Source organism: Mauremys mutica, chromosome 4 (genome assembly GCF_020497125.1).
Source record: "Mauremys mutica isolate MM-2020 ecotype Southern chromosome 4, ASM2049712v1, whole genome shotgun sequence".
NCBI classification, from domain to species: domain Eukaryota; kingdom Metazoa; phylum Chordata; order Testudines; family Geoemydidae; genus Mauremys; species Mauremys mutica.
Window position 1 is genome coordinate 122,361,376 of NC_059075.1, and position 122,295 is coordinate 122,483,670.

Below are 122,295 nucleotides of genomic sequence, written 5' to 3' on the forward strand. Positions count from 1 at the left end.
GGCTTAATCTGTAGCAGGGGAGATTTAAGTTAGATATTAGGGAAAACTTTCCAACTATAAAGGTAGTTCAACTCTGGAACAGGTCACCAAAGGAGGCTGTGGAATCTCCATCACTGGAGGTTTTCAAGAACAGATGGGACAAACCCATCAGGGATGGTCTAGATTTACTTGGTCCTGCCCCAACACAGGGGGCTGGATTTGATGAATTCTCAAGGTCCCTTCCAGCTCTACATTTCTGATTCAATGATCTCTTAAGCAGTTTGCTCCATCTGGGTACACAGAAGGGCCACTAGAATGATCCGAGGAATGGAAAACCTGTCGTATGAAAGGAGACTTGAGGAGCTCGGTTTGTTTTCCTTAACCAAAAGAAGGTTGAGAGGAGATATGATTGCTTTCTTTAAATATATCAGAGGGATAAATACCAGGGAGGGAGAGGAATTATTTCAGCTCAGTACTAATGTGGACACGAGAACAAATGGATATAAATTGGCAGTCGGGAAGTTTAGGCTTGAAATTAGACAAAGGTTTCTAACCATCAGGGGAGTGAAATTCTGGAACAGCCTACCGAGGGAAACAGTGGGGGCGAAGGACCTCTCTGGCTTTAAGATTAAGCTTGATAAGTTTATGGAGGGAATGGTTTGATAGGATAACGTGATTTAGTCAATAGGTCAATAACGTGCCACCACTGGTAATTAGTACCGAGGGTCAATGTTGGGATATTGAAAGTCTTTTTCCTGAGTGTCTGGCTGGAGAGTCTTGCCCGCATGCTCGGGGTTCAGCTGATCGCCATATTTGGGGTCGGGAAGGAATTTTCCTCCAGGGTAGATTGGCAGTGGCCCTGGAGGTTTTTCGCCTTCCTCCGCAGCATGGGGCAGGGGTCGCTTGCTGGAGGATTATCTGCTACTTGAAGTCTTTAAATCAGGATTTGGGGACTTCAACAGCTGAGTCAAGGGAGAGAATTATTTCAGGAGTGGGTGGGTCAGCTTTTGTGGCCTGCATCTTGCGGGAGGTCAGACTAGATGATCATAATGGTCCCTTCTGATCTTAAGTTCTATGATTCTATGATTCTATGATCTGCCCGTCTGTTTCTGCTTCCATCCACCCCTTAAGCAGGTCCATGATTCCATCCGTCCTGTCCCCACTCTTTCTGCTTCCATGCATCCATCCCTGTACACACTCATCTGTCCAGCAGGGTGCCCATCACCCTGGTATTAGGCAGGAGAGAGAAGTAGTTTGGAAAATTGGCAAGTGAGATGCTTTGCTCAGGTTTCTGCCTTTAAGTGGCCCTCAAGTTCTCTGACGAGCAGGCAGTTTAGGTGAGTGACTGACATTATTGACATGAACTGCCAAAGGCTGCATCATTACAGTGGCATAGTCGTGCTAGGAGCCACAGAACCAAGTCAATTAAGCTTTGGATCAGAACCCCACACTATCCAAATTTGAATTTTGGGAATGAGAGTTTTGTTGGGTTAAAGATCAGTGACCACGAGTCAAAAAGCATCAGCAGAAGCAATGAAATTGCAAGTCTTGAGAGACAGCCTGCAATTTGAACATAATCAAAAACTGGCAGAAATTTGAATGAGAGAGAAGCAAGTCTTGTCCCAGCTGAAAAAAGAAGCTTAAAGGGGGTGTATGGAACTGATGGCTTCTGAGGAGAGGGTTTGCCAGATGCAACAAGAAACTGCCAGACTTAAGCTCCAAGTCAAAAAAGCAATGGTAGAACAGCAGAAACTGTATCCTCTTGAAAGTCATGTTTCTAACAATGTTGGGATGTTGTATTACTCTGAGCAGTTTTCTGTGTTTAACTCATTATACTATGACCAGGGGGAGGGGGATTCTAACCTGGTGGGAAATAGCTGTTTGTCTGTCCAAAAAGGCTGTTTGTCTGTGAATGAAGTTTCTGAATGTCTGTCTAGGCACTGAGGTCCCTAAGAGTCTCTTCAGCTGCCAGGCTCCAGCTCTCGTCTGGATCAGGGGCTGCCAGCTGCCCAGCAGGGGTCCCCCTAAGTCAGGGCTCAGGCAAGCTGGCAGGGGCAAGTGGGTGAGGAAGCCACTCAGGCCTTCTCTACAGATAGAGGCCCTAGATTTCATCAATCTGCCCAGGCAAGGGCGCCCAGGCGGGTAGCTCCATATACAGTGGGTGGAGCTGGGCAGCAGGACCCCATTGGCACTGCGAAGCTCACTAATCCTGCTTTGTGATGTGGCCAAGATGCCCAGGATGCCAGCAGCTAGCCAAGGGGGCAGGGGCACTCACTGCCTGTCACCAGCCAAAGGGGACTTGCTCAGCTGCTCAGTAACTGGCTCCTCCACTGCCCCCAAAAGCCAGATGGGAGCTATTCACCCAGCCCTGCAAGGGGCCAGCAGTCAAGCCACAAGCGAAGGCCCCCCTTTCATTGGCTCTGTTCCGCCTCCACTACCAGCCTCCTGCTCTATCCACTAGACACCATGCCCCTCCCAAAGCCCGGAGCAGAACCCAGGAGTCCTGGCTCCCAGCTCCAACCAATAGACTCCCCTCCCCTCCCAGAGCTGCAATAGAACCCAAGAGTCCTGACTCCTGGTTCCCCCTGCTCTAACCACTACACCCCCTCCCCTCTCCAGGAACAGAACCCAGGAGCCCTGGCTCCCAGCCTATCTGGTCTAACCACTAGACAGCTCTCCAGTACTCCAGTGCCCAGAAGGTGCAGGGACCACCGCAGGGAAAACAGGCAGGCAGTGAAAATGCAGGGACAACGCTGCCTCTCAGCAGCAGGGCAGGGGGTGGCTCTTTGGCATTGGAACGTCCCATTTCTCCCACCCAACCCCATTGTGGGATGCAGAACTGGAGAGACGCGTGGGGACCTGGGGAGCCCGGCTGCCATGGGGCTGAGCATGGTCCACCCAGCTAGGGAGAGGGGCAGAGATGGGGGTGGGGGACAGGACTAGAGGTGCCCAGGGGTGGGGCCACAGGCCTGCAGAATGGGCTGGGGTGGCAGCAGAGCAGGAGCCACCCCAGGGGATGGAAATTCCTTTGGGATCCTGCAGGCTTGGAAACAGCGTCATGGCAACCACCATTGCCAGGAGCAACAGCATCAGAAGCTGCCAGTATAATGAGCTCCCCTGGCACTTCAGGGGGTGGGGGCAGCCATCCACTGGGCTGCTGCTGCTCCTAAGTGAAGGAGCCCTTGGGAGGCCCAGGAGTGCCCCCATGTCCAAGCCCCCAGGGGGCCTGTCCAAATCCCCCAAACCACAGGCCGAAAGAGGTGTCGTCAGACTGAATGCATTGGGGAGGGCAGCCTGGGCAATAACAGGGGAGCAGTGACCTCTGCCCCACACACAGTGCCCTGCAGGACCCCTCGGGGTGGTGGGGAGTCGGCCAGTCTGACCCAGGCAGCACTGGGACTCTACTGAGGCTGCCCAACAACCCCCAGCCCCTTCTGTCCCATGCCAGGAGAGACCATCTCTGCCTGACCTCCCTCTGTCCCACCCCACTGTGGGAGGGGGCATCTCTGCTCTTCTCGCACCTCTCCACCCACTAGATCCACCTCCGCCCTGGCCTGCTCCACCCCATCCTTCAGCCCCTTGGCACCCCCCAAGACCCTTTCTGCCCCTCCCCCTCCCCGCCAGTCCCTCTTGGGCCTGCCCTGCCCCCCAGGACCGCCCAGCTCTGTCCTTGGGAAGAGCTGTCTCCGCCCCTCCTTTAATTTCACATAATCCATCTTCCATCCCTTTTCCTGGTATTGTTTTCTCTGCTCAGGAACAAGACGGGGTGAAGCCCGGGAATGAGATTCCCACCCTCCCCAGGACTGAGCTGTGTATCCCCATTTGTCCCATCAGGGCAGCTAGGGTCACCTCAGTCCCACACAGGGAACCCCCCATAGCCTGTCTCAGTGCCATGGCCCCAGAGCCCCCACATCCTGAATGGGGCCCTGTTCTAGTCCCACCATGGCCAGGCCTGGGGGTGACAGCCAACCTGGGGGGCGCCAGCAGTCTCATTCCCCCCTCGGGGGCCACCTAGGACCCACTGCCTGGAACCACACCCAAGTCACAGATCCCAAAGGCTGCCCACACCAGGCAGGACCACAAGGCTGCTGAGTACGTCCATGGGCGAGGGATGTTCCAGCAGCGCAACCTCCACTCTCCCTGTTGCCTCCCTCCTCCCCGCAGGTCTGCAGCTCTGAGATAAATGAACGGAGGGGGGTAGCTCCCTTTTATGGACACCCAGCCAGCCAGTAGCTATAAAATCCCTCTTAGTAGCTGTTCTCTAATTGCTCTACCTGTAAAGGGTTAAAAAGTCTCACTGCTATGCATAGGTAAAAGGAAGTGAGTGATCACCTGGCCAAAAGAGCTAATGGGAAGTCTAGAACCTTTTAAAATTGAAACAAAGACTCCGCTTTTGTCTGTCTATTGTTCTCCTGGGGAGAGGTGGACAGGGCAGAGCTATGCTGTAAGAAGCTTGGGGCCAGGTATGAAAAATCCTCAGTATCATACCTAAAAACTACTCATTTGAAACCCCAGCTATGTAAGTAGATCAGGAAATGTCTAGGCAGACACAATTAGGTTTATCTCTTTTTATTTCTTTATGGCTGAGGAGGTTGTGAAGGCTAGGCCTATACCAGGTTTTAAAAGAGAACTGGATACGTTCATGGAGGTTAAGTCCATTAATGGCTATTAGCCAGGATGGATAAGGAATGGTGTCCCTAACCTCTCTTTGTCAGAGGGTGGTGATGGATGGCAGGAGAGAGATCACTTGATTATTATCTGTTAGGTTCACTCCCTCTGGGGCACCTGGCATTGGTCACTGTTGGTAGACAGGATACTGGGCTGGATGGACGTTTGGCCTGTTATGTTCTTATGCTAACCTTTGTGCTAACCCCAGGTACTTTTGTTTTGCTTTTAACCTTAAAGCTGGATCTCAAGAAAGCTGTTCTTGGTGCTTAATCCTTATAGTTGCTCTTTTAAAAACTTGCAATAGCTTGAGTTCTCAGATGTATTTTCATTCTTTTTTATTAATAAAATTCATCTTTTTAAAGAAAATAATTAGATTTTTGTGTCTTAAGAGGTTTGTGCACGTTGTTTAATTAGCTGGTGGCAACAGCTGATTTCCTTTGTTTTTTCTTTCTCAGCTCTTCCCTGGAGGTGGGGTGAAAGGGCTTGAGGGTTCCCCACAGGAAGGAATTCCTAAGGGCACCTTCCTGGGCTCTCAAGGGGGTTCTGCACTTGGGTGGTAGAAGCGTTTACCGATCCAAGGTCAGAGAAAAGCTGTAACCTTGGGAGTTTAATACCAACCTGGAGTGGCCAGTGTTAATTTTTAGAATCCTTGCGGGCCCCCACCTTCTGCACTCGAAGTGCCAGAGTGGGGAATCAGCCTTGACAGGCTCCCTGGCCCCGCTCCCAGCAGGCAGTGCGGCATGGGGGCACCTGAGGGCTGGCACACAAAGGCCCCTCTGTTGGCCCCGCTGCCCCGCGCTCCTTTATCCTTTGTTCCCGGAAAACACTTGCAGTTTGTTCTGGCAGGTCCCTCCTGCCACTGGCCTGAGCCCCTGGGTGCCAGCGCCTCGCCTGCTCCAAGTGTTTGTAAACAACAGAGTGGAGAGAAGCCAACCCCGCATGACACAGAATGCCCCCAGGCCCCAGTGAGCCCCCCTAGTATGAAAATCCCCCCAAGTATCAGTGAACCCCCCCCACCCATTATACAGATCCCCTCCGGGCCTCAGTGAGACCCTGCCCTGCATTATACAGATCCCCCAGGCTCCAGGGAGATCTCCCTTTCTACAGATCCCCCAGACCCCAGGCAGCCCCCCATTATACAGATCCCCCCAAGTACCAGTGAGCCCCCCATTACACAGATCTCCTCCAGGCAGCCCTCCCAGTGGTACAGACCATCCCCAGGCAGCAGAGGGTGTCTCTTTGAAGACGTTATCCCGTCCCCCAACCAGCCTGGCAGTTCCCCATTGCTCAGCCCAGCAGCAACCAAATGGGCCCACTCCATTTTGCCTCGAGTCCCTTCCCTCAAATACTACCCAGGGGCAGCTCCAGGCCCCAGCACGCCAAGCGCGTGCTTGGGGCGGCAAGCCGTGGGGGGCGCTCTGCCGGCGCCGCAAGGGTGGCAGGCAGGCTGCCCTCGGCAGCTTGCCTGCGGAGGGTGAGGGACCAGCGGACCCTCTGCAGGCAAGCCACTGAAGGCAGCCTGCCTGCCGTGCTTGGGGCGGCAAAATGCCTAGAGCCGCCCCGATACTACCCCCACGCTTTGCAAGTGGGGCCTCCTAACCCTCAGGCCCTGGGCTCACCACACTCCTCACATGGCCCTAAGTGGGTGGGGTCTGTGCTGGGACCCCATCTCCTTTGACTCCTGCCCCTGGGGCCAACACCCAAACCTTAGGCCAGATCCCCAGCTAGTGTGAACCACCATAGCTCCATGGGAATCAACAGCCCGGATCCCAGCTGGTGTGAATTGGCCAGTGCTCCACTGGAGTCTCCAAACCCACTCTACGGGAATTGTATCAAAGCAGCTAATTCCAAATTAAGCTGAGATTTGGCATGCCTGAAAGGCAGATTCTGTCCTGAGACTTTGACTCCCCCTCTCCCTGCAGTCTGGCAGCACAAAGGGGACCCTGTGCTAGGCTGTACATTGGGGTGTGCTTACTACAATCATTGAACAAAGCTGATGGGTTTATCCAGCAGCTAAACCCCCTCCGGCTGTAACCCTGCCAAGAGCTTTGGGCATAGGATTGCCAGACCTCCAGGATTGTCCTGAAGTCTCTAGGAATTAAAGATGAATTTTTAATTAAAGATTATGTTATGTGATGAACCCTCCAGGGATACATCCAACTAAAATTGGCAACCCTATTTGTGCAAGGGGAGTTACCCAATGGAGCCCAGTTTGTAACTGGCCATTTCCCCTTTGGCCATCTCCCTAACACCGCTGCCAAGGGGAAAGCCAGGGGCTGTGGGAATTTTGAAGCCCTGACCTAAGACAATGTAGACACTGAGGTTTCTAGCACTGCACTAGAGGTCTCTGATTAACTGGGAACAGGGGCATTCCAGGCCTCTCTGGTGGATCCCAAAGACTCCAGAATAGTGTTCCCATTTGAAATGAAGCAGCCCAACATGCCTTAGTGACCCTACAATACCAAACCAGCACACACAGCCCCAGTGACCATACAACAACAAACCAGAGCAGCCAACCCCAGAACCCCACTGATCCTCCAATAACAAATCTATGCCTCAAGTCCAGCCCCTCATTGTACCACTGTCACCATTGTTCCACTGTCACTGCATCCACACTGGGAATGAAGGGTTGTACCACTGGATCTGCACACACTGGAAAGGGGGACTGTACCATTGTCACTGCATCCACAGTGGGCGGGGGGATTGTACCACTTTAACTGGCCCAGGAGGGTTACAGCAGCTGCTGCAGACAGGACCAGGGCTGTGATTTGAAAGTGACATGGCCAGATCCCTGCAGAAGGCCATGTGGCTGCTCTGATTTCAGTTGAACTGGGGTTATTACTGGGTCAGTGAAGAGTCAGGCTAAGCTGCTCACACTGCAGTATGGAAGCTCACAGGGTCAGGGGCGGCAGGTTATATGGGCTCAAGGTGCTCGAGCACCAGGAATATGCAAGGCTGAGGGCTGTGCTCCACCAATATTTGGAGCTGTGTTTCTCCCTCAGCCCTGCCCCTGCCTCGGAGCTTCCCTGCCTGAAAGAAAACAACCAGTGACTCTCCCTTGTTTGTGCTGCTTCTGCCTAAGGCTATAGAGATCAGCGGCAGGCAGCCTCTTGGAGTACCGGGGGAGGGGAAGAGGGAGAGAGGAGGGGGAAGGAGGCACACATGTGCTTGGGAGCTCTCTCCCCCCGCCCCCCCCGGCACCCACGGGCAGCAGCAGGGGAGGCCACACATGATGGCAACCCCCCGCCCCGGTACCCACGATAGGGGAGGCGAGTGGGCTTTCTGGACCTGAGAATGTCCCTAGGAGCATGTGCAGTGACTGTGGTGCAGAGTGAGTGTGCTGCCAGGGGGGGAAGGGTAGAAAGGAGGGGTCCCTCCCCTGGAGCTTGCTGCTGCCAGTAAGGGGGTGGGGAGTCCTCTCTGGTCCTAGCCCTGGGGCAGCCTGTCTGCATCCCAAGTTCCTTATCCCCAGCCCTGCCCCACCCCAGAGCCTGCGCCCCCAGCACTCCAACCCTGAGCACCCTCCTGCACTGTGAACCCCTCATCCCCAGCCCCGCCCCAGAGCCCTCACTTGAGGGGAAAAATGTGCAACTTAAATTTGGTGGTCAGTTTGGAGTATCATTGTGTTTAGCACAATACTTGATTATTTTACACCCTTTAAAGTATACAGGTGTTACAAAGTGGGAATGTTCTTAATGTTTTCTCTGAATACTGTGTGGGTGCCTCAGTTTCCCCTATGCATTTCTCAATCTAGATGGTGGGATAAGGGTGTGTGATTGTTGTAGAGCCCTAGAGTGCCAGTGTGATGCCATCTGCACAGAAAATGTCTGAAACCCTGTCTCCGGGCAACTGATGGCCTGGGCCGCTCTCCTGCAAGGTGCCAACTGAAGGTGTTGGAGAACAAAGAGATCAGGTGGCCTCCTAATGCCTGGAAAAGAGACAAAGGCCAGAGGAGAGAGTGTCAGTGCCTGTGCGGACTTCCGGGAAGCGCATGGTGTGGAAGGGGATGCTGGGATGCTTTGGAACTACTCCATATAAAGCCATTCAGGACTTTGGGGGAGCCTCCTCTCTGAGCATACTGTCTGCAGGGCAAGAAGCTTACACCTTCCTGGGTCTGACCTCGGAGCATTCAGCTTGCCCTTCCACACCGTGCGCTTTCCGCAGCGAGTCTGCCCAGGCAGGTCCTGGGGCAACCTGAGGTCCCTGCACCCCAACTCTGCAGTCAGATGTGACTTTCAGCCAGCCGGTAAAACAGAAGGTTTATTAGACGACAGGATCACAGTCTGAGGGAACTGGGATTGTTTAGCCTGCAGAAGAGAAGAATGAGGGGGGATTTGATAGCTGCTTTCAACTACCTGAAAGGGGGTTCCAAAGAGGATGGATCTAGACTGTTCTCAGTGGTAGAAGATGACAGAACAAGGAGTAATGGTCTCAAGTTGCAGAGGGGGAGGTTTAGGTTGGACATTAGGAAAACCTTTTTCACTAGTAGGGTGGTGAAGAACTGGAATGGGTTACCTAGGGAGGTGGTGGAATCTCCTTCCTTAGAGGTTTTTAAGGTCAGGCTTGACAAAGCCCTGGCTGGGATGATTTAGTTGGGTTTGGTCCTGCTTTGAGCAGGGGGTTGGACTAGATGACCTCCTGAGGTCCCTTCCAACCCTGAGATTCTATGATTCTATGATTCTAAAACAGAGCTTGTAGGTACAGAAAACAGGACCCCTCAGTCAGGTCCATCTTGGAGGGTGGGGAGCCTAGACCCAAGTTCTGGGCCTCTCCCCATTTCCCCAGCCAGCTCCAAACTGACACTCCCTCCTCTAGCCTTTGTCTCTCTTCTGGACAAGGAGGCCACCTGATCTCTTTGTCCCCAACACCTTCAGTTGGCACCTTGCAGGGGAAACTGAGGCACCCACACAGTATTCAGAGAAAACATTAAGAACATTCCCACTTTGTCACAACAGGTGCAACAAAATATAATACCGTATATTGAAGCAGGCAAGTGCTGCTTCTGACTTTCCACTTTTAATTGACCCTTGTAATCTTGTGGTGCCGACGCATTGTAGCTTCATTTTATATCGGCTTACAGGGCAGGAGCGGGGGGGAGGGGCAGGCGGTCGGGCACCATCATTTTGGGCACCACCAAAAATTATACAAACCTGCCGCCTATGCACAGGGTCCGTACAGTGGTTTACTAAACCAGCTCAAACGTGTGAGCGGCCAGCGCTGCCCTGAGCCAAAGCAGAGCAGGGGCCTATGGGATGGTGGCAGGGCCTGCGGGAAGGAGTGCCCCGGGAGCTCTAGAAATAGCATAGGCTGTAAAATGCCCTGACTAGCGTGTCACTAGCCATAAGACAGAGCCCCACCCCTAAAACACACACACAGAGTCCACTCTCACACACAGGAGACACCACACACACACTCAAACAGTTCCCAACACCCACCCTGGCTGTTGCCAGTTCTGCAATGGCTTTAACCTTTCCAGTCTCTCTTCCCTTGCCTGCCCCCCAGCCACCCCCCACATTCTGGCAATGCCTAGAGCAGTAGAGAGAATGTGTCCCTTTTGGGGGACTCCCAGTGGCTGACTCCCCCCTGCTAGAAGTGTTTCTCCCTGCCTTCCAGCAGCTAATGCCTCCCATCTCCCACAACGGTGCCCTGGTATGTTATTGTAGGGTCACTCAGGGGCTGCTCCTGCTGATTTGTGATGGTGGGTGTCTCCCATGAGTATCAGGGCTCCACCCTTTGGTGTATTATTGTAGGGTCTTTCAGGAGTGCCAGGGTGGTCTGCTCTGGTTTGTGATGTAGGGTCCAGGACAGCTGCTCTCTGATTGGCTAATGGCTCCTCACCTTTCAGGAGTCTAGAGGTCCCTTTGCTAGAACTGACTCAGCCCCTTGATGACATGTGTTCACTCCAGAGGCTTCTGGGTACTTATCCTGCCCTGCTGCAGAGTGTGGCATCAGCTCCCTTGAGGGACTCTCTCTCCTCCAGGGGGACAGCGTGAACCTTTAACCAGGCACTCAGCTTCCAGGCCTGGAGCAACCATGGGCTAGATCCAAGGAATCATGGGACAGCTAGCTCAGTGGCCATGTGTGACTGGCGTGTGTAGAGCCAGGCCAGTGCCACGCCCACGAGTACAGAACAATCAGGGCTGTCTGATAAGCCGAAAGCATGTGGGGGTTGTGGGAACAACTCCTGATTCCCACAGCTATCTTGTCCTTGTTCTCTGCCCCTTGTGTCTGACGCTGGCTCATGCCCCCTCATCCGCACTGCCCACCTCTGCTCCCAGACTCTCACTGGCTGGGTAAACATGAGGTAGAACCCATCATGTCCTCTTCCCCTTTCCTCCTTCCTCAATCAATGGGAACCGTCAACACCCACCTTCCTGCTATGGGGCTGCCATCAGGTCATATCTTCATCCATCACTGTCATTCTGCTCCCTCTTTCCCAGCCTCTCTGTCCCCAGCGCCCAGGCTTATGGGACAGATAAAAATCAGTGCTGATCTCATGCCAAGAGCTCCCAAAGCAACAAAGCACTTGGGACAAAACGAGCCATTAACAAGTTCACATGGGTGTCCATGGAAATCAGACCTCAGAGACAATCAGTGGCAAAACAGGAATAGAACCCAGAGTCCTGGCTCCCAGCACTAAACACTAGACACCACTCCTCTACCAGAGCTGGGAGTAGTAGCCAGCGGTCCTGTCTCCCAGCCCCCCTTACTCTGCTCACGAGATCCCACTCCCCTCTTAGAGCTGGGGTAGAACCCAGGAGTCCTACGCTGATGTTCCCTTCAGCACAGTGAAGGGTGTGTCTCCGGTTACCTGATCTCAGCGATGGACCAGCCTGCCTGGTTGTCATGGAGACAAGCTGGAGCAGGTCTGATGGGACAGGCAATGTCACTCACAGTTGTACCAGGCAGGTGTCAGCTGCATCCCTGACACACTGTGTGTTGCCACCTGTAAGCCACTGGGTAGCTTTCCCCAGCCACCAGGGTACTGCTCAGCCAATGAGAGCTCACGAGATGACATCATGGTTGTCTCTGCTGTTCCACTGGGTCACTTTGTTATCACCCCCATATCCTTGCTAGGGCCTTAAGGTGGGAGGCTTCCTCTCTGAACGGGTCTCTAACGTGTATTTTACGGCTGTATCCAGAGGCCTCAGCTGAGATCAGGGCCTCATCACGCTGGCTGCTGGTCAGAGTCACCGAGATTGAAGGCCTCATCATGCCAGACGCTGCACAGACACAGAGAAGGGCTGCAGAGGAGCTGCATGACAGAGGCAGGGACAGAAGAGCCTTGAGTGTGAAGAGAAGGAGGGATGGAGAAAGAGGCAGGACAGTCCAGTGGTTAGAGTGCTGGAAGACTGGGTTCAATTCCCAGCTCTTCTCACGTAACACTGATCAAATCGTTTAGTGCCTCAGTCCCTCTGCCTCCATGGCAGGGCCCCAGTGTTCCTCACACTAAGGCGTCTGTATGTCCCCCATTCTCCCCTCATGGCAGGAGCTCTGTGTACATCCTTCTCCCCTCCATCCTGTACCAGGTTCTCCTATTATCCTCCAATGCCAGCAACTCTGTGTGCCACCTCCCCCCATGTCAGGGCCCCAAGTTTGCCCCATGCCAGGGGGCTCTGTCTGCCCCCCTTCCCCAGCTTCTCCCCATGAAGGGACCCTGCATATCTCCTTCTCCCCTCCCCTGTACCAGGGTCCCCCATTTCCCCCCATTCCAGGGTGATATGCACACCCCCATGTTCCCCATACCCTCCTTTTCTCCCAACCTTTTGGCAGGGAAACATTCAAGGTGTCAACATGGCAGAGGCGGTGTGTTATGCTGGCAGGTGTTAACTGGCACCATCAACCAGTAGTTTAACCAACAGACAATTGGAGAGGTGCCAGAGGCCATGGTTAATCAGGCACCCAGGGCTCTGGGGGTCCCCCCCCACTCAGTTTTTTAGCTGTCCCCCAGCTCACTAGAGCTCTGCCCCTAGATGTAGCACATTCCCTGTGATGCTGGCAGGGATCAGCTGCCACCTCCCACAGTTACTGCCTTGCACCCAGAGCAATGCTGTGGTGCTGAGGGTGAGGCCCGGCTCTCCCCTCAACCGCTGGGTGAACTCTGCACCTGGTAGCACCAGTGCTTTACCTGTTTCACCCTGTAGCAAGGCGGTGGGATCTCCCACAGCCCCGCGGAGGGATGAGCCTCCCCTAGCACCGTGGGTGGAGTCAGCGTGTCCTGCGCCCACCCGCCAGAGGGCAGGGCGCAGGACAGGAAGTAGAAAAGAGCAACTGCAGAGCTCACTTGGAAGCCAGACAGATGCCGATGGCCTAGCTCCGGGTTGGGACATGCCAGCAGTCTGCCGCCGACAGGAAGACTGGCCAGGCCAGGCCAGGCCAGGCCAGCCTACCCTTGGCCAGCTACCCCGAGGAGCAGCCAAGCTTACCCCTCACCCGCTACCGGAACTGATGGTGCTGGAAACCTCCGAGGACACCGCCCTAACCCAGGTACCCTACAAGGGGGAGTCTGGAAGTAGCCCGGGGGCAGTCGGCCCTGGTCTGGCTGCAGCTCAGCCAGAACCCATGTCAGTCTGTTGTGGTCAGGATCCCCACTGACACAGCAGCAAGCCGGATTTATCAGAGATCTCTGGGCTCGTTCACGGGAAGATCTCGTTTATTCCTCCTTAATCTCTACGGAATTCCACAGGAGGTGAAACCAGCCACACATGGCATAGGGGGCCTATACAAGGACACCAGACTGGAGAATGAATCTTTCTGGAGGGTTCTGGATCCAGCCTATGGGATTCTATAAGAGACAGAGAATTCTATAGGGTTACGCCCTAAGGGACGGGGAGTGAGCCCTCAGCCTCTGAGCAGCTATCCAAGGGAGATCAGGACTCAGGGGCTTGTTCTATAAGGCATGGCTGATTTCAGAGCTGGGGGCAAACCAAGGATGAGACCAGAGTGGGGCCATGACCCCAGGTAGGAGGCTTTCCCTCTCTGTGTCTCAGTTTCTCAATCTTAGCCACCTGCTCACCTTACCAGACCCTGCTGTGGGCTCCCCCTCTGACCCATTGGCAGCCACAGGGCCCTGGGCCTGGCAGTAGCCCTCGTGGGGCTGCTATAACAGCCCCCCTGCCTGGCTCGGGGCTCCACCCCAGCCCTGTGGGCAGCGCAGAGATGGAGGCAGCAGCATCCAAAGCTTCTCCTGCCCCATTGCCTGATCTCTCCCCTGGGCTGGCATGAGTTCTGGATGAGAGGTCATGGGCCCACATGGAGCAATGCGGCCCCATATATCAGTGCCTCCACCATAGATCAACATAGCTGGGACGATAAAGTCTAATCTTATTGCTGGGGAGGGAGGTGGCAGGTTGCACCCTGAGTGTGTGTGTGCTGCAGGGGGAAGTGCCAGGAGTCCAGTGCCAGGTGGAGAGGTGCCAGAGACCATGGTTAATCAGGCACCCAGGGCTCTGGGGGTCCCCCCCCCACTCAGTTTTTTAGCTGTCCCCCAGCTCACTAGAGCTCTGCCCCTAGATGTAGCACATTCCCTGTGATGCTGGCAGGGATCAGCTGCCACCTCCCACAGTTACTGCCTTGCACCCAGAGCAATGCTGTGATGCTGAGGGTGAGGCCCGGCTCTCCCCTTCAACCGCTGGGTGAACTCTGCACCTGGCAGCACCAGTGCTTTATCTGTTTCACCCTGTAGCAGGACAGGAAGCCTGGGCAAAGTACACGGGGAACATGGACCCATAGGGCAGCCAGCTGCTCCAGGCCAGCGGGGATTGGGAATGGGACACGGAGCCTTTCCCTTCTAGGGGGCACGGACTCCAATCTGGTCCCAAGCTCCAAACCAATCAGGGATCTCAGCTGGACTTGCCCAGGGTTTCTGTTCCTTTCCCCCTGGAGTGGGGCACTTTCTCCCCCTTCCCCAGCACACAGCTCAGGCTCTGCAGGGGGCCACTGCTTCCAGTTCCGTGAGCCTCCTGCACCTGGCAGGGCCAGGGCCTAATCCCAGTGGAGAGTTAATGCTGTCTGAGGATGCAGGTGTCGAGGGCCAGCCTGCGGGCCCAGATTAGCATGGGGGAGGGCTGTGCAGGTGTGTGGCTGCCTGTCTATATATGGCAGTGTAATCTGACAAGGGGGCTAAGCTGGTTACTAGCTGCCCTTTGTGGAAAAATTACCAGCCCTGCTGTGACTGGATCATGCAGCCTTGGGCTGCTACCTAGCACTGACCCCACCAGGAGGCCAACCCCTCTGGGCGATAGGGAAGGTCCTTAGTCCCACCCCAATTTGACCACCACTGGGGGTAGGGCGCCTTCGCTGCTGGCGGTCCAGGTTTCTAGCCCAGCTGGCTTCCAGGTAAAAAGCCACTGGGGGATCCTCCCACCCGACCCACAGCATGACCCAGGCCAGAGCAGTCTCCTGCCATTCCTGCCCTGGGGCATATTTCCTTCCCCGGGGCATATTTCCTTCCCCCAGTGATTCCTGTTGTTTGCCAGGTGAGAGCTGCGTAGAGGGCTGGGGCTATTTCCTTCCCCCAGTGTGTCTCCTGAACAAACGGGCTCCTGATTCAACACTTGTGATCGGCCTTTGCCTCCAGGATGAACTTTTAATACCATCTACACAGACAAGCTGCCAAGCAGTGGCTCATCAACCCCATGCCCCAGCCTGGCCACAGCTCGGGGGGTGGGGGGAGGGACCCCAGAAGGAAGTTTCATTTCCTTTTATGTTTTCAATCTGCCCCTCCCCCCCCCGCCACTCTGATCATAGGCTGCAGTATTCACAGGGCGGCTGCTGAGGTACCCAGGGGCCTGGATCTCAGGCAACGAGCTGTGTGCCCATGGCACCTGGGCACTGACTGCTCTGTCAGGGCTCCAAAGGAGGGGCAAGCCCAGAGCCAAAGGACGGGCAGTGCATGTGAGTGAGCAAGGCCCAGGCAGGGGCCGGACTGTCCGTGTTGCTGACACCAGTAGCCAGATCGCAGTGAACAGGTTCTCCACTCACTAGGCTCCAGTGTGAATACTGACGGGGGCAGTGGGAGAATCAGGCCTTGCTGATCGGCGCTACCGGATGCAGGGGAGTCTCAATCCTCTAAGCCCAAGACCCCTTCCCTCTTCAATGCGATGCCCCACACTGTCTCCTCTCCATCCATTGAGCAGGCAGGGGGTGGAGTCTCTCTTGGTGGGGCAGGCTCTACCCCTGCCATTCAAAACAGGTCTCCAGCAAGGGGCGGAGTCTCTCTTGCTAGGGCAGGCTCCGCCCCAGCCATTCAGAAATAGGTCTCCAGGTAGGGGGCAGAGTTTCTCTTGGCGGGGCCAGGCTCCTCCCCTTCCCCACCCTCTTGCGCTCGGCTGAGCATGGGGCGCTGGGCCACGTGGAAAGTCTTGCCACGTGTGTCTGGTTTCTTCCTGCCTGGGGGCTTCTTCTTCCGAGCCTGCTTCTCGGCCGCCTCCTCCTGCCGGCGCCGCTCCTGCTCCTGCCGGCGCTGTTCCTTCAGCCGCTCCCTCTCCAGCCGGCGCTGCTCCTTGGGGGCTGGTGGTGGGGGGTCCACCACAATCTCGGGGATGTGGAAGGCGTGTGCTGAGTGCCTGCCTTTCCTGGGCTGCTGTGCATCCTCCAGCTGCTGGGCGTCGAAGACGGCTTTGGCGTTGGGCAGGCGCTGCTCCGGGCGGTACCCGAAATCAGGCCGGACCTTGCGCAGCTTGGCTAGCTGGGTCCGGCACTCACGCTCCACGTCGCGGTCTGAGACGGCCACATTGTGAACCTGCAGGAGATGGGGTGGAGGGACATCATGGGGTCTGTGTCTTGTGGGGAGCCCCATGTGCAAAGGGATCCCACGTGCACTGGTGTGAGACGCCTCAGCTTGGTGTGTGCAGGGAAGAGAAACAGCGGAGGGCACCATGACATTGGGTGGGAGGAGCCTGCAGCTGCCCAGCCCCGCCCTTCCCAGCAGGGAGTACTGTGCAGGGGCAGGACAAGGCAAGGGAGGAGATCAGAGCTGGGGAGGCGTCACCCTCAGGAGCTGAGTTGGGGAGGGGGGGACAGAAGAAGAGAGCAGGACAGAGCTAGGGAGTCCCGTCCCCGGGGGAATGAGTTGGGAAGAGGCAGGAGAATGGGGGAGGAAGGAGCTGGGGAGGCCTGGCCCTGTGGGGGCTGAATAGGGGAGGGGGGCCTGGCCCTGCCAAGGACTGTGTTTGAGGCTGGTGAAGGTTCCTATCTCTGCAGCAGAAGCCCAGCCTGGTCCCCACCCTGCGCCTCACCTCGGCCATGAACGTGTCCTCCTGCAGCAGGCGGGCTGGGATGCTGCGCAGCTTTTCCAGTGTTTCCACCACGCCTGTGCAGTCCCGCAGATTCTCCGAGGAGCCCAGCGCCAGGCGCACCAGCACCAGCCCCACCCGGAACAGCACCTTCACCCCTGCAGGGAGACAGCAGCTGTCAGACCCCAAACCAGCAGTAGGGGATGCTGGCACAGCCCTGAAACAGCCAGGAGACCCGGGGGTGGGGCGGAGGGGCTGAAACAGCCAGGGGTACCTAGGAGGGAGCCATGAAACAGCCAAAGGCACCTGGGAGGGGGAGCCATGAAACTGTCAGGGGAGCTCTGTGTGAGTGAGAGAGAAACAGAGAGAGAGAATGTGAAACAACCAGGGGGACCTACGCAGGGAGACATCAACCAGCCAGTGGGGACAACATGAAACAGCCAGGTGATCTGGGGGAGGAGCCTTGAAACAGTCAAAGGCCCCTGGGATGGGGAGCCAAGAGATGGGCGGGTGACTCATGAAACAGCCAGGGGACCTGCAAGGGGAGGAATGAAGCTGCCAGTGAAGCTGGGGAAGGTGGAGCCATGAAACAGGCAGCAGGCTTGTGGGGAGCTGTGAAACCGCCAAGACAACATGACCTGGCCCCACCCCTCCTAGTCCAAGGCAGCCAGGATGTCTCAGCCCTGGGACCATGCCCCCAGTACAGCCCTGGCTGCAGGCTGGCGGAGCTCTGGGCTGAGCCAGTACATCACGCACCCTCGCTGAGGAAGGCATCCCAGATGCGCAGCACGGTGGGAAAAGGCAGGGTGCGGCTGTAGAGGCACAGGAACCACTCGGTGACGTAGAGCAGCGGCCCCACACTGTGCTTCTGCAGGTGCTTGTAGGCCTTGGGGCAGACGCGCCGCAGCAGCGCCACGAAGACCTCACCATCCAGCAGCACTGCCTCCTGCAGGGGCAACCGAGAGCCCATCAGATCTGCCCGCTGCACAGCACCACCCTGCTGCCAAGCACGCAGGCTCCAGCCCCAAGGCCCTCTCCTACTCCCCTGCCGGAGAGGGCAGGGCTGGGCAGTCCAGGGTCCTCCCCCTCCCTGGTGTCCCAGCACCCCTTGCTGAGGAGGGCGTGGCCAGGCAGCTGCAGGCTCTTCCCCCTGCCTTGCTGACTCCTGGTTGCATCTCATAAGTGTCCATGACCCTGTAGAATTCCCATCCTGTGGGAAGGGTGCAGGGGGTTTCTCACCATCTCGGGGCTGTAGTAACCAGGCAAGTACCGCTCACTGATCTGCACCAGGCACCAGAAGGCTTGCTGTAGAGAACGAAGAAACATTAGCCAGGGGAGATGTTGGGGTTCCTGGAGCACATGGCGAGGGGGAGTGAATAGAGGAGGGGCACAGGGTTTATGCGAGGGGGAAGGTGTGTATCTTGTGTGGGGAGGAGGGGAACTGGTGGCCCTGGCATGCAAAGGGGCCTCAGGGTGGTGGTTAATGAGGGCTGGGAGTGGGATTGGTGACCTGTGGGGGTGGGGAGGGTGGCCCGTGAAGGGATGGGAGCTGGCTGCTCCATGCGGGAGGGCAATGGGGGCCAGTGCCCATGGGTGGACGGGATTATATTACAGGGCAGCAGAACAGTGGGGGAGGGTGCTCGACAGGGTGGGGCAGGACAGTGAGGGCAGGTGCCTGGTGTGGGTTCAGGATAGTGGGGACAGGGACAGGGCAATGGGGGTGGGGCAGGACAGTGAGGGCGGGTGACCTGCAGGGATGGGCAGGGCAGTGAAGACAGGTGCTGGGCAGTGGGGGAGGGGCAGGGCGGTGAGGTCTGGTGCTGCAGCAGTGAGGTGGGGGCAGTGCAGTTGGGGGGTGCCCCATGGGGGAGGACATGGTTCCCAGTAGCTGCTGGGCATGACTCACCTCAGCAGGCATGTGCATGAGCAGCACTGCAGCCACAGGGCCCTGGGCCTGGCAGTAGCCCTCGCGGGGCCGATACACGGTGTAGGCCTTCAGGAGCTGCATGAGCCCTCGCTGCCTGCATGGATAGTGCTGGGTGTTAGAGTTCGGCCAGGATATGGGGCGCACGGTGCAGAGCTCCCTCCCCATACAGGACCAGAACACTGGGCCCAACTAGCCCAGTATCATCCCCTGACCCCACCCCGTGTCGGATCAGACCTTTGGGAAGAGAACCCAGGTGTCCTGAGTCCACAAGGCTACATATATACAGAATTCTCTAAATAGATACCTAGCGGGGAGTCTATTGGGTGGATGGGTGGAGAAAGGGAGGGAGGAGTATGGATAGAGATGGAGGGAGGGATAGGTGGACAGGTCCGGCTTTAGGAAGTGCGGGGCCCAATTCGAACATTTTTGGCGGGGCCCCGGCAGGGATGACTAAAAAAAGAAAACATGTAAAAAAAAAAAGCCTTTCATTTCTTAGCAACCGATTCCCTCTAAAAAGTTCTGATTTAAGGGATGTACCACAGTATGTATTTTTTGTACCAATAGGGTTACCATACGTCCGTATTTTCCCAGGAGGACTTTTTAAATTTTAAAAAGTTCTCCCGGACGGCGATTTAAGCACCAAAAAGCCTGACATGTCCGGGAAAATACGGATGTATGTTAACTCTACCTAAAGTTCTTTTTTAAAAAGATGGGCCTGAACTAGAAATGAGCTCCGTTTCACACGTGTGGGTCCCCGCCACTCCCTGGGGGTGTGCTAGGGTGACCAGATGTCCCAATTTTATAGGGACAGTCCTGATTTTTGGGTCTTTTTCTTATATAGGATCCTATTACCCTCCACCCCCATCCTGATTTTTCACACTTGCTCTCTGGTCACCCTAGGGTGTGCACATGTGTTGGTCCCAGCTACTCCCTTCCCCCCTCATTGAAGCAGGAGTGCTGGGTTACTGCCCTGGGAACTGCAGGGCACCAGTGGACATGGGGCTGGCTGGAGGTAGGGCAGGGGCTGACTGGAGGTAGGGTCTGGCTGCAGGCAGGATGAGGGGTGCAGGGTTGGCTGGAGACAGGTGTGTGTGGGGTGGGCAGTCTGGCTTCAGGTAGGGCCTCAGGGAAGTGCGGCCGGGGTTGGCAGGGCTGGAGACAGAGGAGTGCAGGACTGGCTGGCTTCAGGCAGGGGGGTGTGGCAGGGGTTGGCTAGAGACAGGGCAGGGAGTGCGAGGCTGGCTGCAGGCAGGGCAGGGGATGCGGGGCTGGCTGCAGGCAGGGCAGGGGTGCAGGGCTGGTGCGGGCAGGGCAGGGGGTGCAGGGCTGGTGTGGGCAGGGGTGTGTGTGGGGCTGGCTGGCTTCGGGCAGGGCCGCAGGGGGGGTGCGGCAGGGGTGGGCTGGAGACAGGGCAGGGGATGCGGCAGGGGCTGGATGCAGACAGGGGCTGGATGCAGACAGGGGCTGGCTGTGGGCAGGGCAGGGGGTGTGGGGCTGGCTGCAGGCAGGGGCTGGTGCGGGCAGGGGGTGCGGGTACAGGGGGTACAGCCCAGCCTGTACGGTAAGTGCCCCCTCCTCCTCCCTCCCACACCGGGGTAGTAGCAGCAGCCTGGGGCTCAGGGGATATTTAAAGGGCCCGGGGCTCCCCTCCTAGCCGAGGGAGCCCTGGGGAAGCGGCTGGGCTCCGCCGGCTATTTAAAGGATCGGGGCGGCAGAGGCAGCTGGAGCCCCGGACCTTTAAATAGCCCCTGGAGTCCCCCGCTACCCCAGGGCTCCAGGGGCTATTTAAAGGACCGGGGCGGCAGAGGCAGCTGGAGCCCCCCTGCTACCCAGGGCTCTGGGGGCTATTTAAAGGGCCTGGGGCTCCCCTGCTTCTACCACCCCGGCCCTTTAAATAGCCGAAGGAGCCCTGGGAGAGCGGCAGGACTCCAGCGGCTATTTAAAGGGCTGGGGCAGTAGAAGCAACGGGAGCCCCGGACTTTTTAAATAGCCCCCAGAGCCCAGCAGCCCTACTCCAGGGCTCCAGCAGTGGGGCTCTGGTGGCAATTTAAAGGGCCTGGGGCTCCAGCCCCTGCTGGGAGCCCCAGGCCCTTTAAATTGCCCCCTGGGGAAGTCGGACCACCCTGGTACAGCGCACCAGCTCTTGCTGTGGCCAAACTTGGGCGTGGGGCCCTCTTAGGGGTGGGGCCCGATTCAGGGGAGTTGGTTGGATTGGCCTAAAGCCGGCCCTGGGTGTGGATGGGGATGGAGGGAGGGAGGGATAGATAGAAGGAAGGAGGAATGTGGATGGGGATTGATAGATGGATCACACACTCCCTCCTTCCCAGCGGTTTGGGGTTAACTCTGCTGCCCAGCTGGGCACTCCCCAGGGGGCACCGTTCAGTTGCAGGTTGCACCGGTGTGAGGGAATGACTCTGGCTCACATGCCTGAGTGGTGTCCCGGCCGGTGCGATTTAATGTCATGGAGCCCAGCCGTGTTCCCCCTGCCCCTTGGACAATCCCTGTTCTCTAACTGGAGCTGCTGGGAGCTGGTGTCAGTGGGAAGACAGCGCCACTCAGTGGCGAGTGCCTGGAATGGGAATCACAGGCCCACTATAGCAGCGCTGCCCAGCTGGGAGGAACATCCTGGGCTGGGGGCAGGACACAGCACCCTGCTCCGGCTGCAGGGACAACTCAGGCATCAGCCCCAGCAGGGCTTCTCCTCTGCTCCCCCAGCATTTGGCTGTGCCCCCGCCTTTCCCTTACCCGTGTCCCTCAGGCGACAGGAACATCTCGTGGAAGGGGAACTGGCGGTGGATGTCCTTCTCAATGGTCTCCAACCACTGCGGGTCACCAGGTGACTGTTCCAGTTCCTACGGCGACACAGCAACGGGTGACCATGGCAACAGGAAGTGGGCCACACCACCCTATCCCTGGGGCAGGGATTTAGGGTTAGCAGCAAGAGATCAGGGCCTGGGGCGGGTGTTAGCGGCTCCCTGCATGGTGGTTGTCTTTGCATGTGTAGTGTGGGCCAGGAGGGGTGCCAGAGCATGCCGGACTCAGCCCAACTGGATGCGGGTCCTTCGGCTCTGGCTGGGATCAACCCAGAGCAATGGAAACCCCAATGACTATCACCTATCAGCAAGGGCTCCCAGCAGGCTGAGCACGTGAACTCAATTGTGATCTCTCACCTGGGACTGAGGGACAAAGGACAGGGACAGAGAAAGGAAACTGCACAGCTCTCAAAGCAGCAGCATTGCTCACGGAGCCCTGGTGCGGGTCAGGACGGATGATGTCTTAACCTTTGTCCCTCTGTTTCTCCACTCAGGACTCCCTGCGCCATGTGCCAGCGGGCTAACGAACCCTGCTCTGGTTGGAAAAGCTGCCCCGTGTCACTGCAAACACTGGCTGGGGTGCCCGAGGCCCTAGAGATGGTGAATATCTCTGACCAGGCATCTGGCTCAGTTGGGACTCATGGGGCAGAGCTCATGGCACAAAGCAAGAGGGCTGGAGTCCAGCGGCTCCATCTCGGGGGCATTGAGGCCTTGTGGCCGGCCCTTGGAAGACTGGTACACTGAAGGGTACCACCACAGCACTGTCTATAAGCTGAGTCATAGCACAGATGCAGTGGATCCGTGCCTCAAGATGTTCTATTCTGCTACTGACGATGACTCACCGTGGGGCCAGATGCTGTTCTGCCAATCACCCCATGGCAGTCAGCAGGGTCAGGGAGAACAAGATTGGGCTCTTTCACCCTGTATATTAATCCCCTGTCCTCTGGCCCTGGGGAGTTGAGAGCTCCCTCCTGCCACTGCAGCAATGCAGGTGCCTGCTGCAAGAGCTAAAGGAGTGCTCCTCTAGCAGCAGTGGTAGCTGGGATGTTATCCTCTCTGCACACTAGCCAATACAGGGTAGCCTTGTGCATATCCAGCGCCTAGAGCCAGGAATGCGAAAGTCTGGGAGGCAGCTGGCTCAGAGCTTGGGGGCATCGGCATGGATGCAGGTGGGGCAGAGTGGGTGGGTGGGGGGCAGAGGATGCCGAGGGAGAGTGGGAGCCGCGAGGGAGGCAGGAGGAGCTGATTACCTTGTACTTGCCATGGTTGCGGTCCATGCTGGTCTGCCCTCCACACAGCAGGGGCCAGCAGCGGGCGCGCATGGATGAGGGGATCCCTTTACGGCACAGAACCTTCACCTGGAGCCAGAGAACTGCATCAATCACAGCACAACCCACCACAGGGCAGGGCCAGGGAGAAGGGGCCCAGCATGGTGCCACACTAGAGAGAGCCAGGGCCCTGGGACACGGGCTTCAGGGGCAGGGAGATCTTAGCTCCAGGGGGCTCAGCTGTGTGGTATTACACTGTCAGGAGACGTAATGGGGGAAGCCCTGGCAGCAGCTGATTCCTTGCGGGAGTGGAGCACACTGGAGTGCCCTATGGGGAAACCAGTTGCTCCCTGGGGGGATTAGCATGGCCCTTTGGGGTGCCCCATGGGAGGACTGAGTGGCCCATTGGGCAATTGGCATGGCCCCATAGAGGGGTTGGGATTTCTCTGTGGCTCCTCCTCACCTTCTTGTACCTCCTGGCCATGGCCTTCTCCCAGAGCGATGTCATCTCCAGCCATCTGGCTTCCCGGTGCCGGATGAGCTCTACTGGGGGCTGGCCCAGGCTGGATGAGGGGAAGAGAATGGGTATCAGGCCAAAGGCCATCTCCTCCTCGCCCTGTGCCTCCATTCCTCCCATCTCTTTGTCCCTCTGGTGCACCCCTTCTACCTGTCTTTCATTCCCTCTTACCTCCTCTTTGTGCCTCCTCTGCTTCCTCATTCAGTAGCCACATGAGGCTCCCCTCCTGGGGCACTACTCTGGGAAGAGAGCACAGCCTCCTCATATTGCCCATCCCCTGTCCGCTCCTTCCTCTCCAGGTACTGCTGCCTCAGCTCCCTGTACCCCTGCCCTACCCTGGGGCTGGGCAGGGTGAGGCAGGACCTGGGAATGTGAAAACTAAACACTGGGTAAATCAGGATGTTCCAACATCACCTTAACTCTGACCTCTCTCCTGCCTAACCCGAGCTACAGGCTGCTGGCACCATCACCCTGCCAGCTCTACCCCCAGATGAGCCATAGAGCTGCCCCCCGGCATCACCCCCACATTCTGCATGCCGAGGGAGCATTCACTTAACCGTCTGTTATTGTTTAGAAACCCAGAACATTGCTTTTCACCCTCCATGTGCTCTGGAAACACCCCACAATTCCCACTCTCCCACCAGAAGCACAGATCTCTTGTTTACTGGGTTTGTAAATTTATGGGGCACATTCTGAGCAACCAGATCTGGATGTATTCCTTCTGCCATGGAGACCACGAGTTTGAGTAACACCAAGTAAGCATGGAATAATAATTAACTAACAAGCGAATAATGTCTGAGTAAATACTTAGTAATCCCTGAGTAACAAGTGAATAAACACTGAGATTAGCAAGTAATCGCTGAGTAGCGTCTGAGTAAATATCAAGTAACGCTTGGGTAATGACTACATAAACCCAAGTAGTGGCAAAGGAGTGATCAAGTAACAACTGAGTAAACCATGAGTAATGGCCAGATAAACACCAAATAATGACTCAATAAACACTTAGTAACAATTTAGTAAACCCTGACTACCGAGTAATGACTAAATGACCACCACACAATGCCTTCATAACCACTGAGTAAATCCTGAATAATGACTGAGTAAATACTGACTAAAAATTGAGCAATGGCTAAGCAAACACTGGGTGGCATTTGAATAATAAGCAACTAAACAGAAGTCATGGCTGAGTAATGACCTAGCAAATACCAAGAGCTCAACTCCCTGTTGCCCTAGGGCAGTGGTTCTCAAATTTTTGTACTGGTGACCCCTTTCACCTAGCAAGCCTCTGAGTGCGATGCCCTTATAAATTAAAACACACTTTTTTATATCGTTAACATCATTATAAATGCTTGAGGCAAAGTGGTGTTTGGAGTGGAAGCTGACAGCTCGCGACCCCCCATTTAATAACCTCACGAGGACACACGGGGGAGGTGCTGCACTGTCTCTGACTGTTCTGTGCAAAGCTCCATTGGTCCACCGCAGCAGAGGCACTAATTGAAGCAGCCCCAAGGGTTGTTGTAGCCTGTGAGGAGGGCAGAACTGGCACCTGCTACAGACTGCCTGCCCTCCATCTGGGCCTATGTAACAACTGAGTAATGAGTGAGTAAACACTGTGGCCTGGTCTACATATAAAACTTAGGTCAACCTAGCTACCTCACGCAGGACTGTAAAAAACATCATGCCCTGTGCAACATAACCCCAACTGCAGACACAGCTAGGTTGGTGGAAGAATTCTTCTATTGGCCTAGCTACTGCCTCTCAAGGGGGGTGGATTTACTACAGCGACGGAAAAATGCCTTCCCTCATCATAGCAAGTGTCTACACTATAGTGGTGCTGCTGCAGCAGTGCTGCTGTAGTGCTTCTTGTGTAGACACGCTGAGTCACGAGAAAGTAAACGTTGAGTAACGAGCAAGTAAACATTGAGGAACAAGTACATATTGAGTAATGAACATGCAAAAGCAAAGTAATGAGTGAGTAAACAACATGGAGTAACAAGTGAGCAAGAACATAAGAGAGACCATACTGGCTCAGACCAATGATCCCTCTAGTCCAGTATTCTGTCTTCTGACAGTGACCAATGCCAGGTATTTCAGAGGGAATGAACAGAACAGGGCAAGTACTGAGTGATCCATCCCATGTCATTCACTCCCAGCATCTGGCAGTCAGAGATTTAGGGGCACCCAGAGCATGGGGTTGTGTCCCTGACCATCTTCACTAATAGTCATTGATGGACCTATACTCCATGAACTTATCTAATTCTTTCTTGAAATCAACTATACTTTTCACCATCACAACATCCCCTGGCAACGAGTTCCACAGGCTGACTGTGTGTTGTGTGAAGAAATACTTCCTTTTGTTTGTTTTAAACTTGCTGCCTGTTAATTTCATCGGGTGACCCCGGGTTCTTGTGTTATGTGAAGGGGTAAATAACACGTCCTTATTTGCTTTCTTCACACCAGTCATGATTTTATAGACCACTACCATAGTCGTCTCTTTTTCAAGCTGAACGGTCCCAGTCTTTTTAATCTCTCCACATGTAAAAGCTGTTCCATACCCCTAATCATTTTTGTTGTAATGAGTAATGAGAACATAGCACTGGGTAATGAGTGTGTAAACACTGAGTAATGTGTGAGTAAACACCGAGTAATGAGCGAGTAAACAGTGAGTAATGTCCATGAAAACACTGAGTAATGAGTGAATAAACATTGAGTAATGAGCATGTAAACACTGAGTAATGAGCGAGCAGATACTGAATAATGAGCAAATAAACACTGAATAAAGAGGGAGTAATACTACCAGTGTTTTAACCTACAGAGCTTCCCTCTCATACTCTTATCAGGAGATGGGTGTGGGCAGCGAGGGGTCTGTTGGGCAGGGGAATTGCCTTCGGGGGCAGGTTGGCAGCCCCATTACAAGTGATTTTCCCAGCAGCACAGAGCAGATCCCCGAGATGAGGCTGTAGGAAAGGATCCTAGGGAAAACGGGGTTGGGGCTGAACAGGACTGTTCTCTCTTCTCTCCTGGGCCTGTTCACACCCTAAGCTGCTCGGTGGGGTAAGGTGGGGGAGGCTGGGGCGCTGACGTCCCTGACCACACACCGCTGCAAGCACGGTGTGCACATCGCCATGGAGACGGGGACAGGATGTGGCCAAGCCATGAGCTGCTGAAACAGGAAGTGTTAGTTCATGCGGGTGGAGGGGTGCAGGGTGCTCCCCTCCCTTGGCCCAGCACCAACAGTGCTCAGAGCCCTTCCCAGAGGGGTGAGGGGCTCTGGCTGACGTGGGCCTCACACCCTTCATTACCACACGTCCCCCCCAGAACCCCAAGAAAGGCTTGGGCCATGGAAGGTGTGAGCAGCCCAGAAGGAAACCATAACTTCTGAGCTCATGTCCTCTGCAGGATCACTGTATGATAATGGGGCAGAGCTCCCCAGCTTCCCCCAGGGCTGGAGCATTCTCCAGGCCTCAGTGCCTGGCAGTCCTGAGGAGACATCCCTAAAGATCTCTAGCTCATCACAAGTTCTGGGATCAGTGCAGGAGTCACCCCAGGGCTTCACAAGAGATCAGACTAGACCAGTGGTTTTCAATCTGTGGTCCACAGACCCCTGTGGGGTCTGCAGATCATGTCTAAGATTTCCAAAGGGGCCTGCACCTCCATTTGAAATTTTTTGGGGGTCTGCAAATGAAAAAAGGTTCAAAACCATTGGACTAGATGATCAGAACAGCCCCTTCTGGCCTTCCAGCCAGGGATTCAGGAGCCTTCCCATGCCTCCGCGCATTGCATTGACGTCATAGTTTGCATTTAATTTCCTACGATTTTTGTAACGAACAGTAAGGAAAGGGAGGGAAAATCCCCTCCAAAGACAGAGCTTCCATCTCTGGTGTTCCCGAGCTCTACTCCTTTGCAGATGCACCTTGCAGATTTCAGAACTGGGATCTGTTTGGTTAGACCCTACCTAAACATGCCCCACCTCCAAGGGAGGACCCTGGAACCCTGACTGAGCCAGTAGTTAGAAAACTCCACCCTGTCATCTGCCTTCAGCACACTGTGCAATTAAACAACAACAACCACACAGACCTTAGCCTTGCCATGCTGGATAACCACCACAAAACCCCTTGGCACTAGCTACGCTTAGCCCTCATATTTGTTATCACCATCAGCTAGCCCAGTGTCCAGGGAGACACCCCAATAAGCCAGGTCCCCGGGAAGCAAGAGAGGATGTTATAGTAACATAGCATCTTTCATCCTGCAGCACTTTGCAGTCAATGCTGGCTGTGTGAGCCGGGGCAGGTCACCTGCCCTGCTTGGTGCCTCAGTTTCCCCATCTGCTCAATGGGGAGTAGGACACAGACCCTGCACCCCTCTCATTCAATAGGAGATGGAATGGCAGGTACTATGGAAGAGCTAGGTGTTATTGTGATCCTAGACATAGACAGTTATGGGGCTGCGGCTGCCTCTAGGGAGGAGGGCACACAGGACGCTGTGCTGCAGGGAGCGTGGTGGCAGCATGGCACACTGACACCAGGGTGGCATGGGCTCTTCCGAACCCCGCCCTGAAAGCTCCAGCAACCTCAGCTGACCCAGCCATGAGGCTGATGGCCTGAGCTGGTCCTGCCTGGATACAGTTTTGGGGCTGTACACCCACGCGCGATTCCCCAGCTGGGGGAAGTTACGGAGAGTGAACCGGGGTGCCCAGGGGCCATTGTGCCTCCCCAGCAGAGGGCCTGCCCTCACTAACATTTTGGTTGTAGAGACCCTAGAGGGCACCCATGATATTCCCTGGTTCGGAGGATCCCCTACATCAGGCTGTTAGGGAGATGGGGCTGGTGCACAGGGCCCTGATGCAAGAGTCCCAAACAGTCCTCTCCCACAGCGCCTGAGACCCTCCTTCCCCAAACTCTGCCTCTTCCCTGCTTCTGCCCCACCCCCAGGGGGCAGCAGGACTAGGAGAGAGGTGGGGGGGCAGGGCCACAACCACAAGCTGCTACACTTGGGTGTGGGCTGATTCCCCAGTCCCCAGGCCAGCTCCTCTGTGTATGTCCGTTCTATGGGCCTGAGCACCCTATATCCTCAGCTCACAGAGCGGGGAGATGTTGGATCAAGGCTCAGAGCCCAGGGGATTGCCCTGCAGGACTCGGAATGCGGGTATCAGCCCAGCACCCACAATGGCTCCAGGGAGCAAGAGATCAGGACAAGGAATGAGAGTTAGGCATCTGGGTCAGCTGTGGAGGGTACTCACCCCTAGGGGACACAGAAACACCCTTTGCAGCACCCCCACTCCCTCTGCAATGCCCCCTTTGAGCACTCCCATGCCCAGACCTGCTCCACTCACCCATCCTGGGTGCCACTGGCCCCGAGGAAGCCATAGCGGTCGGTCTGGCGATAGGGGGCGGCCCCGTTCAACTCAGAGTCGGAGCCCAGCGAGCTAGAGTCATCATGGCACCCCAGGGCTGAATCGAAGGCGTCGGACAGCTCCTCCAGGGTACTGAGGCTGGAGGAGTCGGCGGAGGACATGGGGCCGGACGCCATGCCCACAAGTCCAGCACCCTGCAAGAGGAGGGAGGGCAGGGAGAGGGGCCCTCAGTCAGTGTCCAGCATGGCCAGCCCAGAACCGAACACCCCAGGAGACAACCCCAGAATCTGACCTGCCCAGGGCCCTGCATCCCCATCTCCCCTAGGGCCTCCCCCCCGGGCCCCTCATCCCCTCCCCGCTAGAGTCTGCCCAGCCTAGGGCCCCTAACCCCCATCACCCCAAGGTCTTCCCCGTCCAGGGCTACACAACCTCATCCCCCTCTGGGTCTGACCCGCCCAGGGCCCCTAACCCCCATCGCCCCAGGGTCTGACCTGCCCAGGGCCCCACAACCTCATCCCACCAGGGTCTGTCCCGCCCAGGGCCCCTCATCCCCATCGCCCCCAGGGTCTGCCTCTACCAGAGCTCCACACTCTCATCTCCCCCTAGGGTCTGCTCCACCCAGGGCCCCTCATCCCCTCCCCGCCAGAGTCTACCCAGCCCAGGGACCCTCACCTCCATTCCCACCAGGGTCTGCCTCTACCAAGCTCCGCACTCCCATCCCGCCCAAGGTCTGCCCAGCCCAGGGCCCACAACCCCATCTACCCCAGGGGCTGACCTGCCCAGGGCCCCAAACCCATCCCTGCCCAGGCCCTGCCCAGCCAGGGCCCCAAACCCCCATTTCCTCCAGTCTGCCCAGCCCAAGGCTCCATCCCTCCCAGGGTCTGCCCCACCCAGAGCCCCTCCCACCAGTGTCTGCCCAGCCCAGGGCCCCGCACTTCCATCCCCCCAGGGTCTGCAGAGCCCAGGGCCCCTCACCCCCATCTTCCCCAGGATCTGCCCCACCCAAAACCCCACACTCACATCCCCTCAGGAACTGCACCGCCCAGTGCCCCACATCTCCATCCCCCAGGGTCTGCCCCACTCAGGACTCCTCCCCACCATCTTTGCTTCCAGTCCAGGCCCCCCCACCTCCATCCTTGTTCCCCAGGTTCCAGTCCAGGCCCCCCCACCTCCATCCCCGTTCCCCAGGTTCCAGCCCAGGGAACCACACCTCCATTCCCCTGCCCCGGGGCCCAGCTCCTCCAGCCTCATGTGTACTAGGGGGAGGAATCCATGGGGGCCTGGTTTCTGGTCAGGGAGCGTAACACGCTCACACACAGAGCCCCCCACCCCAATTCTCTTGTGTCTATCCCAGGGGTAACTTTGTGCAGCCCTTGTCTCCAAACCTGGCCCCCCGGCACGGCTCAGGGGGGTTCCTAGGGAACCCACATGGCCCCCAAGGAGCCCTCCCCGTGCTCCATTCCCTTGTTCCCACTCACCTTCAATGTGCCCAATCCTCTTAGCTTGTGCACTGTGCTGGGGCCATTCCCAATGGAGCAGGGCCCAAGTGGCACAGCTGTGCATTCGTCCCTTGCCAACACCTCAGTCCAGCGCGCTCCCCATGGGCGCTGCAAACTTATTTCCTCTTTGCTGTCATTTCCTTTTGCACCTGACAGGGCTGAGGCAGCATGCGGGTGGGGGGCGGGGGGAGGGGAGCCTGAAGCCACGGGGAGTGTGTCTGTGGGGCGGCGCTGCCACCCCGCTCCCTGCAGCGCCCCCTGCTGGGAGAGGCTGGAGCTGGAGTAGCTGGGAGCTCCCCCACAGCCAGCGCCCCCACCCCGCTCCCTGCAGCGCCCCCTGCTGGGAGAGGCTGGAGCTGGAGTAGCTGGGAGCTCCCCCACAGCCAGAGCCCCCACCCCGCTCCCTGCAGCGCCCCCTGCTGGGAGAGGCTGGAGCTGCAGTAGCTGGGAGCTCCCCCACAGCCAGCGCCCCCACCCCGCTCCCTGCAGCGCCCCCTGCTGGGAGAGGCTGGAGCTGGAGTAGCTGGGAGCTCCCGCCACAGCCAGGGCCCCCACCCCGCTCCCTGCAGCGCCCCCTGCTGGGAGAGGCTGGAGCTGCAGTAGCTGGGAGCTCCCCCACAGCCAGAGCCCCCACCCCACTCCCTGCAGCGCCCCTCCTGGGAGAGGCTGGAGCTGGAGTAGCTGGGAGCTCCCCCCACAGCCAGGGCCCCCACCCCGCTCCCTGCAGCGCCCCCTGCTGGGAGAGGCTGGGGCTGGAATAGCTGGGAGCTCCCCCCACAGCCAGGGCCCCCACCCCGCTCCCTGCAGCGCCCCCTGCTGGGAGAGGCTGGGGCTGGAATAGCTGGGAGCTCCCCCCACAGCCAAGCGCCCCCACCCTGCTCCCTGCAGCGCCCCCTGCTGGGAGAGGCTGGAGCTTGAGTAGCTGGGAGCTCCCCCCACAGCCAGGGCCCCCACCCCGCTCCCTGCAGCGCCCCCTGCTGGGAGAGGCTGGAGCTTGAGTAGCTGGGAGCTCCCCCCACAGCCAGGGCCCCCACCCCGCTCCCTGCAGCGCCCCCTGCTGGGAGAGGCTGGAGCTGGAGTAGCTGGGAGCTCCCCCACAGCCAGCGCCCCCGCCCCGCTCCCTGCAGCGCCCCCTGCTGGCAGAGGCCGCGCTGCGGAGCCGTGCCCCTCCCTCGGGGCTCTAGGCGGGTGGCTGCCAATGATCCCTCCACTCCTCTAGGGGGCCTGCGCTCCCTACCCGCCTCCTGGCTGAAAGCGGCCGTCAGCCAGTCAGAGCCAGGCTCTCGGTCCAGACCTCGCGGAGCCAAGCAGGCGGGCGGGGGCGAGTGCAGTGTGAGGAACCCAGGAGTCCGGGTCTCCCCCCTGCAGAGCCGCCATGTCGGAGGGCGAGAAACTCAACTTGGACTCCATCATCGGGCGGCTGCTGGAAGGTGCGAGGGGCCTGGGGCCGGGAGAGGCCCTAGCATGGGGGGCCGGGCCGGGAGGGGCCCGAGCGGGAACGATCGAGGGCGTGGGGTGGTGCTGGGGGTTTGTCCGGTTGGCTCCTACCCCCCCCTCCGGCACAGGCTGGGCTGTGGGGGGCGGGAGCCCCGAGCGCTGTGGCTGGAAGGGCCCGAGCCGGGCGCTCCGGGAAGTTCCGTGTTGACTTTCTGGGTTCCTTTGTTTTCGCTCGGGTCTCCCTGCCTGCAGCGCGCTCCTAGGCGGGGGTCGGGGCTGGCCCTACGCAGTGGTGGGGGGGCGGGCTCTGGTAGCGGCCCGGCCGCTTGCTGCTTGCCCCACGCCCGTCGGGCCCATGGCTTGTACATTTCATGGCAATCCCGAGTGGGACGCGCTGTTCCTAGGCCCCAGGGAGGAGCTAGGGACTTTCCCATTCCCGGGGGCGTGGTGGGGACTTGATCTCAGCTGGAGGGGGATACCCGGGGGCGTTTGTGGAGGGAGAGACCCGGTCGTCCTAGTGCGAACTCTGCTCTCCCAGTGCTGCTAACAAAAGGGAGGGGGAGATTAACTGTTACTTCCTTGCACCCTTATAATACATGGGGTGTTGTGGGGGGGCGATCCTAGCTATGCTTTCTGGGGGGTAGTTGACCCCTGGGGCTGAACCCTGGACCGGAGCAGTTGCTGAGCGGTAGATTATCTGGTCTCACATCACAAAGGGAAAGCAAAAGCATCAGTCCTGTGTACCATATGGGGAAACTGAGGCACAGAGGAAGGGAGTGGCCCAAAATTACAGAACAGTTCAGAGCTGGGGAAAGAACCCAGGTGCCCGGTGTAATAGTCCAGTATCAGCTGCTAAGCCACTCTGCTTCTTAAAGCATGTGTATTCTGCAGCCTGCAATGTTGAAAATGACTCTAGTGTGACCAGGAGCCAGGGGGGTGGGGAATGGGATACAGGACCTTTCCCTCTAGTGGGCACCAGCTCTGATCCTGCCCCAGGGTGGGGGAACTGGCTGGCTCAGAGGGGTAAGGGAATGGGGCATGCTGCCTTTCCCCACTGGGGGTGCTGGGTCCAATCCTGCCCCAGGGTGGGGGGATTGGCTGGCTGAGAGGGGTGAGGGAATGGGACGCGGGGCCTTTCCTCTGTAGGGAGTGCCACCTCTCCTCTGACTGGCCAAGTGTCTGAAGATCCCATCTGGGTTCTGGCCAAAGGTCCTGTGTGAGATGCCCGTGGTGGGTCTGGGTCCAGCCTCACTGCGCCTCTTGAGCCAGCTGCACAGAGTGGGTGAGGACCGAGGCTGGGTCAGGGCTGCTTGGTGCCTCCTCCCCCGTTGCTGGTCATGAGTCCACCTGTTAACCTGCCCTTGTGGGTGGAGGGTGGTGGTGGTACACAGGCTGCCCAGAAAAGCCTCAGGCAGTTCAGCTCTGTAGCTCCTTAGAGCATTCCAGCTGGAGCCGGGGCCTTGCCCTGAGCTGTGGGTGGGTCTGTGAGCAGTGCAGGGGCTATGACCGCGGCCCGGCAGAGATGTCCACTGTTCTGTGTTGCAGTGCAAGGCTCCCGACCTGGCAAGAATGTGCAGTTGACGGAGAGTGAGATCAGGGGCCTCTGCCTCAAGTCACGGGAGATCTTCCTGAGCCAGCCTATCCTGCTGGAACTGGAAGCACCACTGAAGATCTGCGGTGAGTGAGCGAGGTCAGGGGGTTGGAACCTTCCTCCCAGTGGCCATGGGGGAGAGGCTGGGGGGATTCCCTGCACCCCTTGTTCACTCTGGGGGTGTTCAATGGCTCAGACTGGGTGGAGAGGCCAGGGGTGGATCTGTGGCCCCCTTGCTGGCTGTTTCCAGAGGTGGGAGGGATCCCTGGGTCTGTGGGGAGAGGACCCAGGCTCTGAGGGGGAGGTGGGTTAGGCTTGGCTGTGGTAGCTGCTATAATCACCTCCCGCCCTCTCCAGGTGACATCCATGGGCAGTACTATGACCTGCTGCGGCTCTTCGAGTACGGGGGCTTCCCACCTGAGAGCAACTACCTCTTCCTGGGCGACTATGTGGACCGGGGGAAGCAGTCGCTGGAGACCATCTGCCTCCTGCTGGCCTACAAGATCAAGTACCCTGAGAACTTCTTCCTGCTGCGTGGCAATCACGAGTGTGCCAGCATCAACCGCATCTACGGCTTCTATGATGAATGTGAGTGTGCCCCCACCCGGCTCCCTGAGTCCCCCCAACCCTGCTCCCCTCACCCTTATCACGAGTGTGCCACCATCAACTGAATCTACGGCTTCTACAATGAGAGTGAGTGTGGTCCTGCCTGAACGCTCACCGCCCAGCCCCCCGAATCTCTCCTCACCCTGCTTCTCACCCCTACCACGAATGAGCCAGCATCAACCGCATCTGTGGCTTCTATGATGTGTGCCTGCATTGCTCTGCCCCGTACTCTCCATATCCTCCACTGCCCCACATCTGTACTCTTGTACCCCCTCTGCCCTGACCACCATATCCCCTACACCCCCAACCATGAGTGCGCCAGTGTCCATGGCAGAGGGCAGCCTCTGCCCCAAATCCCATGCGCCCAGTAGCTAACCCTGGAGTCAGACTGGCGCCCCCTACAAAGGAAGACCCTGTGTGCTGTTGCTGCACAGTTCACTTGGCTCCCTGTATGGCCTGGGTTTCTCCCAGCAGGCCAGGGCCCAGCCCTGGAGGCGGGCCCCTCTCCCGTGTCTCCCTCAGTGGCTGGGCCCCCATCCCCCCCCATTGTGTCCCACAGGCAAGAGGCGCTACAACATCAAGCTGTGGAAGACGTTCACCGACTGCTTCAACTGCCTGCCCATTGCCGCTATTGTGGACGAGAAGATCTTCTGCGGCCATGGAGGTTTGGGAGGGGCCGCAGGGTGTGGTGGCCAGTGCTCCGTGACCCTGTCTCCAGGAAGGAGGGAGACAGCATAGTGGGATGTTTCAGGAATTCCAGTGTGGGCTTCGTCCAGTAGAGGGTGCTGCTGGGGAAGGCGGAGGGTGCTAGGCACCATGGGGCTGTGGGCACTTGATCAGGGCAGGGTGTTGTCATGGGGATTGGATGGGGGGGTGTGCTGGGGCAGGGCTAATGGATGCTGAGAGGGCTGTGGAGGACACATCTGGGGTGGAGTGCTGCAAGGCAGATATTGGGAGGGCAGGGAGTTGCTATAGGGGCTGTGTATGGTGGGATTTACCAAAAAATCCCCAGGTTTTACAAAAAGTATTATTCTTTTTCAGATTTTCACCCTACTTTTTGTATCATTCAAATATATATAAAAAAACTTGTTTGATTAGGAAAATACAAAGCTTTGCATGAGCTATATATATCACGATAATACATTAGTCTGTGTGTATATGCAAAGCTGCCTGTTGAACTAAGGCTATGTATTGGTCTACAACAGGGGTGGGCAAACTATGGCTCGCAGGCTGGATCTGGCCTGTCAGGGCTTTGGATCTGGCCCGCGAGATTGCCACTCCCGTGGTGCCACAGGCCCCACGCCATTGCTGGAAGTGTCCGGCACCATATCCCTGCAGCCCCTGGCGGGGGGAGGAGGCAGAGGGCTCTGTGCGCTGCCCTTGCCTTCAGGCACCGCCCCCCGCAGCTCCCATTGGCCAGGAACAGGGAACCGTGGCCAATGGGAGCTTCGGGGGAGGTACCCGCAGGGGAGGGCAGCTCACAGAGCCCTCTGCCCCCCGACACCCCCTCCCTCCCCCTGGGGCTGCTGGGATGTGGTGCCAGCTGCTTCCAGGAACGGTGCGGCACGGGGCCAGGGCAGGCAGGGAGCCTGCCTGAGCCTCACTGTGCGCCGCTGCCGTCCCGGAGCTGCTCCAGGTAAACAGCACCAGGACGGAGCCCGCACCTCAACCCCCTGTCCTGCACCCCCTTGTACATCCTGCGCCCCAACCTCCTGCCGCACCCCCTCCTGCACCCCAGCCCCCTGACCTGAGCCCCTTCCTGCACACCGCACCCCCTCCCACACCCTGCATTCCCTCCCGCACCCCAACTGCCTGCCCCTGCCCTACATTCATGGCCCTACATGCAATTTCCCCACCCAGATGTGGCCCTGGGGCCAAAAAGTTTGCCCAGCCCTGGTCTAGAAGATACACACAAGAAACGAACAGGCAGCATGCAAGTTCTGAAGTGTGTGCACATCTGAACATACTGATGAATCTCATGCTCACCACGTACACATTTCAAGCTGTTAGTAGATAACAGTTTAAAGATCTGAGACACTAAAATGGGAAGAAAATGAAAATCTGTGTCAGAATACATTCAAAAGTTTTCAAAAGCAAAAAGAGGAGAAAAGGATGAAGTTGAGTGTATGCGCTGCAAATCGTGTGGCTCGATTATTAAAAATAAATATTTATAGGCTAATAGTTCCAAGTCTACACCAGTAAACTGTTTATTCAAATGAAAAGCTTTATTTGGGGATTAGAGATAATTGTTTTCTTAAACTCAGAGGTGGCATTGTGTTTTGAGTTCTGTTTTAGTTCTGCAGCAAACCACATTGATGAATGCAATTGACAGCATTAATCTACTAATACTTTTCCCCCGTCCTTCCATCCACCAAAACAAAACCGATATTTACCCAGAAAAATTATTTTTGCACTGATTTTCACCTGGCTTTGTTGTTGTGGTAATAAACACTGATAAATTCCTGGTGAAAATTAAATAAAATAAAAACAGAAAACGAAGGGCCCTATTAATATGCTACCATGGTGGGTGGGGCTTCTGTGAGGGGCAGAGTCTAACAAACTGATTTCCTCCCTCCCTTCAGGACTCTCACCAGACCTGCAGTCGATGGAGCAGATCCGCAGGATCATGCGCCCCACGGACGTGCCGGATCAGGGCCTGCTGTGCGACCTCCTCTGGTCCGACCCCGACAAGGATGTCCAGGGCTGGGGCGAGAATGATCGCGGTGTCTCCTTCACCTTCGGCTCTGAGGTGGTCGCCAAGTTCCTGCACAAACACGACCTGGACCTTATCTGTCGGGCACACCAGGTACCAGCCTGCGGGGAGCCCAGCACTAGGGGGATTGAGAGGCATCAAAAGGGCTGGGATGTTGTCATGGAAGAGCATCGTCAGAGTGGATGGGTGGGGTTGTGGGTGTGGATGAAGGGCATCGTCAGAGCTGTGTGGGGTGCTCTGCTGGTGGGGTTCCCTTGGCTGAGGTACAGGAACCTGCTGGCTGGGGGTGGTTTGCATTCTTTGGATCAGTCTGTTCCCACACTCCAGCCCACACCTCAGTCCCCTGCCCTGAGGCCCCTTGTACATCCCACACCCCTCCTGTGCCCCAACCCCTTGCCCTGAGCCCCCTGCCGCACCCATCCTATACCCCAACCCCCTTCTGCACCCCTCCCACACTCCACATCCCCTCCTGCACCCCAACCTCTTGCCCTGAGCCCCTTCCTGCACACTGCACCCAGAGGCGGCTCTAGGTATTTTGCTGCCCCAAGAACAGCAGGCAGGCTGCCTTCGGCGGCTTGCCTGTGAGAGGTCCCCGGTCCCGTGGATTGGGTGGCACACCTGTGGGAGGTCCGCCAAAGCCGCGGGACCAGCGGACCCTCCGCAGGCATGCTGCCGAAGGCAACCTGCCTGCCGCCCTCGCAGTGACCGGCAGAGCACCCCCCGCGGCTTGCCGCCCTAGACACACGCTTGGCGTGCTGGTGCCTGGAGCCGCCCCTGACCGCACCCCCTCCCACACCCCTGCGTCCCATGTGGGTGACAGAGAGGGGTTAGTCTGTGGTACCAGGCTGTGCCTGTTTGGGGATGGCAGCATCCAGCAGAGCTGGGGGCATGGAGTGGGATGCCTGGGGTGGGTAGGGCCAGACTCTACCTCCTGTCTCCCTGCCCCAGGTGGTGGAGGATGGTTATGAGTTTTTTGCCAAGCGGCAGCTGGTGACGCTCTTCTCAGCCCCCAACTACTGCGGCGAGTTTGACAATGCAGGCGCCATGATGAGTGTGGACGAGACGCTCATGTGCTCCTTCCAGGTGAGCCCGGGGCAGGGCAGTGCCGTGCCCAGCCTGCTGGGGCAGAGGGCATGTGGAGCCAGCACCATGGGGCAGCCCTGGCCCTGCAGCCTGAGCTGCCTGCCAGGGGGAGTGTGGGTGGAGCTAAGAGGGGTGTTAGACCTCGGATGGGATAATGGCGAGTGGGGGAGGAAACCTCCTGTAGAGGACAACCCCCCTTCCAGTAACAGCCCAGATGGGGAAGGGTCTGGGCCTTAGAGGAGCTGTGGGGATCCCAAGTCTGGGCTCCATGGGGCTGAAGGAGTGTGGGGGGTGGGGCGGTGTCCCTATGGCAGCCATTTCTTCAGACAGGGGGCGGGGCTCTGATTTCAAGAGCAGTAGAGCAGCCCCTGGGCCCTGGGGGCAGGCATGGGCCCTGGCCCAGCTCATCAGGGCAGGGCACAGGTCCCCCTTCCGCACATCCAACCTGCCTCTCCTCCTGCAGATCCTGAAACCGGCTGATAAGAACAAGGGCAAGTACGGGCAGTTCAGCGGCCTGAACCCCGGCGGCCGCCCTGTCACACCCCCGCGCAACTCGGCCAAGGCCAAGAAGTAACCGGCTACTCCCCCTGCCCTACCCCGTGGACTGGGCCCCCCCTCACTGCCCTGCCCCTGGCTCTCTGCACGGAGGGGTTCTGCTGTCCAGTGTCTGCCTGGGACAGAGCTGAATTATTATTTTTAAACTCCTGGAGTTTGATACCAAAAATCCTGCTCTGGGGAGAGGGGGCCAGGGAGGGCTCTTGATTTTGGGGGAGTGGGTTTAATCTTTTTGGATCAAGTCTATTTTGCCAGTTGAGCCCCCCACCCCTCCCCCCCCATGCTGAGGTGATTTCTTTTTGAATAAATATTTACCAGAAATTCTTACCCTGCTGCCTCCCTGTTCCTCTGTTCCCAGCCTGTGGCTATGCAGGGAATATCCTGTCCTGCCCCATGCTGAGGCTCTAATACTCCTGGGAGTGGAGAATGGTATTTCCCCTCAGCCCCTGCCTGCTGCAGCCAATGCCACAAGGGACTCCTGCCTGACCTGTGAGCAGGGGCCTAGCCCTGGGCAGGTGCCTTCCAGCCCCCAGCATCTCCTGACTCCTCTGGGGCAAAGTGCTAATGTGCAGCCACTTCTGGGGAGAGCTGTACTGCCCCTATACCATGAGCGGGCTGTGTTACGGCGGAGCCCTAAACTATGCTGTGATCAACCTTCCTGGTATGATGGAGGAGAGCAGGGGGCCACAGCCCCTGCAAGGACCTTGATGGCTCCAGGAGCCAAGGGGCCCCTGACAGGAAGGGGATGTTGAGGGTGTCAGAGGCAGCTGAGCCCAGACTGCCCCCTCATTAAGGTGGGAGGAGGAGGCAGCAATGTGGACCTCAGGGGGTGAACTCAGCTGCCTGGGAGGGGGTATCACAGCCATTACAATGGGGGGAGGGTGTGCTCTTCCTGTCTCCAGTGTGGCTGGGAAGTAGCAGAGCTGATACCAGCCAGGTGCCCTGGAGCAGGACCCAGCCCCCCCCACTCTGCCTAGCTTGTGCCCCACAGCAGAGGGGGACGGTGTGGCAGCTTCCCTCAGCTGAGGTAGGCACCCTGAGCACTGGCAGCTGCAGATTTCCAGGCTTTTAGCCAAGGAAAGGGGGTGGGGGGGATGACTGGTTACTGGGCCCCAGGGCTGGGCGGGATTGTGCTCCTGGGGCAGTAAGAGGGTTACTGTGTGCCCCAGCCTCTCAGCCTGCAGCCATTGCTAGCCCAGCTCTATAACCACCTCTCTCACAGCCAGCTCCAGCAGCTCCCAGGCATTCACCCTGAGCGAGGACAATCCCCACAGGGCAAGCTGGGGGAGATAGATACACCCCCTGCCCCAGCCTCAAACCCACCAGCCCTGCACGTAGGACCTAGGCAGGCAGCAGGGAGCTTGGCTACAGTAAGAGGCAGTTGGGGGCTGGAATAGCCTGCCTCCTACTCCTGGCCCTGCCTCTGCAAGGTGCAGGAGGGAAAGGATCCTGCCTGCAGCACCCCCCGCCCCACTGGCTGGGGGTGTTCTGCCCAGGGAGAGGGGGGAGCTGAGCTTCTCCAGCCCCAGCAGCAGCTCTACAGGCGGCAGACTTATTATAAAAGCTTTATTTACAGGGCCATGTCTATTCACAGTGGCTCAGAAGCAGCAGCCCCGCCTAGTCTTCCTGCCCTGCTCCAGCAGAGGTGATGGAGTTGTAAAATCCAGCTTCTCCACGCAGGCTCTTGGGGGCTTTTTGGGGGGGAGGGGGCTTGGAGCTGGGCTGCAGAAGGTGACCTCTCAGGACTCTCCCTCGCTGTCCTCAGCCAGCACATCCTGGCTGGGCCCTGGATGGGTCCCAGCCTGAGACGGGGTCAGCACCGACCCAAAGAACAAGGAGCGGAACTGAAAGAAATGCAGCAGGATGTGGAAGGAAGGGGGAATTCCCCAGCTTCTCCCTCCACCCACATGGTCCCATTGCCCCCCAGCTTCAATACAGGCCCTGCCATCCGCCACCGCCAGCTGGGAATCCACACAGCTCCTCTCCACAAAACAGCCCCAATGCCTCTCCCCCCTGGTCACATACCTTTTTCTGTGGGGGGGTCCCTGGCACAGCCCCCTCCAGGTCACTCTCCATGGCACTGCTCTCTGACTCCAGGGCAGTGCCTGGATGGGGGCGTCTCTGGGGAAAGGTGGGGCTGGAGGGCAGCCCTGGCCCCTCTTCACATGTGGTCTCCATAGCAATCATGTAGGAATCAATGTCATCACCTGTGAAGTCGTCATCAGGGGTAGCCGTGGGAAAGCCACTGTGGAAGAAGGGAGCAGGGCTGGGGCCAGAGTCAAACCCTGCCTCTGGAGATGGGGTCCTTACCTCTCCCCGCTGGGGCCAGCCCAGTATCCCAGCTCTCCCACCCTTAGGCTTCCCCACAGAAGCTGCTGCTGCCTGAGTCTGCAGACAGCCTGCAACAGCAGCCCACGAGGGAGGTGGCAGCCAGCCAGTCCAATGGAGCTGTTCACACTGACCTCTAATGACAACTGTGAGTGCCACTGTCAAACTCTCAGGCCTCTGCTTACCCATTGGCTGGACGGGCCTGCAAGGTTGTGGAGTGGACTTGTGAGCTGCTGTTGGGGTCTGACAAGGTGGCTAGGACCAGGTGCACTTCCAGCAGGGGGTCCGACAGAGTGAAGATGGCTGGCCTGCAGGGATATCACAGGAGAATGAGACAGATGGGGAGGGGAGGTCCAGGACTCTACAGGGACAGCACAGGGTGAGTACAGAGAGAGAGAGAGAGAGTTGCAGCAGAGGGCGGGGGAGTCCACATGGGACCCCAACCAATCCAGAGAGTCAGAGCCAGGGCCAAGGAGTGAGAGTGGCAATGAGCACATGATCTCATCGGGGGAGAGCCAGCTCAGGGCACTGAGGTAGAGGGAGCATCCCCACCCCACAAGGGGCTGGCCTGGACATACCTGCCGGGGGAATCGAAGTGGATGTTGAGGGGCAGGTTGGAGGACTCGGCAAAGCTCAGGAGACCCTAGGGACAGACAAACAGGGTCAGTGAGGCAGCCCCACCCTCTGGGGCTAGAGCAGAAGAGCGGGGGGGGAGGGGCAGGGGAGCAGGTTGGGTCTGCTAGCTCACCCTGAACTCCTTGAGGCAGAAGGTGACATGGGACTGCTGCTGCACCTGGACCTCCTGGAACTCGTCCTCGGCGAGGCACAGCTCGGTCACCATTGTCCTGCTGGGTTCTGGGGACAGAGAGGGATCTAAGCATCAGCTCCCCGGTGTCCCCAAACTGCCAAGCCACTCCCCAGGACCCACTGGCCACTCTCTATAAACTGCTGCCAAAACCTCCCTCCCCAGAGATGCCAGCCAACCCAGACCCCAGGGCTTCTCGAGTGGGACATGGGGCCCTTCCCCTCTAGGGGGTGCCAGCTCCAATCCAGCCCCATGGCAGGGGGACTGAGCCATGCTGTGTCTCTTTGGGATGAGGCCCATGGAGGGTGGAGCTGGCTCACCTGTCTCCTCATCCAGGTAATTGCGGAAGCTCACCTTCCCGGCAGGGCTGACCCCCAGCGTCACCTCAGCCAGCGTCACCGGGAAATGGACCACAGCGTCCACCAGCACCCTGCCACCAGAGGTGAGCAAGCTGTGAGCCCCACCCTACAGATACAGCTGCATCCTCCCACCCCCTCTGTGCCAGCCTAGCGCCCCAGAGAGCCAGCTGTGCCCCCCAATCCTCTCACCCCCTCTGTGCCAACCTAGTGCCCCAGAGAGCCAGCTGTGCCCCTGATCCACCCCCTCCATGCCAACCTAGTGCCCCAGAGAGCCAGCTGTGCCCCTGATCCACCCCCTCCACGCCAGCCTAGCGCCCCAGAGAGCCAGCTGTGCCCCGATCCACCCCCTCCGTGCCAGCCTAGCGCCCCAGAGAGCCAGCTGTGCCCCTGATCCACCCCCTCCGTGCCAACCTAGTGCCCCAGAGAGCCAGCTGTGCCCCAATCCACCCCCTCCATGCCAACCTAGCACCCCAGAGAGCCAGCTGTGCCCCCGATCCTCCCACCCCCTCCATGCCAACCTAGCACCCCAGAGAGCCAGCTGTGCCCCTGATCCTCCCACCCCCTCCATGCCAGCCTAGCGCCCCAGAGAGCCAGCTGTGCCCCTGATCCACCCCTCCGTGCCAACCTAGCACCCCAGAGAGCCAGCTGTGCCCCCAATCCTCCCACCCCGTGCCAACCTAACACCCCAGAGAGCCAGCTGTGCCCCCAATCCTCCCACCCCCTCTGTGCCAACCTAGCACCCCAGAGAGCCAGCTGTGCCCCCAATCCTCCCACCTCTTCTGTGCCAACCTAGCGCCCCAGAGAGACAGCTTCTGCCCCATTGATCTTCCCACCCCCTCCATGCCAAACTAGCACCCAAGGGAGCCAGCATATGTCCTCAATCCCTCTGCGCTCCCCTCATCTATACCTGTGGTTCTCAACCAAGGGTCCATGGGGCCCTGCAGCTGAAGCCCGGAACCCCAAGTCCCTTTCCCCCACGGGGCTGAAGCCAGAAGCGAAGCTGCAGGACTGAAGCCTGGTGCCCCAAGCCCCGGTGCCCCATGAGGCAGAACCCCCCTGAACTCCTCCCCCCATCCAGTGGCTGAAGCCCAGAGTCCCAAGGTCCCACACACACTGCAGCTGAAGCCCCTGAGCTCCAGCCCCACAGGACTAATGTCTCTCCCACCCACAAGAAGCCCCTGCTCGGGCAGCTGAAGACTGGAGGCCTCCCCACTGGGCCCTGGAGTTTTTATAGCATGCAGGGAGGCCTCAGGAAGAAAAGAGCTGAGAATTCCTCAGCTATACTTCATGCTTTGCTTCCTCTCCCCCCACTCGGCAAAGCCCACTCACCGGGCAGGGGCGCGCAGCGTGTTGGCACACAGCTCCTTGTCGAAAACAGCCTGCAGCAACTCGCACTCTTGGAATGACAAGTTGTGGGTCTTGGTGACTCCTGCCAAGGGCATCAGGACAGCAGCTCAGGGCCAGGGCCACCTTTGGCCCTGCATCAGGACCATCACCAGCCCAGGACCCACCCCTGCAGATTCTCCCCAGTACATCTCACCAGCCTGGCCCTATGTTCAATAGGGAACCAGGCTGGGGGTCTGACCCTTGGAAACTGCACCCCGCCAGCTTCACTCACCCCCCCCCCCCCCGCGCTTCTGCTTTCCGGTACCATTCACTGCAGGGCCCCCTCTGCCCACCTGGCTCCCAGCTCTGCCCCAGCCCTCCAACCTAACTCACTCCATCCAAGGCCCCTGCTACCTTTGCTAGACCCCTGAGGTGCCCCCTGCCATTAGGGGGCCCTCCAATCTCCCTCCTCCACCCTGCTAAAGGGGCTCCCTGGATGTCCCTTCTTGCCCCAGCAGGGCCACCCAGATCCTTGCCTCCCCCCCACTAGGGGGCTCCTCAGCAGCAGTGCACTCACCGTACTTGCAGTGCAGCTGCACGACCAGCCGGCTGGCCCGGGGGTTCAGGGAAATCAGACACTTCTCCACCATCTTCTCCAGGGAGGGCAGCGAGCGGAACACACCCAGGAAGGACTGGGGGGCCACAGACACCACCCCGTCACCACCTGCACCGCCTACCACGCAGCTAGGAAAATGGCTCCCAGCTCCCCTGCTGTAACCACAAGACACCTATTCCCCTCCCAGAGCCAGGGAGGGAATCCAGGAGTCCTGCAGATTCAAACCAAGATTCTTTCCCATGGAACAGGGTGGTCCCAAGCCCTGATCCCTCCCCACCCCCCCGCCACACCCTGTGCCAGCTACACTCACTGTCCAGGGCAAAGAAAGCCACAAGCTCCTGCCCCCTGCAGGGGAGCCCCTGGGACACAGGGACTGGGCACACAGGCTGCTAGGAGACAGCACAGGCCAGGGTGCAGCCAGGGACACATCCCTGAGCCCAGCTCTCCCCTCTTCACCCTCCACCCCACACCATAGCTCCAGGGCCTTCTGCTGGGCTCCCATATTCCCGATATCCCTGGGCCCTGGGGCATCCCTCTGAGGCCCACCCTTGACGCTCCGGCACAGTAATCTCACCTTCATGAGGACCTTGCAGCGGAAGGTCTCCCCATCGGGGTCCAGGCTCCCCTCCTCGTAAAGCTGGAAGAAGAGTGGGGCGAACAGGAAGCAGGCATAGGCTGAGCGGGAAGAGTTCACAGCACGCAGGGAGAGCTGTGGAGAGGAAAGCCAGCCCCATCACTGACCAGCCCCCCCCGCCCGCCCCCCCAGGAGAGCCAGCCCCATCACTGACCAGCCCCCTCCCGCCCCCCCAGGAGAGCCAGCCCCATCACTGACCAGCCCCCCTGCCCCCCCCAGGAGAGCCAGCCCCATCACTGACCAGCCCCCCCCCGCCCCCCCAGGAGAGCCAGCCCCATCACTGACCAGCCCCCCTGCTCCCCCCAGGAGAGCCAGACCCATCACTGACCAGCCCCCCCGCAGGAGAGCTAGCCCCATCACCAATCAGCCCCCCCCCCCCCACAGGAGAATCAGCCCCTCTGCCTCCCCCATGGGAGAGCCAGCCCCGTCACCGACCAGGGGGTGACCCAACTTGCTCCTCTTGGAGCTCAGTGATAACTCCAAAACCCTGTTTGGAACCCCCCCTCCTTTCTCTGCTGACAACCCCCTTCAGTTCTCCCCCCCCCCTCAGATCAGAAGAGTGCCCCCCACCAGTTAAAACAACACCCCTCCTTACCCCATCCTCTGTGGGCTCTACGTAGAGCTCGTCTCCGATGCGGGACAGAGAGTGCACGGCCTTCCCTATGACTGGGGGGGGGGGGGAAGGAAAGAGATAGTGACCCAGGGGCAGACCCATCCCACCCCCACTCCTCTCAACTCCTGCTCTCTGAGGCAGGAAAATCAGCCATTTGGAGGCTGTGCCCCCTAGAGGCGAAAGGTCCTGTGTCCCATTCCCCACCCTGCTGAGCCCAGTCCCTCTGCCCTGGGACCAGATGGGAGCCAATGACCCTTAGGGGGAGAGGCCTCACATCCTATTCCCCACCCCCATGCCCAGCTGGTAGCCCGGCACACACCTTTGACATTGCCCCCGGTAACAAGGCACCTCATGGCCACAGAGTAATGCAGCTGGGCTCTCCCCACTCTTGGGGGGGGGTGTCAAAGCCCAACCCCGGTCAGAGCACCGTGAACCCCGAGATAATCCAGCCCTGTGGTGGGGAGTCTGTGCCTTCGGTGCTGCACTGGGTCCTCTGCCAGGGGGTAATCAGTACAACATGCTGGGAAGAAACAGGAGAGAGACCACACCCTAAATAATCAACTCAACACATCTCCAACTCCTTTCCCCTGAAGGATCCCAAAGCACTTCCCCTGTATGCACAGGGATCCCTCACCCAGCACTAACATGCAGCCACTGCTGGGGTGGGGCTGGGCAGCTATTGAACAGTCACACAGGAGTGCTTAGCAGGAAGTGAAGGAGAAACCCTGTCAGACTGATGCTCCAAGAAGAATCAAGGGAAGTAGATTCACTTTCTTAGTCACCGGCTGGAGCTCCTAATCTTGCCCCTGCCCTGCACGTTACCCCTCTCCCTCCCTCATTCCCTTAGGCCAATTACCCCCTCCAGCTCCCTGCACAGTTTTGTGGCTCTTCTCATGCCCTGGGGTTTGTCAATCCCTTTCTAGTACCGAGAGGCTCAGTGCCTAAACACAACATCCCAACTGCCTCAGCTCTGCACAGAACAGGGCTTGTTCCTGCTGTGGGAGACACACACATAGCATCAACCTGCACCAGCCTTTCCTGCAGCCACATCCTATCACAGACCCAGGTGGTCTCCTTTGCCACCTGCTCCTTCTGGCCACTCTGGCTGTCCCATCTCCCAGCCAGGTTCTGGCTGGTAGTTCACCCCTCCCAGGTGTCCCAGCTGCACCTGCCCATTCAGTGCCTCATTTTGCAAGTCACTGCCCACATTCCTAACCTCTCCCCTTCTTTTAGTCAGCCCCCTCCTTCCCCAGGGAGCCTTTCCATCCTGTGCTGATTGCAACTCCTGCCATTTTCACAGCAGCCACAGGTCTCCTTAGCGAGCTGGGTGCGCCCGCTTCCTGGGCTCTGGCTACACCAGGGTAGGAAGATGGTTTAGTCACTGTTATTTAGCCATCTAAACACCCAGTCAAGAGCAAATAAACTGTACTTTAGATGTTTAGCATGCGCTGAGCCAGTCAATGTAATGCCTGGGTTTGTGAGACTGAGCTAATCTAATGCCGTTTAAACCATCCCTCTCCTAAATCCTAGATTGGACATGGTCCAGATCACTAACCACACTGGTCACCAAGGCCATACTGAACTGGGATGCCTGAGGTTGGGATTGGAGACAGGTGATGAGGGTCCCAGCCCAACCCTCCCTACTGCTCTCTTTGTTAGCATGGAGCCTGCAGCCCTACTGTCAGTTTTTGCTACTCTCCATCTGTATCCCCATCCAAACGGGTCTGAAGGGCCTATTGATCATGCCAGCACAAGAGCAGCCCCCCAGCCAAGGAAACAGAAGCTGAAAGGGCAGATGCTGTTCTCACTACAGGTATGCCACTGCTGGGGGCATTAACAGACTCTGCAGCACCCAGTCCTTCCCACCACACACTGCCCCTCCTTGGTACCTGTCTTGTCCCTGCCCCCCACACATTGTCCCCCAGCAACCTGTCCTGCCCCACCCACATACCACACACTGCCAGACCTCCACACCATCTCCAGCACTCTGCCCTCTCCCCCCACACCTCATGCACCCTTTCCTGTCACACCCCCACACCATCCCACCTCCCGTATCCCATGCTGCTCCCCTCCCTACCCATCTGAGCCCCATACCACACACTATCCAGCTTCACCCAGTCATATCCCTCCACCCAGCCGGCCACGCATCACGCCCTACCCCTACCTTCATCTGCCCTGCCAAATCCTATCCCAAGCCACCCCATGCGTGGGCCACCATGCCTGCCAGTGCCCTCCCAACCTCTCTTAGCCCCGCCCATCCATCGTAACCCCACCCACCTTAGCCCCACCCCATCACACCTGTCCCCAGGGAGTAGAGTGACCAGATGTCCCAATTTTATAGGGACAGTCCCGATTTTTGGGTCTTTTTCTTATATAGGCTCCTATTACCCCCCACCCCCCTCCTGATTTTTCACATTTGCTGTCTGGTCACCCTACTGGGGAGCGCCCCCCCATCCCTGCTCCGTGCTGCCGGGTTCCCAGCGCAGAGCGGGGCGTCCCGGTCCCGCCACTCGCCGGGCGGCTCCCAAACACGGGGCGCCGGGGCTGCTGGAGAGACAGCACCTCTTCCTGATGGTCTCGCCCAGCACCCCCGCCACTCACCCCCAATGGCCGCGCCCGGCTCTACTTCTTACCCGGCTTCTGGGGCAACCCACCTCCCCTCCCCCGGCCGTCTTCCTATTGGCCGAGCCCGGCCTCGGCCCCGCCTCTTAGCCCGTGCTATTGGCTCATGGATCACGTGGAGGGGGGAAAGTCTTCTCTGCACGTGACAAAGTCTCCGGAGAGGAGCCGTACTGGCCCGGCTAGCGAGCACGTGAGCTCCTTGGGTGGAGCCTTGTTCTGGCAGTCTCCGCGTCACCCAGGCCGCTTCGCCGGGTGGGCTAGTCCCCTCCTGCCATTGGAGGAGGCGAATGACGCTGATTGGCTGGGACGGCAGAGGGACAGAACTACCAGACAATCGGGCCTCGAATGTAGGCGGTAGAGTGCCGGGGTCTGCCCAGAGCCTCATCCCGACCTAGGCTCCCTCCCCTACTCCCCAGGGTGCCCCTTAGAACCCCCCCAGCGCAGGCTCCTGGCTCCCCCCCAGCTCAGGTCCTGCCTCTGCCTGCCCTCACAGACCTTCCCTGGGGCCCAGACAGCCCCCACCCGAGCTCGGTCACCCACTCTCCTCCCAGAGACCCACTCCCAAGCTCAGAAACACACCCCACTAGGCGCAGGCTCCTTTCCCTGCCCCATCTCACAGATATCCCATCCCCTGAGGCAGAGGCTGTCTCTCTGCCCCCCCCCTCAAACACACACCTCCCCCCACCCCCAGAGTCTCCTCCCCTGAGCCCAAACTCTTTCCCTCCCCCTGGGCTGCCATCATTCTCCTCTTGCAGACTTTGAGCTCAGGTTCCTTCCCCAGGTTCCAAACTTGCTACCCCAGGTTTGCTGGAAGCTGTGGTCTCCATGGGCAACCACAGTCTGCCTCTTTGTGGCACACAATCCAGGTGGCAGCCCATCTGGCACCTCATCTGGGTACAAGCTGCTCGTGCCGAGGATGAGGACAAGAAGCAAAGAGGCCAGGAGGAGCCTTTGCAAGGGCTTTCCTAGCCTCTTCCCAGCTCGGGATCCTCTGTCAGGTCAGGGGCTGAAGCTCCATCCCTGTGCCCCAGCTGAGCAGGACCTCGCAGCCTTCCCATCACAGCACAGGGGAATGATGACTCACTGCGCAGCTCTGTTCTGGTGAGTGACTGTCAAACCCACCTCCTGAGGCCCTGTACTCATCATCTCAGTGACACAAATGCCTCAGACTCCCCAGAAGCTAGGAGCCATGCTAAGGTCTTCCCCGCCTTGTAGCATCACCAGCAAGAATGATTCGGCAGGCCATATCCTGACTTCTGTGCAGTCCCCACCCAAACTGTCCTGTGACCTTCAGGTCACACCCTCAGGTGAGTAATGTGCAGCCACATTCCCCTCCCCCTCCTCACCTTTGGGTCCTGCCCCCAGGTGAGCCACACAGCCCTAACCCCATTGCCTTTATTAGATTGCTCAAGCATAACCAAGAGCACTTGGCTCATCTAACCATCCTACTGGTGATGTGTGAGCCAGACTAGCCTCTGGTTCCTTCTCCTGTCACTGGGCTGAGTCTATGGGGCTAACAGGAAGTTTTGTTTCCCTGAGAAACGGGAGCTCTGACTGTTACCTCCAACGGGCGTTCTGTGCAGCACAAAGGGACTGTAATGCCAGAGGTACTTTTGCTAACTGCAACTGGTAATGGAGCTGGCCTCTGTCCCCTCCTTTCTGTGATGCCAGGCTTCTGGGGCCCTGGTAGTCCCATACCCCCTCTCAGCAGCTCTACATGAAGATTCCCTTTAGCTGAGCAGCCCCTCGGGTTTCAGCATTTCCAGACTCTGGGAGTGCTTCTGTAGGGTTGGGAGATGTCTAGTTTGCCATATTAGAGTTTTGCCTTGCTGACGCTGTCCATCACTGTTGTCTTATCTGAGCACCTTCCACACAAAAGATCAATAGCAATAAGGACGTCCCCAGTGACAGGCTGCCTAAGTAGGAAGTTAGGTCCCATTGGTACCCTCACAGGTGGGGACATCAAAGCAGGCATTCCGTAACAGATCAGTGGCTTCCCTATGCTTCCGGAACCCATCCTGGCCCCCTGTGTAGCAGCAAAGTTATGGGAATTACACACCTTGAGGGACCGGCCCACAGTTTGAGGGGGCCTAAAGAGATGGGAACTAATGATGTTGGGTAAAGGGCCATGGTGTAGAGAGTCTGTATAGAAAGGGAAAATAAAATGCTCTAAAAATAATGGGCAGCAAGCCCAGGATCACGTGTTCCTGGGAGGGAACCTTGAGGGAGTCCAAGGGATCTGGTTTGATAGGGAATTCTAACAAAAAATACCTTATGTGGGACCTGCCTGTTGTGAGGCTAGGTAACTGCAAGAATCCCTCATTACTACCCTCCTCGCATCCATCATGTTCACTTGTTGTGTTGGCTTTTAATAATGATTGGAGCTCTTTGGAGTAGGGACCGTCCTTTATTCTGTGTTTGGGATGTCTGTGCACTCTCATGAAATGGAGCCCTGATCCTGATTTAAGCAAGAAAACCACAGGGTTAATCCCCTGCAGAGCCAGAGGAGAGATGCTGAGATTATTTTAATTTAAGACAACGTAGTAGCCTTATGCTTAATACTACCACTCTTCGCTTGGAATAAATCTCACGGCCCCTTGAAGCATAAACATGTGTCTGAGGCATTGCCCCTCCTTTCTCTCCCACCTCTTTTCCTTTCCTTTCTTTTCCCCATCTCTCTCTGGTTAATATGTTCAGAGTGTGTTGCTTAGTTTGGGGTGGGGGGGGGGGAATGGAGGGGATGACAGGTTGAGGTGAGAACCCTGAAGTCCAGAGCCCTCTCTGAATCCCCTAGAACAGGTATAGCCAGGGAAGCTGGAGGGCCGAGTCCCCACCGTCCCTGAATTAGCTCGTTAACTCTCTGGCACAGTAACTCCTTGGCTTCTCTGCTGGGAGCCCATTAGGTGGTGCCCATTAGGATTGTGGATGTTGAGGACTGGGTTCAGACACACCAAACGTGTTACATATGGGATTTCTGTGCCCACCATAGAATGGGGTCTGGATGCAGTCCTGCAGAGAGGTGAAGAACCAGAACTGTATCCCTGTGCCCCTGCAATGGGATCTGGGTTTAGCCTTCAAAAGGAGGAGAAGAACTGGAACTGGACATTAGTGGCCCCTGGAAGAGGCTCTTGGCACAGCCCCTTTTCCTCCCAAGAGGAGGAGAAGAACCAGATTTGGTGTTTAGAGTGTCCGTTCCAACTCTTGAACAGCAACTGGGCTCCTATGGAGCGAGCATCCCCATGAGGATCCCTGGCCTCGGGGCTCAGAGTTTTATGGAGCTGTGGATAGGACACAGCTGGCTGAGATCGTGATGCACACACCTCTGCAGTGTCCAAAGCCATGTGTACCCCTCCCCTCCCAGATCCTGCACTGACTAGACACAGGGGAGGCTAACACTAGGAGAGGAGTGGGGGGGGGGGGAGCTTGAGTCTGTGGAGCCCTTAAGTTAGGTCAGGGAGAGTCTATAACCCCCTCTGGGGGAGACTCCCGCACCCACACAAGGTCAGTCTCATCGTAGTGTGGCCCTCCCAACCAACCAATCTACTCACACTGGGTCAGCTCTCCCAAGCGCCACCATTAACTTCTCCCCCACTCCTCATTCACACAGGGTCAGTCCTGCCTATTCCCCAGCACAGCCCTCCGCCCCCCCGCCTGCAATCACACAGGGTCAGCACCCCCTGCTCCCCATAACTTCTCCCCTATCCCACATTCATGCAGGGTCAGCACCCACTGCTCCTCAGCACTGATCCCCCATCTCTCACACAGGGTCAGCTCCTGCTGCTCCACAGCACTGATCCCCCCACATTCAGCTTCCCTCAAGCACCATTGACTATACTCTCACAGGACAGCCCCTGTACTACTGCTCCCCAGTACTGCATCTCCACACTCAAACAAGGTCACCCCTCACTCTCCAGTACTGCTCCCCTACCCCACCCTCTCACAGGCTCAGCCATCACTGCCCATCATGCTCCCCACACACACACACACACGCACTCACTCAGGGTCAAGTCACATGCACTCCAGAACCACTGGCTCCCTGCAGAGACTGTCCTGACCAACACAGCAGCCAATCCATATAGATCTTTATTTATTTTCTGTGGGCTTTGTTTTGAGAGACAGACAGACACAGCTGGTCTTTCGGTCCTGACAAACTGTTGCATTTCATGTTTTGTCCAGCAGGGGGTGACAGGTGCTTATCACAGCACTGAGAAATGGGGAAGCCAAGTGTCTGCTCTGTGTGTGGAGAAATCCCCTGGCTGGCTCCCAGCGGAGTCACCTGGAATCCCCTTGGAAGTGGGAGGGAACAGAGCTGCAGGCTGGGCCCCTGAGATCCCAGCCCCAGGTTCTCACTTTGGGGAGGGAGCATTTTAGAGGCTTGGAGAGGATTTAAAATAGGAAGTTGAAGAGTCACCAGAGTTCCAAATCTCCCCTCTGCAGAGGTTCCAATGTCTGGCTCTCTGGTCTCAGGGATAGGGGATCTGTAGACTGCTGTCCCACATATCCCTACGTGTCTCACTGTGAGGCCACTCTTCTTTCTCTGATTCCCATATCCAAGGGGACATATAGACTCAACTTTCACTCCTTCAGGGGTGGGATGATGGCATGGAGGGAGCTCGGGGGTATTCAACTATCTCCCAAAGCAGAGAAGAGAGAGGGGCTGATGAGAAGGCATTAGAGATGGGTAGGTGGCATGGGAAATTGATGAGAAGGAAGGAGAAATGGGCACAGCCTAGACAGGAGAATGGAGGGGTCAGTGGGAAAGGGAGGGAAGGTGGAGTGAGCAGGGATGGGAGCGAGTCCAATGGAAAGGTCAGCAAGTGGGAGGCTTGGCTGGCTGGTGGCGCCGCTGGAGGGCGAATGTGCAACTCACGCTCTGCAGAAAGTGAGGTCAGCCTCCCACAATGCTTCCTGTGACGTCGCCCAGGAGTGGGGTGCCTGGAGGGCAGGCAAGAGGAGCTCAGCTCGCCTGCCAAGGGGATAGGAGAGCTTGGCAGCCTGCCAGGGCGTGAGTTACCCACTGAGCCAAGCTGGCCAGGTGGAGCACTTCACTCTGTGAGTATCTCCTCCCACGCAGAGGACGTCCCATCCCAGTGCCATGGAGACGACCAATGTCCTAAACAATGCGGCTGCCAAGCAGAGGAGGCAGGCTAGACTGGGAGCAGGCTGCTCAGACACACATCCTCTGGGGACTGCCTGCTGTCACATGGCTCTCATCCCTGATTCTGTGAGCCCCATCACCATGGCTGGACTGAGCCACTCCATGGAGGGCCAGTGGACAGTCCATCTGCATGAAGAGCAGCTCATGGCTGGCCTAGAACCCACAGGCAGGGCCTGATATAGCCATTGCACTCCTGGTTCTTGTGCTGTCTGTCTCTAGAACAACTATCAGCATGGCATCAGGAGTGGTGCCAGAGTTTCTGGTGCTCTAGGCAGAATTTGGTGGGCAGCATTTTGTGCGCTCCCCACGGGGCGCATGGGAGCTTCCGGTTCCACTCCCATCGTGCTGCCAAAGAAGGACCCTCCGCTGAAATGCCGCAGGCAACAGCGGCAGTCATTGAGCTGCTCAATTGCCTGCCGCTGTTTTCCGCGGCACGTCGGCAGAAGGAAGCTCCCTTGTGCCCCGTGGGGAGTGCACAAAATGCCGCCCCCCGAATCCTGGCACCCTAGGCGACCGCCTAGGGTCGCCTTATGGAAGCGCCGGCCCTGCATGGCATATAAGCTCTATCTTCATGGCTGGCCTGGAACTTGTGGGCAGGGCCTGAGGCTGTCCCTGAGCCATTGAACTTACCTGTGTTTTGTGTAGTGTTTTGGGTACAAATTGTCTCCCAAAGTGCTTCACAATTAAAGAATCTACCTGTGATGTTCCCAAGTGAGGAGAGAGTCAGGAAGAGTGATCAACGGAGGCTTCTACACAAGGAAAATGGGATTTTAGGTAGGAGGCAAAAAGGAGAAGACTTGTCTGAGTACTATGAAGAGACCAAGAGGAGACTGGTGCCAGATGAGTGGATAGTTGCTTGGAGTGAGCCCGTGGGAAGCTTTAAAAATGGGGTTGAATTGCATGCAGAGTGGAGTCTGGAGACAGTGTGAGAAATCTGGTGACAGGGCTATGTCAGGACACTTGGAGTCACCCACTCACAAGGCTAGTCTGTAATCATCATTCAGTGTCTGCTGCCATTCTTGGGTCTGCTGGATTGGTACACTCTTGGGACATTGCTAGGTATCAGTGCCTTAGGGAACCAGCCTTGCGGGTTCAGTTGCCCTTGTTGGCATGGGGCATCTCGTCCTCCTTTCCTAAAAACACCCTTCACTAGATGTTGTGAGTTGCTCCATGGGCTGAGCACTGGATAGGAAAGAGGAGAGCAGCCCCCAGGAAATGACTCAGTCCATTGTCATTGAGCAGACAGGACAGGGAAGCCTTCTGTAAACAATGGCCTCTTCCACTGGCACCCCAAGAGGTGGGACTGGAACAGCAGCTGTGACTCCAGGCTAGTGCCTGATGGGCAAGACTGGAATGGTGGCCAAAATCCTGGGCTGGCACCCCAATCAGGCTGGACTAGAACAGTGGCCTTGACTCCGGGCTGATGCCCCCAACGGATGGGATGGGATGGCAGCTCTGACTCTGGGCTGGCACTCCAGTGGCTGGGACTAGAATGGGAGCCATGACTATGGGTTGGCATCCCAATGGGGTGGGCTGGAACAGGAGTCCTGGCTTACACTCCATGAGCTCTGTAATGGTCCCAAAGGGGAAGGGCTGAAATGGCCTCAGTTGAAATGGAGAGTTCCATTGTAATGCCTCCTGAGGGGAAATTGTAAGGAGCCCAGGGCAGCAGGGGGAACCTGCTGCCGCACCGGTTTGAGGGGAGTGCTGTCTGCCAGCTGGAAGGGAACAACAGGGAATGAGCTTTACAGACTCCGAGTTAGCTGACTAGCTCCAAGGGCTCTCTGTGGAGAAAGCCCAGTGAGAAGTGACACCAAGGTTCTAAGCCCAGCTTCCTGCCTCTGGTCTGGTGGAAGGGGAGGGAGCAGCCTTGAAACCTGCCACCAGCAGTGCTACCCAACAGTCTCTCCCAGACAGAGTCTGAAGCAGCCAGGGCCATGGGCCATCCAAGTATCACCCACGTGAGCCACATACCAGGGATGCTCTACCCTATTCTTAGATATAATCTGCCCAAGAGCCCTCTGGGATACACAAAGAGCCCAGAAGATGGGCGGGGCTTTGGAGGGGTGACCCTCCCATCAGCTCTTGTCTGCAGGGCAGCTCCAGCCCACCAGCTCCAAGGCTGCTGAGAGGCCTAGCATGACAGATGGGGCCAGCAGGCCCCCATCTCAAACCTGTTGCTCATCCCAGACCCTGCCAAGCAAAGCCTCAGTGCCAATAGCCATGTCCTGGCTGGAACCTGCCCAGACCCAGCTTTCCTTGTTAACATCCCCAAAATGGGGAGGATCCAGACACCTCCTGGGATTGCTTGGGGAGGAGTGGGAAGCTCTTTCTCTGGGTGAGGAAGGGCTTTCCTCTCCCCTCCACTCTAACAGCCCCACCACTGCTCCAGGCAGCCGCACAGACAAGGGTCAGGATGACACTTGATTGAGTTCAGGGAACCGACCCCCCCCATGGCTGCCCCATCAGCCACCACTTCCCACCCAGCCAAGGGGAGGCAGTTTATTGTGAACCCCAGCTTCTCCAGCCTAGAGCCCTTTCACTGCAAAACACAGCAGCATCAGCCCCATGTGGTGCCAAGGAAGGCTGGGGAGGACCCCTTTTCGGGTACAGCTACACTGTAACTGGGAGCGTTCTTTCCAGCGCGGGTAGACAGTCACGCACTAGCTCTGCTCGAGCTATTACACTAAATATAGTAGTGTGACCACGGAGTCATGAGTGGTAGCTTGGGCTAGCCACCTGAGTACAAACCTGCCCGACCCCCTGGGTACATTCTCAGGGGTGTCTAGCCTGAGCTTCCGCCTGTGTTGCCATGGCCACGCTAGTATTTTCAGTGGATTAGCTCGAGCAGAGCTAGAACGTCTATCTGCCCGCACTGGCAAGCACGCTCCCAGTTGCAGAGTATCTATTCCTTAGTCTCCAGCCTAGCTCTTGCACCCAAGGCACCAAGACTTCAGACAGCTACCTGACCTTTGGCTCGGGTGTTTCAGCTCCCTAAGATTACGGCTGCACCATGGTGACCTCTGGACACAGGAGACTTAAGTGCTTCTTTCCCCAGCTGTTAGCTGTAGGGGGCTTCTCTACCAGCCTGCTGGAAGGGGAGGCCAAATACCCTGCAGCACCACTAAGAAGGCCAGGCAGAAATACACTGTTGGCGGGGGACTGTCCCATATTGACATGCACAAGGAACTACACAGGACTGGTTGAGCATCCATGGTACTTAAATAGTGGAGATGTCAGCATCCAGGGGAGATGGTTCCCAAGGTGGGGGAAATGTCTGGGGTGGGATGGGGTCCCTGATGCAGTGAAGTTTGGGGTATAAAGGAAATAGCCAGGCAGGGGTAGGAGTTGAGAGAGCTTCTCCCACAGTGCTGCCCCTCACCTAGAGACTTGGGACTGAGCCTCTTCTCTCTCCCCCCCGCCCGCTTGAATATAAACTGGGACATCCTCAGAGCAGGTTATACCAGCCAGAGTAAAAGTGAGAGGGGCTGAGGGTGACCCCACTTCCCAAGCTCTGGTACTGTGATACCACATCTCCCAGGGAGGGACTTTTCCCTATGTTGAGTGAAGGAGGGGAAGAGGCTCCAGGAAGGACAAAGTTACTATCAGTTTCAGTAGCTTTATTGGGATGAGAAGATATTTTATTAAGCTAATCCAGTGAGCTTCTCTTGCTCTGTGTCAGGGCTGCAATCGTGGCAGGGTCTGTTTGACTGGAACTGGGAAGCAGTTCCTTTTGGTAAAAGCAAAAAGACCCCAATTCAGTCAGTCTGTGCCTGAGAAAGGGATTGCTTCTAGCTTTCAAAGTTTGTTCTTCAGCCTTTGCTCTGTTTGTCCCTCTGCCCCTTCATCTGAATGACAGAAAATGAGAAATAAAGGGATTTCTTCCCCGCTCCCCCAGTCTGTCCCACATTCAGAGATCTTGTTCTAGGTTACTGGGGATTCCACCGCCTCCCCGGGTATTACAGGGGTATAGAGTGTGACTCAGTCCTGAAGAAAAGAGTGGAATTGGGGAACCTTACAAAGAGGCACCTTTTCTTTTCTTTTCTTTTCTTTTCTTTTCTTTTCCTTTCTTCCCACTCCCCTCCCTCTGTCTCTTGTTACCTGTGGCTGGCAGGCATGTATGCTGAAAGCTGGTGTTGTGCAATGTCCCTCTGCGGAAGGGTAAACCCCCAGTTTTCCGAAGCCAAGAAAAGAATTTCCTTGTCTCTAATTGCTCAGCAATATCAGGGGGTCTCCAAAGCTTTCCTAGTGGCATATCGCGCTGCCCCATTCCCGCCTGCCAGCTCTGACCAGTTTTTTTTTTTAAAAGCATTCCCTTGGATTGAGAATGAAACAAACACAATTTGAGACGTGCATTCTGGGCTCACATTTTGCCTGTTAATGTTGCAAAGGAAACAATCCCCCATTTTAACCAGCCTGTAACCTACATTTCCCTACAGTCAGATATTGTGTATCTAATAAAAACATGGGGTGGAATAAGGATATTGGGGGCATATGTGTACACATTACACACTTAGAATTGTGTTTATCTAAAAAGAAATACAGAAATGTACATAAATATGTCAGTATATGTGTTGTAGATATTAATATCATTGTATGTATTGCAATATAGGCTCACTTAAATCTGTGTATTTGTTACATAAATCAATATACACACATGTATATAAATGATTATACATAAGTTGTAAATGATAGCAGAACTGCTGTTTAAGAAATGGCAGAAAACTTGAGTTATTGACACTCTTGTGGTGAGTACCACAAAAGTGAAAAAGTAGTTGAAGAACTTTCAAACAAAAATGTTGCGATATTGAGAGGTTTTAAAACCCTGGTTGTATTTTAAACTACTTTTTGGGAGCTTCAGGCACTGTTTAAAAATCTAAGACAAGTTGTGTCCCTAAGTGCCTTTGTTTTACACAAAGCATTAAGAGAAAACTTGGAAAAATGAATGCATTTCTCCCCCCGCCCCCCCCCCCCAGTTAAAAGGATTGTAATTGTTTTTTTCTTTTCCACAAAGTATAAATACTAGTAAAGTTTTAACAACAGCAACAAGTATGGTTCACAAATGAAAATAATTTTGAATCCATTGATTGTATTTTGTTCTACAGAACAAAAAGCTCTCCCTGCTTTTCTTGTTTGAAAAAAATGTAAATATTTACTAATGTGAATAAACAGGGTTTGGGATTTTTTGTCTGTTTTTTATTTTTGCTTTTTTTGCTTTTCCCATATCCCCAACATACCAAGTTTAATAACATTTGATAGTTTATTTTAAATGCAAAGTTTATTTCCAAAGTTCTCATCTAGTTTAGAGAGACACCAAGAGCAAAGCTTGTCCCATAAATGAGGCTAATTAAAAACAAACTCTATTTTAGCTGTTGCACTATGCAAAAAATAAATATTCTTGTTTGCAAATCTTTTAAGGAAAAAAGTCACGCATCTATATTAAACCAGACCGCTAAAACCAAACAAAACTGAGTTTTTACACAGATCTTGAAGCTTTTTATGTCATTCTCTAGAGCAGTTATTCAGAGAGGGAAAACTCACTGAACTTGGACACCAGTGCTACACAATACTGCAATGAGTTTTGTATGTATTTTGCAAACTGGTGAATGGGAATTTTGCCAGAGGAAGGACTGAGGATTGGGCCCATATTATTATGTAGTTCTTGTGCCCGCACAAATATATGTGTAAATGCAAAACAAGGGAGAAACAGAATGATGACTATAAATGTCTGCTGAACCTATTAGACTTTTAAATGTATTTAAATTTGCATTCGGTGTGTATATATTACATAAGTATTTATTGTACATAAAATATTCCTGGAGGGAGGGAGGGATGACGTCTTTTTGGACATTGGTCACCTGTTTTAGGGAGGAAATATTTATTCTGCTGCATTTAGATTTAGCAAAATATTTTTAATTATTAAATATTTCAGATTTTGAATGCAGAGACATTTATTTTGAAAAATACCACCAAGCAGATGGGAAAGCTGCCTCTGCATCTAACTTTGTAAAAAGTTGGAGCCTAGTGCTGAGTCACAATATGCAGTTGAAAGGTCTTGTGTTGAAATGGGGCTATGATGCCTTTTGCTGATTAATGAATCACAAATCTAACCCCCCCCACACACACACACACACAAAGGGAGAAAGAAAGAATGAATGAAAAATAGAAAATGTGTGAACTTTGTGGGGGGGGCGGGACTCAGAATTCAACCCCCCCAAAAACCCCACAACTCTCCTTTCATCAAAATATTTGCACTCACCCCCATCCATCCCATTCTGGTGTCTGTCGCCTGGTGAAATGCTTAGCAGGGTTAGTCACCTGCTGATGACTAAACCACTGCACGCGGCTTCCTTTCTCTCTTGTTTAGAGAAAACAATTATAAAAAAAACAACAATCAACTGTATTTGGTTTCCCATGAAAGGTCAGCAGAAAGGGGAGAAAAAAATGAATGAACCAGTATCACTTTTCCAAGTCCAGCATTTGGGCTGGGGCAAGGGAAGAGGGCTGCCTTTGGGCTTGTAGGGTTTCTTCTTATGGGCAAAACTTAAAAAAAAAAAATCTGGAATGTGAGGAAGAGAGAGAAAGAGGAGAGAGGGGCTGAACATTATAGAAAGGAGAGGAGAGACTGAGACAGTTTGTATCATCTATCTAATCTCTCTCTCTCTCTCTCCATCTTTCTCTGACTGTACCCTTCTCTCTCACTCACCGCCCCCCCAATCTGTCTGACACTCCGACGTTTCTGACACAGGGTGGCACCGCATGCTTACCTCACCCCTCCTACTAAAACTTTCTTTTGTAGAAAAGAGAATAACCAATCTGCCTCTACCTCTCCTCCTCTCCCCCCCTTTATACCCCCCCCCCTCAGGGACTGGTGTTTCAGCTTGTGGTTAAAGCTTTACACGTCAGGAAAAAAAAGAGGGCTAAAGAATATCCTCATTTAAAAAAAAAAAAGAAAGAAAGAAAACCACACACCAACCCAAACCAAACCCTAAATGAGTGGGATTGGCAAATGGGATTATTAATCCTGGCCAAAAATAAAGGACCGCAGACTCTGTGCAGCCCCCTTGGAGAAAGGAAGCACTAAATCACAAACCTACCTTGAAGGGCTGCAAGTCCTGAGTGTAGCTTTGGCTTTACCAAATGGATTTCAGAGCAGGTAGGGAGACCTCTGCACCTTTCCCAACCTCCCCTTCTCCAAAGGGAAGCCAGCCCTCCCCCTCCTCCTTGCCTGCTGCGTCCCATCTCCCCTCCCCACCCAGCGCGCCCTCCACCCACAACTCTTTGGGAAACACTCTTTAATTTTTCGCAATTTCTTTCCAAAATGCCACTAACAAAAGCTTTGCAACATCCAAAGATCTGGGGTGTGTGTGGATGGGGTGGCATTCCCCCCTACCCTCTAAGATTTAAAATGTCTCTTTTTTTTCCTCCTCCTCTTGCTTTCAGAAAATCACGTCGCCCTTTAGTTCCATAGTTCCCTACCTTTGCCCAAAGCTGAAGAGCCAAGGGGGGGAGGAGGGGAAAAAGAGAAAAATGAATGGAGCCTGCTCTTGTGTACAATTGCATCAAATACATTCTTGAAAGCAACCTGGTTCTGCTTAACACTTGAATTTAAAAAAAAAAAAAAAGCAAGCAGCTTGGAGAGAGGGTGTATGCAATTTTTTTTATTCTTGCATTCCTGGACACCAATCAAAAGAGCAAATCAAGGGAGGTGGAAAGGGGGAGAGAGCGAGAGAGCATGTTTAAAACTTTGCGCACACACACACCAAAAAAAATATCCGAGACAGCTTTTTCCACCTAACACCCAAGCAAACACAAACCAAAACAAATAGGGAAGAGGAAAAAGAGAGAGAGAGAGAGAGAGAGGGCAGAACGAACAGGGAGAAAGTGAGGCTTCGCCATTCGCTTGGGGCTTTGGGTTTAGAGTAATAACTAACCAAAAAGTTTGTTTTCTATTGAACAAATTCTGCAGCCTTCCTTCCCCCACCCCAACCCCACAATCTGAGTCTACTATGCTATATGTTTCTGGGGAGATTTCAGGTAAGACCGAAGCGTCTCTACTATTTTGGCAGGGGATGGGGGTGTAGGGGCGGGGGTCTTGCTGTGCGTGTCGTGTTTTTCTTTTCTGAACCGCTGCTGATTCTAATTTGATTTGATTAAAACGTCTGTCTGGCTTTGTGATTGATTTAAGACTTTCCCCCCTGTTTTTTTTTCTTTGCTTTCTCTTGTTCTCTCTTTTCCATGCATGTTTGTGATTACTGTGGGGGAAATGCCGCTTAGCACGGAGAATTAAAATCCAGGACTGACAGAGAGAAGAGGAAAATGAAAGTCACCAGGACTTAGAGCAGAAAGATTTTTTTTCTTCCTATGGCTTGATTTAAGCACTTACACCAAAAAAAGAGAAAGGGTTTGGTTGCTAAAATGGACTGCATTTTTTAATGGATATTGAAGCTAGGTTTCAGGGACACTGAGGAAATACCCCTTTTTGGAAGGCATGCACTCCCCCTTCAAAATTCTCCAGAGCTTTTCTTGGTTGTGAATTACTCTTTTTTTGTTGTTAATCTTTGGAGTTTTAACATTTGAAACCTAGTTAGAAAAGTCCCTTTGTGGGGGAGCAAAAAATGTTTTCAAGGAAAGGAACAGTCCCAGAGCATGGAGGGTGTAATTTGTATAAGCAGTAGGGGTTTTGTGTTTTTCAGACTACACTGCAAGCTATCTGGGAAAGCGGTTGCCATTAAAATAAAATAAAATTGTAAAAACAGCCCTTAAAAGGTCAAAATCTTGACTTTCCTAGACTCGCTCTTTTGACAATTATGCTGTTAGGTTTGGCACATGGGATTAGGTGAGATTCTCCTCCTTTGGATAGAGTCAGTTCTTTGAAAAACAAAAAAATCTGTGTTTGTTTTTTGTTCCAGACTGGAGGTGCTGGAGTGAGTCAGGAAGGGCATAGTGGGGAAAGTGGGGGAGAAATTGTGAGGACAGAAAGACTTAAATCTATCTATCTATCTATGGACAGACAGAATGAAACCCAGGGCAGGATTTGCCCTTCAGATCTCTGAGGACTAGAAATCTGAATTCTCCATGCACAATCCCCAGAAACATGCTGTCTGTCTGTCTGGTCTGTAGCTGGCAAGGGCTGTTTTTTGGCCAAGAGTGCGGAACAACCAAAATCTCTGGGCGGATTAAGGAGGGAAAGACAAGCTGAGAAATGGAAGAAGAACAATGTATAGAGGAAGGGGAGATGGAGAAGGGCAAGTGTCTAGCAAAATCCAACCTTGTCCCCATCCCATTCTGTCTCCCCAAGTACATGATGCTGGGTGAAGTTGGATTTTCTGTCTTTGGGGAGGAGGGAAGAGAATGAGTCCTAGAATGAGCTGTGAAGCTCGGAGCTTCAAAGCCCTCGGCTTTGTCACTCATCAGAAACACTTGGATCCTGACAGGAACCGATGTACCCAGCTCCTATTTGGCAGGCATAGCAAGGGCACAGCCCCTGCGCACATCTGGGCTACATTAGCCACAAACCAAAAAAAGCCTCCAAAGGGAAATGCAAAGGGCTCTCCTTGCGGGACTGGCTTTGGGGAGGATTTATTCCCTGCTAAGTGGCACATTTTTCCGTAAATTAAAACCCTTCCCCACTGTACCTGCACCTACACTCACAAGGCAATTTTTCTCTCATACACACATGCACACACAGAGAGCTGCAGACACACATACTGGTGCACACATGTACATACACTGGCGCGCACACACACACTCAGGCAAACTCACACACACACATGCAAACTCCCCTACACGCATCCTCTATATACACACACAGGAAAACTCTTTCACATACCAGCACCCACAGAGGTGCATGCACTGGCAAACTCTCTCACTCACACATACTCCTATGCCAACATAAACACATGCAAACAGATGGAAACACACCAACTCCAATCCACGTGCGAGGTGGGATCTGCAACAGCACAAACAGAAACTACAGGTTGCATCTGCAGTTATTCAGCACCTATGCAAGTGCTAGGGTAGGCAGGGCTCTGACATTTTAGCACTATGTCACCAAGGTCTGTGTGTGTGCATGCTGTGTGCACGCATGCAGGTGCATGGCTTCAGGACACTGACCTGGAGAAGCTGGAGCCCTGACCACACTAGTGTTGCTCCCTTGCTATCCCCAGGGCAGCTGCACTGAGGCTGACAACCAGACACTAAGTTTGCTCAAGGAGGAACCTACCCATCCCAGGCCTGACCTGACCCCACTGAAATCAACAGCAAGACTGGTCTGCAAACTGGCCATGGGTGAGTGAGTAGAGGCACACGACAGGGACAGGGCCAGCCCGATGAGCCATCAGAGAGACAAAGGACATTGTGTGAAAGGTCTAACTAGGGGAGATGCTTGAGAAATGGCTTAGAGTGCGCAGGTCCTGACCACAGTTAGAGTCTGGGTTCCAGCCGCACGGGCAGGTGGGCTAATCCAGACAGGCACATCTTATATGTCTGCACAACATGCTTGCCTGAGCACACATGCTGACATGCTCTCACTCGCACGCTCATGCACGTACACACACACTCACATGAGCATACACACTGACGTGCTGCCACTTGCAAGCTCAGGCCTGTAGACACGCTCGCATAAGCACACATGCTGACATGCCCATGCCCACATATACCTGCTTGCAATACGCACATGGTCCCAACTCACAATGCACATGCTTGTGCTCACATTTGCATGCTCATTCATGCGCACATGCTGACATACTCCTACTCATACACTCATGCATGTGCATACATGCTGACATGCTCCCACTTGCATTCTTATCCATGCGCACACACACTGGCAAGTTCCCACTCATACACTTATGTATGTACACACATGCTCACATGACCACACGGGCTGACATCTCCCCACTCATGCATGTGCACACACTAACATGAGCACACACGGTCACATTTGCATTGTCATGCATGTGCATATGTATTCACGTGAGTGCAGATGCTTGCATGCATGCACACATAAGCACGCACACACACCTGAATGCCCAGACACACTTCCCTGCTCATGGGTGTGTATACTCACATGCTCACACAAGCACACATTCACATACACTGACATGTTTATGCACACACACACAGAGGCACACATTTCCTGTACTTACTGTCTGAAACACTTGGCTTAGCTTTGCCGCTAGCAGCATGGAGATTAGGGGATACTAGGGTTATGTCTGCACTGCAGAGTGTACCTGGGTCTGGGTTTGCCAAGCCCACTTGCGTTTGTCCACACCGCAGAGCTGCACTCGCCCCATTCCTGGGTAGCCATGTCCACGTTGGCACAGCAGTTACACATGTTTGGCACTAGGATTTCCGGGATATATCGTAGGGTTCTTTGTGCCTCATTAACTTGAGCCACTTTAGGAATTGGTTTGTGGTGTATTGTGAGCTTCTCTTCATATATAGGAGGATCCTGTCTTCGCTGCAGAGTTAACTCAAGTCCCATCCACACACAAAACCGCTTCACTGAGTTTGGTGGTGCTTTCAGCTTAAGCGGCCTGACCAGTCAGGGAGTATAGGTTACACTCGAGTTAGTACAACTTGTCAGCTGCTAACATGACCACTCTGTGCAACTGGGATGTTATTTCGCAACCTAGCTATTCTCACTTGAACTAGGCTAACTCAAGAGGAGTTCAATCCAGAGTAGATAACTGTGATTAATTCTGCAGTGAAGACATAGCCAGGTTAGTTTACTGCTGGCAGAGGAGGTAGAGGGGGCACAATGGTTTCTATGGTTGGCTTGTTTGCTAAATTCCTCTGCATGGTTTTCTCCCCTCCTCTCTTATCCTCTCAGGCTGGCATGAAAAGCAGGGAATATGCCCTAATGTTTGAGTCAGGACAGCTAGGTTGTGTTCTCTTTATTCACTGTGCCCTAGAGCAGGTCTCCTCCCCTCTCTGGGCCTCAGTGTCACCCTGTGAAGATAGTGGACTTGGCACAGGGAGGCTTTGGCCCTGTTTGTGAGCAATTTGATTTCCTCAGGTGCTAGGTATGGGTAGAGAGTTGGTGAGTCTTAGCTGAGGAAGTCTGGTAGCCTTTCTCAGGAGGATCCCATTGATTCATGGCATGGGGGCATGTTCTGGGCTGGCCTGGTTGCTTGGCTCCCTTTCCCTTGCCATCATCACTGTCTTTTCCCCTCCACTCTGACCTTTGCAGGGGAATCTACTGCAGCGCTGTCTGGGCTCAGGCCTGGCCCATATGTTTCAGGGCCATCAAGGGATGCTGCAGGCACTGGCCTGGGATCTGCCCAAGGGGCAGGTTAAACACGAGCAGCTTGGATTGAGCATGGGCCATGCTGAGGAAGGGAATGAGGGCAAAGTCACTGAATGTTGGGGCGCAGGCTGCAGAGGAAGAGAAATATTGCCGGCAATGGGTTATTATCCTAGTGTAGGCAAGGCGCATGAATGTGTGTATATGCATCTGTGACTCGGTGTGTGTCTCAATCAGTTTGTGTGTGGGTCTCTCTCTGCCACTTGTATGTGTCTCAATCACAGTTTGTGTGTGTTTGTGTCTGTGTGTCTCACTGTGTGTGAGGGGAGTGGGGGGAGAGAGAGAGCGAGAGCTGGGAAGTGCCTTTCCCCAGGCTCACGGGTCTGGATGGAATTAGGGGCCTGCGCACCCATGTTAAACAAGTTTGTTTCCATCATGCTCCTGGCTGGAGACGGTGATGGGAAATCCAGGCCCAGCTAATTACAGGCCTCGCTGGAGTCTCCCGTGCTCTGATATATTTATAAACATATAGAGGAGACAGGATGTAAACAATCAGTGCGAGCGGGCTCCAAATGTATCGACGGGCGTGTGTGCGAGACAGAGGGGGGGACATGAGGCACAGGGGGGAAGAGAGAAAGGAGGGGCATGGAGTAACCTCACACTCAGACACTAATTCACACCCACACATTCATTCACTCAGTCTCGCACACTCGCTCACACATGCACAGAGGAATGTACTGTATATGGTGATAGGAACTAGAAAATGCAAAAAAACCCAAACCAAACCAAAAAAACCAACCCAACCCTCACTACACCCAATCTGAACCTACAAAGGCCAGACATATGAGAGATGAATGTGGCCCCTGCAGATACACAGGTTCTACCAGAATCTCTCCCTGCATGATCATGTAATACTGGGCAATTGCAAACAGAACATGGGGCTGGGGAGGAGGGGTAGCTCAGTGGTTTGAGCATTAGCCTGCTAAACCCAGGGTTCTGAGTTCAATCCTTGAGGGGGCCATTGAAGGATCTGGGGCAAAAATCTGTCTGGGGATTGGTCCTGCTTTGAGCAGGGGGTGGGACTAGATGACCTCCTGAGGTCCCTTCCAACCCTGATTATTCTATGATTCTAACTGTGCCACTGCCTTCAGTCCTCATCTGAGGAATCCTCTGCTATCCCAGCCCTGGGCTCCCTACACACACAACTCTGCCGATGCCTCTGTATTTCAACTACCAGCCCCCCTGCTAGGGTAGCCTATTCCTGGACTTCTAACCCCCCCTCCCCCGCACACATACAGCCCCAGCTGTGTTGGTGCCTATCAGTTCCAACCTGTAGGCCCCAGCTAATCTAGTCTTGGGTTCTCCATACAAACAGCTCTGCCAATACTCCTCAATCCCATCATACAGCCAGGAAATTAGGAGCTATGGGGGGTGGACAGGGATTCCCTACAAAGAGTGTCATAGCTACAGGAGACAGAGGGATATCTGTGGGGATTCCCTGTGTGTGTGTGGTGTTGGTGGACAGCAGAGTGGTGTGACCTGTGTGAAGGTTCTGAAGAGTTAATTCCCCATCACATGACAGGGTCAGTAGCCAGTTACTGCAGTGGTGGCTGTTACATCTGGCTGTGAGTCCATGTTTTGTTTGTTGAAAATTAAATAAAATGTCAGCCAAAAATAACAATCACAGAGACATTTAGCCCATTTATAACATTCCATATAGAAACACCTGGCCTGGAGGTCAGGGTTGATAGCTCAGCCCCAGAGAGATGAGAGGACTACTCCGCCTTCTGTCAGTAAATGCCTTCTCTGAGCCTACCTGGCTTCTAATTACAAGCCTGTAAGCCTGACTTCAGTACCGGGCAAACTGGTTGAAACTATAATAAAGAACAATATTGTCAGACATATAGATGAACATAATTTGTTGAGGAAGAGTCAACATTGTTTTAGTAAAGGGAAATCATGCCTCACCAATCTACTAGAATTCTTTGAGGGGGTCAACAAGCATGTGGACCAAGGGGATCCAGTGGATATAGTGTACTTAGATTTTCAGAAAGCCTTTGACAAGGTCCCTCACCAAAGGCTCTTACGCAGAGTAAGCTGCCATGGGATAAGAGGGAAGGTGCTCTCATGGATTGGTAACTGGTTAAAATATAGAAACAAAGGGTAGATATAAATGGTCAGTTTTCAGAATGGAGAGAGGTAAATAGTGGTGTCACCCAGAGGTCTGTCCTGGGACCAGTCCTATTCAACATATTCATAAATGATCTGGAAAAAGGGGTAAACAGTGAGGTGGCAAAATTTGCAGATGATACAAAATTACTAAAGATAGTTAAGACCCAGGCAGACTGTGAAGAGCTACAAAAGGATCTCTCAAAACTGGGTGACTGGGCAACAAAATGACAGATGAAATTTAATGTTGGTAAATGCAAAGTAACGCACATTGGAAAGCATAATCCCAACTATACATATAAAATTATGGGGTCTAAATTAGCTGTTACCACTCAAGAAGGAGATCTTGGAGTCATTGTGGATAGTTCTCTGAAAACATCCACTCAATGTGCAGCGGCAGTCAAAAAAGGGAACAGAATGCTGGGAATAATTAAGAAAGGGATAGATAATAGAACAGAAAATATCATGTTGCCACTGTGTAAATCCATGGTACACCTGCATCTTGAATACTGTGTGCAGATGTGGTCGCCCCATCTCAAAAAAGATGTATCGGAATTGGAAAAGGTTCAGAAAAGGGCAACAAAAATGGAACAGCTTCCATATGAGGAGAGATTAATAAGACTGGGACTATTCAGCTTGGAAAAGAGATGGCTAAAGGGGAAATAGGATTGTCTATAAAATCATGACTGGTGTAGAGAAAGTAGATAAGGAAGTGTTGTTTACTACACTTCACACATTTCTTCACACAACACATAGTCAACTTGTGGAACTCCTTGCCAGAGGATGTTGTGAAGGCCAAGACCATAACAGGGTTCAAAAAAGAACTAGATAAATTCATGGAGGATAGATCCATCAATGGCTATTAGCCAGGATGGGCAGGAATGGAGTCCCTAGCCTCTGTTTGCCAGAAGCTGGGAATGAAGGACAAGGGATGGATCACTTGATGATTACCTGTTCCCTCTGGGGCATCTGGCACTGGCCACTGGGCTAGATGGACCTTTGGTCTGATTTAGTAGGGCCATTCTTATGGTCTTACATGGCCATCTCTTTATTATTTCTGTTACAGTACCACCAATCAGGACTCCAGTCAGCTTACAGGGCCCCATTGTGCTAGGTGCTGTACAGACAAGTAACACAAAGGGTATGTCCACATAGCTGCCCAAGTACAGCCCTATCCCAGGTCCTAGGTATGTACTCGAGTTGGATGGATTTTCAGACAATCAAGACTGGTATCACTGGCAGACCAAAGACAGGAATAAGCCTTGTGATAAGAAATTCAATAGGAGAGGTGAAGTGGGGCTGATTGATGGACAACAGTAAGGACAAGAACCTAGTGTTTGAAGAAAGGGGAGCCAGTGATGGACACAGAAGTGGGCAGGAAGGTCAGAATGACTGGCCAGGAAGATGAGCCTACTGGCAACATTCTGGATTAATGTAATGGTGAGCAAGGCAGGAGGCATTGAGTCCAAGAGGATATTACAGTAACCAAGGTATAGGAGGACAAAAGTCTGAACAAGAACTTTGGCAGCCTGTACAGAGAGAAAAGGCTGGGCCTTTGAGATGTTGTAGGGGAAGAAGTGGCAAGATTAAGACATGGCCTGGACAAGTGGGTCTAGGGTGAAACCTGAGTCCTGGAAGAATCTGGAGTTATGAATATGAATGACAGAGAGGATGGTTGTGTTGTCCACCATGATAGAAAAAGAAGGAAGGGTGAGGAAAGGAGATCAGGAGCCCTGATTAGGCCATGTTAAGTTTGAGTTGCTGGCTGGTCATCCACAAGGAGATGTCGGAAAGATAGGATGGATGGAGAAAGGTCTGGGTTAGAGAGAGAGGTCATGAGTCATCATGATCAAGAGGGTGTAAAAGCCTTGTTTGTAGCTAAGATCATCCAGAGATAGGGGGTAAGGGAGAAGAGGAGGGAATCAAGGACAAAACCAGGAGCCACTGCAAGAGGGAGAGAGGAGGGGGAGGAGCCACTGAATGAGACACTGACAAGGTGATCTGAATGTTGGAGGAGAACCAGGAGGGGACAGAGTCAGAAAAGCTAAGGGATGATAAGATAAGAAGAGAATAGCTGACAATATCAAAGGCAGCTGATAGATCTAGGAAGAGGAAGCTGGAGTGGAGGTCCTGAAGTTTGGTGATAAAGAGGTTGTTAGAGATCTTGATGAGAGCTATTTCAGTGGGAGGGGGTCTAAAATGGAGAAGAAGGAAAAGAGCTTAAAACTGTGGGTGTAATCTGCATGCCCAGTGTATTTGGATATAAGGGGAGAAGGGAGAGGTGGGGTCAAGTCTGGGGCTTTTATAGTAGGGGAGACCAATGCATGTGTGTATTGTGAGGAGAAGGAGCTGGGGAGAGTGAGAGATTGAGGGCAGGCATGCGAGTAGTTTCGAGGAGGGTCAGGAGACTGGATGGAATGAGGTCTCTGGGGCTGAGAGTGGGAAAGAGGAAGGAGAATGTGATAGAGGAGGGATAGTTGGGAATTAGTTTTTTCTTTGATTTTTGTGTGTGTTCTTGCTCTCAGAATGGCTTGTTCCGTGGTGGCATGTTTAGCCAGCCCTCTGGAGATCTGCCCCTGAAAGCTGTGTTTGCTACTCCTGGTGTTTTTCATTGTCAGTGACTGAGTGGGCATGCATTACTTCTGTCAGCACTCAAGAGCTGACAGCATTCTGGATGTGCTAAAGGGAGGACATCAGCAGCGAGCTAGTGTCACCTTGGTTTTGTTTAAATGCCTCCTGTCAGATTGGCCCTTAGGGTGGTTATGACGTTGGTGTGGATGGTGCAACTGTTGCTTTGGTATGTTACTGGCTACTTTCTGTTTGGAGTCTAATGTTCACTCCCACTTGCAATAGGGGTCACTGTTGGGAAGCCTGTCATAGTATTTTCTGTCTGGCTCACAAAGCTCCTTAGGTGCTGCCACTGAAGCATCTGTCATCCTGCCCGTGAGTCTCTGACCTAGTAATTCTAATGAAACTTTGAGAGGTGTGTTGGGGTATCCTAACAGTGCTAAGTATAGATCCCTTAGATCTGTCAGGAGATTTCTTAAATCACATCCTTTGCTATTGTACTGACTTTTCAGCTAACCCTTTTGACTAAAGTAAGGGCTTGAACTGAGAATCGAAGACAATTGCTGAAAGAAGTCACTCGTGAATTGGGGACCATCCTCTGTTGTTAACTCATCTAGAAACCTATGGTGTCCAATTTATGATTGATGTTTTGTGCAACAGTTCAATTTAAAAAATAATTAAGTAGAAGTCAATTAATAAGAGTTAATTAATAATTAACTTCCCTGTGAAGTTCAACTAGAACTGCACCAACTTTGGACAAGGGAGTTCAGGAATCTCATATGGTTTTAGTTCTTTTGCATTCTGTTTCCTGTATCGATTGCAGCCTTCAAGCTCAGATATGTTCTCTTTAATGGCAGCATTCATGCCTGGCTACAATAGGGCATCTTGGTCTCTATTCTTACATGGTTCGATAGCCAAATAAGTACTGTGGAAGATGCTTTGCATTTGTGATTTCATGCTTATGATATGATGTCATTTGGACAGAATGCCATCTGATGCAACAATTCCATCTCTGGCTGCAATAAGTTTTTATATTTGGAGGTGGTTGGGCTTTTTCCACTGACTATCCGTCTAGAATTCTTCTCTTCTGTTCTCATGAGGTTGGGTTATTTGGTGTTTCTCACTGGAACTTGTCAACTTTTGTTTTGGAAATGAATGGGTCATATTACTTCAAACTTCTTTTCCTGTAGCTCCTTGTTTTCACTGTTGATAGGAGTTTAAAAGTGTGCCTAATATAAAAAGCTCCTCGCTGGGTCTGCATTTCACACTCAATGAATTCTTTTGCAATTTCACAATCACTGTCTGAAGCCTGGACATTGCTTTGCACAATGGTTTTGGTAAAAGCAGCAAAGAATCCTGTGGCACCTTATAGACTAACAGACGTTTTGCAGCATGAGCTTTCATGGGTGAATACCCACTTCATCGGATGCAAGTAGTGGAAATTTCCAGGGGCAGGTATATATATGCAAGCAAGAAGCAAGCTAGAGATAACGAGGTTAGTTCAATCAGGGAGGATGAGGCCCTGTTCTAGCAGTTGAGGTGTGAAAACCAAGGGAGGAGAAACTGGTTCTGTAGTTGGCAAGCCATTCACAGTCTTTGTTTAATCCTGAGCTGATGGTGTCAAATTTGCAGATGAACTGAAGCTCAGCAGTTTCTCTTTGAAGTCTGGTCCTGAAGTTTTTTTGCTGCAGAATGGCCACTTCAAGATCTGCTATTGTGTGGCCAGAGAGGTTGAAGTGTTCTCCTACAGGTTTTGGTAAAGTCGCTTTTAATGGCTTATGGTCTTTCTCAACCTCAATAGGTTTCTGTCCATAAACATACTCATGAAACAGCTCAAAATCATGCACAATTGCAGCATTTCCACTTCAATTGAGCATAATTTTGTTGGGTTTTAGCCCATGCTTTGTCTGCATCTGCTACTGGGTGATCATCTGGCAGAAGGGCAGCTCCTGTCCCAGGAGAGTTGGTGACAGTTGAGATCTTAGGCTCTTTATTAATTTCAAAATATTTCAGTACTGGTGCTTCTGTGACATTTTTTAATTCCCCAAAGGTTTTTCTCTTGCCAGTTACATCCCAGTGCCACTCTGAACTGCCCTCCATAAGCATTCTGAGTAGAGCCCCTAACTGCGACAAATGAAGCATCAATTTGCTTAGCTATGCTAATCCAACAATCAGTCTATGTAAGACCTCTTTGTCTCTTTCTATTTGTCCAGTCCCTTCCATCTTTCCTGGGTCCGGTTGAATTCCTATGTCACTGAGTATGTGTCCTAAATAACACAACTCATTCAGCCCAATTTGGCATTTCTCCTCTCCAATACTGTGGCCCATTGCAGAATGTGTCCCATCCTGACATTTTGTTGATCATTTTCAACCCAACTTAGCAGATCATTGATTAATACTTCCACTCTATCCAGTTCCCCCAAGATCCAGGACACAAGGCAAGGCTGAAAGGACATTGTTTGAACATATGTCTACCAAAATGGAAGTTGGACGTTCAGAGTTTTGCAGTTTCACTGCCGAGTTGGACCTGCCAAAATGCTTGGCTTGCTTCCAAAAGTGAATTATTATTACATTTTGAAGTCTAGACATGAGCTTCTCAACTGTCCTCCTGGGGAAGCATTCATGTTTGGTGGCCTTATCCAAAACTTTTGGATCTGTAGAAATCCTGAATATGTTTAAATGTAGAATGTAACATGGCGACCACACTGTTAGCCCAATAGTGCCTAACTTAACCATCTGGCCAAGTTCAGTTTTTATGTTATCTCTCAGTGCTAATGGGACTTGACTTGGTGCACGTATTTTTGGTGGTAGACTGGGATCTATATCAGCATGACGTATGATATCCTTAAATGTGTCCCAGTCCATTAAACAGCTCATGAAACTCTTTAATATCTTTTGCATCCTGTTCTGTAGACAAGTTATACACCTGCTTGATCATCTGTATTTGCAGCCGTCTCCTTAACCTAAGCACACATGAGGCTTCCTGTCCCATTATTTCTGAGTGGTATCTGTTCTTAACAATGCCAGTGGGGCTTTGCCTGCTTCATTTTGCTCCTGCTTTATTAAGTTGTATTTTTCTATATTAACATTGGGCAGTCACTAATCATTTTTCATATGTGATTTGTGATTATCTTGGCTCTGCTCCAGGGTCAATTTTGAAATTCACTTGTTCCTGTATTTCTAATGTTGCAGGGCAATCTGCCGTAGAACCTTGCTTTGTAAATATATTAAGAGACTCAACAAAAACTCTTGCTACTAAATCATCAAATAGTCAAACTGATAAATTAAACAGTAATAAGTCACCAGGACCAGATGGTATTCACCCAAGAGTTCTGAAGGAACTCAAATATAAAATTGCACAACTACTAATTGTGGTATGTAAGCTATCACTTAGCTAATGTAATGGCAATTTTAAAAAAGGGCTCCAGAGGCAATCCTAGCAGTTACAGGCTGGTAAACCTAACTTCTCTACCAGGCAAATTGGTTGAAACTATAGTAAAGAACAGAATTATCAGACACATAGATGAACACTATATGTTGGGGAGAGTCAGTATGGTTTTTGTAGAGGGAAATCATGCCTCATCAATCTATTAAAATTCTTTCAGGGTGTAAACAAACATGTGGACACGGGTGATCCAATGGATATAATGTACTTGGACTTTCAGAAAGCCTTTGACAAGGTCCCTCACCAAAGGCTCTTAAGCAAAGTAAGCAGTTATGCAATAAGAGGAAAGGTCCTCTCATAGTTCAGTAACTGGTTAAAAGATAAGAACCAAAGGGTAGGAATAAATTGTCAGTTTTCACAGTGGAGAGAGGTAAATAGCGGGGATTCCCATGGATCTACTGGAACCAGTGCTGTTCAACATATTCACAAAAGATCTGGAAAAAAGGGTAAACAGTGAGGAGACAAAGTGTGCAGACAATACAACATTGCTCAAGATAGTTAAGTCCAAAGCAGACTGTGAAGAGTTACAAAGGGATCTCACAAAACTGGCTGACTGGGCAACAAAATGGCTGAAGAAATTAAATGTTAATAAATGCAAAGTAACGCACATTGGAAAACATAATCCCAACTATATACATACAAAATGATGGGGTCTAAATTAGCTGTTACCACTCAAGAAAGATATCTTGAAGTCATCCTGGATAGTTCTGTGAAAACATCTGCTCAATGTGCAGCAGCAGTCAAAAAAACCAACATAATATTAGGAACCATTAGGAAAGGGATAGATAATAAGGCAGAAAATATCATAATGCGACAATATAAATCCATGGTACCCCCAACCTTGAATACAGTGTGCAGGTCTGGTTGTCCCATCTAAAAAAAAAGATATATTAGAAATGGAAAAGGTACTGAGAAGGGCAAAACAAATTATTAGGGGGCTGGAAAACCTTCCATACAAAGAGAGATTAAAAAGATTGGGACTGTTCAGTTTAGAAAAGGGATCACTAAGGAGGGATATGATAGAGATCTATAAAATCATGAATGGTGTGGAGAAAGTGAATAAGGAAGTGTTACCAACCTCTTCACATAACACAAGAACCAAGGGTCACCCAATGAAATTAATTGGCAGCAGGTTTAAAACAAACATAAGGAAACATTTGTTCACACAACTCAGTCAATGTGTGGAACTTGTTGCCATGGGATGTTGTGAAGGCCAAAAATATAACAGGATTCAAAAGAGAATTAGATAAGCTAAATTGGAAGATAGGTATATCAGTGACTATTAGCCAAGATGGTCAGGGATGCAGCCCCATGCTCTGGTTGTCCCCAAACCTCTGACTGCCTGAAGCTGGCACTGGACAACAGGGGATCTCTCACTTGATAATTGCCCTGTTTTGTTCTTTCCCTCTGAAGCACCTGACACTGGCCATTGTCTGCAGACATTATACTGGACTAGATGGACCAATGGCCAGTATGGCCATTCTTATGTTCTTGTGATCATGGTTTTGTCCTCCAGCTGTATGTTGAGTCTTAATCTCCCTGATCTATGGAAAGTTACTCTGGTGTGACTTTCCTGTTTAGACAAGGCCTAGCTCTCATTCTTTCTCCCCTCTGTATGTCCATTCCTCTTCTATGTCATTCCTCTCTCTGTTCCCCGTCCCTCTATGTCTGACCCCACCTCTCCCATCTCTCTTCCTCTTGCCTGCCGTGACACAGCTTACCTCAGAACTGAAAAATCCCTGGAAAGCACAGCCATTGTCTGGTTAATTTCACAAGCCGTTTTCTGCACAGCCGGGAAACCTTTATTATTTATACAAATGAACTTCCCATTTCTAAGAGCAAGAGACTCCAGGGGCCCCCCCACACACATGGTCACTTCCAGCCTTTCCTGCTCTCTCAGCCCGAAATATGCTCAGGGGTAACAAGCAGATGCAGAGACAACCATGATGTGTAAACCTAACCCCAGGCAACCCCCTAACTCCAACCCCACCTGATCATGGACCTTCATCCTAAACCCAACTGACAGTCCAGCCCCTGCCTACAACCTAACTTAACCCCCCCCATTCTAACCCCAGCCACTGCCCTAATGTCCCTTGAATGCTTATCAATACCTAAATCCATAACCACAACACTCCAACTCTAGCCGTCACCCCAGCTCACACTTAACTCTCAGCCAACCCCAACCCACAGCCTAATGCTAACCTACTCCTGAGCCAAGCTCATGCCTTGATGTCATTCAAACCCTCAGGGCGGGTGCAAGGATGTTTCGTGCCCTAGGCGAAACTTCCACTTTGCACCCCCCCCTCGAGCCCTGCGGCAGCCCTCCGCCCTAAAGTGCCCCCCGCCCCCCCGCGGCAGCTCCCCTCGGCCCAGGGACCTGTGCGGCAGCTCCCTGCCTCAGCTCACCTCTGCTCCGCCTCCTCCCTGAGCACACCATTGCCGCTCCACTTCTCCCACCTCCCAGGTGCTCGGCGCCAATCAGCTGTTTGGCGCCGCAAGCCTGGGAGGGAGAGAAGCAGAGCGGGGTGGCATGCTCAGGGGAGGAGGCGGAGCAGAGGTGAGCTGGGGCGGGGAGCTGCGCCCCCCCTTACTTGCTGCAGGCGGCCCTCCCCACGCCCCCCTGCACCAGGTCCCTCTGCCTAAATGCTGACGACGACCAGGGCAGCCGAAGATCTGGCCTCCGCGGTCGCCGCCAAAGGGCCTGAAATGCCGCCCCTCAAATGCTAGTGCCCTAGGCGACCGCCTAGGTCGCCCAATGGGTTGCACCGGCCCTGCTAACCCTAAGCCTCACCCTGATTCCGTCCAGCCCACATCCTAACTGCAGCCAGTGTCCTAACCCTCACCCCACATGCGAACACAACCCTAATCTCACCCTAACTCCGACCTCAATCCCACTCCAACCAATACCCTAACCTGCAACCAATCCCACACATCATCTAACCCTCACATTCCCTTAAGCCCACCTCCAACTCCCTCCCACCACCAACATATTAACTCTTGCCCCAGCCGACATCCTGTCCCTTAACTAGACAAGAAATCCAACCCACATTTTCACTGAAACCCAACCCTAATCACCCTGACCCTTCCCCAATGCTTCCCTATACCCTAAACCCAGCAAACAGCTTTATCTGCACCCTAATACTCACCTACACCCGGGCCCTCCCCCAATGCTTCCCTAAACCCAAGCAACAGCTTTATCTGCGCCCTAACACTCACCTATAATCCAACCTTAAGCACAATGTCACCTCCACCCTATTCCCAATGATTTCCTCTTTGCTCTCACCTCAACCCTCCTCTGACCCCATCCCTAACCACATTCACTTTCATTCCCCCTCAATTCCATTTCTAACCCCAAACCTATTCTCAGTGCCAGCCCCAGGCCCAGCCCCAAGCATAATGCCATCCCTCCTACTAGTCCTAGGCCTACCCCTTTCCCCTTCGGCATAGACCTGCAGCGCGGCCCCAGGAGGTCTGGAGGGGTACGTCTACACTGCAATTAAAACCTGTAAAAAGCTGTCCCGTGCCAGCTGACTTGGGCTTGCAGCTTGCGGAGCTCAGGCTGAGGGGCTGTTTAAGGTAGAGACTTTCAGGCTTGGTCTGGAGTCCGGCATCTAGAACCCTGCAAGATGGGAGGGTCCCAGAGCTCGTGCTGCAGCCTGAACCAGAACATCTACACTGCAGTTAAACAGCCCCTTAGCCCGATCCGAAGTCAGTGTGGGCCAGCTGCAGGGATCTAACTGCACTGTAGACATACCCTAGAAGTGCTTTGGATGGGAGCTGTGGCCCCCAGTCCAGGAGCTTCTCCCCAGCCCCTCTTTCTCACTCTTCTGTTTTACTGCCTTGGCTCTTTCTCTTTCTCTCCTGTTTCCTCTCTCTCCATCCTCCTCACCAGCTCTGTTTCCTTCCATTTCACTGTGTTTGTATTTGGGTTGGAACGCAGCAGGCGTAAATGTAGGTCTCACCGTGCAAGGCAAGCTATAGAAACCTGACCCTGCAGTGGGCGCAGGATCTTGTCCCAGCCCTGTCTGCACAGCCCTCCCTCATGCAGCAAGCAGGAAAACATGTCAAAATGGGCCATAAAGTTCTGTGCTGGGGCTCACGCCACCATGGACTGGGCCAAAGCAAACACAGGAGGCAGGGGGAGTTATACATTTGCACTCCCCTCCCTGCACCCCCCGCCCCACACCGGTGAACAGTTCCCCCGCACACACTTGTAGAGGCAGGGGTACACACATACACAACCTGCCTGTGCACTCCCAGGCCCACGCACACCCAGAGGAGCTCTCCCATTCACCTCGGGGGAGCAGTCCTTGCATAAAGCACCTCAACCTGTCAGCACTAGAGAAGAGCCCAGCCAACCAAAGTGGCTAGATGGATGTGCTCACTCCCGGCCCAATGTACTTAGTGTAGAGGGAGCTTTACTTTCCTTGCAGCTTCCAGTGCAGGATCCTGCCTCCCACATTTGGGGGCAGGGTCCCACAGGGGGACCCATGTGAGGGGCAGAGTGAGGGGTCTTTTGGGGGCAGGATCCCATGGGGGGAGCAGTGTGAAGGGGTCCCATTACAGAGCAGGCACAGCCAGATGGACTGGTGCCAGCAGGGAGAGTTCCTTCCCAGATGCCCATGTCATTGTAGCTTGACTAGTAGTTTGTTTCTTAATCTCTTTGCATCTTTGACTGTGAAATCTGATGTGAAAGGGCATCACGTAGCTTCCATCTGTAATAACCATCCTGGTACTTACACCAGCAGGGCAGCCAAATACTCCCAGCTGCTGGGATACAGAAGAATCGCAGTAGCAGGGGGGCTGTGAGCCAGGATTATGGACATCTATTGAGCTATGTGGGGGGGAGCCTAGAGCTGGTATGGCTGTGGGCCTGTGGGTCAGGATTGAGGGGCATTGGCAGAGCTGTTTTTTTGGGGGGGGGGGGGTAGTCTAGGTCTGGGATAGCTGAGGGGCTGTGAAGCAGGATTTAGAGGTATTAGTGGAGTGGGGGGAGGAGGAGTCTGGGCCTGGAATAGTTGGGTGGCTGTGAGTCATAATTAAGGGGCATCAGCAGAGCTGTGGGGGAGGGGAGCAAAGGCAGGCTGTGAGTCAGGGTTGAGGGGCATCAGCATTGTCGCCCCCACCACGGGAGATATGACGGGGAGATTCCTGGGGCTGTAATGGGAAGTGGAGTCTGGGGAAGGCAGCTCCCTCGGCTGCTGAGCGAGGTGCCAGTTGGACGGGAAAAGTCTTGGAAACGAGACGTGACCTTTATAAAATAACAGGCTAATTGGTTTGTCTTTCATAACCTGCCCCTGACGTCAGGGAAGATGACGGGATCCCAGGCTGCGGTTTCCTGCAGGCCTCTGCAAAGGTCATTGTGGGCCACTCCCGGGCCCTCCCTATATTAGGGTCTCCCCCCTCACCCAGAACAGCTCCCAGCTCCTTCCCAAGTTGGGGTGTCCCCCCATAACTCCTGGGGACAGCTCTCAACTCCTTTTCAAGTAGGGGTCCCCCCTCACTTCTGGAGTGGCTCCCAGCCTCTTCCTGAGTCTGGGTGCCCCCTTTGACTTCAGGACATCTCCTAGTCCCTCCCCAAGTTGGGGTCCCCCCTCATCCCTAGGATAACTCTCAGCCCGTCCCTGAGTTGGGGTTTCCCCCCCTCACACCCTGGTAAGCCTCCCAAGCCCTCCCCAAGTCAGGATTCCCCCTCATTCCCTGACAGGGCTCTCTGGCCATCCCCGAATAAGGGATTCCCCACCCCTAGCAGTCTGGTATAGCTCCCAGACCTGCCTCGAGTTGGAATCTCCCCCTTCTCACTATTCCTCCTGGGATCTCTCCATGTTGGGGTTCCCTCTTACCTCTCAATACAACTCACAGCTCTTCCCCCAAGTCAGAGTCTCTCCTTGTGCCTCAGCATGACTCCTCCCTCCCAAGTTGGGCTCCCCCATCATTCCCAATATGACTCAGACCCTTCTCTGAGCTGGGGCTCTCCATGTCACACCCCAGTATGACTTCTGGCCCCTCTCCAAGTCAGGCCTGGCCCCTGACTATCAAGTACCACTTCTTACCCCTGCTAGCATTGGTATACTAGCTGAGAGGTCTTCACATGGTGTCCACATTGCTTACCAAGGGACCTTTCCCTGCCTCTACCCATCTCAGACTCCTGTGAGCTTTCCATGTGTCACCCCAGCCCATCACGCTCCACTGGGGCTCATCTCAGCCTGGCCTGGATGCCTCTCCTTGAAGGGAGTAGCAGGGGGCTGAGGCCAGGGCTGGGATGCATAGAATTCGCTTGACCCTACTGACACCTGTCTTCCCTGCCAAGGCCCTCCACCATCCCCACAACCTGCCTCAGAGAGACCCCACCTCCTCACACACTGCTCCCCTCATGGGAACCCCAACCCTGCCCCAGAGCCCGCCACCTCCCCACACATTATTCCCCCTGTTGGACCCTGACCCAGAGAGATCCCCTTCCCCCACACTGTTCCCCCCATGAGGCCCCCCACCATGCCCCAGAGAGACCCTCCCTCCCTGCACACTATAGGATCAGGTTCAAGGGCATTGCAGGAGATTCTCCCCCCCTCCCCCGGATCTGTCACGTTAGTGAGGTCTGTTTAGTCTGTGGCTCCCTAATCACCTCGAGCTGGGCTGCTCTCTCTCTGCCTCTGTAAACATCTGTCGGGATCAATCCATCCATGGGCCCAGCCAGGCACTGGCCTCCCCCATCCATCACCCCCTCTACCATCCACATCCCGCACAGCCAGCCCTACCCTGGGCTGACATGCAGAGAGCAGGCGCCAAAGGGGGCTCTGCCTCCACCCTCCAGCCAGTATTCCCCAGAGCCTCCCCTTTCTGGAGCTGACCAGTGTCACCCTCATAGAATATCAGGGTTGGAAGGGACCTCAGGAGGTCATCTAGTCCCACCCCCTGCTCAAAGCAGGACCAATCCCCAGACAGATTTTAGCACCAGATCCCTAAATGGCCCCCTCAAGGATTGAGCTCATAACCCTGGGTTTAGCAGGCCAATGCTCAAACCACTGAGCTATCCCTCCCCCCACTCCAGTGAAACCCTGTCGTGGGGATCTCCCAGCCCCAGTGTATATCCCCCCCAGAGATTTCCCTCTGTACAGCTCTTCCCCCCCCCCACACACACACTTTAGAACAGGACTTGAGGCCACCACCTACACTGGTTGGTCACAGGGAGGGGGCGTTGGTGCCTCCCTCTGCTCAGATCTTGTTTCCTTTGTCTGACTGTGGCCTAAGATGGCAGCTCCATAACCAAGGCTGTTTTCCCCCACCTCGCCCCCAAGAACATCCTGCAGAGAAGCCTTTGCCTTTTAATGAAAGTTAACATCGTTTATAGGAAAAGAGAGGGCTGTATCAGGGTTGAGGGGAGCCAGCAGAGCTGGGAGTGGGGAGCTCAGGACTAGGACAGCAGGAGGCTGCATGTCAGGGTTGAGATGCGCTGGCAGAGCTAGGGGTAGGGGGGAACCTAGGGCTGGGGTAGCAGATGGCTGTGGGTCAGGGTTGAGGGGCATTGGCAAAGCTGTGGGGAGGGGCAGAGCCCAGGGCTGAGGTAGCTGGGGGTGGTGTGCTGAGACTGACACATCTGCAAAGCCTTGCAAGGTGCTAATGAAAGAACCTGGAGCCTTCCTCACCACAGATGAGGAATGCAGAGATGTTGCGATTAGGAGGGCAACAAAGTCTGCCGCAGCGTTAATAGTAGGTGACTCGGTGTACCCAAATATAACCCGTCCAGGCGTCCCGTCGGGAATGGCCTTGGAGAAATGCTTTCTCAAGACCATATAAAGGATTGTTTCTGTGTCTCTCGTTGTGGAGCAGCTAAGAGGAGAGGCTGCTCTGGACTGAGTTCTGAGTAACCCAGCTGGGTCAGGTCAGGGAGTCGCTGGTTCACTGGCTGCGCTGCTGTGTAATTGAGTCTGATGTGCTGGCAGGAATAGTGTTGCCCGCAGTGGCCTGGTGAAAGCAAATGGCCAGGAGGGAAGCAGAACAAACTGCCAATGTTTGCAAGAAGCAGCCCAAAGGGGAGCAGGAGGGAACGAATCCCTCGAAGCAGCAGGGAGATTGCTGAGGGCTCCACTGCTAGAGTCACTGCCCTGAAGGAGAAGCAGGAGCAACTACAGTAGCAGCCAGTGGGCAGGTACGAGAACACAGCAAGGCCCAACCCACGTCCTTAGGGATCAGGAGATCAGGGGGAGGGCGGCGGGGCCTGAGGAGTCATTTCCAGAGGTCATTTCCTACCCCTGCATCACTACAGAGTGATGACTCTATTAAACAATGCAGTTAGCCTATGGAACTGGATGGCAGCGAGGCTGAGAGCTCAGACCAAAGGATCAGCTATCTCTGGGGTTGTAAGAGATTCTGCTGCTGCATTAGGCCGGCTGAATGTGTTTAAGGGGCCTAAGCCCACCTGCAAACCACTAAGGATTTGTTTAGATAAGGGAGAAAGGGTCATGGTTAGGTTAGGACTAGTGAGCTACTTCCAGCTAACCCTGCCCCACTTCCTTTATAAATCTAGACATAACCAAACCTAAACGTCTCCTTGGGCAGGTTCTTTGAGGGCCTCTGTGCTTCCTATTTGTGGGGCCTAGTGCCCTTGGTGTCCAGCTGTGGAACTGCCCAGAAAAGCCGTGTCTGCAGGAGGGTGCATGCGATATCTCGTGTGAGAGTGATGTAATTTACTCTGTGTAAAGGCATATACCCTACTCTGTGGTGGCGGCGAAGGACTAAGGCAATGAGCTAAAGGAACTCGGGCTAGAGGCTCTCTAACCCTAGCTTGATCTTTCCTTGTAAACAGCTAGCTTTTAGGGTAGTATAGGTGATTCCATTGGTGATAGCCCTTCCCTTGTCCCTCACTGGGGCTACATCGGGCCCCACAACAACTTCAAGAGACGTGCCTCTTGTCCAGCAATTATACCAGAGACAAACACCCACATCTGGTGCCTCCTATGCCATGGTGAAACCCATTGGGTAACTTTATGTACAGTCTGTCATGTCTTCATACCCCATGACAGACAGCAGAGATACTGGAGGCTTCTCTGGCTTTTCAGTGCCTGCAGCCTGATACCCCTGATGGACCCCTTGGAGTATCGAGACCAGCCTCTGTGCTGCACTTTTCTGACATGGGAATACACACATTACCACTTCAGCTTCAGTACTGCCTTGAATCACAGGCTCAAGATGGGAATCTTCTCAGCCTGCTGCATGGTGCGGATCCCTCACTCAGTGTCACTGGGGGCAGTTCACTCTAAAGTGACAAACTTGGCACTGCCTACTAAGGCCTCAGTAGCCTTTGCACTAATGCAGAAGGCACTAGCCTCAACACCTACTCGACACCAGGCACCATTACCCTCATTGTCGACCCCAGACCTATCATCTGACACAACAAACTAAGAGCAAACTCACCCCAAGGGTCATATAGTTGCTCCTTTTTCACTTGGAGAGGTCATGATATCTCAGACACCAAAGCAAGAACAATGGCCACAGGAATGGTTCTCAGGAGGTACTCCTTGCTGAAGTACAATGGCGTAACACCTGCCTCCCCAGGGAAAATTAAAGACCTGCCTTTGAAGGCATGGACCTCTTGAGTGACAGACCTGACAAGGCCCTAGCCTCTTCCAAAGACAGGCTCCCTTACAGCACCAAGGGACACGGTCTCACAGGTGATATCACCTGCCTCCAAAACCTGCTCTGGCCAACAACCTCAGCAGCACTGGAGCAGGATTCCTCACCACACATCCTCAGCCCCCAGCATCAGCCTCTAAACAGCAACTCTGATGGTGCAGTCAAGAGCTGCATACATCACATCACCAGTCCTTTGTCCCTCATTCTCTCTCTTCTGACCTTGTCTCTCCTCCTTCCACAGTGCCTGATGCATGATTACTTCCACTCTCTGGGTACTAGACATCATCTACAACAGATATTCCACCCAGTTCTGCACCAGGCCACCTCCCCCTCTTCCCTGCCTCTTCAGGCACTCGTCTCACCAGAGAGTCCCATTGGAAAAGCTGGATTCCCTTTTCAGGAAGGGAGCCATAGAGGTCCCGCAGATCTCCAGTGGATATTCTGTTCTCCAAGAAGAGCAACGATCTGAGACCCATCATAGAATATCAGGGTTGGAAGGGACCCCAGGAGGTCATCTAGTCCAACCCCCTGCTCAAAGCAGGACCTAATCCCCAACTAAATCAAGCCTGACCTTAAAAACCTCTAAGGAAGGAGATTCCACCACCTCCCTAGGTAACCCATTCCAGTGCTTCACCACTCTCCGAGTGAAAAAGTTTTTCCTAATATCCAACCTAAACCTCCCACACTGCAACTTGAGACCATTACTCCTTGTTCTGTCATCAGGTACCACTGAGAACAGTCTAGATCCTCCTCTGATCCCCAGAGTCATAAGGAAGAGCAGACTGGACAGAGCCAATGTTTTACTAAGAGCCTTTTTGTGGCCTCATCAGCACTATTGTCCAGATCGCATTGCAGCTGACCAAGGAGTAACCTTATCTGCTTGCCTCTGTTCTCAGGCCTCCTGAGTCAACTGCAAGGGAGGAGTCTGCATCCCAACCCACAGACACTCCCCTAGCAGTGTGAAGGGTAGATGACCTGCTGACCAATGTGGACTGTTTCAACTCTGGGAGGGTCCAAGCCGTTCTCTTACAATCCGGAAAGGGGTCTGTCCTCAAATGAAAACTATTGCCATCTGGCTGCAGGTAAAAGGCTCACTCCATCACGAGCTGGGGTCCTTGCAGTCCTAGAGCATCTTCTACCCCCTAATTCCCAGGACTTCACCTCCCTATGGCACAGTATCTATCTTCTCTCCCTGAACAGTCTCCATGTTCCTTAAGGGCATGGTAAATGCAGGGCCGTCCTTACAGAGCTCAGGTTCTAAGGCCCACCCCCCTCCCTGTGCTTCAGAGCCTGAGCTACAATGTCTACACTGCACTTTTTAGCACTGTAGTGCAAGCCCAAGTCTATAGACCTGGGCTCTGAGACTTGCTGCCCCGTGTTTTTAAATGCAGTGTAGATGGACCCTCAGTGTTCAGTATGGGTCCCCAGTCTTCTAAAACAGGAAGGTAAAGAGACATAAAGGCAGAGTCAAGACCATGAGGTCCCACTCGGGATAGAGGACAGTTGAAGGCAATCCACCTACCGTAGGATGTTACTACGTAGGCAGAAGGAGAGAAAGGGTAGGGCACCAAACTAGGCAGCAGGACTCCTGGATTCTCTCCAAGTTCTGCCACTGTGTGACCTGAGGCAAGTCCCTTCCCCTCTGTGTGCCTCAGTTTCCCTGTTTGTAAGAGTGGGGCATAAGTGATCCTGACTGGCTGACTCATGGGATTTGTGAAGCTACATTCCTTTCTAAAGAGGCCTCTCACAGCCTCCATCCCTGCCCATGGGGCTCTTGCAGTCTGGACGGTGCTGTTGAAAGGCAAAGTGTTGTTAAATGTGGAGTCCGGGGAGCAAGGGAGGGGCCCTGCTCCAGAGACAGTAGGCAGTAGAACAGCTGGAGTTGTTGAGGGCAATAAATCCCTGGCAGCTGATGACCTCACCAAGAGTGACAAGGCTGAACCACTCACAAAACAGTGTCAGTGAGGGGGGGTCTGCATCACCCCAGAGCAGGAACCCTCTTACTTTTAGTACTACCATGGGAAAGAGAAGAGACCCCCTGCTTGGGAGTAGGAGAGGGACACAGCAGCCTGGCTGTTGGGGGTGGGCAGGATAATGGGGCCCTCTCTAGCTTCACTGAGTCCTTGGAAAGGCTTAACAATAAAGCTCCCTCTCTGGATCTTGTGTGGAATCCTGGGGTGCCGCCGAGATGGGTAAAGACAGAGCAGTTATCAAAGCAGGGGCACATCTAGCTTGGTATCCCATCTTTGACAGTGCTCCATACCACCTGCTTTTAAGGGAGCTGCAGGAAACCCTGGGGTGGGGAGTTACGGGATAACATGCCCACCAGTGTAGTCTCTAGCTCCCATCAGCTGCGGGTTGGCTTTGCCCTGCGGAAGGAGGGGTTTGGTCCCTCCCAAAGCTCTTGCCTATTTTGAATCATTGCTGTTCTAATTGGATGTTCTCATTCTCCCTAGAAATGCACGACCCTTTTATGAATCCTGCTGAGCTCTTAGTTCCGGTAACATCTCGCGGCAGTGAGCCACAGGCTAAGTGTGCGTGGTGTGAAAAGCTGTTCCTCTGTGCAAAAGTTGCTAAGAGAAGAGGATCAGGGAATAGGAAGGAAGGGTATATCACTGGCTGGGAAGAGTAGACTGCCTGAGAGAGTTGGATTTGGTTCTGTGATTTAAGGAGGAAGGTTGGGCTTGTGATTGCACTCATAGGCTGAAACCCACCAGAGGTGGGTTCAATTCCTCACTCTACTACAGACTTCCGGTGGGTGCATGGGCAAGGCTCTTCACCTCTCAGTTACCAGTAAAATGAAGATAATGGTCCTTTTTTGTGTGTCTGGTCTTTTAAGACTCAGTTCTTTGGAGCAGGGACTGTCACTCGCTGTGTATCTGCGCAGCGCCCAGCACAATGGGGGCCTGATCTTGGTTGGTGCCTCTAGGTGCTGCTATCATCATAGCATTACAGATAAAAGCAACATATAAAGGAGGAGGAGGATGCATAAATGCTGAGGTTTGGCCAGGTCTTAACACAGTGTTTCCCAATGTATTGAGTGTGAGGGGCTGAAAAACTAGTTTGGAATCAAGAGGCATCAGCTGAGCTGTGGAGAAGGGAGCCTTGGACTGGGATAACAGAGGGGCTGTAGGTCTGGATTGATGGGCACTGGCACAGCTGTGGAAGGAGCCCAGGACTGGGATAACAGGGGGCTCTGGGCAGATAGGCAGGCCTCCCAATTGTTCCCAAGGATGCCAGCTTTCATTTAAAAAGAGTAAGACTCCAGCTGTTCTGGCTGGGAAGAAAACCTTGTAAATATGAACCAAGTGTAACTGATGCAGCCTGAGTTTGCAGAGAGCCCCAGAGAAAGGTGCTGAGGTGTGAACTGCCCTGCTGGTTTCAGTGGGCACTCACTCACATGCCCAAGATGCCACTTTAAGTGTCAACATTGTTAACTCTTTCACTGCTGGTCAGAGCATGTCAGAAAGAGTTTGGGGGGGAGCATATTTTTCAGGCGTAAGATTATATGGGTAGGCCCTTAACCACAAGGCGGATGCTATTGCTTGTATTTGCCTGAAGGGGGCACCTGGTCTTCCAAGGTTTGGGGAACGTGTTAACACCAGCCAGTGATGTCAGTTTAATTAGGACATGGGGACAATCTGAGGCATATTCCCTCCAGACCTTTCCTCGAATTCAGCTGCTGCAGGGCAGGTGCAGGGGGGACACTCTGGCAGCCAGAATTCCATGCTGCAAAGAAGTTACCTGTAGGCACTGACAGGCCCTGAGTCAGCATGGAAAAGACCCAGGCACCATGCAATGGTGTCTGTGGGGAGGCCCAAAAGTGTTTGGCTGCCAGAATGGGGAAGAGACAGGGCCTGCTCGCCAGCATGGGGATATGCCAGGAGAGGAGAGAGACTCAGGCTGGTGTGGGGACATGTGAGCGAGGGGCTGGGATGGAGCTCTCACCCATGATCAAGGAGCACTCAGACAAGTGTTCCTAACTGATCCTCCTGCGGGACTCACTGCTGCAGTCTGGTCCTGAGGCGGAGAGCTCTCTGCACTCCTAGAAGAGGGGGTATAGGCTCATGGGAATAGGGAGAGATTTTAGGGAGGGGAGCTAGGTGGGCTCTGCACTCTCAGGCTTCTGGGCCTGAGCTGATCCCCAGCTGGGGGACAGGAAAGAATTAGGCACCATGGCACAGGACGGTGCAGTGAGGTGCATTGGGCAATTTGCACCATCTGTAAGAAACAGATGGAGGGAGGCAGAATATCAGTCTAGGGCCCATTGGTCTGATCCAGCACAGCAGGATGGGAAATGGTACTTACTGGGCTAGAAGGGGCCATTGGTCTGATCCAACCTGGTGTCTGTGGGGAGAGATACCAGCTTAGATGGGCCCTTTGGTCTGACAGGTAGTAGCTGGGCTGGAGGGAGAGAGGGAATATCATGCTGGGTGGGCTGGTTGGTCTAATCTGGGCTTGGTAGGAAAGGGGATTGTCTGATTTAGTGTAACAAGGAATGGGCATGGGGTCCTGGGCTAGGGGGCTTATTGCTCGGATCCAGCATGGCATGGAGAGGGGTGGGGGCTAGACCAGCCCTGGTGTGATCGGGTGCAGCAGGGGGTTGAGGGACAGCAGAGTAGATGGGCACATTGGCCTCTTACAGTGTCTTGGGGGGGGGGGCAACGTCAGGCTAGCTGGGCCGTTTGGTTGGCTCTCCTGGCGGTTCCCTAGCTGGTCAGCACCAAGGTAGGAGCGCATGTCCCCCAACCCCCAGTACACACATGCACAACACCGGGGAAGCTGCTGGCTGCAGCCTTTGGGTCTGTGCCTCCCAGGCAGCTAAGCAGACTGGGCTCTTAAAGGGAAAGCACAGCGACTGCACAGGCCAAGTGACCCAGGTGAAGGAACATGTGACACCTCGCTTTAATGGGCTGCCTGTTTCCTCCCCTGAACTGGGGCCAGCTCCACTCTGGGCCCATGTTCCAGCGCTCGCTCTGCCCTGCCAAACAGGCAGGGAGGGGCTGCCAGAAGGTTCACTGCAGGGGGTCGGGGGGGAGGGAAGGATGGGGGGAGGAGGGTGATGGGGAACAGGGGAGGGGGCAAGCGGGAGAGGAAACCAGGGAAGGAGGCAGGAGAGGGATTGTGCAGGGAGCAGAGGGTGAGGGGAGAAGTGGGCTAGAGAAGAAGTGGGGCTGTGGAAACAGAACCCCCTGGCAGGTGACTCCTTGACCTGGCTCTTGGCCTGGCCCTGCTGTCTAGCCCCTCCCCACACTGGGTTAGAAATCACTGGGCTCTGCCAACCCCAGCTCTGGAAAATAGCTCTGCGAGCGTGACACACTTTTTCGATTAAGAGTTGGCAGGAGTGCATTCCGTCCCTCAAACTGCTGGCAGGGTGCAGAGGGGATGAAAGGGAGGTGAGGCAGCGGGGCAGGAGGGAAGAGGCCTGCTTGCTGCCTGCCACCCCCAGCCCTCCCTGCCCTCACCCGTCACTCCCTCCGATTAGTTAAATTCCAGTTGCTGTTCTACAACATGTCCGGGATGTTTCTTTTGTTAACGTGTGAGGAGGCTGTGATATCAGAGAGGCCTCAGCCAGTCAGCATGGAGCTTACCATAACTCATTAGCAAGCTGTCAGCCTATTGATTGCTTTGCAGGGGCATTGGGGCAAGGAGAGATCTCATGCTATGAAGTCACAGCCTGATGTCATCTCTGATTCATTTGATTTTATTCCCGTTGGGGTGTATGACAGAGACTGTTGCCATCTGCTGAGCTGAATTGGAACTGTTCAGCTGTATGTCATAGGTTCTGTACTTCTGATAGCAAATGGGGATTCTCCATTAGTTCAGTGGCCCACACATGGGCTTCATCAGTAGGAGGATCCAAGTGCTATACCCACTGATGCTGTGATGTTGAGAGTAGCCATATTGTCCATGGAGTGCTGGCTAGTCCTGGCTTAGTTAAAATAGCTGAGATGCAGCTGCCTCTGGGGGGATGTAGCAGCTGTTTATACAAGGATCCCTTGTCTGGTGCCAAGATGTAGCCACCTCTGGGTTGGGGCCCAGCAGCTGTATAAACAGGGATTACTCATGCAGTGCTGAGATGCAACCTCCTCTAGAGTGGGGCATGGAGCTGTTTATCAGCTGTTTTTCAACTGTGATGCTGTCTAGGAGAGGCCATCTCCAGAAGAAGTGCAAGGGGTGTAGGGAGGCAGAACGGAATTGCCCAGATTGGGATTGGTCCAGGGCACGGCGTGAACACCTGACTGAGGCAAAGTGCTGCAAGATGCTTTTTAATGAAGCGTGCAAGTGGCCAGGGCCTGGGCTTTGTGTCTCATGGGTGATTCATCGCAGGTGAGAATCACCTTCCTGAGCAGGATTCACGCACCAGCACGAGTAATGGGCACGTCCCTTCCATGGCCAAGAGCCAGCAGCCTACGCAGGCGTGTCTCCCTTTACAGCTCCTTCCTGCCAAGCCCAGCGGAGCTGCAGTGAGACACTGGAACACTGCATGGTTCTGGAGCCTGAAACCACCATGCTCTTGAACCTCTAACCCTACAAACCTTGACGGCTCCCTACACCCTAAAGCCCCAAGAGCTCCAACCACGCTGAATCCCTGACAGCTGCTGAGCTCCTGATGGGCCCTGCAGCACCCACTACCCCACGCCTCCAGTGGGCCCTGGCCCCACGTTTAGCTGAGCATCAAACCAAATCACGCATTCTGAAGCAGTAAGAGAGTCCTTTACCTCCAGCTCTGAACCCTCTGACCCCCCCTTTCCCTTGGGGTTTGGGACCCAGAAGAGATACTAAGCCCTGGACTGGGCAGGCGGGGAGGAGTGGAGGTGGCCAGGCACACATTAGAAGGCCTGTTAGACCAGTTGGGCCTCGACTCCCCGACACCCACAACATCTGCCTCTTGCTCCCAGCTCTTCCCTGAGTGCTCTACAGGCTTTATCACTCATTTGAAACAGGTGTATGAGACACCCATAAAAATACCTGGCTGAGCAGCTGGGGCTGGAGGCCATTCAGGGCTGTGTGGAGGAGAATGTGAGACATCCTGCCTCCTTGGGCCACTGGGCCGGGGAACTGGCCTGGATGGCCCCAGAGAATGCACCCCACCTGCCTCTCCTCAGCCGCCAGCCAGAGCACATTCAGACCCAGCCTGAACACAGCCCTGGGGCAGAGCAGTGGGGTGACAGCTCCAGAGACAAATTCATGTCACAGCACCCCCTGCTGGAGAGGGCAGGGCTAGGCAGCCACAGGTTCTTCCTCCTACCCAATGTCACAATAACCCTGCTGGGAAGGATGGAGCTGGGCAGAGGAAGCCCCACCTTCTCTCTGGTGTCACAGTGCCCCCTGCTGGGGAGGGCAGGTCTGGGCAATCACAGGCGCCTCCTCCTACCCAATGTCCCAGCGCCCCCTGCTGGGGCGGGCAGGGCTCAACAGAGGTAGGCTCTGCCCTTGCCTGTGTCAAAGCGCCCCCTGCAGCCCCCTGAGCTGGTCATTGTGTTCCCTGCAGGAGATTCTTGGGGGATCTTTGCCTTCCTGTGTGCCGCACTCTGGAACCTGCCTGCGATCCCCGCCCTGAACAGCACAGACGAGGTGGGCGCCGGCCAGTCCATCCAGAAGACCTACGACCTCACCAGGTATCTGGAACACCAGCTGCGCACACTCGCCGGCACCTATGTGAGTACAGGGAGGGCTATGGAGCAGGGCACAGCCTTGTGGCCCCATCTCCCCTTTCCTCGCCCATCTCTGCCTGTCCTCAGCTCTCCCCCTCTCCTGCCCCTTTCTCCCACCCATGCCTCCTGTGCAGTCGCTCTCCTCCCCTCCCCCAACTTAGATGTCTCCCCAGAGGGGTGGGGGGTTGATTCCTTTCTGTCCTCCTTGGGGGGGTCTTGGTAAATGACAGGCTCCCAAAAGTGATTCTCCCACCCAGGAGACCTGGGGGGGCGGGTTGTAACTCAATTCCCCCCCCCCCAGCACACGAGGGAGCAGGGATGACAAATGGCTGAGGCATGTTCTGTTATAGGATCTGGCTCTGTATCGTGCTGATGTGGTCTGGGGGCTGAGTCAGGAGGCAGCTCTTGGAGTGCAGGGAAGAGCTGCAAATCCTCTGCCTCTCCCTGATTGGGGTCTCTGTCTCATCCCCAGCCCCCTCTCTATTCTGGTCCCAGTTCTCTGCCCCCCACCCCGCCAACATCCCCTTCTGGGGACTGGGGCTCCCACTCTCCCTGTCTGCACCCCCTGCCCCTGCTCTGTCATGCATATCTCCCAGCTCACACCCTTCCCGCTGCGTGGCTCTAGCCCTGGCAGGATGCCCTGCATCATGCCCCCTCCCTGTCCTCGGGCACCGGGGGAGTCTCCCACTGTTTACACTCTGTTGTGCTGTCTCTCCATGGGGTGAGGTGAGGCCCGTGTGTCAGAACTCGCCTGGGAGACGCCCCGGCTAGGCCACGCTCCACCACGCACAGAACAGGCACCCAACCATGGCAACGGGGGACACCGCCCGCATCAGACCCACGGGCCTATCCAGCCTGGTATCCCTCTCCCCGCTGCTCTGCCAGACCAGACCCACAAGCCCATCCAATCTCTATCTCCCTCCTCCGTGCTGGGCCAGATCACACCCTTGGGCCCATCTAGCCTTGTATCCCCCCACATTGGATCAGACTTATGGGCCCTTCTAGCCTCATCTCCCTGGCAATGCCCAATGCTAAAACTTCCTATGGATATTGTCCAGCCTGGCCTGTAGATTCCACTTCCCTCTAGAGTTTTGTGCCAATGAGTTATAAGGAGCCCTGGGTAACTATAGGCCAGTTACCCTGACACCGATCCCGGGCAAAATCATGGAAAGGTTTAGATGGGATACAACAAAGAATTAAAGGGTGGTACCATGATGAATGCCAGGGAGCCGTGTTTTGGAAAATAGGGCTTGTCAGACAAACCTGATATCCTGTTTGTTGATGAAATCACAAATTTGATAGTAAAGACAACTATGCTGATGTAACATACATTGATATCTGTGAAGCAGTTGGCTTAGTCCCGCAGGATAATCTGATTAAACAGTACAGTGCAAAATCAGCCTAGCCCATATTAAATGGATTAGAAACTGGCTAACTGATAGAGCTGAAAAGTAATTATAATTGGAGAATCCTCATCCAATAGGGGTGTTTCTGTTGGGGCCCTGCAGGGATCCCCTCTTGGCCCAAAGCCGTTTGATATTTTTATTATTGATCTGAAAGAATATACAAAATGACTGGTGGTAAAGTTAGCACATAATACCAAAATTGGCAGTGGTAAATACTGATGCGGACAGGTTAGTTAGACTGACTGATCTGGATTGCTTGGTAAACTGGGCCCGTGTGAACAAGGTGTGTTTTAACAGAGCCAAATACAAGAACATACATTCTTTGTTCCTAGGTATAGGCCATGCATACTGGAGGAGGGACTGTATCTTGGAATGAAAAAGGACTAGGGGGTCATGGTAGATAACCAAACAAACATGAGCTCCCAGTTCAATGCTATCGCTCATGTGATCCTTGGATGCACAAGCAGGGGAATGTCCGGCAGGAGGAGGGAGGTGGTGTTACCTCTGTGTATGGCATTAATGAGGCCATTACAGGAACAGCATGTCTGGTTCTGGTAACCATATCAGAAAAACTGGTCAGGGTTCAGGAAAGAGCGAAAAGAATGAGGCGAACTCTGGGAAAGTCTGTTTGATGTTATTTATCTACCTGGGGTTGTTAAAGAGAAGGTTAAGGGGTGATTGACCCTGGTCAATAAGTACCTAGATGAGATGATGATTCTGGTGCGGGAGGGCTCTTTAAACTAGCAAAGGCAGAATGAGATCCGATGGATGAAGTCAGCAAAGCTCAAACTGGGAACGAGGCGCAACCTTTTCTGAGGTTCCGTGAATACTATTGACAATTTCACAGTAACTGTCACACAGCAGCACTTTTATTTTTTATTCCAAATTCTTCACACATTTTTCTCAAAAATGTTTGGGTTGGAAAATGTTCGATTCCCTCCTCCTCCTTTCATCGTGTTTCCATTTTGACACGGAAAATGCAGGTGAGAGAGGAAGACCTTTAAAAATCCAACCTCAAATGTTCATGGGGGGGAGTGATGAAAAATGGAAAATTTTGAAAAAATGAACATTAAGGGGTGAAAATAAGCATCTCTGGGACAAAAGGCCATTTTGGACACTGATACAATTGTTCAGTAGGTTGCCAGACTCTAAGCAATGTGCCATCCTTTGGGACATCTTCCCACAGGGCATGGCGAGCAGGTTCCTCTCCCTGGATTCTTTCTTCTCACAGTGGGGCTCTTTCTAAAGGATCTGCTCTAGTGCAGCAGTTCTGGGCTGGAGGCAGGAATCCCTGGGGATGGCTCTCTGGCCTGGGTTATGCAGGAAATCCGACTAGATCAGGGGCAGGCAAACTTTTTGGCCTGAGGGCCACATCAGGTTTCCAAAATTGTATGGAGGGCCAGTTAGGGGAGGCTGTGCCTCCCCAAACAGCCAGGCATGGCCCAGCCCCTGCCCCCTATCCGACCCCCATTGCTTCTGGCCCCCTGCTGGCCCCCCCCAGGACTCCTACTCCATCCAACCCCCCCATTCCCTGACAGCCCCCCCAGACCCCCTGCCCCATCCACCCCCCCCCATTCCCTGTCCCCTGACCACCCCTGGAACCCCTGCCCCTGACTGCCCCCCACCGCCCCATCCAACCCCTCCTCTCATTCCTGACTGCCCCCCCCCCGGACCCTGCCCCATCCAATCTCCCTGTTCCCTGTCCTCTGACTGCCCTGACCCCTATCCACACCCCCGCCCCCTGACCACCACCCCCAAACTTCCCTGCCCTCTATCCACCCCGCCCCCTTACCACGCTGGAGCACTGGTGGCTGGCGGCACTACAGCTGCGCTGCCTGGCTGGAGCCAGCCATGCCACCGCGCAGCAGAGAGCACTGGGTCAGGCCCCAGCTCTGCAGCTGCGCTGCCCCAGGAGTTCATAGCCCCACCACCCAGAGCATTGCACCAGCAGGGCAGTGAGCTGAGGCTGCGGGGGAGGGGGAACAGCAGGGGAGGGGCCGGGGACTAGCCTCCCTGGCCAGGAGCTCAGGGGCTGGGCAGGAGGGTCCTGCGGGCTGGATGTGGCCGTAGTTTGTCCACCTCTGGACTAGATGATCTCAGTGGCCCCTTCTGGCCTTAAAGTCTAGGGCTGTCTGAGTTCTCGGCAGCCACAGTGTAGGACCTGACCCTATGACATCCCTTGTCAGCTGCCTGCACCCTGGAGATGTCCTTGGCCTTTGCTAGACCTCTCCTTTCTTCTAGGGTCATGGGGTAGGGTTGGAGGGCACTCAGCAGGGGGAAATCCAGCTTGTGTCTCTGTTTCACCTCTCTCCCTCTGGTCACATGAGTGAGGCATGCTCCCTGCTTCCATGTTCACATGTCAGTGCATGTTAGTGCTCTTCAGTCTCTCCGCTTTCACTCCAACTCACTCTGTGTCTGCCCCCCGCCTCTGTGTACGTCTCCCCCTCTGCTCCCGTCCCCTCCCCCACTCTAGGGTGCTCACCTTGTCCCTGCGCCCCCACCAGCTTCCGCTTAGGCTTGCGCAACGGATGGGGAGAGACGTCTCCAGTCGCCTCCGGGCAACACTGAGGAAATTAATTCATCTCCTGAGCTTGTCAGATTGTTCAGATGCCCGCACCGCCCCACCCGCGGCATTGACACACCTCCTTGATTCTCCCTGGACGCCTGCTAGGGCTCCCCTGCTGCGGGGGCTGCTCCCCATGCCGTCCTGGGGGACGGGGAATCCCTGGGTGTGGGGAGGCAGGGGAGTAGCAGTTTGGAGGATGGATATGGGAATTTGCATGTGTGGAGGCATGTTAGCAAGCATGTGAGAGAGAATGAGCACATGTGTTGAGGGTGAAAATGGGCATGTGTGTGGGGGGGTGCGCACATCTGGGGCTGCACGTGTGACTGTGTGGGGGGGTGCATGTGGGTATGTGTTGGTGTGCATATATGTCAGTGTGAGTGTGGGCGGGGTGTCTGTATGAGGGTGAGTGTGGGCATGTGTGTGTCACTGTTCAGATGTGGGGGGTGATAATACGCAGGTATGCAGGATGTGCATGGGTGTGAAAATTGGTATGTGTGTTATGTATGTGTGTGAGATAATGGGCATGCATGTGGGAGTGTGTGTCACTGCATGTGTGTATGGCGTGTGGGAGTACCTGGGCATGAGAATGTGCACACGTGTGAAATATACATGCGAGAATGTGTTTGTGGAGGTCAGTGTGTGTCTGCGTGGGGTGGAGGGTCAGTGTGTGTGTGTGTGGGGCGAGGAGGGTCAGCGTGTGTCTGCATGGGGTGGAGGGTCAGTGTGTGTCTGCGTGGGGCAAGGGGGGGTCAGCGTGTGTCTGCATGGGGTGGGGGGTCAGCGTGTGTCTGTGTGGGGTGGGGGGGTCAGCGTGTGTCTGTTGGTTGGGGCATCAGCGTTTCTGTGAGGGGTCAGCGTGTGTCTGCATGGGGTGGGGGGGTAGCATATGTCTGTGGGGCGAGGAGGTCAGCATTTCTGTGAGGAGTCAGTGTGTGTCTTCGTGGGGGAAGCAGGGTCAGCATGTGTCTGCATGATGGGGGTGGGGTCAGTGTGTGTCTGCATGCGACGAGGGAGGGTGCTGGGGCTGACTAGTTTCCCCAGCCCGGCATTGTCCTCCATCCTGTGCATAGACTTAGGTGGAGAACACACCCCTTGCCCCCCCCCACTTTCAGTGTCTGTGGGGGGCACACCTGGACCCCCGTCTCCAGCAACACCGCACTCCGATGGCCTTGGTTCACCTCCACTTCCCCACTCAGCAGCCCGTAAATTACCTCATCCCTGGGGCTGACAGCTGGTTCCTCCTGCCGCTTCCTAGCCCCGTCATTAGGGCCTCACCTGCGAGACAGGGCCCCCCTCCCTCCATCATCCCTGGAGGAATTCCTGAGAGCCGCCCGCCGTGCTCTGAAGTGTCCTCGCCTGCGCCAGGGGGCACAGGAAATTCCACAGCTCATGATGAGGCAGAAGCAGCCCTTCCCAGGGGGCACAGTCCCTGAGACTTACCACCCCCAAGGCCCAGCAGTGCTTCCCCCGCCTCATGGCATTTTGGTGCCAATGTTCCCACCCCTTCCCCTGACAGGGGTTCCCCAGCTCCGTGCCCCTGCCTTGGTTGGCCATACCCTCTGGCTGCAGGGCTCTAATCCCACAGGCCTTTATCTCCCCCACATCCTCTTTCATGCATGGACTGGCACTGGCCCTTTGGTGCATGGGCCAAAGCCTGTGATCCTCATGGCATTCACTCCAGAGCCATAGTCCACTGAGACCCCGGCCTCCCGTCCCCTGCTCCTGGCCGGGGACAGGCCCCCCTTCCCTTCCGCACCAGAGGCACCTACTTGGCAGCCAGTTACACCAGGAGAAGGAGCCATGCCCTCCTGGGCTAGAAGCCACCAGCAGCTGAGGGGTTTAGGGAGCCCGTGGCCCTGGGAGAGAAACCGATTCAGACCTACTCACCGTGTGCTCCCCCCAGGCAGCACTCCATCCCGAAGCTGCAGGGCCTGGGCTAAGGGCCACACATGCCCCCGGTCACTCCCAGCATCACCCAGCTGCACTGTGCCCCATGACTGAAGGTCTCCTTCCAGCAGTGGACAGGGCTGAGCTGTAGGGCTCTTGAATATCACTGGCCCTTTCCAGTGCCTCCCCTTTACCCCCAGGCTCTCCCAGGAGGGACTTGTTCCCGTGCCTCCTCTGCTGAACATCTCCTTGGGGCCACTTAGGAGGGCCGAGTGGCAGCTGGGGCGTCCACATGCTGATCCCCTCAGAGTCTCTGGCCATCCTTGGGTCAGGCCTGACCCTGGCAGGAGTGTCCGAGGGTCACATTGAGTTCTGTCTGGGTAAATCTAATGCCCTCTCTCCCCTCTCTCGCCCACTGCAGCTGAATTACCTTGGCCCACCCTTCAATGAGCCAGACTTCAACCCTCCCCGGATGACAAGGGCTGAGATGGTGCCCAGTGCCACTGTGGACTTTGAGTTGTGGCGCAGCCTGAATGACAATGCCCGGCTGGCAGCCAATTACCGGGCCTACACGCACCTGCTGTGCTACCTGCGCAGCATGGATGGGCAGGTGGCCAAGGCTGAGCTGCGCAAGAACCTGGGCCACTTCTGCACCAGCCTGCAGGGCCTGGTGGTGAGCATTGCCAGCGTCATGTCCTCGCTGGGCTACCCGCTGCCCAGCCCGCTGGGCAGTGCCAACCCCACCTGGGCCCAGGGGCCAGGCGCCACGAGCCCCCACAATGACTTCCTCAAGAAGATGGATGACTTCTGGCTGCTCAAGGAGCTGCAGACCTGGCTGTGGCGCTCCGCCAAGGACTTCAACCGCCTCAAGAAGAAGGTGCCGCCTGCTGCCCTCATGCTGCGCCTCGAGATGCGGGGTTTCTGACCCCTGCCCCCCCACATCCCATCACCACGCTGTGCCTCAAGGTGCGGGGCATCTGCCCACTCCCACCCCACTCATCATGCTGTGCCTCGAGATAAGGGGCCTCTGACTTCCACCTCCCCTCAGATCTTCCGCACCTCCAAACCCAGGCTCCACTGTGCCTCCCACCCCTTACCCCTCTCTCTCCCTTCCATGGTTTCCAGCCTCCTCCCCATCTGTGATGCCATGCAGCATGTCCCCATCCTTCTCCCTCCCTCTCTGTGCCCTCCTGCCCCTGCTTTTTCCTTATTCTCCAGCAAGGGACCTATTTGCTTTCCAAAACAGGGAAATGACCCTCATTCTCCCAATACAGCCCAGAGCAGCACTAAACCCCACCCCCAGATCTGGACAGCAATAAGCCCATCCCAGTTCACCCAGAGCAACAATAAACCCCACCCCCATGTGCTCTGGGCAACAGTCAGCACTGTCTATTTACCATGGGCAGCCCTAAGCCTTGTCTGGTTTTGTCTCTTGCTGCATCATACTCTGTACCTCTGGTTTGATCCAATTCTTCCTCTGCGTCCCCATCCCCTGCTGCAATCCCCCACCCCTCCTCTCATGCACAGAGACCTGGACTCATCCAGCCTTTCCTCAGGTTCAGAGCCCCTGACACTGGCCTGCAGCCTGGCCTCCATGTCTCCTTGGGTGCTTCCAGTTCTGCCCTACATGCATCGCTTTCCTCATGCCTGGGGGCAGGAGCTGAGGTGAGCAATGCCAGTGCCAGCCCTCCAGTCACACCTATGAATGGGGCAATCTCACCCCATGACACTGCAACATCGTGGGGCAAGACGCATTAGAAATAGGAAGGATCAAGGGGAGAACAGGAAAGTCTGGAGATCTAAACCAGGAAGGGGCAGGGTTTGGAAGAGGAAAGGTTGGGGTCCAAACTAGGGGCAGGGTTTGAAAGCGGACCTCCAGCATTTCTCCAATGGCAATGCTGCTGCATCTTTTGGCCCCATCTCCTGACAAAACACCCATGAGGGCCAGGAAAGCAGGGGAGCTAAACCAGGAAGGCGTGGGGCACTATCCCTCCGCCCTTTCGTACCATGACACATGGAGCATTTCCTTAAAGTTTACATTGTCGCCGACGTAGCATTTGGGCAGATGTGGGGGCTCTTTACCTGGCATAGGCCCTGCTGCCCAGCCCCCTGCCCATGGTCCAGGTGTGGGATCAGGGTTAAGGGCCTGTCACCCCACCCTTCTTACCCCCCCCCCCACATTCCCCCTGTCGGGTTGTGTTTTTCTTGGTTTATCTATATTAATATTTATTTATTTGGAAATGTTATTTATTAGATGGTATTTATTGCAGAATTTCTATTCTTGTATTAACAAATAAAAGGCTTCCTCCATGAGCTTGGCTCACTGGCACCTTGGGTTGGGACTGGCTGAGAGCTCACTGGCCTGCTAGTGTTCACCGCACCCCAATCAGCTGCCCCAGATTCTACCACAAACTAAGCAGCCACCCCAGATCCCTAACCCATGTAAATACAACCCCAATCCACCCCCACCCCATCCGTTCCCCAGGCCCCTGCCCCTGATCCAGGTCCTGATCTGCCCCCCACACCAGCACCATGTGCTGTGTCACACACACACTCTCCTGGACGGTTGGCCATCCTGAGGCTTTGGGGGTAAAGATGGGGGTTTCCTGGCAGGAAGGGAAAGAAATGGGGACCTGAGGGAGGGGCATTACCTGTAGGGTCAAGGAGAACTGGGCAGGCAGGAGAGCATGCAGGAGGGGGGAGGGGGAAGAGTGACAACATGGCTGGGGCACTAGGGGTGGGGAAAGAGAATGTGACAGGGTGTGTGTGTGTGTGTGTGGGGGAGACGGCTCATCAGCATGGAACAGTAATGTAGGGAGTGGCCCTGAGATGGATGCAGGGGTGGGGCTGGATGGAAAGGCGAGTCCCAGGCCCCTTTGCCCATCCTGGCAGCTCCTACCTGTACAACATGACATGTCTGACAGGGAACAAGCCCTCCCCATGTGTGTCTGACAGCAGGCTCCTTATGTCCAAGGGGGAAACTGAGGAACAGGGAGGGCATAGGGCTCTGTCACAGCCAGTTAAAAGCAAAGCCAAGAATAGAACCCAGGTGTGCTGGCGCTCACCCCACCCCACCCTGCCTCTGCAGCTCTACCCACTAGACCCACTCCTCTGCTTCATAAATAAAATGTCATAGTTGGGGGAGCTGACACTGCTGCACCTGCTCTGAGGATAAGTGGGAGGTTCAGGCCCATTGGGCATCTCCTACCAGTGTAGAACTCACCAAGGAGTTCAATATGACGGGGATTATGGGGACAAAACACCTGCTAGCCCCCTAACTCCCTGCTTCTGGACCTAATCTAGCCAGCCCCTACACACCCATCCATCTAGGCATCCACCCACCCATGTACACATCCCTCCATCCATCCCCATACACATCCCTCCATCCATCCATCCCCCAATACACCCCTCCATCCATCCCCCAATACATTCCTCCATCTGTCCCCATACACATCCCTCCATCCCTCCCCCAATACGTCCCTTCATCTGTCCCCATATACCCCTCCATCCATCCTGTAGTGGGGTGTTCACCCACTCCTGCCTGGAAGGGCTTAAAACAGCCCTGGAGAGGGCTGGGGCAGGGGGAAAAGCTGGGCTGATTGGGAAGCAGCCGCGGCTGGGGCCATGCCCCAAACAGACCCAGCTGGCCCTATAAAGGCCAGGGAAGCCAGAGGTAGAAAGAGTCTAACTGAGAAGGAGGGACCTGGCTGCAGGGAGCTGAGAGAAGGTATCTGGAGTGGAGCAGGGCTGGGAGAAGGCCGAGGGAGCTCTGGCCTGGAAACCCCCTAAGCTGCAGCCTAGTGGAAGGCCAAGTAGGTATGGGGGTTGCAGTGGGTAGCCCACAAGTAGGCAGAGGTAGCAGATCCAAATGCCCCTTGCCTATGATGAGTGGCTTTTACACCAGTCTTCCCAGGTGAGTGAGGTTAGATGGTGACTGGCAGTAGCCCATGACTGAGGCAAGGTGGGGATAGAAGGGGGTTCCCCTGGGTGGGAAGACCCTGAGACTGCAGGGGTATTGCCAGGGGGCAGCACCCCAAAGGCAAGGGGAAGTGGGGTCCTGGGAGGGACACAGGGGCTAGTGGCAGCAGGACACCGGCCTGCAGAAGGCACTCTGGAGGCTGGAAATGCTAATTCCCTGAGATGACCAGCAGGAGGCACCACAGGGGTGAGTCCTGCACTGTGACATATCCCTGCATCCACACCCTGACACGTCCCATGAGGTTGACATACAGAATTGTGGCTCTTGCTCATTTTCACTTGAGTTAGTGTCTGGGGCAGGTCCCCAGCCTCTCCCCTTCTCGCTGGCTGGGTTCGCTCTGCATGTGGAGCCTCAGGGCTGCCTTCATGCCTTGTAAATTCACCCAGCAACTGCAGCAAATCAATGGGGGGGAGCCCCTAAATATAGCTTTGGGCGGGGGGAGGAATGCAGCACATACACACACTGCAGCCTGGCATAATTCACACCTGGTGCAGGGAGCCCAGGGCTGGGCTGGCAGGGGCTGTGGATCAGGGTTGAGGGGCTGGCATAGCTGGGTGTGTCTGTGTGTGCTGTTCAAGCCCACTACCCCCTTCTCTTGGTCAGCAATGGGCTCAGAGTAGGGCCTCCAGCCTGGCACCCTCCGAATGCCCCTGGAAGGGGAGAGGGGTGCTGGGATATCAGACCCCTGTGAAGGCTGGGGAGAGTGGGGAGTCCTGGCTGAGCTGGGTGACCCTCTCATGGCTCCCCCTAGGAGTTTTTGTCTCTCTGTCCCAGCCCCTCGCTACCCCATGTGGGGCAGGGGGGCAGCAGTTTGGGATTGAGGGGCACCAGCAGAGCTGGGGGGGGGAGGCGGCCCTGGGGGCTGGTGGTGACTCAGTGCCATGTTGGATGCCTCACCCCCAACAGAGGCAGACTGGGGCTGGGGTCAGTGCCCCCTGCTGCTTCCCTTTGTCTCCCTGGAGCCAGCGCTCCCGGAATCCGACTGACTCAGCCCCGATTCCCTCCCTGTTCCTGGCAGGGGACAAAGCTGAGGCTGCCCTGGGTCAGGGATGGGGGGCGGGAGGGAAGGCCAAGCTCCCAAGTGAGTCACTGTGCCCCCCAGACCACAAGCTCTGCACAGCCCCGAAGCTAAGGGGGCTCAGGGTAGGCTAACCCTAGGAAGGAGACCACCCAGTTTCTATGGCATCAGACCCAGGGCCCCATTCCCCTACCCCTTCTGGTTCATCCATTGTACCTCCTTCAGTCGCCCTGCTTTCCTCAGTTGGCTGCGCTCATTCGCCATCGCTTCTGGTCTTAAAATAATCAGCAGGTGTAGAACAGATGCTGGGGCCCTCCCCAGAGGCAGCTGCATCTCAGCACTGAGTGAGGGATACCTGTATAAACAGCCTCTGTGCCCCATCCCACAGAGGACTGTATCGTAGTGGTTGGCAAAAGATTCCTGTATAAACCGTTCTTGCACCTCTCCCCAGAGGGGGCTGCATCTCAGCACTGGGCGAGGAGCAACAGAGAGATTAGAACTGGGATAGATTTCACTGTGTGAACTGTTTTTTCAGGATGGGGCCTCTCTGTGTGTTTGTGCAGAGCTGGGGACTCTGGGTGCTGCCCTAATATGCCATCCTCTTTATACTGAAATCCCTAAACTGCCCACATAAGAGAGCTCTGAAATGAGCACATGACTTTGCAGTGATTGGGGGGGGGCAGTTGGGGCTCTCAGTGCCCGAGATGGGGGGCAGTTTGGTGATGGGGAGGATATGGCACACATCAGCTAGACTTGTAAATGATCAGCTATGAAAGTGTTAACAATACAGGCATTTAATCTGGAATCACTAGGCTTCAGAGTTAACAGTGCAGCAAAGTCTAGAGCTGTGAAAGAATGGGGCATGGAGCCAGAACAACACTGACGATATGGGCATAAGCTTTCGTGGGTTGAACCCCCACCCCCCTTCAGATGCAGATACCAACTAACATGGCTACCCCCTGATCAGGGCCGGCTCCAGACCCCAGCACGCCAAGCAGGCGCATGGGGCGGCATTGTCCTGGCAGGGCGGCATTTGGCTCCGGCGGACCTTCTGCAGTCATGCCTGCGGGAGGTCCACCGGAGCCCTGGGACGAGCGGACCTGCCGCAGACATGACTGCGGAGGGTCCCCTCTTCCCGCGGCTCCGCTTGAGCTCCCGCAGGGATAACTGCGGCGGGTGCGCTGGTCCCGCAGCTCGGACGGAGCTCCCGCAGGCATGCCTGCGGATGCTCCACCGGAGCCGCGGGACCACGGGACCGTCCGCAGGCACTTCTGCCCTGGCCGCGGGACCGGGGAAGGGCGGCGCGAGCGGCGCGGCACGCCGCCCTGCTTGGGGCGGCGGAATTTCTAGAGCCGCCCCTGCCCCTGATACTTGACTGATGATGGGGGGAAGGCTACATGGGCCAAGGGGGAACCCATGACTGGTGACCAGGTTTGGGAGGGCCCCATGTGATCTTGGGGCATCACTGCCAGCCTTGTGCCTCAGTTTCCCCTGTCCTGTGGGGGTGAGGGGCTCTTGTATTTGCAGCAGGCCTTGGAGAGACATGCGGACAAGGAGTCACAGAAAGCAGCGCCCCAGAACCAATCCAGCTAATCAGCCACTGGCGCCCCGCCCTCTCAACCCCGGCGGGTCCAGTATGGAGGCGGCAGCAAGGCCCTCGGCGGGGAGGGGGTTAACTCCGAGCCGTCCGCTTCCTCCCGGCCAGAGAGCTACGAATCCTGGAAGTAACAGTGACACCCGGTGGCCAGATGGGATAACGCGCCTCGCCCGCGCAGATATCCCCAGGAAACCCTCAGCCCTGTGCCCCCGACCTGCAGCCTCCTACTAGCCCAGCCCTGGGCTACCCCCAAGCTCTACCGATGCCCCTCCCTCGCGCCCTGCTGCAGCCCCTCCCTCCATCCCCCGCTAGCCCAGCCCTGAGCTCCCCCACAGCTCTGCCTGTGCCCCTCAATCCTGCCCTGCAGCCCCTCCCTCCATCCCCTGCTAGCCCAGCCCTGAGCTCCCCCACAGCTCTGCCTGTGCCCCTCAATCCTGCCCTGCAGCCCCTCCCTCCATCCCCCGCTAGCCCAGCTCTGAGCTCCCCCACAGCTCTGCCTGTGCCCCTCAATCCTGCCCTGCAGCCCCTCCCTCCATCCCCCGCTAGCCCAGCCCTGGGCTTCCCCCTGCCCCCACCCCGTTCTGTTGGTGCTCCATTCTCTCTAGGGAAGGTATTCCCTAGCACAGAGGGAGCCCAGCATGCTCCCAGGCTGTCCCCAGGCCCTGCCATGTGCCCCCCACCCAGTAGCACTTGCTCTGCTCCTTCCCCCCACTCACCTGCCCAGGGGCAGTGGGGCCCTTCCAGCACTGAGTTTAGTCTTGAGTGTGTAGCTGAGCCCCTGCCCCACTGCGGGGGTAGGATGTGAGGGGCGCCTCTGGGGCAGAAGGAGAAGCAGCACCAGGTCAGTAGGGGGCACTGTAAAGAGCTGATGCTAAACTGTCCACCTCACACACACTTCACTCTGCAGGGGGTGGGTTGGAAAGGCTCAGTGGGGGACCCTGTGTTGTGGGGAGAGGGGCAGGGGGCTCAGTGGGGGGCACTACGCTGTAGGCAGGGGTGAAAGTAACTTAAAGGATTTACCAGTACGCTGGAGTCCTGAGCATGGGCGTGGCCTCAACTGGAAGAGGTGGGGCCTTTCAAGATTTAAAGGCCCTGGGGCTCCAGCTGTGGCTGGGAGCCTCAGGCCTTTAAATCACCCTGGAGCTACCAGCTGCAGAAGTGGCTGGGAGCCCTGGGGCTCAGGGGTGAATTAAAGAGCCCAGGGCTCCAGGCCCTTTAAATCACCTCTGGAGCCCTGCCGCCACTGAGGTAGCAGTGGCAGGGCTCTGGCTGCTGCGGGGAGCCCCAGGCCCCATAAATCCCTGCCTGAGCCTGGCTGCCAGGGCTCTGGCAGCTGGACTTGGGTGGAGATTTAAAGGGCCTGGGGCTCCTGACACTGTGGGGCCCCCCAGGCCCTTTAAATCACTGCTGGAGCACTGCCACCACTGGGGTAGCGGCGGCAGGGCTCTGGCCACTGTGGGGACCCTGGGCCCTTTGAAGTGCCGCTGGAGCTCCAGCAGAGCAGCTTGGGTGGTGCTTTAAACATGTCTAGAGCCCTGGGCCTTTAAATCACCACCGGAGAAGCTGGTCCAGTTTGGCACGGCGTTCCGGCTCTTGCCAGTACGCTGTACCATACCATACCATACCGGCTTACTTTCACCTCTGGCTGTAGGGAGCGGGGCAGGGGCTCAGTAGGGGGCACTATGCTGTGGGGGGCAGGGGCTCAGTAGCAGGTGCTATGCTGTGGGGAGCGAGGCAGAGGCTCAGTAGGGGGTGCTGTGCTATGAGGAGCAGTGAAGGGGGCTGTGTTGTGGGGGGCAGGGGCTCAGTAGCAGGTGCTGTGCTTTGGGGAGAGGAGGGCTTAGCATCTTTTGGATACAGGACACCCCTTCTTCCATTCCCCAATGTTACATGGTGTGCAAGCACTGCTGTCCCCCCTCCCCCTTGGAGTTGGTCATGTCATCTAGTCCCTGTGGGGCAGAGAGGCCCCTGCCATCATCACCAGTGTACAGGACCCAGGGAAGTCCAGGCAGTGCAGGGGGCTCAGGATGGCTCGACTCAGCCCAGCAGCACAGTTCTCATGTAGCCATAGGTCAGGGAGTCCCGGAGGACCCAGAAGGTAGGGATCCCCAGGCGGGCTGGCCAGGAGGTGCTGGGGAAAGAGTGGGTCTGGGTGCCTGGGTAGTATCAGCTTTGTCTGTCACCCTCAAAGCTGCAGTTGTCATTGAGTAGCTCTGGCATCAGGGGAGAGGGACACTAACGCTGAAGGGGAGCAGGGGCTGTCTATGCTGGGAGCCTCCCCTTCCAGAGGGCACATCCCTCTAGGGTCAAGTCAGACTGACCCCCCCCAGGCCATCCCCTAAGCCGAAGGGGAGGAGTCTGTGCCAGGCCCTGCTCAGACAGTCACTGAGGTTGGACTACCAGGCCCTGCTCAGACAGTCACTGAGGTTGGACTACCAGGTGGTGCTCAGACAGTCACTGAGGTTGGGGACCCATCATGTCAGGCATGGCCCTGACATGGAGTCACTGAAGTTGGGACCCCGTTGTGCCAGGTGCTGCACAGACATGGAGTAACTGAGATCGAGGGTCCAGTTGCCCTGGGATAGGGGTGATCTGGCTTAGTAGTTGGTGCAAGAGTCATTCCTAATGGTTGGAGCGGGAGCCAGGAAATGGAGCTGAGGGTCAGAGTCAGAGGGCAGATCTTCTATCCTTTTTGACAGAGATAGACACATCCAGCCACTAGAAAATCTTTGACACCAAATTTCAGGTCTTGAAGTGGTGGAAGGGACCAACGAGACATGTATCACAGCGTAAACTCAGGACCTGCAACTGAAGTTGTTCCTCTGGGACATAAACACGGCCTTTGTGGTAGAGGATGTCCTCCTGTAATCTGAACTTGGCAATGGGTTGGGTACTGGTACCAGCCAAGGCAGGACGGATTTGACGGGTGAATGGGTCAGCAGACAGCAAGAAACAGACGGAAAATATCAGGTTGCTGTCTATTGTCCCATTAACAAAATTGGATGCCTTAAGAACTGTGGAAGGCGTTCCCCTGGCAGAGTCAAGTTATTCCTCCTTACGGGACAGTGTGTTAGCCTTTCTGTCTCTGTCCCTCAGACAATAGGTGACTATAAAACTGAACTGGGCAAAGAAGAGGCATTGGATCTGACGGTTAAGGTGCTTGGCTGTCCAGGTATATTCCAGGTTCTTGTGATCTGTAAGGATCTGGACTAGGAGTCTGGCCCCCTCTAGTCAATGTCATTATTCCTCAATGGCTGCCTTGATGGCTAACAACTTCCTCTCTGCCTGGGTTAGCTTTTATGTGAGAAGGCACAGCGGTGCAGTCAGCCATGGTTGGGGGAGGGCCTGCTGGCTGGGATAACACACCATGCCCAGTGTAAAATTTGCTGTGTCAGCCTTTGCTGTAAATGGTTTTGTGGGATCAGGATGAGTACTGAAATGAATCTCTATTTTAGTTGCTTGAAGGTGGATTGGGCTTCTGGAGACCATGTGAACTGGGCTCCCTCATGCAGAAGGGCAGCCATACGCTAGAAAACACCTTAATGAATCAACTGTAGAAATTGGCAAAGCCCAGAAATTGCTGTATCCCATGGTGTCTTTTGGTGCAATCCAGTCGGATATGGCTATCATCTTGCATGAGTCAATGGTTTGCTCCTTGGGATGATATACCCAAAGAATTCAGCTATATCTTGGTCAACCTTGTACCTCTCAGGTTTAGTATACAGAGGGTTCTGACAGATTCTCTCTAGGACTCTGCATACACAATGATTGTGAAGGGCCTGGTCTCCCCAAAATATGAGGCTATCATCATTGCAGATAAGTACAAAATGGTCTAGCATGTCCCTGAAGATATCATTGCTGGAAGGTCACCAGAGCATTGCACAGGCCAAATGGCATAACTAGGTACTAATGTCTGTATCAGGTACAGAAGGTGGTCTTCCACTCATCTACCTTCCTAAACCAAGCTAGATTATAAACTCCACAGAGGTCCAACTTCATGAAGTCCTTGGTGGAACAAAGTCATTCAAAAAGCTCAATGACAAGGTTAAGGGGTTACTGATTCTGGATGGTGACCTTGTTTAGCACCCTATAGTCCACACAGGGATCCATCCATCTTCTTTACCAAGAAGATTGGTGAGATGTGGATGGATGGATGAAACCCTTTTGAAGGTTCTCTTGAAGGTAGCTCCAGAGTGCCTATAGCTCAGGCTCAGAGACAGAGTAGATGTGGCCAAAAGGGATCTCTGCTCCTGGCTGAGGGTCAATGGGGCAGTTGTAACTATGATGGGGCAGAAAGGTGTCCACAATCTTCTTATTGAACATGTTCATGAATTCTTGGTATTTAGCAGATATCACTGAGGTGATAGGAGATGTGGAGGGTGCTGAGATTCCATGCAAGCTAATGGCTTTTGGATTCTCTGAGAAGGTAGACAGAGGTGCAGATGGCTTCTGGCCAATGAGTTGGTTATGGGAAACAAGACTCCTGACAGTACCAATGGATATGCTGTTTGTGGGCAGCATGCTGAGGATAAGTAGAGAGTTTGTGGTTTGGATGAGCCCAGATTAGAGGTTTCTTGATGACCCTAGAGGGCGGTGACCTCCCAGGGGCAGTCTGGTGAGTAACCAGGCCTGATAAGGAGTCATCCATCAACAGACTCCACCAAGTCTGAAGAGCTTTTTTGCTGCATGGGGACCATATGTGAAGGATTGCACAAAATCCAAGTCCATGAGCTCAAAGGAAGCACCTGAATCCACCACCACATTCAGGTGGGCCTCAGACATGGTGGGATGTTGAAGTTGGAGAGGGAATCCCAGTGGGTGACAGGTCAGGTTCTAGTTAGCACCAGTAGTGCCAGGTGCTGCACAGACAATAATTGATGATAGGAAGAATACACCGGCCAAAGGCCAGGCCACAGTCAGGGAGCCAGATCCAGACTAGTGCCCACAACACTAGTAGGAGCTGGAGCTGGGGAGCCCAGGGCTGGGGCTGAAGGGCATTAGCAGAGCTTGGGGGGGGGCAATGCTCTCATAGTCTCACTCTGCCCCCAACCCTGGTGCATTCTGAGTGTTTTTGCATTTCCCTGGGGACCCCTCCATCTATGACCAGGGAAAATGCCCGATCGTGCCTTGCAGCTGCAGGAACATTGCTGTGCCCGGCTCTGGGCCAGGCACAGACTCTGTTAAGGTTCATTTGCTCAGGGATAAGAGGCTGGAGCAACCCCCAAGGGAGAGACCCATCAGGATGGAACAGAGAGCAGGGAAGGTCTCTGTCTTCCCTGGGAGATGGGCTAAAGATTGGGCTGGGGAGGCAGGCACCTCCCCCCAGGTGCTGGCTGCTCTCCCAACTGTCCCCTCTCCACTTGCTCCTTCTGTCTCTCAAAGTCCAAACCAATTCCTGCAGCTCACCCAGCAAAGCCAGCAGGACCTCCCTAGCCAATCATAGGGCAGGTAGGCTCCATATCAGCCAATTTACAGCACAGGTGGGTGCTATGCCAGCCAGTCACTGCATGGGCAGGCTCCGTGCCAGCCAAAGACCAGGGTAGCTCTGGCTCCCTCCATGATTCCATGCCATCACAGGGGTCAAGTGTGTGTGTGGGGGGGGTCAGCAGCCCCTTTTTCCCCCCCTCCTCTGCGCTCAGGGTCTCCCCTGCAATACTAGGCCAGGGGACACAACTCAAAGGTCAGATCCCAAAATCAGGAGAGTAAACCTGGGGATGGGGGAGGTAGGCCCCACAACTTTCCCACATGTACGCCCTGCCCGGTGTCTCCCCTCAACACTCACCCCCTCCACATACCTTCCCCCTCCCTGCCCCTCACACTGATCCCTAGTGTCCCCCCACATCCCCTCTCCTTGCTACTCCCCACATACCCCTGCCCACTGTCTCTGGTCCTCAGAGCCTGGGGCAGCCGTCTTCCCTGGCCTTAGTCCTCTGAACTCATTGTGAGGTGGTGGCCATTTTGACTAAGGGCAGCCTGTGGTGGCCACCCTCTCCCATCACTGCCAATGGGGCTGACATGTTGGAGAAATAAGAAAAATCTCCCCCAATGTGCAAAAGATCATAAGATGCTGGAAACCTCCCCAATAAACACTGGGAGGCTCCTGACAAAGTTGTGAGTTCAAAGCTGCCTTACCCAGCCGCACAGAAAGGTGCTGGCCCTAAGCCACCACGGTGCACCTGGGGAGCCTGGCTCTCTTCAGGGGGTGGGGACTCCAGGGGCCAGGTTGGCTCAGAAGGGAAAATTGGGATTTGGGGGCCCCCTAAAGAGGAAGGACCCCAAGACAGAGGCCAGGCTGGCTCAGGGGCTTGGGAATGGGACATGGAGCCCTTCCCCTCTAGGGGGCCCCAAGGCAGGGGCCAGGCTGGTTCAGTGTGGGGGTGGGGGACAGGCAGATCAGTCATTCCATTGGGAGTTCCTCACTCTGCTCCATGTCTCCTCCAGCAGGTGGCATCAGATGACCCTGATTTCTATACCACCACATATGCATCGTTCTACTGGGACCTGGGTGCCTACCGGGCCTTGCTCAGCAGGGCCATCAACTGGGGCCAGGCCTTCTGCATTTATGGTAACATGGGCCCCACAACATTGGGGAGACCCCCACAGTGACTGAGCATATATGTCCTGTCTGGGCCCAACCCTAGGATTCCACCCTACTGTGCCAGCCCCAAAGCCCTCATCTCCTCTCAGGCTGCCAGCTCTATGGGGGGCAGGAACATATGCCAGGGCTGGGCTGGGATCAGCTCACCTGACCACATTCTCTTCCCTTATGGTGTCCAGTTTTCAACTGGAACACCTGGTCAAAAAGGGACCCTGGCAGCTCTGGTCAGCACTGCTGACCAGGCCATTAAAAGTCCAGTTGGCAGTGCTGCTGGGTGAAGGCAGGCTAGTCCCTACCTGTCCTGGCATCGCTCTGCACCCCAGAAGTTGCCAGCAGGTCTGGGTCCTAGGTGGGGGGCCACGTGGCTCCACATGCTGCCCCTGTCCTGAGCACTAGCTCCACACTCCCATTGGCTGGGAACTGCTCACTGGGAGCTGGGGGTCGGTGCCTCTCGGCAAGAGCAGCATGCGGAGCCTCCTGGCCTCCCCGTCTAGGACTCAGACCTGCTGGTCGCTTCCAGGGCACAGTACAGACCCACGACAGGCAGGGACTCTGCATTAGCCCTGCTGCGCTGCTGACCGGGAGCTGCCAGAGGTAAGCCTGTGCCCCAACCCTGAGGCTCCCCCAAACCTGGAGCCACCTCCTGAACCCCAAACCCCTCATCTCTGGCCCCACCCCAGAGCTTGCACCCCCAGCCCAGAGTCCTCACACCCCTGCACCAAAACTCCATGCCCCAGGCCAGAGCGTCCTCCCACACCCTGAACCCCTCATCCCTGGCCCCACCCCAGAGCCCTCACCCTGTCCTGCACCCCAACCCCCTGCCTCACCCACAGCCCCCTCTCACACTCCCAAATCTCTCAGCCCAAACCTGGAGTCCCCTCCTGCACCATAAACCCCTTAACCCAGAGCCCTCACCCCCTCCCACATCCCAACCTGCTGCCGCAGCCCAGTGAAAGTGAGTGAGGGTAGAGGAGAGTGAGCCATGGAGGGAGGGGGAATGTAGTGAGTGGGGGGTGGGGGGGGGCCTTTGGGTAGGGGCAGAGCATGGGCAGGGCCTCTGAGAAGGGGCGGGGCTAGGGTATTTGGTTTTGTGCAATTAGAAAGTTAACAACCTTCTCTTCCCCGAGGGCCAAGAATGGGGGGGGGGGGGCGGTTGGCAGCTCAGACTCTTGCACCTTCCATCCCCTGTGCCAGGCTGGGCTTCTTTCTATCTATCTAGGCCCTTTCCTCACCACCGTTCAGTCCCTTTCCACACTGCTCACGGCCCGTTGCTGCCCCCTGCAGGGCTCCAGAATGGGGTGTATGAGGCCTCCAGGAACATCATGGAGGCTAAGGAGATCCAGCTGGAAGCATCCTGCTACTTCACCTACCTCCATCCCTGAGATCTGGTCAGTGTGTGCCTGTGCCAAGTGGTCTCATGGGGGGGTGTGGCAGGGAAAGGGGCAGCCTGAGAGGTGGGGGCATTGGCTAGCATGGCACTGATATTCCCAAGGCCTGGCCCTGCTATTCCCCAAGCAGGGCCTGGGGCACTGGGGCCCTGTTGCCACCAGCAGAATCTCAGTGGGATTGGCGCTCAGCCCAGCCTTCCTCAGAGACCCTGCAGGGACTAGGGAGTGTAGCCATCGAGTGGGGTCAGCCATGGGGAGGGAAATCCCTCTTCAGCTCCTGTACAGGGCCCCCTGCCTCTGCCAGGAAACCCTGATGCAAATGGCTTCTGTGCCACCAATGGGGTCACACCTGTGCCCCCTCAGGACCAGGCACTCCTTCAGTCAGCCATCAGCCCTGGCAGGACTTGGGCAGCGAGAGGCTGTGCTCCCCCCATCTTTGCACCATGTTGCACCTGGCCCAGGATGGAGAGGAACCTTCCCTGTCCACAGCCTGTTCAGACCTCCACTCCTCATGGAGGACCCAGGGAGGAGCAGAGTAGATACCCTGGGGCATTTTTGGGATGGGGGCGGGGGTCTCTATCAGGAAGGGAAATGAGACACTCAATTGTAATGAGAAGGGACAGTAGGCAGCACTGCCATCATGTGGGTTAGTGGGAAAAGGCCCTGTGTCCCATTCCCTCCCTTCCCCCACCTCCAAGCTAGCCTGTCCCCCGCCCTGAGGCTGGATCTGAGACAGTGCCCCCTAGAGCAGTGGTTCCCAAAGTCTAACAACCTGTGGACCCCTTTCACTAAATTGTCAAGTCTCATGAACCCCCTCCTAAAAATGAATATTTCCAGAGATTTTCTCCTTTACCTGAGTATAAATTATAAAAGTGGTGATTGTGGGAATATAAAATTTGTTTTTATTACATGCTTATTACACACTATTTATCACTACAGTATTTTTATTACATTATGAAAATGGCAACACTCTTCCAAGATCTCACCTTCTGAGCCTGTATCAAGGCTCCTATGTTTCATCAAGTAGTATCAGATGTGAAACAGCATGAAGGTATTTAAAAGGCCTACTGAAAGAGTTCCCCCTACACAAGCATTCAGGTCTTGAGCAGTCCAGGCAAACAACGCACCTTACAACAAAGCTTAAACTTGTTCTTCACAATAATTTTAAAAACAGCACTAGCTGTCTGTTTAATGTTAAAAACAGCAAAAACTTTTCCACCTCCCTTGCCATTTCTTATAAGGAGTCTTGAAGTTAAAATCTCCTCAGTGTGATAGATATGCTTGCTTTGATTGCACCCTGGTTCTCATGGGAGACTTTAATCACCCTGATATCTACTGGGAGAGCAATACAGCGGTGCACAGACAATCCAGGAAGTTTTTTGGAAAGTGTAGGGGACAATTCCCTGGTCCAAGTGCTGGAGGAACCAACTAGGGGCAGAGCTCTTCTTGACCTGCTGCTCACAAACAGAGAAGAGTTAGTAGGGGAAGCAAAAGTGGCTGGGAACCTGGGCGGCAGTGACCATGAGATGGTCGAGTTCAGGATCCTGATACAAGGAAGAAAGGAGAGCAGCAGAATACGGACCCTGGATTTCAGAAAAGCAGACTTTGACTCCCTCAGGGAGCTGATGGGCAGGATCCCCTGGGAAAATAACATGAGGGGGAAAGGAGTCCAGGAGACAAGGGCGGCTCTAGAGATTTTTGCCGCCCTAAGCATGGCAGGCAGGCTGCCTCCAGCGGTTTGCCTGCGGAGGGTCCGCTGGTCCTGTGGCTTCGGTGCGGGAGGTCCTCTGAAGCCGCGGGACCAGCGGACCCTCTGCAGGCGTGCCTGCGGGAGGTCCTCTGAAGCCGCGGGACCAGCGGACCCTCTGCAGGCGTGCCTGCGGGAGGTCCTCTGAAGCCGCGGGACCAGCGGACCCTCTGCAGGCGTGCCTGCGGGAGGTCCTCTGAAGCCGCGGGACCAGCGGACCCTCTGCAGGCATGCCTGCAGGAGGTCCTCTGAAGCCGCGGGACCAGCGGACCCTCTGCAGGCAAACTGCCGGAGGCAGCCTGCCTGCTGCCCTTGTGGTGCCGGCAGAGCGCCCCCCGCGGCTTGCTGCCCCAAGCACGCGCTTGGCGTGCTGGGGCCTGGAGCTGCCCCTGCCAGGAGAGCTGGCTGTATTATAAAGAATCCTTATTGAGGTTGCAGGAAAAAAAATCCCGATGTGTAGAAAGAATAGTAAATATGGCAGGTGACCAGCTTGGCTTAACAGTGAAATCCTTGCTGATCTTAAACACGAAAAAGAAGCTTACAAGAAGTAGAAGCTTGGACAAATGACCAGGGAAGAGTATAAAAATATTTCTCAGGCATGCAGGAGTGAAATCAGGAAGGCCAAATCACACTTGGAGCTGCAGCTAGCAAGAGATGCTAACATACCTGAAGAAATCCTTCTTGTTACTCTTAACAACAAGAAGAAAGTCAAGGAAAGCATAGGCCCCTTACTGAATGAGGGAGGCAACCTAGTGACAGAGGATGTGGAAAAAGCTAATGTACTCAGTGCTTTTTTTGCCTCTGTCTTCATGAACAAGGTCAGCTCCCAGACTGTTGCATTGGGCAGCACAGCATGGGGAGGTGGGGACCAGCCCTCTAGGAAGCAGTTCTGCAGAAAAGGACCTAGGGGTTACAGTGGACGACAAGCTGAATATGAGTCAACAGCGTGCCCTTGTTGCCAAGAAGGCTAATGGCATTTTGGGTTGTATAAGTAGGGGCATTTCCAGCAGATCGAGGGATGTGATCATTCCCCTCTATTCAGCACTGGTGAGGCCTCATCTGGAGTACTGTGTCCAGTTTTGGGCCCCCCACTACATGAAGGATGTGGATAAATTGGAGAGAGTCCAGCGGAGGGCAACAAAAATGATTAGGGGGCTGGAACACATGACTTATGAGGCTAGGCTGAGGGAACTGGGATTGTTTAGCCTGCAGAAGAGAAGAATGAGGGGGGATTTGATAGCTGCTTTCAACTACCTGAAAGGGAGTTCCAAAGAGGATGGATCTAGACTGTTCTCAGTGGTAGAAGATGACAGAACAAGGAGTAATGGTCTCAAGTTGCAGAGGGGGAGGTTTAGGTTGGATATTAGGAAAAACTTTTTCACTAGTAGGGTGGTGAAGAACTGGAATGGGTTACCTAGGGAGGTGGTGGAATCTCCTTCCTGAGAGGTTTTTAAGGTCAGGCTTGACAAAGCCCTGGCTGGGATGATTTAGTTGGGTTTGGTCCTGCTTTGAGCAGGGGGTTGGACTAGATGACCTCCTGAGGTCTCTTCCAACCCTGAGATTCTATGATCTCTGAAGGCATCGCCACTGCTGGCAGCAGTGCAGAAGTAAGGGTGGCATGATATGGTATTGCCATTCTTACTTACTTCTGTGCTGCTGGTGGTGGCCATGGTCACTTGAGTGCTGCTGCTGGCGATGGTGCTCCCTTCAGAGTTGGGTTCCCAGCCATCAGCCACAGAGCTTCCTGCCACCAAGGGAGAATCCCAGAGGTGAGTCTGACCTGGCCCAGGAAGTGGCCTATGCAGTGGAAGAGAAAGATCCATCCTTCCCCATCCTGACTGGGATTAGTAGCTGGCGCTCAGTATGTGGTAGGATTCCCCAGCCGGGGAGCCCCCAGCCCTGCCCCTCTGTGGCTCCAGTCCCACTACTCAGAGGTTTAAGGCACTTTGAGATGGCTGACTGTAGGGGAGTGTCACAGGGTTCTTTGCTGACTCTCCCACTTTTGTTCCTGCACCCTGTGTTTAGGCTGGTATAATAAAGAGCCTTCCATGCCTTCCTTTGCTGGACCACCCAAGTGTCTTTATTTACGTTTGTGCAGTTCCCTGGTCTCCCAACAGCTAGTGCTTCTCCCAGACCCTCCCCAGGGTCTCCTGTCCCAGAGGCTTCCCCCTTTGGTAAGGCAACAGCAATACTACCCTCCTGTCTCCTCCCTTTCTAGCCTCCTCTGAGGTTTTTTCAGGGTTTATATAGCCTCTGGTGGCTCAGCTCAGCTGTCAGCGAGCAGACTGCAGCTAGCATTTTGGCAGGGCTTTAAAGAGGTTTTTACCTCTGCCCTGCCACACATCTGCCCCCTTCAAAGAGCCACCAGGCTCACCCTGTCCCTGCCCCTCCTTGGGCAGACAAATCTGCTCCTCAGTGGGAGTGCCTGTGTCCCCACTGGGGACTCCCGTGGGCCCTCCCTGGGTTTTACAGGTCCTTCCCCACATCCCTGGTAGAGACAGGCCACCCCTGCATGCCCCTTGGCTCCAGGGCTGGTTCAAGGAAGCTTCGCCCTCTAGGCGAAACTTCCACCTTGCACCACCCCCACTAACCCCACCCACTGCCCCGCCCATGGCAGCTAACCACACCCACCCATCCCTCCCACCTGAGGAGCCCCTCCCCCATGGCAGCTAACCCCCCCTCACCCACCCAGGGACACCCCCCCCTCACAGCAGCTACCCCCCCTTGAAAGTCCCCCCTCCATGGCAGCTAACCCAGCCCGGGGAGCCCCACCTGTGGAAGCTAACCCCACCCCTCTCCACAGCAGCCCTAGATGGCCGCCTAGTTTGCCTAAATGATTGCACCGGCCCTGCTTGGCCCGGCAGAGACCACAGACCCTGGGCTTTGGATTACCCAATAGGCAGATTAAGCATGTATTTAGGGCACCAGCAAAGCAGGGGGCACCAAAAAAAAGAGATTTAAAAAAAATTATTTGATATTTCAAAAAAGCATCAAAGTAGTCATCATGGGAAAAATCAGAACTTTGTTAGACTTTCTTACACTCCACTACACACTCTTCCCCTTCCCACTGTTCTCTTTTTATTACTTATCCCCACCTAAACCAGGGGGGTGTCCTACTAACGTAGATCGAAATAATGTGAGGAAATCAGAGACTGTAACTGATCATCCTACTCCTGGTGGTAAAACAGACATTGTTATAGTTCTAGAAGGTGTGGATGTGTCAGAGACTGAACCTGCTCATGCTGTAAATAATAGGAGAAAAGATCCTGGTATGTGGGTTGATTTCAGTACCGATGATGTAGCTTACTGGATAGATTGTGGACCAAATAACTGTCAACACCACACTGGGCCATTTGAGAAATTACGTTGGACTTTTACCAATGGCAAACAAATAAGATATTGTCCACAAAAAATATTTTTCGGCATGAAAGCGAATGCTGAGAAATACACTCGAGAATGGCTACTGTATTCACCATCAACAGGGTCTGTGTACTGTTTTGTTTGCAAATTTTTTGCGCATAAACCTTTAAAATCCTAGTTTGCTGTAGGTGGATTTAGTGACTGGCGGAATACTGTTTTAATTGTACAACATGAAAATAGCATTACTCACAGAGATTCAATGTTGACATATTTAAATCGAAGACAGGGCTTTGGATTGACACAAAAATTGGAAGAACAAATTAAAGGGGTCAAGTATCAGAGGGGTAACCGTGTTAGTCTGGATCTGTAAAAGCAGCAAAGAGTCTTGTCCGTCTGTTAGTCTATAAGGTGCCACAAGACTCTTTGCTGCTTTTACAAATTAAAGGGGAGCGTGAATACTGGCAACATATCTTGCAGCATGTTATAGCTGTTATTCAAACATTAGGTGAACGTGGTCTGCCTTTCCGGGAATCAAATGACACATTTGGATCATCGCAGAATGGAAATTTCTTGGGATTGTTGGAGCTTGTGGCTCAATTTGACCCATTTTTAGCGGCCATATCTCAAAATATGGGAATGCTGGCAAAGGTAACCCATCATACTTATCCAAGACAATATGTGATGAACTCATTGGTCTAATGAGTGACAAACTTCGTTCAGCTATTGTGGATGAAATAAGTACTGCTGGGTACTTCAGTTTATCTGTCGACTCTACACCTGATCTTTCACATATTGATCAATTGAGTACTGTACTAAGATCTGTCTCTCCCACAGATGGAAAACCAGTTGAACGATTTATAACATTCCTCAATTTGAAAAGCCACACTGGTGAAGAAATGGCAAATCAAGTACTGTATTATCTGTGCCAAGTTTGCAAAATAGATTTCTCAAAGTGCAGAGGTCAGTCTTATGTCAATGCTGCCAACATGTCAGGGCATTATCAAGGAATGCAGAAGAAGCTTTTAGAACAGAACAAATATGCTGTATTCATACCATGTGCTGCACACTCTTTCAGTCTTGTTGGCCACAATGGTGTTGATTGTTGTCTGGTGGCAGTAAGGTTTTTCTTAACAGTCCAGTTACTTTATACTTTTTTCTCTTTCTAATACTCACTGGGAGGCACATGCAGTGGCAACAAGTGCAATTCTGGAGTCCTACTCAAATATTGATGATGCATTAGAACAGTGGTCCCCAACCTTTTTCGTCTGGCGGGCGCCGGATGATGAGCCACCGAGGACCATGGCCGGCGGATGAGCATCCGCCAAAATCCCGCTGAGAAGCGGTAACGTCAATAGGCATTGCCGCCAAAATGACGCCGACAAGCAGCGTCATCCAGAGGCGTCACCGCCAAAATGCCGCCGAAAATCAGCGGCATTTTGGCGGCGACACCTCTGGATGACGCTGCTTCTCGGCAGCATTTCGGCGGATGCTCGTCCTCCGGACAGTACTCGGGCGCACATAGATGCCCCAGCGGGCACCACGTTGAGGACCACTGCATTAGAAAGTGTAGCTGAAGACCAATCACAAAAGGGAGAAACTATACGAGAGGCAGAAAACATTGCCAACAAGATGCAAGAACTATATTTTGTATTCATGTTGGCCATGTGGAATGAAATTTTACAACACTTTTACCACACAAGTCAAGCTCTCCAAGAAAAAGAATTGGATTTGAAAACATGTGCAGACCTCTGTCAATCATTAGCAGACCACTTACCACTTGAGGAATGATTTTGAAAGATTTGAAGACATATCAAAAGATATCTTGCCTGATACTACTACAAAGAAGCCCAGTCCCGCAAGCAAATCAGGAAAAAACAAGCAAATGATAGCAGTGCAACAGAAACAGCATTGAATCCTAGAGACAAATTTCACGTATTTACTTGTAGACTCATAGACTCATAGACTTTAAGGTCAGAAGGGACCATTATGATCATCTAGTCTGACCTCCGGCGATCAGTTAAACCCAGAGCATGTGGGCAAGACTTACTACGCTATAATTGATACACGTGAATCTCATATGAACAGGAGAGGTGAAGTGTACAAAGAAGTATCAAGTAGATTTTCTTTTCTAAATGATATGGGCTTATCTGATGAACAATATTCACAAGTATCAGAGGGGTAGCCGTGTTAGTCTGGATCTGTAAAAAGCGACAGAGTCCTGTGGCACCTTATAGACTAACAGATGTATTGGAGCATAAGCTTTTGTGGGTGAATACGCATGCGTCTGATGAAGTGGGTATTCACCCATGAAAGCTTATGCTCCAATATGTCTGTTAGTCTATAAGGTGCCACAGGACTCTTTGTCAATATTCACAAGGTTCCCAAAAGCTAGTTGACTCTTACCCTGTTGACTTGAACATGAATCTCTGTGGAGAAGTACGGCAGTTCCACTGTTATAGGCGCGCAAAGTTTAATGAAACAGGAAAAATGAAATTCAGTCACATTGATCTTCATGACACAAATATTGAAAGACGGAATACAATGTGCATTTCCAAATGTAGAGATCACACTACGTATTTTTCTAACATTAATGATTACTAACTGCTCCGCAGAATGCTCTTTTTCTCAGCTGAAAAGAATAAAAAACCCTCAGAGAATAACAATGTGTCAGAACAATCTTGATTCACTTTCCCTATTGTGTATGGAAGCGGACATGCTTCATTGAGTCAGCTTCGATGAACGTATCCAGAATTTTTGCAATCAGAAAATCTAGAAAGAAGCTATTTTAATTTCATCATACATGTAAGTTTTGTGTCATTTCAAAAAATAAAATTTTATTTTACAGTATAGTATTGTTTTTATTTTGAATTACATATGGGGGGCACCATAATCTTTTCAGTGCTTAGGGCCTCTAAAGTTCTTAATCTGGCCCTGCACAGACCTGGTCCGCCAGCATCTGGGTTCAATTACTGGGCCCCCCAGTCCTTGTCTACCCTGGGCTCCTGAGAGCCACACTCTTGGCACTCCTGCCCGGCAGGTCCATTATTCCCACATAGCCAACACTCCTTAAGGGGCTCGGCTTGTTGTCTGGGAGTTTTCTGTCCCATGTCCCCCCCTTCCCCCAGCACCGCAGGAGAGAGGGGGGTTCCCTTCCCTAATTAGGGTTCGACCCTCTCCTCACCCCCTTCTGTTCTCTCAGTTAGGTAGCCCTGGTCTCCTTCCTCCGGCTCCCTGTCCCGGCTCTGGGCGTTGCCCGACGGGGGTCCACAATCACCTCCCAGTAGGATCGAATAGGGCAAGTTCTATACCAACCCTACCCGCTGCCACCAGAAGTGCCCATGGACCTTCAAAGGTACCTGGGCCAGTTGACATCTCCGGGTATCCCCATGGATGCACCGTAGGGCCACGGTTGCCCCTGGAATCACCCAGCACAGCTTAACTCATCCCTTCAGTACCAGTGAGCGGGTGGAGACGGAGTCTACCACCCCCTTCCGGGCTTCCCTCCCAGCTACACTGGTACCATAGCCAGGGGTTGTCCTCTGCTCTCCTGCATCCCCTAGGCCACCCACAAAAGTCTGCCAGACCACACTCCATTTGTGGGCAGTCCTGCTTCTTATGGCCCGGATGTCCGCACTGCCAAGAGGTCAGTTCTTGACTGCGGGCGGGCCCCGGGTCTGACCCCCTCTTGGGAGCAGGATCCAGTGGGCTGTTTACCTGGCCCCTTTACTGGGCTTCATCACCCGCTTGGGCCCTTCAGCCTCAACATATTCCTCTGTTAGCCGGACAGCCTCTGCCACCTGGGCCAGCTGATTTCTTCGGACCCATACCCTCACCAGGTCCATAACCTCCTCCATAGTTTGGGTGGTAGGCATCAGCCAGCGGGTAGCCCAATGGGTGAGTCTTTGGGCGAATGCCCTGGGCTGTGAAATTTCAGATTTAAATATCTAGAACCATGAAGTTTACAATTTTAAGAATCCCCCGATATTGACTCAAATGGAGCATGAATTTGGTTCCCCCCGCCCCCATCCCCTCCCGCCAAGAAGCTGGTATGTGCTATGTTACAGAGAGGTGCTGGAGAGATGGGGCCCAATGCAGAGCCCTGGATTTTCCTGGCCACCCTGTTGGGCCTCAGCCCTGCCCAATGGAGGTTGCTGGGGAGGGGAAGGTGGTGGCTGGTGCTGGGTCAGGGGGCTCAGGCAGGAGTTGTCCCTGTCTCTGGGGTGTGGATAATGATGGCACAGGCTGGGCTGGCGCTGGAAGCCCTGGCTCTCCTGCAGCCTCTGTATAGGGAGGTTGTCTAGGGCCACATGTCCAAAGATATGGCAACCTCGTGCTTGTGTCCACTTGGTTGTCGTGGTGCTGAGCACCTGCATGGAGCCGCACCTATGGTGCTGGGGCAGGGTGTAGCCATAAGCCATGGCACCAAAGGGGTCTATGAGGCTCCAGCTAACAGGGTGGCTGGTGGTATCCACGGGGTCGGTGCAACCATTTAGGCAAACTAGGCGGCCACCTAGGGCGCCTAATGGTTGAGGGCCCCTAAAAGTCCTCTCAGGCGAGGAGGTGGAGTGGAGGTGAGCTGGGGCAGGGGGAGGGTCACCCGCAGTAACGGGAGGGGGGGCGCACAGGGGAACCGCTCCCCGCCCCTGATTACCTCCACTCTGCCTCCTCCGCTGAGCACACAGCCCCCTTAAGGCTTTGGCTACACTTGCATTTCAAAGCGCTGCCGCGGCAGCGCTTTGAAGCGCTAAGTGTAATCAAAGCGCCAGCGCTGGGAGAAAACTCTCCCAGCGCTGTCCGTACTCCAGCTCCCTGTGGGGAATAACGGACAGCGCTGGGAGCGCAGCTCCCAGCGCTGGGGCTTTGACTACACTGGCGCTTTGTAGCGCCGCAATTTGCAGCGCTGCAGAGGGTGTGTTTTCACACCCTGCTGCAGCGCTGCAAATTTGTAAGTGTAGCCAAGCCCTAAGTCTGCTCTAATCGGCGCTGCAAGCCTGAGAGGGGAGGAGAATTAGAGCAACGCTGGCGGGCTCAGCGGAGGAGAGCTGGGGCGGGCTGCCTGGGCGGGGTTAGCTGCCGCAGCAGGCAGTCTCAGCTGCCGTGAAGGGGGATGGTGTTAGCTTCCACGAGGGTGCTCCCCAGGCAGTGTTAGCTGCCGTGGAGGGGGGCGGCGTTAGCTGCCGCCGGTGGGGCTCCCCGAGCAGGGTTAGCTGCCGCAGGGGGGGGGGCGGTGTTAGCTTCCATGGCGGGGGGGGGAGGGCTCCCCGGGCCGGGTTAGCTGCAGTGGAGGGGGGACTTTCAAGGGGGAGTAGCTGCTGCGAGGGGGTGCTCCCTGGCTGGGGAGGGGTTAGCTGCCCGGGGGGGCGGTGGGCGGGGTTAACTGGGGGGCAGGTGCAAGGTGAAAGTTTCACCTAGGGTGCGAAACTTCCTTGCACCGGCCCTGGGCATCCAGGAGGCAGAAGCTGGAGAAGCAACAAATCAGGTTGGCCAGGTACCGCCAGCCCTGCTCAGCCCCCACAAAGGGCCACGTCTCGTTCAGCAGGTCGGCATGGGAGACGTCCAGGGACGAGAGACTCAGGGCAGAGTCCAGCCTGGGGAGCACAAAGAGGCAGGGTAGAGCCAAGGAGAGGGAGGGACAGGCTGGCTGAGGAGGTGGGGAATGGGACATGGGGCCTTTCCCCTCAATGGGTGCTGGCTCCGATCCGGTCCTGGGGCTGGGGAACTGACTGGCTCAGAGAAGTGAGGAGCATGGGACCTTTCCCTGGTAACACAGGTGGGAGCAGCACTGTGTCATGTCCCTGCTTGGTGGGTCTCAGAGGGGGTATCTCGTTCCTCAGGGAAGCTTCTCCCCATTCCCAGAGCATCCCCTGGAGCCAGGCCCTTTGCTGGGGGCCTGAATGACTGAACTGGCTTCGGAGAGGGAAAATGACCCTGCCCTCAGGGGGTCCTTGTGCCTGGTGGAGCCGCGACATGGGGCAAGTGGCTGGTAGCTGTCCGTGCTCTGCCTGGGCTGCTTGCCAGGGTGCAGGTCTCCAGGGTTCAGGTTGGGCAACTGTTGGGCAGGGCCATCATGTGCTGTGGAGCAAGGGAGGCCATTGCCCCTCTAGACCTTGGCTTGCCCTCCCCCCATAGGTCTGTCTGCTCCACTTTTTGCCCCACCTGAGTTTGCAGGATACAGGATCACCTGTAATAGTCAAACACAGCTTTGCTCTTCCTCCCCCCCTGAGTTTTTCTGAACTGACACCTCTGGTGTTGGGGAATCAGGAGTCCCACACACATATACCCCCTGCCTGAGATGTGCAGTGTCTGCAGGGTCCCTGAGCAGCCAG

General features: G+C 54.6%; 4 protein-coding genes across 10 annotated transcripts; 2 read left to right on the forward strand and 2 right to left on the reverse strand.

Annotated features, from left to right (window-relative positions):
- Positions 1-14,475: 14,475 nt before the first annotated feature.
- TBC1D10C (TBC1 domain family member 10C) lies at positions 14,476-31,637 on the reverse strand. The gene is made up of 11 exons (XM_045014414.1): positions 31,602-31,637; positions 30,240-30,506; positions 28,741-28,955; positions 23,355-23,454; positions 22,874-22,981; positions 21,556-21,662; positions 18,790-18,904; positions 18,123-18,188; positions 17,640-17,829; positions 16,887-17,041; positions 14,476-16,390 (listed from the first exon to the last, which is right to left on the reverse strand). Exons 1-11 carry the CDS (start codon positions 31,635-31,637, stop codon positions 15,896-15,898), a joined length of 1,854 nt encoding a protein of 617 aa, XP_044870349.1. The 3' UTR covers positions 14,476-15,895.
- Positions 31,515-38,572, forward strand: PPP1CA (protein phosphatase 1 catalytic subunit alpha). The gene is made up of 7 exons (XM_045013674.1): positions 31,515-31,690; positions 33,243-33,374; positions 33,646-33,876; positions 34,454-34,558; positions 36,477-36,700; positions 37,556-37,690; positions 38,154-38,572. Exons 1-7 carry the CDS (start codon positions 31,636-31,638, stop codon positions 38,262-38,264), a joined length of 993 nt encoding a protein of 330 aa, XP_044869609.1. The 5' UTR covers positions 31,515-31,635; the 3' UTR covers positions 38,265-38,572.
- Positions 38,573-39,796: 1,224 nt separating this feature from the next.
- On the reverse strand, positions 39,797-47,569 carry RAD9A (RAD9 checkpoint clamp component A). 5 transcript variants are annotated; one of them, XM_045013667.1, is made up of 12 exons: positions 47,528-47,569; positions 45,246-45,446; positions 44,909-44,979; positions 44,254-44,388; positions 43,641-43,755; positions 43,067-43,166; positions 41,699-41,808; positions 41,322-41,428; positions 41,152-41,216; positions 40,759-40,881; positions 40,271-40,490; positions 39,797-40,089 (listed from the first exon to the last, which is right to left on the reverse strand). In XM_045013667.1, the coding sequence occupies exons 2-12, from the start codon at positions 45,277-45,279 to the stop codon at positions 39,985-39,987; spliced, it is 1,185 nt and encodes a 394-aa protein (XP_044869602.1). In that variant the 5' UTR covers positions 45,280-45,446; positions 47,528-47,569; the 3' UTR covers positions 39,797-39,984. The 5 variants fall into 5 exon arrangements, with proteins under 5 accessions (XP_044869602.1, XP_044869603.1, XP_044869601.1 ...); XM_045013668.1 differs by lacking the exon at positions 47,528-47,569 and adding an exon at positions 47,489-47,505; XM_045013666.1 differs by lacking the exon at positions 47,528-47,569 and adding an exon at positions 47,091-47,185.
- Positions 47,570-47,704: 135 nt separating this feature from the next.
- CLCF1 (cardiotrophin like cytokine factor 1) lies at positions 47,705-98,608 on the forward strand. Of its 3 annotated transcripts, XM_045013670.1 has the most exons (4): positions 47,705-47,895; positions 48,330-48,649; positions 90,261-90,387; positions 96,704-98,608. In XM_045013670.1, the coding sequence occupies exons 1-4, from the start codon at positions 47,836-47,838 to the stop codon at positions 97,205-97,207; spliced, it is 1,011 nt and encodes a 336-aa protein (XP_044869605.1). In that variant the 5' UTR covers positions 47,705-47,835; the 3' UTR covers positions 97,208-98,608. The 3 variants fall into 3 exon arrangements, with proteins under 3 accessions (XP_044869605.1, XP_044869606.1, XP_044869607.1); XM_045013671.1 differs by lacking the exon at positions 47,705-47,895 and having other exon boundaries at positions 47,905-48,649; positions 96,704-98,606; XM_045013672.1 differs by lacking the exons at positions 47,705-47,895; positions 48,330-48,649 and adding an exon at positions 60,495-60,743 and having other exon boundaries at positions 90,261-90,427; positions 96,704-98,606.
- Positions 98,609-122,295: the final 23,687 nt, after the last annotated feature.

Bases quoted from the DNA above. Each gene is read 5' to 3' on its own strand.
- PPP1CA (XM_045013674.1), top strand. From the start codon at position 31,636: ATGTCGGAGGGCGAGAAACTCAACTTGGACTCCATCATCGGGCGGCTG. The intron at 33,375-33,645 runs GTGAGTGAGCGA...CGCCCTCTCCAG, and splicing joins AGCACCACTGAAGATCTGCG to GTGACATCCATGGGCAGTAC. The intron at 36,701-37,555 runs GTACCAGCCTGC...TCCCTGCCCCAG, and splicing joins TTATCTGTCGGGCACACCAG to GTGGTGGAGGATGGTTATGA.
- RAD9A (XM_045013667.1), bottom strand. From the start codon at position 45,279: ATGAGGTGCCTTGTTACCGGGGGCAATGTCAAAG. The intron at 43,756-44,253 runs GTGAGATTACTG...GTGGCCCCCCAG, and splicing joins GCTGCAAGGTCCTCATGAAG to TCCTTCCTGGGTGTGTTCCG. The intron at 41,809-43,066 runs GTGAGTGGGCTT...CTCTGGTGGCAG, and splicing joins ACGCTGCGCGCCCCTGCCCG to GGTGCTGGTGGACGCTGTGG.
- TBC1D10C (XM_045014414.1), bottom strand. From the start codon at position 31,637: ATGGCGGCTCTGCAGGGGGGAGACCCGGACTCCTGG. The intron at 30,507-31,601 runs GTTCCTCACACT...GGGGCGCTGCAG, and splicing joins GGGGAGACCCGGACTCCTGG to GGAGCGGGGTGGCAGCGCCG. The intron at 22,982-23,354 runs GTGAGGAGGAGC...CTCTGGCTCCAG, and splicing joins TGGCCAGGAGGTACAAGAAG to GTGAAGGTTCTGTGCCGTAA.
- CLCF1 (XM_045013670.1), top strand. From the start codon at position 47,836: ATGACGCTGATTGGCTGGGACGGCAGAGGGACAGAACTACCAGACAAT. The intron at 48,650-90,260 runs GTGAGTGACTGT...TGTTCCCTGCAG, and splicing joins CACTGCGCAGCTCTGTTCTG to GAGATTCTTGGGGGATCTTT. The intron at 90,388-96,703 runs GTATCTGGAACA...CGCCCACTGCAG, and splicing joins AAGACCTACGACCTCACCAG to CTGAATTACCTTGGCCCACC.